Source organism: Euleptes europaea, chromosome 11, assembly GCF_029931775.1.
Source record: "Euleptes europaea isolate rEulEur1 chromosome 11, rEulEur1.hap1, whole genome shotgun sequence".
Taxonomy (NCBI): Eukaryota; Metazoa; Chordata; class Lepidosauria; order Squamata; family Sphaerodactylidae; genus Euleptes; species Euleptes europaea.
This window is the reverse complement of record NC_079322.1, coordinates 37,275,825-37,420,003: the sequence shown is the minus strand read 5'-3', so window position 1 is coordinate 37,420,003 and position 144,179 is coordinate 37,275,825. Positions and strand designations below refer to the sequence as shown.

Here is a 144,179-nt window from a genome sequence, read left to right as displayed (position 1 = left end):
CATTTTGGGTCGAGACAACGCTCAGCCAGCAGCATCTGTGTTGTTCGTTTGCGAGAATTTGGTCCTGGTTGGAACTGGAAATAAAATGGGAGGAGACTGGGCGGAGACCGGAGTAAGTGCCCGTGCGTTTTCGGCCCAACTGTGAAGACCTCCAGGAGGATCTCCACAAGCTGGGTGAGTGGGCAACACAGTGGCAAAGGAAGTTCAATGTAGATAAGGGTAAGGTGATGGACATTGGAACAAAAAATCCTAACTTTATATGCCAATGAAGTCTAAACTTACTGGGACAGAGAGGGAAAGACACCTTAGGGTCACAGTACATAGCTCAGTGAAATATCAGCCCAGCGTGCCACAACAGTGAAATGGGCAAACTCTATGCAGCATAGTATCAGAAAAGGGACTGAAATACAACATCCAATATTATAATGCCCCTATATAGATATATGGTGGAATACTGTGTAAAGTTCTGGTCACCGTTATCTCAAAAAGGATATTGCAGAGCTGGAAAAAGTATGAAAGACAGCAGCAAAGATGACTAAGGAGCTGAAGCACCTTTCCTATGAGGAAAGCCTGAAGAGTCTGCATCTTGTCAGTTTAGCAAAGAGACAAAGAGGGCACATGATAGAGATTTATAAAATCATGCATAGGGTAGAGAGAGTGGAAAGAGTACTTTTTCTCCTTCTCCCCAAATACTAGACCTTTAGGGCATCCAATGAATTTGATGGGTAGTAGATTCAAGATGGACAAAAAAAATGCTTGCTTATTCAACAAATTATTAAAATGTGGAATTTGCTGGCAGAGTGATGGCAATGGGCCTAAGCAGCATTAAAAGGGGATTAGACAGATTGATGGACTATAGGTCTATCAGTGGCTATTAGCCATGGTGATAAAAGTGAATCTTCACCTCTGAATATCAGAGCCAAGAGGCAACATCAGGGCGAGGCCTTGGCCTCTATGCCCTGTTGACCCTCCAGAGGAAGTGGTTGGTGACTGTGTGAAACAGGATACTGGACGAGATGAACCACTAGTCTGACCCAGCAGGACTCTTCTTATGTTCTTATGTCCTTGACCCAATTGCTCTCTCACAGCCTCACCCACCTCACAGGGAGAATTAAATGAGAAGGGAAGAACCATGTGAACAGATCTGAGTTCCTTGGAGGGAGAGCAGGATACAACCGCATAACTTTCTCAGTATTTTATCCCAGCTCAAACAGACTGCATTTCTTTTTTTTTCTGTGATGAGGATCTGTATCACATAATTTATGATATTGTTTTAAGTTGTCCAAGTGAGTTTGATAGCCTAATTGCTATGATAGGTAGTTTTCATAGTGGTTTGACAGCACTGCATAGGCAAGAAATTGGAATTACTGGTGCTTTAGTGAAAACAGCAGCCCCGGTATCAACATGGCAGAGTTCGAATCAGTAATGAATAGTACATATTATGTGAGATCTCTCCACAGAATGTTAATCCTTGCTGAAGGAATACAATGTATGAACTGGGATGTATTTTGGATGGTGACAGGCAGTAGTAAATATTTGGACATTCTTGATGCAATTAGGCAAATGCTATTTAAAGCAAGACACTCTGCATAATTCCAGGCAGTTGGATGCAGTGCTTTCCATAATCAGCTGAATCAACTGAAGCATAATGAACCAAAACATGGTTTCCAAGAATCCTCCAAGGCTAGCCAGAAGAAATCACAAATGTGACAAATGCAGGTTTATTGTGATCAGTTTCTTGATGTTTATCTATTTACCTATCATACATACTGTGGTATGCTGAGAAAATGCATCATCTTGAAACTGATCATCCAGATTACTATTATTTAAACATCCACACAGGCCATTTTGTTGCAGATCAGAACCCAGGAGGGTTCACTGCATTACTCCTGACATGAAGTCAGAGTGAACAATACAGAGATACAATAAAACCATTACGAGACCAACAAGACAAGTTTAATATGTTTCCAAAAGGGAACCGAAGTATATCAAGGTTCAGACTATCAGCAATGCCTTTCAAAAACTCACAAATGTTGAGACAAGCTACTGTGAAATGATAATACACAATGCAATGGCTGGAAATATAAATCAGGAGCTGCATGCAAGTGAGTTCAAGTATTCCTAGAATACATGGTACAAACAGGGAATCCTTACACTGCATGAATTCAACACTAAGAAACAAGTCCATTCAGATGTTGTTTCACAGAAAACAGCACTTTAGGTTACATTGAATTCTGAAATGACAGGCTAGTTGACAAAATAAAACTACCTATGGATAGCTTTGCAGCAAAACGGACCAAACACATTCTGATATCAGAAAGGGATAAAATGTTCAAGACCAAAGGCTATACTTTCACAAGAACTTCTGCATGGCCAACCTGGATGGCCTACAATTAGGTGAATAAGAAGTGGACATGGTGATATACTCTTGAGTCTTGGGGGAAAGGTGGGATATACTTTTGATAAAGGTACTTTGGGTGTCTTAAGGAGTACAGTACATCTTGGAATACACTGGTTGTAACATCTCAAACAGTACTGAAAGGAGAAACATGCCTGTTCTGTTTTACTGCTGATTCCAAATCTCCAGTTTCCTAAGGGAAATGTCTAATGAATTAGACATATACTGAGAGCCAGTGTGGTACAGTTAGAGTATTGCACTAGGATCTAGGATCTGGGTGACCTTGGGCCATTCATACTCAAGCCTAACCTATGTTTTTGTGAAGATAAAACAAAGGACAGGAGAATGAGGTAAGCCACATTGGGTCCCCACCCAGGGGGACAGGAGATAAATGAAGTAAATAAACAAAAAAATATAGGAATCAACTCTATGGACTGAATTATATCTGAATGATTACCACATACCTTTTGTAAGTATGTATTTTTCATGCTCGCCAAAAGACATTTTGTCTTTCCAGTTGAGGAAATTTACAAACTCCAGATAGTCAATAAAGCCATCTTCATCCAAATCGCAGAAATCAAACAAAGCGTCCAGAAGCTCTGCATCCAGGTCAACATTAAGCTGAAAGCAGGCCTTGTTCAAGTCATCCTTGCTTATTTTCCCATCACCATCCTAAGAGCACAAAATCAGGCTGCCATCAAGCTTCATAATGCGCTTTGCAGTATGAGCAGGTCTATCTTGATTTTATTACGCAAGCTGGATGCTAGGCCTACAACCCAGTGGACTGTATCCTACCACTCCATTGAGCAATGTCTGCAGAGGTTTTCCAGCCTAAGGAGCGTTCTTCTAACTTAAGTGACTCTTCCACTAGAGGAAGTTCCTCCAGCCTACGGTAGATGCCAATGGGTGCATTCAGGCAACCTCTGTTTGTTTGGAATGGCCATGAGCCTGGCTTGTCTGCTGTGCTCCTGTGCCACTCCTCGCTCCCCATGACTGAAAGTTTCCTGGTTTAAGAAGCTTGGGGTCATATCTGGGCACCTGGGCAAATTGTTTCTTTCTCCATGACCAAGAATCTAAACTGGAATTAAATGACAGCTTAGAATCCCAATTTGTGGTCAGGATATAAACTCTTAATTTGTTCAGGTGCTTACAACTGGATGTTTCTGCAAATTGGAGTTTGACTCGAGGCTTCCCAAACCAGGAAGCTTGCACCTGAGCTCTGAGCAAGAGGACAAAGAGGGAGTACAGCAAACAAACAAGCAGCAGTTTGTTATGACATTTGTGGCATCTGAATCCAGAGTAGGAATGGGTAAAGGCTACCCAGGGAGACTCAATGCCTGAGATGGGATGGGTATTCGTAGTTATCTAATGGTGTGATCACACACTCACCATAAAAAAAGAAGAAAAGAAAAGTTCTACTCTTAATATATAAGGAATAATTTTTGGCTATAAATTTTATGCTCATATTTAGGAATAATACTGGCAACTGAGAATAAATATTTTATCCAGCATTCACACAAAATGCTCACCTCAGTTTGGAATGCCACTAACCTTATCATAATGCCTGAATGCTTCAAATAATGTTTCAAAGTTGTGGTAATTAGCTTTCTTCAAGTGTTGTCGAATTGCAGTAAAAACAGCCCGTTGTCTGTCTTTCCCCCGTAGGTATTCACTTGGAAGCCGATAATGAAGAAGGTCCCCAACACCTATATAAGCAACCAATCATCAAATAAAATCAAAGCTCTCCAGTACCATGTTTTAGTTCAGCACAAGAAACTAACTTATACAGAGTCACTCCATTGGTTTGCCAAGATCCATACTGTCTACTGTGACTAGCAGCAGCTCTCCAGGGTCTTCCACATCCCCTTCTACCTGATCCTATTTAACTGGAGGTGCCAGGGATGGAATCTGAGACCTTCTGCATGCAAAACAGATGCTCTACCACTGAGACACAACCCCTTCTCTAAGTAACTATTCTGAAAGACCTTATCACATGGCAAGCTTCTGGACCCAGGTTGGTGAAGTTGCTAGAAGTGCCAGTTACAACTGGCTTGTAATCTGCTTATCTGACCTAACATGCAATTGTAAGCATTGGATGGAGCAATTGTAGCACCCACAGTATCAGGCTGTAGCTCAGTGATAAAGCGCCTGCTTTCCATACCGAAGGCTCCAGGTAAAAACTTGTGTCTCCAGTTAAAAGGATCAGATAATAGGTGATGTGAAAGATCTCTGTCTGTGACCTTGGATAGCTGCTGCCAGTTTGAATAGACATAAGAACATAAGAAAAGCCATGTTGGATCAGACCAAGGTCCATCAAGTCCAGCAGTCTGTTCATACAGTGGCCAACCAGGTACCTCTAGGAAGCCCACAAACAAGATGACTGCATCAACATCCTGCCTGTGACAAGACTGAGCTTGATGGACCAATGGTCTGATTCAGTAGAAGGCAGCATCGTGTGCGTTCATATGTACCCTTGAAGACAGTCTGAACAAGTGCGGAAAGCTACGTACAGAAGGATATACAAGGTGGAACTTTTTCATCAAGGCTTTTTATAATTTGGCAAACTGAATTTGGGATGATCTTTTTTTTTAAATCAGTTGTTTACTTACCTGGATAATGACTAATAATCCTACGTCAAATTGTGCTTGTATCTTTTAGAGGTACTGCATTTCATTAGAGGTACTGCTCGGGCGTATTTAGGCTGCCTTGAGTCTTAGGGGAAAGAGGGGGTACAAATACTTTAAAGAAATAAATAAACAAAAATGAATAGTGAGGCTCTGAGTAAAGTTCTGTGGAAGATGCGTATATACTTGCCATGATCATCAGGCTTTAGGCACATCCCAAATGAGTGGTCTGGAGGGACATTAAGCGTATCCGCTATGCTGTAAAAGAAAAGAATCTGCTAAATAAGTGTTTGATTTTTCACCCAAGTGTAATCTTTGTTCAAGATGAGAAAACGAAATCAGGGCTGTCAGTTCACCTCTTGTCCTGTATGTAAAGATTAAAGACAACTGATGAAGACATTTGGTAAGAGTTCACCTGTAATGTGTTCACTGGGGCTTTTTCCGCATGAATCAAAGCTACAACCACTGATAATCCATTTCTTTTACAACCCTTTTTCCTCTTAGCACATAGTAATAACTGTCAAAAATATTTGCACAGCAGGCAATGAATGTCTTTGATCTTGATGCTTATATTTTCTTGAGAGAGAATGAGAAAGAGAGAAGAGGAAAGAAACTCAAGCAGCCTAAATAAATGCACATTTATATCTGTTAAATAAGAAAATAACAACAGAGTTTGTTATACACCTATCAAAAAAGGAGAAACTGTGCTTTCAGTGCACTAATTGCAGCTGAGCAAAGATTAATATATGGAAAAAATATTTTTTTAAAGTAGGGTTTATTGGAGCTAAAATGTATTTAAAGTTTCACACCATTTTTTTTTTTAGGGAACTTGGCTGAATCAATGACTTGATCTCTAGAAATCCTTAGAACATAAGAACAACAGAAAGGCTATGCGGGATCAGACCAAGGTTCATGAATCTGAGCATGGTAGTGCCGTTGAGACTCTATGGGTAAACATAAAAGGAATAAGAAATAATTGTGATATTATTGTGGGGGTCTGCTATCAACCACCAAACCAGACAGAGGACTTGGATGGGACACTCCTAGACCCGATCACAAAGTTCTCAAAGAGATGGGACATGGTGGTCATTGGAGATTTTAATTACCCGGATATCTGTTGGAAGTCCAACGCTGCTAAAAATGCAAGATCCAGTAAGTTCCTGACTTGTTTTGCTGACAACTTCCTATTCCAGAAAGTGGACAGGGAAACAAGGGGATCTGCTATCTTAGACTTGATTCTCACCAACAGGGAAGAACTGGTCGATGAGGTTAAAGTAGTAGGCACCTGGGTAGTGGTGACCACGTACTCTTGGAATTTACAATCTTGGGGAAAGGAAAACCTGTACGTAGTCAGACATATAGGTTAGACTTTAAAAGAGCAAATTTTAATGAAGTTAAACTTATGCTAGGTAGAATCCCATGGTCAGAAATACTTAAGGAGAAGGGAGTTCAAGAAGGGTGGGAGTTTCTTAAAAATTAAATACTGAAGGCGCAATCACAAATCATTCCTTTGAGAAGGAAAAATGGGAGAAGCCTAAAGAGGCCAGGAGTTGAGAAATAAAAAAGACTCATTTAGGAAATGGAAGGAGGGCCTTATAACCAAAGAAGAATATCAACAAATAACTAGTGCTTGTAGGGAGAGTGTTAGGAAAGCTAAAGTTCAGTATGAACTTAGGCTAGCAAGAGATGCTAAACACAACAAAAAAGGGTTCTTTTCCTATGTACAGAGTAAGAATAACAAGGACAACATAAGCCCACTGCGTGGACCGGAAAGTGAAATTGTAACGGGAGATGAAGAGAGGGCAGAACTTCCTCAATCTTTTCTCATGAGGGAAGTGGTGCTCAACATGGCATAAACAGAACATGTGATGAGGGAAGGGATTTGCAGCCTAGAATTGGTATTGGGGTAGTGCATAAACACCTGGTTTCTTTAAAGGAAACAAAATCCTCTGGGCCAGATGAATTGTAGATGTAATTGCTGAACCTCTGTCCATTATTTTAGAAAACTCTTGGCAAACAGGTGAGGTGCCAGAAGATTGGAGGCGGGCAAATGTTGCCCCCATCTTCAAGAAGGGGGAAAAGGAAGATCTGGGTAACTACCGACCCTTCAGCTTGATTTCTATACCAGGAAAAGTTTTCGAACAAATCATCAGTCAGTCCTTGAGCATTTAGAAAGGATGGATCTGATCACTAAGAGCCAGCACGGGTTTCTCAAGAATAAGTCATGTCATGTCTTACCTCCTTTTTTGATAAAGTTACTACCTTGCTGGATCAGGGGAATGCTGTAGACATAGTTTATCTAGACTTCAGTAAGGCTTTTGATTAGGTTCCACATAGTATTCTAGTTGACAAATTGGTTTAGATCCTAGTATTGTTAGGTGGATCTGCAATTGGTTGACAGATCGTACCCAAAGAGTGCTAGTTAATGGTTCCTCATCCACTTGGACAGAAGTGACTAGTGGAGTTTCTCAGGGATCTGTGCTGGGCCCTGTGTTGTTCAACATCTTTATAAATGATTTGGATGAAGGAATAGAGGGGATACTTATTAAATTTGCATACCAAATTGGGAGGGGTAGAAAATACAGTAGAAGACAGAGCCAAGTTGCAGGATGATCTTGACAGGCTGGAGAAGTGGGCTAGAACTAATAAAATGCACTTCAACAAAGACAAATGTAAAGTTCTGCATTTAGGTAGGAAAAATCAAATGCATAATTATAGGATGGGGGAGACTTGTCTGAGCAGTAGTGTGTGTGAAAAGGATCTTGGGGTCTTAGTAGACCAAACACTGAACATGAGTCAGCAGTGTGATGCGGTAGCTAAAAAGGCAAATGCAGTCTTGGGCTGCATCAACAGAAGTATAGTGTCCAGATCATGTGAAGTGATGGTATCGCTTTACTCCGCTCTGGTTAGACCTCAACTAGAGTACTGTGTTCAGTTTTGGGCACCACAATTTAAAAAAGATGTAGACAAGCTGGAACGTGTCCAGAGGAGGGCAACAAAGATGGTGAGGGGTCTGGAGACCAAGTCCTATGAGGAAAGGTTGAAGGAGCTGGGTATGTTTAGCCTGAAGAGGAGAAGACTGAGAGGGGATATGATAACCATTTTCAAATACTTGAAGGGCTGTTATATAGAGGATGATGCTGAATTGTTTTCTGTTGCCCAAGAAGGTGGGACCAGAACCAACAGGTTGAAATTAAATCAAAAGAGTTTCCGTCTAGACATTAGGAAGAATTTTCTAACAGTCAGAGCGGTTCCTCAGTGGAACAGGCTTCCTCAGGAGGTGGTAAGCTCTCCTTCCCTGGAGGTTTTTAGAAGAGGTTAGATGGCCATCTGTCAGCAATGCTGATTCTGTGACCTTAGGCAGATGATGAGAGGGAGGGCATCTTGGCCATCTTCTGGTCACTAGGGGTATGTGTGGGGGGAGGTAGTTGTGAATTTCCTACATTGTGCAGGGGGTTGGACTTGATGACTCTGGTGGTCCCTTCCAACTCTATGATTCCATGATCAAGTCCAGCAGGCTGTTCACACAGTGGCCAACCAGGTGCTTCTAGGAAGCCCACAAACAAGATGACTGCAGCAGCATCCTGCCTGTGTTCCACAGCACCTAATATAATAGGCATGCATCTCTGATCCTGGAGAGAATAGGTATGCATCATGACTAGTATCCATTTTTACTAGTAGCCATGAATAGCCCTCTCCTCCAAGAACGTGCCTTCCAAGTGCGGCTTGAACTAAAGGAATAATTAACAATGTAAAACCTCCCTGACATGTTAGCTGACATACTACATTCTCCAATACAACCCTAAATTAACCTTTACTTAAGGTTTACTTTCCCTTTGGCTTTTACTTAAGCTCAACCCATACATTAACATGCATCATGTAGTTTAGGCCTCTTTCTTTCTTGACTCACATGCAAAACGTTAACCATTTTTCTTTTTTATGTAATACCAGTGCATTGTCAATGTTGAGCTTTATTTATCAAACAAAAGACAAATTCAGAAGCTACAGGGCAGCCCTTCAGTGTCTGTGGCTGCAGGAAGAAAACTGTAAATCATTCCATTAGCTCCTTGAAGGGGTTTTATTTATGCCATAAATCTAGATATTCTGGTACTTTGCCATTAACCTCCCTCCACACATTCCCACACTGCCAGGTCCACTACTACTATTCAGCTGACAGGCAATCTCAGTACAGAGGCAGAATGTATTCACAGGGCACGTTTCTCCATTATCTTAAACACAGAGTAATTGTGGTGATAATATGAAGCTGCTGGTATTGATCACTGTGTGGCGAGGCTTCACATAGTTCAGCCTATGACTATCACCTCAGCCTCTTCCAGCCTGAAAGGATGTCTTAAAATCAGAGCCAAGGGGGTGGGAAGCAATGTGGCTTACTACACAATGGCAGATGCTAGCAGTCTGAACCTGTTAAGTCACTTGCAGCTCCCCCTGCCAAAAAGCTGAAGGTCAGGAATAAAAAACCTTACCACAATCTGCCAGCCTATTTCAAATGGATTTAACAATGGAGCTAATTCTACCACACCCTCTTGATTCACTTACGGATCGAGGACTTTTCCAAGCTGAGGCTGAAATTTTTCCTTGAAATCATCACTTATTTTGGACACAATTTTTGCAGATTTCTTCCTGCAGAATTAAATAAAATGACAACTGTAACCTACTTTGTTCCCCTCCTTTGGCACTCAGTTTTAATAACCAAGGTGATCCTCAAAGGAGCACAATTTTAACTCTCAACCGATAAGCAATTTTGATTGTACAACTCACCGCAAGACCAGGTTTGGAAGACCAATTCTCATATCAAATAATTGTTAACACACCATTATGCAGTTCATGATTCTAATATTCTTATTGGAATGTTATCATCTGAGAGGCCCTTATGAAAGAAAACCCTGTATAAAACTTGACTCTGTCAAACAAACTACTATATGGTAGCACAATGTATGTCGTCACTGCTTTTTAAAAAAATTCCAGATCAATAGTTTATTTTAAAGTTGTTTCATGTTCAACATCTGTGCCCAATGAATCATGCTAAATGCATTAAGGAGTGGGAGAAATTATTTTGAACAGCACTAGCAGGAACCTTCTGGAGGGTAGCCCCAGTACAGCAGAGTTGCAATCCTATGCACACGTACCTGGGAGTGAGCAAGCAAACATGCATAGGATTGCACTGTATGCTGGAAACCACCATGGAGAGAAAACTAGACTGACCGTTACACTTTGTAACCCTGAGAGCCTCTAAAGCACATGCTCAGCTTCACTCTGCCTCTGGGTTGTTGTTTTTTTATAACCCACTGCCAATCCAAATACTGTAATTTCTTCTTCATTACAAGACATTAAAGCAGTGTAGTCAGTAAAGGAAATTTTAAACAGTGGTAGACTATCCAACATAGTTAGTTTAAAATGTGGTGGTCTGTGAATTGTTAGAACATGTGGGACTTGAACTGAATTTGAGTGATCAAGAGGATCCAACCATCATACACAATGGCGTCTTCAAGACAGCCTCAGTGTTCCATTTTAATTTCCCTATATTTCAGTTTTTTCCCTGTTTACGCGCAGCTTGGTTAACAATCCTGTGCTGTCCCGATTTTTCTTCATTTTCCCTGCTCTTTCCCAAACCAGTTTCTTTGGTACCTTTTTTTAGAAGCGCAAGTGCAATCCCCCCCCTCTGCCAAATACTGAACAGTCTTTAAAACTAAGCATGACACACACACAGGGAAGTTCCATGTAAAAACAGGAAGTGTGGAACAACCGCCTTGATGGCGCTATCAACAGAGACGCTGTGGAGGCAGGGAAAATACAGATTAGGGCTGTAGTCCAGAAGAGGCCAGTCAAATCAATTTCCCAACACAATCAAACCATGTTTAACATATCTAGTTCACAACCTCCATGTAAAAGGGATGAAAGCTCGAAGGCCAAACTAGATTGACACCATGCTAAAAACCTGATGTCACATGTATTGTCATCTTAGAAGATTCCAGCATGTGTATAAGGAATGTATCTACGTGTGCTCCTGCTAGGTCATTTCTGCATCATTTAATGCGACATGTTTACATGTTTAATCTTTGCTTCACCATTGTTTTAGCTCTGTATCAGATTTCTGCTTGTTTTCAAATTTCTAAAAGCCAAACCGTACTGCATAATTTATTGGATGTCCCAGCCGTTGATCGTATTGACTTATACTGTGTAATCCACCGTGAGTCTCAGTGAGAAAGGTGGACTATAAATAATGTAAACAAAATAAAATAAACAATAAATTATGAAATATGGTGACCTCTATGTTGTGCTGGGGGTAAAGGGAAGATGACTGGGGAAAGCACGGGCAAACCACCCCGTAAACAAAGTCTGCCTGGGAAACATCGGGATGTGGCGTCACCCCATGGGTCAGGAATGACCCGGTGCTTGCACAGGGGACTTTAACCTTTTTTCTTTCTTTTTTTTTACTGTTTTATGAGGTGCAATCATCTTGGACTATCCTGAAAAAATATGAAGAAGCTATAGGCTCAGATCATTAAAGAGCCAAAATGTGTACCGCCAGAAAGGAACAAATGAGTTGAAAAGCCAATCCCATCCTTGGGTACCTGTCACAACTTACATCTGTGTCTCGTGAAGCCAGCGTAAAGTTCTGGCTACGTTTCGTCCATCATTAAAATGTGGTGTTTCTTTCCCATAAAGATTAAATCTACGGAATGTAGCTGGGTCATATTTTCTGTTCACTGGTTCCCCTATGGAAGATGAGAATCATCATTTACTATGTGCCATGTGCACAGTGAAAACAAGCAAAAAGAAGATCTAAATTTTGCGTACCAGTCCCAAGCCATCAAGAGACTTGATAAAGGCAATCCCCAAATAGCAGAAGAGACAGTAAACTTACTAGGCAGCCACTAGTATAGGCTTAGATCCAGCAATATGCAAGTGGAAACATAGACTTAGCAGAGACCTTGAGTTTTCCTGAAATTACAAATCATCTCCTGACTACAGAGATCAGTTCCCCTGGAGGAAATGGCAGCTTTAGACAGTGGACTATATGGAACCACACCCCTGTTGACCGCCTTCAAGGAGGCAATGGCAGCTTTAGACAGTGGACTATATGGAACCACACCCCTGTTGACCGCCAGGCCCCTCCCCCAAATCTCTAGGAACTTCCCAAGCCAGAGTTGGCAACACCTGACTGCACAAGATCTTGTGCAAGCAGAAACATAACTGGGAATATAATAAGTCTAATTCAGTTTAAGCAACTACCATGATCTTCCCTTGCACAAGAGCTGCGGTGGAAGCACAAATTTTGCACTGGATCCAATCCATAGTTTCCACAATGTATTATAATAGTATCATCATGATGAACTCCCCATTTCAAATACAACAGCTTTAAAAAAAGTGGCAGTCTACTTCGCATTATATTTTGTAGCTGGAGGAATAAACATAAGCAAACTATAAAGAATTAAATTTAACTCCTATTGATACCTAGCATTTTTTTTCATTAACACTCTCTTGCCTTTACTCACCAACAGAATAATCATTGTGAGATGCAACATACAATTCATGCCCTTCAAGTGCTTCTATATTGACTTGTTCAAATGTCTTGGGTGGATTTATAACTTCTCCACCAGGACCCTCTGCAAGAAATACAGTGTAAGTAATGAAATAATCTGATCGAAATCATTTCTGAGTAAATATCTTGGCAATCGTTTTCACTGCTGGAATCATTCTCATTACACATCACAGGAACAAACAATAGCTAAGCCAGTACCAAAGGACTCCTGATGTGAGCAGACTTTGTTCCAGAGGCATGCGAGGGACCCGACAGTATAGTTGAGCCGTTCATACAATGTATCAGTAGCTCTGTTCTGACTGGCACTTCCTGAAGACATGTGTGTTAGAGACATGGTGTTAGACACTTCATGTCACGCTGAACACGTGTATTAGGAACAGGGTTGCCAACCTCCAGGTACTAACTATTACAACTGATCTCCAGCCTAGAGAGATCAGTTCCCCTGGAGAAAATGGCTGCTTTGGCAATTGGACTCTATGGCATTGAAGTCCCGCCCCAAGCCTTGCCCGCCTCAGGCTCCACCCTAAAAATCTCCAGGTATTTCCCAACACAGAGCTGGCAACCTTAATCAGGAATTAGGCCTACTCTCCCTGCTCCAGTTTCTTTACTAGGGTTGCCAGCTCCGTGTTGGGAAAAACTGGAGATTTTTTGGGTGGAGTCTAAGGAGGGTGAGGGGAGGGACTTCAGTGCCATAGAGTCCTATTGCCAAAGCGGCCATTTTCTCCAGGTGAACTGACTTCTATCGGCTGGAGATCAGTTGTAATAGCAGGAGATCTCCAGCTACTACCTGGAGGTTGGCAACCATATTCTTTACATTTGTTTGACTGTCTGGAAAGAACTCCACAAGAATGTAGCTATATTTATGTGGGCTCTGTTCGCATGATTTGGGAGTCTGTACTCTAACCTTCTGCTAAATCTGTAGAGTTGGGGTTGGGGTCCATATCCAAGGATTTTGAAGGCTGAACATGGCTAATATGTATGTCCTATCATGGGGTAGCATCAGGATTCTGCAGCTGTGCCCCAGGTGTGATTTTTAAAATCTGCTATTAGAAAAAGCATAAGATGTGTACTTGTAATGGCCATGGGTTCCAACAGCCGCTCTGCCTGGGTGCCTTCTTCCACGTATCTCTTGCCCCACACTCAACAATGAGAGAGCTGGCATTCACTGTCCCGACAACATCCTCATTTACTACCTCTGATGGTTGTTATTCCAAATGTAGTGTTAGTCAGATCCAGTCCTTTAGGTAATCTTGATGCAAGATCATGGCACTTCCCAAGGGGCGCTTCACGATTGTTCAGATAAATAGATTCTTTCTTCTCTTTCAGTTTTTGTTGAAAGCATGTTTTGGGAGGTGGATTTACCAGTAAGGCTGCCTGAAGATATTTCACATAGTATGAGATACAAACATTCTGTACTTTCAAAAGGGATTCTATTGCGCAAATCCTATTTGCTTTTTCAAAGACTAGTGCTAACTTATACTGATCAATGCAGCTAAGCTACACCATTTATTTAATGTTTCGCGATCATAACATTTTGAAGTGTATACATATCCATCACTTAATTACTATTTCTGAAATTCATTATTCAGGGAAAGTATCAAGCATCAATATAGCACTAGTTCAACTGATGAAAAATGCAATAACCAACATTCATCAAAGGCACTAACTGTAATTTTTGTAGAATATGTCATCTATTTTTAATAGTTAAACCTTTTTTATTTATTTTTTTAAAAGACAAATAATAACTGCCAACCCTATTTACACCCTCGATTTTAAAGAAAATGGATTGAGGCTACAATTCTAAGAACACTTTTCTCAGGGTAAGCCCCACTGAATAAAATAGGACTTACTGCTGAGTTAGGTTTGCCAGCTCCGGGTTGGGAAATACCTGGATATTTTGGGGGTGGAGCCTGAGGAGGGCAGGATTTGGAGAGGGGAGGGACTTCAATGCTACAGAGTCCAATTGCCAAAGCGGCTATTTTCTCCAGGCGAACTGGAGATTGGCTGGAGATCAGTTGTAATAGCAGGAGATCTCCAGCCACCACCTGGAAGTTGGCAACCCTATTCTGAGTAGATCTATTTAGTATTGCTCTGTATGTGAACAAAGATAATCTAATAAACTGATGAAATGTAGTCTTCAGAGACAGAAGCTGAATTTGGGTTGGGCAATTCCTAGAGATTTTGGGGAGGGTGGAGGTTTGGGGCAGGGAGGGACTTCAGCCAGGTATAATGCCATAGAGTTCAACTTCCAAAGCAGCCATTTTTTCCAGGGGAACTGATCTCTGTCAGCTGGAGGCCAGCTGTAATTCTGGAAGATCTCCAACCACCACCTGGAAGTTGGTAACCCTACAAATAAATGGGATTTTATTTTTATTTTTTTGCTGAGGAAAAGAAACGATTTAAAATCCCTACCTTTATTGAGGATGTGGTTTTTACACCATGTGTCAAATGAGATGCGATATCAGGGTCATTTGCTCGACCATGAAATACTCTTTCTCCACCAAGGGGTGGATTGCTGGTGTTTCGAAACTTTTGTACAACAGGTGGAGTAAGTGGCTATAAGGCAATAGGAAAAAAAGTTTTAAAAGACATCTTGTATGGCAAACATCACTAAAGGCAAACATCATTATGGCAAACATCAGTGGCCTTGGATTCCTGTGAAAGCAGATGAAAATTTTAGATTTTTCTTTACATGAAAAAATCAGCACCTCAGAATGAAGAGAGAAAGTCCCCAAAATGTAATGAGAGTATGCCTTAGTAGATAATGAATAATTATATCGTATTTATTATGCTATTAAAGTGGCGTAAGTAGCCATTAAAGGTCAGGAATGCACTGTTAGAGTCAGTGTGGTACTGTGGTTAGGATGTTAGATTAGGACGTGGGAGACCCATGTTCAGTGTCCTGAACTCCTTAGAGGACAGGCAGGACAAAATATGACAGATTTTTAAACCTGATTTTCCTGTTGATTCATACTAATGCCAGCTGCCTGGAAGAAAGGGTTTTACATAGTACTTGGATCTGTGGAAGTGTGAAAATCAGCACTTCCTTGGAAGTGATCAGACATCTCCCATGTTTTGCTTTCCTCTGTGTTTAACGGCTATCAATTTATTCATGTAAAATATTTTTATCCTTCAGTTTCAGTGTAAAAATCCCCTTTCAAAGCAAAACAATTAGTAACCGAGAAACAATCACAGAGGATCACCATTAAAACAGGTATGTCTTTAAATTACAGGTCCACTATAAGTCAAGTGCTAACACCCTACATGTCAAGAACACAAGCAAAATATCATAAAAACATAGCAGCAGAAGTGAAAAAATTATTTTTACTCAAGCATTTTTTTTTTAAAAAAAACACACCCTAAGCTAAGAAGATAGAAGAAAAAATAACCACCAACAGCAGTCTACATAAATACCTAGGAAAATAAAAATGTTTTTACCCCGTGCCCAAAACTCCAGAAATTTGGCATCAAGCAAACAGCTGTACCAAGAGTATTTATGTAGTGAGGTGCCCCAGCAGAAGAGTTCAGTTTCTGACAGATTCCCATTTTCCCTCAGAAAGCAGGGCACACAAAGCAGGTTATGGAACAGCCAGCCCATTAGATACCTCACTTCTAGATCAATGTTTTTGTGGGATATGTTCTGAAAGAGCACTCTACATGATATGCTACTTAAATAACAAAACAAAAAAGTGCTTCCCTATGGGGTTTGCATAATAACCAAGCAATTGGCAACCACTGTGTGAAAGGCACGTATGCTGGAAACTACTGCTATTCTGGGTCTACTGCAACCAATATGAGAAACTTCATCTCACACATAACCCTAAACACACTTTTCAGCTTCATCTGTATTGTTTGTTCATACATGTGAACGTTGCTAACATGTCATAGAAGTCGTAGAATACAGAAAGCTAAAGATACTGTGGCCATTTAGAGAGCAACTTCCTACAGCAGTTGGTATATGGGAAGAACTTTTGATGATCAATCAACAGATATAAAGAACAGGGTACTTACTTGGGGTACGATTTCTGTGAGACAACTAGCAGCTGTTTCTCCAATAGGTACCAGTTTTCCAGCCTATAAAAAGCAAGTAGAGAGAGACCCTGTAGATTAGGACAAGAGACTACAAGGCAAAATATGCTCATATCCCATATCCTTTTGACGTGGAATGGCTTTATTTTGTATTTATTTTGTATTTGCTTATGTATGTTGATAGCAGAAGCTTTTTCCAGGTGAGTATTTGACATAAGCATTCTTGGATGTCCAGGTCCTGCTATAATTTATCTACCTACTCTCTTTCCCTCTCCAGGCACTCAGCCCCTTGGGAACCGTGGGCTCTACCCAGGAGCTGTTTCTCCCTCCCTTCCAGCCAATGCTCAACTGAGTTGAGGCAAGATGTATCTGAGCAAGTGCAGGATGCATTTCCATCCAGTTTACAGTATGATCTTGGGCTAGTTACAATATTGTAGCATGGCCTAGGCTATGAGAACAAAACGGGGGTGGGGGGAGCTTGTATAACAGACAGATCTCCTAGGCGAACTGTAGTAAACCACCACCACTATAAATATCTTCACTCCTCAATATATGCATACAGCAAACCCATAATAAGGGAGTTGGGCTGCATCCACACATCGGTGGATATTGCACTATGTCGGTAATTGCATCTGCAACAGGATTTTCCTGTGTGGAAAAACCAATTTAATTACAAATTATTGCCGCAGCTCAATATCCAACAATAATGATTTCTAGTCAGATTTTAATCTTGGCCAATTTTAGCCACGTGTCTCCAAATCCTTCTGGGAGCCCTCCGTATTTGCCCCAACCCCAAAGTCCCCTTGTCACTGTGGTCATTGGTCTCTGCCCCCTTCCTAGGATTGCCAGCTCCGGGCTGGGAAATACCTGGAGATTTTTGGAGCAGAGCCTGAGGAAGATAGGGTTTGGGGAGGGGAGGGACTTCAATGCCATAGAGTCCAATGGCCAAAGCGGCCATTTTCTCCGGGTGAACTGATCTCTATTGACTGGAGATCGGTTTTATAGCAGGAGATCTCCAGCTGTTACCTGGAAGTTGGCAACTAGGGTTGCCAGGTCCCTCTTCGCCACCGGCAGGAGGTTTTTGGGGTGTAGCCTGAGGAGGGTGGGGTTTGGGGAGGGACTTCAATGCCATAGAGTCCAACGGCCAAAGCGGCCACTTTCTCCAGGGGAACTGATCTCTATCGGCTGGAGATCGGTCGTCACAGCAGGAGATCTCCAGCTAGTACCTGGAGGTTGGCAACCCTATTGGCAACTCTAGCCGAAGCTGAAGGGCGAGAGATTCAAAACAGACAAAAGGAAGTATTTTTTTTTCACACCAAGCCTGGAGGTTGGCAACCACCCCCCTCCCTCTGGCGTGTCCTGGGGAATCAGAGAATAAGGTTGCGCGCAAGGGATGCGCTTTTCCCTTTCTGCAGGAAGCGCAGAGGGAGAAAAGCAAGGCAAAGAGCGGGGAAAGGGAGCCGTCGACCAAGACTCACCGTGGGGAGCTCCGGGAATCGGTCGACGAACCTCCCTTGATACACTTGCCCCACGGCCCCCCCCAGCCCCTGGACGGGGTGCCCCCCCACCATCCCGACGGAGGCGGCTCGCCTCGCAGCGCTTCGCCCCGGCAGCTGCAGCAACCGCTGGGAACGGGCTGTTGACGCCGGTGGCTTAGCAACGGGGCGAGACGGCCGCTGCAGAGGCTCCCTGCAGGGCAGGCGAGGGGAAAGGTTGCCCAGCCTCCAAGCCTGCGTGGCCGTGCTGCACGGGGTCTCTTGGGGTCAGGGCCGGATTGGGGTTGGATGAGGCCCGAAGCTCTTGAAGGTAACGGGGCCCTTGAGATGTCCAGCTGTCCTTGGTCAACAACAAATCGTTGCTGGTTTTTGTGTTGAATATATGCTGTACGGTAATTGATGGACCTAATAGGTATCTAAAGCCATTTGCACATAACGAAATATGTATTTTATCAAAGTAGTTGCAACCAGTCCATGCAGAATGTAGGCACCCTATATGTGTGTGTGTGTGTGTGTGTGTGTGTGTGTGTAAAGTACCGTCAAGTCGCAGCCGACTTATGGGGACCCCTTTTGGGGGTTTTCATGGCAAGAGACCAACAGAGGTGGTTCTTGTGGGTTATCCGGGCTGTGTAACCAAGACCACGGTTACACAGCCCGGATAACCCACAAGAACCAATGAACTCTGACCATGAAAGCCTTCGACAATAACAGAGGTGGTTTGCCAGTGCCTTCCTCTGCACAGCAACCCTGGTGTTCCTTGGTGGTCTCCCATCCAAATACTAACCAGGGCTGGCCCTGCTTAGCTTCTGAGATCTGACGAGATCAGGCTAGCCTGGGCCATCCAGGTCAGGGCAACATATATATGAGCAAACCAGTGATATTTTAGGGAGCAGGCAAGCAGGCGGGGCCCATTACTTACACCATAGGAGCCTACACAACACAAAACACTGTTGCTGTATGTAGGTTTTATTTTATTTGTTTTTTATCTAATATTTTGGAAATGTACATCCAGTTTTTTTCCCTTTTAAATTTTTTTTGGGGGCCCCAAGAGAGTGGGGCCCTAAACTATAGCTTGTTTAGCTTATACGTAAATCCAGCACTGCTTGTGATGCCGCCCCTAGTTCCCCAGAGTCTCATTTGCAAAAGCAGAGGAGCTGGTGACAAAGGCGAGTGCGATCCCAAACTCACTAGGGAGTAAGCCTGGTGGGATTTATTTCTATGTATCCATCGTTGGGATTGCACTTAGGGTTGCCAACTGCCAGGTACTAGCTGCAGATCTCCCGCTATTACAACTGATCACCAGCCAATTGGGATCAGTTCCCCTGGAGAAAACGGCCGCTTTGGCAATTGGACTCTATGGCATTGAAGTCCCTCCCCTCCCCAAACTCTGCCCTCCTCAGGCTACGCCCCCCCAAAACTCATGTCTCCATCATTGTTAAAAACCACTAGCTCATGTTTATTTAAAAATATATAAAACATGAATATAAGTATATATAAAAGTTCTTGTTTACTTACAGAAGGCAAATTATAAAATGTTTAGCTTTGGTGTTACTTTATTTTCAGGAATGATCCTATGCAGGAAAAGGAAATGCAATGTTTTTTTTCATATTCATAAAATATATCACTTCATAAAACTTAATCAAGCACCATCTGATTTTATAAAGTACATTTCTCCTGTGTTTGAAAGCCTTGAGATAGGGTACCAGTGACATGCCCCAGGCAGCTTGGTATATCCCAGAAAATTGCTCTAGGAAATCATGTATTATTTCTAAAATTTCTGTCATTATAATGGACAGTGGAGACAGGTCTGTATATTTTACATCCCTCATTGGAGGCAGAACAGCTTTGCTACAGAGATGGTAAGGTATTCAAACACAATAAGGTACCCAAATGCAGCACTTAATTTCCATCCATGAGATTAAGTACGCGAGTAGTATTTGTTAATTCGTTTTATATCCCCCTCTCTCCCTCCCCAACAAAGTGGGGCTCAGAGTGGCTTCCAACAAGTTAAAATATATATAGTACATATAAAATAAAAACAATATATAATAATTGAATATAGATTAATAATAAAACCACATTTAAAATCCAATTATGAGCATAGCCTACCTACTAGGGACTAAATCCCATTAAATTCAATGGGACTAACTTTCTCAGTATACCTCCTTTGACCAAAGAACGGTACACTCCTTCTATCTGGGATGGTCTTCCTCTTCCACCAAGCGCACAGCTTCAGGAGGGAAGCACATGGAGCGGGGAGGGAGGGAGGGGACATCCCCCTAGCCAGCCAGATCAGCCGAATCAACCCTGGTGATCAATGGGGTGACAGACGTTGCAGCCAGATCGCCCTCACACATCTCAGTATACCTGCTTAGGATTTCACTGATCATCATGTAATCAAAAATCATATGGCTGCCAGATGTATAGCAATTAGAGTGACACATTATGACCAGAGAGGCCTACATTTGAATTGCTGCTCTGCCATGAAGCTCGCAGGGTGACCTTCAGCCAGTCACTTTCTCTCTGCCAAATTTAATCACATGGTTATTTTATTTATTCGTGTTATTTAAAACATTTCTATGCTGCCTTTCCACCTAAACAGTGTCCCCAAGGCGGAAAACATCAAAACGTTAAAACATTTCAACATCAAAGACATTTAAAATAAAGTATATAAACAGTAATTCAGTAGAAACATATAAACATATATAAGACCAAAACAAGGAAGGAAGGCCAATAACAGTTATTGGGAGTATGCCAAACAAAACAAACAAAAGGTTTCACCCGCTCGTGAAGGAAAAACAGACGGAGACTGATAAATCTTCCAGGGATTATTATAAGAATAAGATGGACAGGAGAACCGTGTAGGTTGCCCTGAGCTCCTTGAAGGAAGGGCTGGATAGAAGTGTGATACACAGATAAGTCACAGAGTTTATATTCAGTGTCACACCGCCATTGGGTTATCGAACTTTTGAATCCAGCCAGTCTGGCTAAGGAACCAGTCGTGGAAGGAACTACACATCCATATGGATGGCTGATCTAAGGTAGCCAGGTCCCTCTTTGCCACCGGTGGGAGATTTTTGGGGCGGAGCCTAAAGAGGGCGGGGTTTGGGGAGGGGAGATACTTCAATGCCATAGAGTCTGATTACCGAAGTGGCCGTTTTCTCCAGGTGAACTGATGTCGCTCAGCTGGAGATCTCCAGTACCTTGAGGTTGGCAATCCTAGGCTGATCCCTCCATGGGCAATCCTAGGCACCCACCTCACAAAGGGTGGGTGCTCCTAGCTCTGAGGGTACTGGGTAGGGTTGCCAACTCCCAGGTACTAGCTGGAGGTCTCCTGCTATTATAACTGATCTCCAGCCGACAGAGATCAGTTCATCTGGAGGAAATGGCCGCTTTGGCAATTGGGCTCTATGGCACTGAAGTCCCTCCCCTCTCCAAACCCCACCCTCCTCACGCTCTGCCCCGAAAACCTCTCACCAGTGGGGAAGAGGGACCTGGCAACCCTAGCACTGGGTCCCGGGATAAACAGGAGCCGCCTGAAACCTGGTACGCCATCCGTTTAAAGATGTACAAGCAGGAACACTGTTAGGATGAGGACTAAACTGCAATCCTGTGGTGACTAGTGTATCTCTTTGTAGGATTGCACTATAAAGGTACAAGATCTAAATAGCAGTGGCTGAACCAGAGAGCAAGAGCAAATCTGAAATGTATACGATGTCTTTGTTTACATCAGAAAGTGTTGCTTTACATCAGATTTATTTTCATTCTTCCCACTAGATGGCCTCAGTTCATGATTCAGGTAAAGCTCAAGCAGGGGGGAAATGCACTAGGGTTGCGATACTCACAGGTGGCTCTTTGATATGCCATGTGTGGCTCTTTTGAGCACCGTTTCCCACTATTGCTCCTGAAATATGGGGCAGAGTAAATGGGAAAGGGCAGAGTAAATGGGAAAGGCAGAGTAAATGGGAAAGGCACTTGCCCACTGGGGCTTGTGACTGACTGGTGGTTCCCACCTTGAAACAGCTATAACAGAAGAACAGATAAGCCATGAGCCTCCCTGAGGCATAGGCCTCATTCCAGGGTTGGAAGTAAATGTGGCTCTTTTGGTTGGTGGGAACTGTGAATGTGGCTGTCTGCAAACTGCAGAGTGCCACTGCACTTGTGAGATTAAGCTCACAGGGGCTCCTTAAAATACTTTTCAGACCTTCTCTCACTGCACACAAGAAACGGTTCTAAATGAGCATGTATCCCGCTGATGCGTGAAAACTAGGCAATTTTAAACTAACTAAATACTGTGTAAAGCTCAGGAAGGTTGAAATGACATGGTAAATCAGCATTGCAGCACAGCCACTCAAATTAGTCAAACGGTGTATTCTGTTCAATCTCATATGTAATATGTAAATTACTGTAGAATTGATAATTTTGCCACCTGTATAGTTGATGAAATCATAAATACTAGAAAAATGCCACCGATTAATCTATTATTCTAAAGGCAGTTCCTCTGTCAACTTTGCCCCACAAACTCTATCGCTTCACTAATCTCACATCCCTTTTGTTCCTTCCTTGCCTCATAAGAACATAAGAAAGGCCCTGCTGGATCAGACCAAGGTCCATCTAGTCCAGCAGTCTGTTCACACAGTGGCCAACCAGGTGCCTCTAGGAAGCCACAAACCAGACGACTGCAGCAGCACCATCCTGCCTGTGTTCCACCGCACCCAAAATAATAGGCATGCTCCTCTGATACTAGAGAATAGGCATGCAGCGTAACTAGTATCCATTCTAATAGCCACAAATACCATTTTCCTCCATGAATATGTCCACCCCCTTTTAAAGCCTTCCAACTTGGCCTCATGTTTCTGCATCCAGAGAGACAGTATTGTATAGTGATTAGAGTGTCAGATTAGGATAAAATAAATCCAATAAACAAATAAATCAAATTCATACTCTGTCCTTCTTCTTGTTCTTCTTCTTCATGGGAGGCTGAGGGGCTTGCCTAAAGCCATCTATTGGTTTTTTTGCATTAGTAAGATTGGAACCACCATCTCCCCAGATCAAATTATTATCTTGGTCACTGCATTGTGCAAGCTCACAACCTGAACTTTTAAACGACTACTTTAGCAACATTTCCCTTGAGCTACTCTGGTCACCTTTTTATTTCTACCTGGTATTTCTACCAGGCTGTCTCTTCCTTACCACCAAACTCTCTGCCCATATGTGGTTTCCAATCTTTCCATTGTCAGTTCTGTATGTAAATCCTCTGGGCAGCTCTGTGCTTTATTCAGCATGTAACCATAGTATACCATGAGTGCTAAATAAATAAATATTAAATAATAATAGTTGTGTAAAAGTTTGTGAACAATATCAGGTAACTTGGATTGTGATTGAACTGTGATTGAGTTGTAGTATTCCTCACGTGCTAAGATTTCTGGTTCATCCTGTTTGTCCTCCAGATTGTTTCCAATAATATTTAAGTGCTTAGGAATGTCGGTGCTGTGTCAAGGAGGGCACTCCTGTTTTCCTCAGGGCCTTACTCCCACACTTGTTCACAGTATTCAGGTCATTATCTCCTGCACTTAATTAGCAGCTTTTCGTCCCCCCTCCCCATATATCTGTGAACAAAGAAAAATGTATTTACATTTGCTTCAGTGCCAAAGTGGGATAAAGACACCTTCAGATGAAACTCTAACAGCATAATTCTATGGGAGGGGGTCATGAGCTCAAGGAGCCGACTAATCCATAAGCGGGCATATCTCTTCTCCCCACCCCCTTACTTGGCACTCAGAATATGTTGTGGCAAACTCACGAATGCATTAAAAACTGCCTATTAAAATAATATTGGATGTTTTCAACATTTCTTGTCCTGTCTTCTTCTCTTCATTTCTTCTCTTCTTAATGCACAAACTCAGTTATAACCCAAATTGGGTTGTGATAAACATAACACAGTGAGACATACCTATATGTGTAAAATTGCAAGTGGATATTTACAATATGATTTAAAACTATAAGTTCTAATGTCATTTTAAGATAAACATAATGAAATCAATAATATTGATAGAACAGCTTCCATCTCTGAGATACGCTGGCGTAAGGGCCAGTTACACTGGCACAGGGCCCCAGTGCCGCTCGTGTGCCAGCACAGCTCTGCAGAGGCTGTGCGCTGACACAAATCAGGTGCACCAAGAAAAATGGTGGTGTAGCCCATAGGTTTCTGTGGAATGGAAAAAAGTGTCCCCACTGCAGTGGCCACGCCCATGAGGTCCCAGGCATCTCTGAATGCTGACTAAGGACACGACCAATCCCCTCCTTCCCGTGACCAAGCCCCCTCCCCAGCACCCAATCACAGCCCTCCAAAAACCCCAGCCAGGATGCCCCACAACTCATGAGGTAGGGTGTGTGACACAGGATGCCAACTGACAGTTCCCTGTTGTGCAAACTTAGAGCGAGCACCAAGGCACTTTGGTGGTGGGAAAAGCATAGAGAGGGCGCTTAGCACTACTGGGTAAACACTCTGCTAGCCCCCTCCCTGTTAACCTTCAGGAGGCACTTGAAGAGTTTTATTTAGGACTGCATTGGACGGATTTAGCTTTTATTTGTTGGTAGTCCTAATTGGAGTTTTTAAACTTTCATGTGTTTTTATTATTGCTATTTTATTTATATTGTAAGATTCCTTGAGTTCCGCAAGGGAGAAAGACCGCTTATTAATGCTTTTAAATAAATAAATTTAAACTGATTTGAGAATTTTGTGTATGGTGTTTTTAGTCACTATATTTAGAATCACCACCTTTTCTGAGGGAGATCCCATTAACTATTGCTTTTTCAGTCCACACATCCTCCAAGGAATTCAGAGGACACATCATTCACCCCTCCTCCATTTTATCCTGTCAACTGCCCTCTATCAATTGAGAGAAGGCAAGTAGCCCAAGGTCACCCAGCAAACTTTATGGCTGTGTGGGGTTCAAACCCAGGTTAGTTTGACAGTCTAACTATTAAAGCCCCCTGAACCAGTTTACTTGCTCCATGACAAACAAAAATCCAGCAGGCACAGCTTTCCTCATTGTTGCATCTCTGTGTTGGAAGGAGAAGTTGCATGCACCTGTTGATTTTCTTCCTTCCAAACCTCTATGCTAGAGGGACTAGGAAAAAAGGAAACCCTCGACAGCACTTACTGCAGCTCTTATATTTCACATACTTTTACTCTATTCTAAAAACGTTAGTATATATTATTATTACAAAATAATTTGTATTGAGATACATTTAAATAACATGCAGACGGGTAACAGATTTTTTCATTAAAAGTGACATCAATGCCAGTTCCAGAATACCTTAAAAGAGAGGGATATTTCATTTCATTAACCTTTATTGGCATACCAAAAGACAGAGATAAAACAACAATATACCTCCAAAGGGCAATACATATAAGTTACAAGTCGGGTTAATAAAACTTTTCTTGATCTTTAAGAACTCCTTTAAGAAATTCAGCCACGGTAGCCGTAATTTTAGGATCATGATCACTCAAGAGAAATTTGCATTTCACTTAATTACTCCTGTATCTCTTGTACTGGAGCAAAGTAAATAGCAGTTTATCCCGCAGAGTCACATAGAAGGGGCAATCTAAAAGGATGTGGTCAATTGTATCCAACAAATTTAAACCGCACGTGCATAAGCGTTCATGTCTAGGGATCTGAAGGTATCGGCCTAAGAGCATCCTAGATGGGATGCGTTAACCCTAGCCAATAGAAAAGCGCGGCGTTGAGACAGTATCTCTAGGTTATCTAGATACCTAGCCATTTTACCCAATCCATTATTAAGGCCTAGGGCCGCCGGAGAACAGATTGGGGAGGGGGGGGAAGAGCTGGGTTAAAATTCTGCAATTCTACATCAAGGAGACGTTGCTTGATTCTTTCGAAGATGTAAGGTTCATTGGCCAGAGCAAGATTACCTAAATCAATTCCAATTGGGCAGAGTCTAGATCTAATCAATATGTCCCATGAGAAATAATGAAGTTCACTTTTCAAAAGCTATAAAGGGAACCTGGCTCAGTTTGAAAGTATAATTTGAGCCAATACCTTAAGAGAGGGATATAAGAAGCGTACTCTGGGTTTACATTATTTCGTACTTAACCCAACCAGAATAATCTTCATGTCCCCCGAGCAGGTAGCTCGCAACGTTTCCTCTCCAAAAGCCACAAACGCAGCTTGTTACGTAACGCCTGGGCTCTAGCGATTAAAATGTTTCCGAAAGGACGTTCGACACTCATCCCGCTGGAAGGCGGAAGCGTCACTAATTTCCTAATTGCGCCCTGCAGGAGACACCCTATCTTTAATCGCAATAATCGTTAGACGGGGCATCCGGTAAAGTTCAGCGGCCCTTTGCGAGAGGCGACCGGCCCGACCGCCCCATTGCGAAGGAGGCGAGCGATGCGGAAGTCACGTGACCTGCCTTCATAAGCTCCGACGAGACAACGGCCGAAGCGGAACAGGATTCTCGATTCCCCCCTCCCTCATCTCCCACAATCCTTGGCGCGAACAGCCAAGACACGCCGGACGCCAGCGTCCACGAATGCCCCTCGCTACCGTCCCACGTGACCCGGGCACGGAGGAAGCGCTCCGAGGTGGGCGTGGTGACGTGGCAAGAGGAAGTGGCGTGTTTGTGTTTTGGTCCGGGAGGCGGAGGAGGAGGAGACGGAAGTTGGCGGCCGCCCTCCCCCCACCCCCCACCGTGAGGCGCGGAAGAAGCTCGGCCCCGCGTCTTCTGTGTCCGAGCCGTTAGGTGCCGACGTTCGCCGGCCTTCCGTCTGTCTGTCAGTCAGTCGCTCGCTCGCTTCCCGGCGGTGGGCTGAGGTGGTAGGAAGGCCGCTGCCTCCCGTCGCAGCGAGGTAACGCTCCAAGGCCGGGGTCGGTGGGGGAAGGGAACGGCCGGGTCTCGGGGAGGCGCGCGAGCAGCCTGGCCTCCCCCTTTTTCTCCAGCGGCGGGAGCGGGGCCTCCCCTGGCGGGGCGGGACGTTTGGCGAGCCCGGTTCCTTCCACCCTCAAAATGGCGCCCCCATGTCTCCCACTTCCTCTTGCTCCTGTGTCAACCCGTGAGGGGGGGCCCGAGGGAAGAGTTGGAAGGACGGGTCGAGGAAGGCGGCGGTTTGTGGGGCCGCTCGAAGGATGGGTTGAGGAAGGCGGAGAGATCGTGCGATCAGGTAGGGAGAGAGGAGGGTAGGGGAAATGGCACCTCTCCCCTTCCGCTCTCCAGTAACGTGAACCTGTTTCTTCAAGAAAAGAGGCCCAAAGGGACTGTGTTCTAGGGTTCTTGTAGGTTATCCGGGCTGTGTGACCGTGGTCTTGGGATTTTCTTTCCTGACGTTTCGCCAGCAGCTGTGCCACAGCTGCTGGCGAAACGTCAGGAAAGAAAATCCCAAACCACGGTCACACAGCCCGGATAACCTACAAGAACCAATGAACTCTGACCGTGAAAGCCTTCGACAATATTTTGGACTGTATTCTACTTTGCGTGAACCCGGGGGGGGGGGATCTGTTCCTTTTGCTTTCGGTTGTCCTAACGCTGTCAACAGCGTGAACAAAGTCAAGCAGGATGAAATCATATTAGTAGGTTGGAATGCAGGTAGAGCGTAACCGATTCAGGGGGGGGAATAAGGCAATATTAACTCACGTTTACATTGCTGCCTTCTTGCTCAAATTTGCGAATAGAGGGTTTGAGGGCAAGAGTGAAAAAGTTTATAAAGAAACTACGTTCTGTAATAAACTGAAAAACCCCTCACATTCTTTGAAGCAGAGTAGGAGTGTGATGGTTTTACTATATGTAACTTACATTTTTTGAATAATAGCGATTCAGTAAATTATCTTTTGAAGAAGGTTTTACTTATTGGATTGCTTACATAGGTGTTAAGGCTGTTACTATAACTCGTTCAACCTATATTTAAAGCTAGAACAATCAATAACACTCCTATACCACCTTAGGGGGTGGTTAGATTCATCTGCTACCTGCAGATTGCTATTTTTAGGGTTTTGGCGCCATTAAGGGGCATTATTGGGCTATTTTAAATTGTATTGTAAATTGTATTTTAAAATGTGTTGTTGTTTTTATTATATTTTAGATTGTGTAATCCGCTCTGAGACTGACCTTCGGGTTGAGAACAGGGTAGAAATGTAATAAAATAAATAAATTTTAACTATACTGGCTGAGTAAATTAAACTCAAGAAGCAGAGGAGTTCATCGTTCAGACTTTTGATATCTTTCTCTAGGTTTCAGTATGCTCATGAATGGTGATTCTGTCATTGATAAGTCTCAGTTTTATGCCCAGGTCAGTATGTTATTGAATGCCAGTTTCTTGGGGGAAACTATAGGGGAAAGCTATTGCCTTTATGCCCCATTGGTGGACTTCCTGAAACATCTGGCCAGTCACTATGGGAGAAAGGATGTTGGCTTAAGTGGATCTTTGCTCTGATCAGTCAAAGTTCACTTTGTTTTGAAATACATGCTTTTTTTGGGAATGAATGAATATATATATACTTGCTAATTTGAAAAACTAACTTAAATTTGTACGTGTGAATAGTGATTAATTCACATTATTGATTAATGTGATTCTGATATCTCAATTCTTGGCATCACTCAGATCTCAATAGCTTCTGTAAGCAATTATGCCCCCCCCCAAAAGCAGCAACTGTTTAAGGGATGGGGGGGTACAGCAACTCCCCTTCAACCACCTATTGAAACAAAATTTAAACAAGCTGTCAGTTTGCAAGATAAGATGGTAAGCAGCTTCTTCTATCTAGTCAACGAGCCGATCTGTATTCCATCTCTGAAAAGGGGTGAAGTTGGAACTCTGCTGGTTGAATTAGGAACTGGCCAAGGTGGCAACATAAAAAATGACAATTCTAAGAACTTGGGTGTAAACTATTTGTTTGTGTGATAATCTATTTGTTGGGAATACTTCAGATTTAACATAAGCTAATTTTCTGTAGTGAGTGAATAGTGCAATTATATAATGAAGTGAGTCAATACTATTTTCTCATACTATTTTCTTTACTGGATATTGTTAAGTGATTTGGCACACATATTAACATAGATGTGACTAAACTAGAAATTAATGTGTCCTTGGTATACTGTTTCCTATTTTTGTGTGTGTGTGCTGTCAAGTCACAGCTGACTTATGGCAACCCCATAAGGTTTCCAAGGCAAGAGATGTTTGGAGGTGGTTTGCCATTGCCTGCCTCCCATCCGCGTCATGACCCTGGTATTCCTTGGAGGTTGCCCATCCAAAAATTAGCCAGGGGCAACCCTGCTTAGCTTCTGAGACCTGACGAGATCAGGCTAGCCTGGGGCTATCCAGTTAAATAGTACAAGTAAATGAAAATTAAAGTTGCTGATGAGTACTTTGAGCTATATGCTTTCTGATTTTTCTTAAGTATGATAATGATCTTAAAATGTAATCTGTGAGTGCATTTTATGAATGCTAGACTTTCTTAAATTAAAAATGAGGATGTGTTTGTACTGACATCTTTTAAAAATCAAGCTTTGTTTTTATGTGTTCTGCAAAACTTCAGTGTCCTAGAAAATGAATAATTGGGACTTGCATCTAGTTTACCCATAATCTGTATCTGCTTTAAGGCTCACGTTCCAGTCTTTTTTAAGAGGTCTAGGGAAGTAAGCATAAATATTATTTGATGACTGTTACAGCACTGTATAACATTATTACACATAATGGTATTGAGAGAAATAGAGTGGTTATGTAAAACATTATAACCAATACTCTAATAAACGATAACATATTGGTTCTTTTTAATATAAAATTTAAATTTATCTGAAAAGACATGTACGCATCAGCTCCTTAGTGATGTAATTTACAGTGCCATCCTAAACAGTTGTACCCTAGTAAATCCATCAAAGTCAATGGGATTAGAAATGTGTAATTTTGCTTAGGAGGGCATTGTTATGGTTGAAATAATACACAATCCTTTAGTCAAACCATCATGTTCAAATTAATCAAAACCCTTTTTAAACATGTTGAATCAAGTTTACCAAGTTTTCTGGTGGTTTCTGCTTCTCATCGTTTGTAGACCTAAGTGGTGACAGAAAGTGTTGACAAGTCACAACTAATTTATGGCAACCCCACAGGGTTTTCAAGGCCGGAGACGTTCAGAGGTGGGTTACCATTGCCTGCCTCTGCATCTACTGAGAATTTATATAACACTGACAACCTTCAGTCTTTTATGTTCCATCTTGTTCTTAAAACAGCCATGTATGGTAGACTAGTATTATCTCCATATTGCTGGTGGAGAACTAAGGTTCAATGCTTTTCCTATATTCACAGCAGTTGCAATATCTGAACTGAATATTTTTCAGGTTGCAATTCTTTTAGCCACCTCTTTCTATGAACCCCAATTTTACTATCTTCTCTGTTACTGCCTTGAAACATAAAAATGACAAATGAAAAAGGAGGTTTGAAGATGCAAAATACTTACTACAGTTGTAATGGAGATTCTAGAAAATACTTTTTAGAATAATACTAAGCAGTTTATTTTATGGACAGTTCATGGTTGTCTACCTATGTCAGGTTGTCAAATTATACTAATCAAAGTCATTAATAGCAAAAGTCTTCCTGCGATAGGGGATCTTTGTGTTCATTCTTGGAGTGGTGGTGCTTCTTTTGTAGAGAGAGTGCAGAATTTGGAAATAAATGCCTTTGTAATGTTAGGGGAAAATAGAGCCCGTTGTGAGCATTATAATTGACAAACTGTAAACACTTGTGCAGTGCACATTATAATGGAAACATTTATAGGGCAACATACTAAATATTAATTGTCCTTTTGCTTTAATATTCTGTTGAGAATAAAAATTAGCATTTAAGGGCTTTACTTACAGATGTGAAGAACACAAGGGCTCATTCATGGAAAATGTCTTAAGCCTTTGGGGGGGGGTAACAAATGAGTATAACATAACATTTCAAACATCTGATTTTAAGCGGGGTTTTTTGTTATTAAAATTTGTGTTGGGATCCAAATAGTTGCTTAGGCTAAAGTAAGGAATGTGGACCAGCCCAGTGAAATCTGAGATTCTTCTCAGAACAACTGACCTCCATGCCCTATCACAAATTGCTTTTGAAACTTCCTTCCATTTAGTCTTAAGTTTTCTGATCCTCATAGAACTAGCTGCATGCTTCCTTCTATCCTGGTCATGGTTTGTAACCAGTTTGTTCCACCAAGGCTCAGGGTTAGGTAACATTATAAAGCCAACATTTCAAGAAGACAGTGTACAACATCCAGAATACTGGAATATTAAATTTTAACAGTGCTTCCAAAATCTCAATTTCCTGTACTGCTCATGGTGAAATGAAGAATTTTTATAGTAGGGCTTGACACCTAGAAATGTCATTATATGCTATTGCTTAGTAATTTCAGCAGTGATTTTATTGTGTGTTTCAGCAATAGTGAAAGAAAATGGAAAAGGGTGGACCCACCAGTTTTTCTATTGGTGGAAAAGAAGAGGTTCCCTTTGCCCCCCCCCCCCCAAGCTATGTTGTGGATCATGGAACCTGCATGGAGAAAAGCCATGTGGAATGGGGATTGTAATAAGGAGGAAAATAGCCTGAGATTGAGATTTTATATTTATAATTTTGTGTCAGAATATTTGGTTGTATGACACAAAAATAAATGTGCATCAGGTTCTTGTCATTGCTTGTTTATATGTAAATTTAACTTTAAACCATTTAGTGGTGGTAGATGAATTAATTTTGTTTCTTATACAGGCTCCAGTATTCAATTAAATAAAGCTTTTAAAAATAATACTGGAGTTATGAAAAACATGGGGAAAGTTTGTCTAGGGTAGAGGTTACCCTTTTGTTTAGGTGAGGTTTCCCCTATAGTGCTGCAACACTTTTGTCATATATTTAACAAAAATTTTGTGAAACTATGAAGAAGTTGTTGGTGGTATAAAGTGCCATAAAGTCGCAGTTGACTTATGGCGACCTCAGAGGGTTTTCAAGGTAGTAGATGTTCAGAGGTGGCTTGCTTTTGCGCCTCTGCATAGCAACCCTGGACTTTCTTGGTTGTTGCCAGTCCAAATTCTAACCAGGGCCAACCATGCTTAGCTTCCGAGATCTGTCAAGATTGGGCTAGCCTGGGCCATCCAGGTCAGGTAGGATTAGAAGCAATAATTAGAAAATATGGCCATTAAAATACAAAATCCTGACTGCTGAAAAATAAGAGAATTAAAATTTTTGGCTGGCTCCAGAGCCAAAGAAAATTTGTCAAGGCCCATTTCATAGTGATTACCAAGCAAAGATGGACTTTGGCAAAATTTGGGAGGGATTTTTTGTCACTGAGAATGCACTCTTGTTTGCTTTTATTTGAACTGCTTGTATGGACAGTGTGCATAAGAGTGTACTCTATGCCAGATGTGCCAAACTGATCTCATGAGTGGCAACATTTTAATTGCCTTGGTTCCCAAAAATGTCCCATGATTCCCAGTGCAGTCTTTTCTGATGATTAAAGGGGCTCCTTCCTTCCTTTTTCACCAGCTGAAAAGGTGGCTGGATGCAGCTCCAAGGCCTGTTGGTAAAGGCTGAGTGTAAAAGATTTATTGGTTCACATGATCTACAAGTGAAAAAAAGATATAAAATCAGCAGGGACAAGGGTGTGGGACATCCTGTTTCACAGCAAGACTGGGAATGAATGTGGAGTAATAACAACATAGTAGGCTGCAATCCAAAAAATGTTCTCCCAAGTACTGCTGAATATAATGGGATAGTTTCTGAGTGTATCTGCTTAGGATTGATCCCATAGTGTATATATGAAAGAAAGCTGTTATAAACTACTATTAAATAATATTCAGCACCCCTAAAATTGTTGCCATGGTCAAGCAAAAAAAAAAAAAAGCAGAAATATTGCATATATTTTGGGACTGTCCCCTATTGGACACAGGATCACAAAGTGATTAAAGATGTTACAGGGTGTGAGATATCAATGGTACTGAAGGTGGTGGTATTAGGATTTCTTAAAGCTTAATGAGGTCTGATAATGTAGAACTGGTTACAGCTTAGTTGGCAGTAGCAAGAATGTATTTTGTTGCAGAATGGGAATTTTTGCAAAGCTACTATCTTTTATGGGTTGGCACAGAAGTGGAATGTAGTATTATCTTATAAAAGAGAAGAAAAAGAAACCTCATTCCTTACTAACCTGTGTGATTGGTTATTGTTTATTGAATACTGAAATATTCTGTATATTTTCTTGCTATAAAAAGTTGGAAATCAAAATTATGCCTTGGATAGACCATCTTTGTCAGAATAGCAGCTGCTGTGCGTGTGAGGAGTTTTTACACAAGTTGAGGCTATCATTAATTACTACAAAGAAGCCTCATGTAGAACAAGGATTTACTTATTTTTATCCCTCTCTTCTAGGAGTTCTAGAGACATTGCTCCTTCCCCATAAACTTTTGTATCCTAATTATGCTGGAGAGATGCTAGTTGGAAATTCATGGTGGTTTTCATGCCTTTTTTTGGGTGTGTGTGTTAAGTAGATTAAACTGCCAATATAATTGTACTGTTTCACGATTTTTGTGAAAATTCCCTAACCAGAAATTTGAACCCAGATGTTGTGTGACATTCTTTCCATTAGCTGATGATCCAAATTAAGTGTTGAGAAAGTTCAGAGCAGCACTTTTTGTGTTTGCTCAGTGTCTAGACGGGTGTTAGTGCAATGTTGCATTATCTTTAATTTTTAAAAGATTCATTACAAACAATTATTGTATATTTTAACCATATTCTGTTTCTTCTGACCAAAATATGAAAATATGTTAATATTGAGTTTTTAGTTTGTACATTCTTCAAGATGAATGTGTGAATTCATTAAAATATCTGTAGATGATCTTTAATAAGAAAGGTAAAGGAACCACAGGGCTTCAGAGGTCTTCTATGTAGCCTCTTCCTTCCAGAGACAGCACCATACTTTCCTTGAAAACCCACGCTCAAATACTTGAGTGATAATTCATGGGGTGCAAAGGGCTGGCAGTCATTTTGTTTCCACCAACCCCCATTGGGCGCATAGAAGTACATTGATTTATTAGATTCCAGTCTCAAGTTACAAAATGCTGTAATTCTGTAGTTATGTTGTAGAAACTATGTTTTCATCTATTTAAAATTATGTGCTAAAAGTTGTGTGTATGGCATTAAATTAACTTATTTGAACTTGATATATCTGGCAGGTACGATTATTCTTAAATATAATTGCTGAAAGGCTAGGGCATGCTGTGGATAACCAGTGCCATGGCTGTTTTTCAGATAACTACCTGAACTCTCTCTGGCTCTATTTTGTTGCTTATCTGCTACCAGCATTCTGAAATTTAAAAAACAGAACAAAAAAAAGTTTGCAGTATATTAAGGGGTTTCTATTAACATACAAAATCAAGTAAATCCTATTGTGTTCCTACAGGTGTTAGTTGACCAGGGTTTCCAGTTCAGCACCTATGTTATGGAAACTTATGATCTGTGATACTGGCACCTTAAATAATTGAGCTCTTTGGAAAAATGACTATTTGATGAAATGTTGATGAATTTTACACAGATGTAGTTTTATTTTATTATATAATAAAAAGGTGTAAAGTACTTCTGCAAGGCTTGGGTATAGGGGCTTAAAAAAACTAAGCTAATGATACATTTATATATCATGCTTCTAATTTCTGAATCTGTTTTTTGGACCAGGTTGTTTTGAGTTGAAGAAGCAGTAAATTTCACATCCTGGAAACTTCCTTTTAAGAATCAAACAAGGGACTCCTTTCTAGTTTGGACATGGCCAACCGAGGAGCAACTAGACCCAATGGGCCCAATGCTGGGAATAAAATATGTCAATTCAAGTTAGTCCTTCTGGGCGAATCTGCTGTTGGCAAATCAAGTCTGGTGCTTCGTTTTGTAAAAGGCCAGTTTCATGAGTTTCAGGAGAGTACGATTGGAGGTGAGAAAATTACATTTTTATGTATAATTCTTTATTTTCATCTGTAGTACATAACACCAAGAGCAATAACTTTTCTGAATTGTTTACTGTGACAAGTACCAACCTTGTGAGCTTTATTATATTTGTTTGTAAAGTAACTATTGCATTGTGCTATGTGTTCTGTATTCAGAGTTTCTTATAAAGACAGATTATAAATTTTAGTACAACTGTTATGCTGGTAGAAGGGGGAGCTGGAACAACCCTAAGTAGCATTTAAATTGGAGAGAGCAGTGTATGTGCATAAAATTATGATACAGTGACTGCAAGCATTTGCATTTAAAATCAGCTGTAGTTTATAGCGGAGTTTTCAATAGATCTCATTCTTTCCGCCAAGGTGTTCTGTATAACTCAAAAAAGCTGGCATCCTTGTTTACAGTATCATTCCATCATATAAAACACTGATTTAGATTAAGCCCTCAAAAATTTGACACTTTAAGAGAATTTTTTTTTACAAATACTAAATTATTAAAATAGAAGTTACAAATGTCATGTATCTTTGCTTAATGTATCACTTGAACTTGCTTCTGTAAAACCGTGTTTGGATGTTTTATTTGCAATTAAAACTTGAATGCTTACATGGAGTTTGAATGGCGGTAATTAGTGATAGGCGTTTTGTTAGAACTTCAGAATACTTCCCTGTCCCATTAAGTTGTTCTCAAACTAACTCTTGCATCCTTTGTGATAAGTGATTTACTGTGCAATCCCCAACACTCACACCATTGTAAGCCCATTAGCTTCAGTAGGCATATAATGATGAAATCTGTTTAGGATTGTACTATTAGTTGCTTTTCCATCTTCACTACATATACTACAGCTTCTTGGATTATATGATTAAACTCTGGGTTCATTTGAGCAACTTTCTTCTGATGCTGGCAGATCTTCCTTACAAATTACTAATGAACTGTTCTTCTGATCGAGACAGCTAAATTGCTTTAGTTATGTACTGTCTAACATATGAGCCATTGTGAACCCATCCACACAGTTCAGCTTTCTGTAGGGCTTTCTCACTCTTGCAGGCATGTTAGGAAAACATTTTGCCTGTTTGTTCCATTTTTCACCAATGTTATGTCCCTTTGGTCACTTGGGTATCTCAACACATTGTGGTTCACATCAGAATTGTTGCTTATGGACTAAGTTTTCCTTAGTCTTGAAGAGACTTGAAGTGTTTGACAGAAGTGGATAGGTAGGAGGGGCAAGTCTGCAATACCCAAATTGAGAGAGTGACTAGCACACTGATACTCGGACATTGAATAATGGTTGAAGTAGAATATGAATAAAACAGTGGTACCTTAATGACTGACAACATTTATTCTGAAGCAGGCATTCATGAATCAGGGCTCACTTCATCAGATTCAAGCAGAATATGTTGGAGATCATAGTGTGAAGCTGAAGAATCCTTTCACAACTGTTTCCTTTTCCTTACAACTATGCGAAGTCCTGCCGTAAGGCAGGAAGGAGGTGATGCCTATGTCTGTAGGTTTGGCCTCTTCAATAGTGACCCATCCTTACCACCTCTTAACTTAAGATGGCTGCCACTATAAGAGTGTATATTACTCTAAATCTATCAGCGTCTAGGAATGACTGGGCTGTTGCTTGAGGCTGGGCTGTTGCTGCCTGATCACAATGTTATGTTAATAACTGGTAAGGAGGAAAAGCCTTCTGCCTCTTTTCTGGTTGCTAGGGTCGAAGAATTCTACTGTGACTGAGAAATAGGCAGAATAATAGGAGCTGTCTTTGAATTCAGGCAACAATATTGTTAGAGATGGGGCTTTGTGCAAAGAACATTGAAGTTACTCAGAGCAAATGAAGTTGCCTTACATTTGGTAAAGTGGTAAACTTACATTTGGTAAACTGGTAAACTGCAGGTTTGTATGCTGAAAGAGTGTATAATTGTATTCTGGCCACAATATCATATAAAAGGGGCAGCCGTGAAATTCATGTATGTTACTTGTATTATTTTCTTACAGTTTTGGCATATCATCTTTTCCCTTGCACCTTTTAATGTGTTACCCGCCACTGAGCTATGTGGCAGATTCTCTGGTACTCCCCGAGCTCAGGGGCTCTGCCCCCTGTGGGTTTCAGTTGCCAGAAACTATTACACATTTTTTCTTTTGTTATAGGCTTTATGATAAGTTGAGAGTTTCTCTGATTGCCTCTTGTCCCTTTTCCAAATTGTTCCTATGATTATCGTCTTTTAAATCTCCTGTTAGGTGATGACAGGATTGTCATTGTTGCTGTTAAATACATTTCTGCATCTTTAAAAGTTTGAGAACTTCTTTAATAGGAAAGCTTTGAATTCTTACATGTGTATTTGCTCTTTAAACCGTTAGGAGGTTATTGGACCATTATTTGGCCCACTTAACCTAAATTGAATTTTATTGTGTTTTAGATATAACATTTTTTGTAATGTTTTAAATCTGGGATTTTAGCTTTCTCAAGCTTTCAGAAACCCTGCTGTTTGCCTAAAAAACTGTGTTCAATCGACACTCCTAAACAGTAATTAGCAGCATATTACTTACTTGACAACTTTTTGACTGCTTAGTTTCTAACTAGTTGTTGGAATAATTCAGTAACACACCTGTAGGAGTATAAGAGCACACACCCTATTTGGAATTGGGTTTGCTAATAAGCTTTATCGATCAGGGGAAAAGGTTATTTGCTGAAGTTCAGTTCTGACTCTCAGAAAGGCATGAGAAATATGCAGTGCTCCTCATGTTGTTGGGAGAACCATGGGCTTTCGGACTGTTTAACGTATGTCAAAATTAGGATTGGGAGGAAACCCCTCTCTTAATATCAGTAGAAGTGTCATGGGCTTTTCCAAAACAGTCCCCTTAACCAACCCTTCCCATCTCTTGTGCTAACCACTAATTTGCTTATTTCATGGGATAAAATTTCCATCCTAACTTTTGTTACAGTAATACAAACGTGGCTAGCAATTAGGTTAAAAATAAAATAAAAAACTAGTAAAATAGTGACGAAAATAAAATAGCAGCTAAACTTAAATTTTTATGAAGCAGTAATTAAAACCAGTAACACACGCAATAAAACCATTAACAGAAAACTGGTGGCTTACCAGCAATAAAACCAGTAGAGATCTAAACAAAGAATTACTTGAAGAATCACTCCTAACTTAACTTACCTGCTAGGGCTTTGTACAAAAGCCAGTCCTCAGGTAGGCAGTGGCATTGAAGCTGGCAAAAGTACAGAAGTTTCCTCTTTTTCTGCTCTCCTCCCAGCATCTCTGATGTTGTTTCAACAGTGCACAAAATGCCAGGTGCACTGTGCTTCAGCTCTAAGCCTATTCTTAAGTGTTTATTGACAGCATTCAGAATGTTCCACAGGCTATCTTGTCCTTAAAACAGCCCTATAAGGTAGACTACTATTATTTCCACATTGGGGATGGAGACCTGAGGCTCAGAGTGGTTTTCCTAAATTCATGGCTTGCGTTTCAGATACCCTGGGGACCAGTCTGTCTTCCCTTCTCCCGCTTGCTGCTGCAGTCGCATCTAGTTCATTGGGATTGTGTGGGAGGATGTAGAGGAGGAGGAGTAAAGTACTTGTGCTCGGGAGGATGAGTTATTCTTTGGCTCAAATATGCAGTTGGAGCAGGAGAAGAACTCTGTCATGCTTGGCTTTGTTTAAAAATGGGCAAATAAAGAGTGGTGGGAATTAAGGGATTTTCAGAGCATATTGTCTGAAACTGCAGGTATTAACATTGTAACTGAAATTATTTAAAGAAAAAATAAGGCATTATGTAAGAACTCTTGAACTTGCACAGCTTGAAATTTGCATTACGTTTTTTGTGTATTCACCCCAGCAGAAGATAGTGATCTAAAGATGATGAAGTACGTATGGAATCACCATTCCTTTTTCTTTCCTTTCAGCTGCTTTTCTAACACAGACTGTGTGTCTTGATGACACAACAGTAAAATTTGAAATCTGGGATACAGCAGGTCAAGAGCGATATCACAGTTTGGCACCAATGTACTACAGAGGAGCTCAGGCAGCTATAGTTGTATATGATATAACTAATGAGGTGAGTGAAATTAATTATGACCTAGTAGATTGAATGATGGTTTTAAAGGTATCATTAGCATGCTGCCTTTGAGTTATGTATTTGTTGCTTTGCTGTGTGTCATGGTGGTGGAGAGAAGAGTGTTTCTGGCTGCTTTGGGGGGTGGGGGTTAGGACTGCTGTCCAAACAGAAACTAGCTTGCATGCTTTGAAGCATCTGAATGTGTCATTCCACAGGCCTTGAGATATTTTCTTCGGATCTAGCATTCAGTCCAAAAATTTAGGATGCAGGCAATCTTTTCATTGTCATACTAGTTAAGCTTAATGTTGCTTGTAAGTTATGAATGACTGGAATTTGTAATCAAAATAAGTGGGGACCCTCAAGAAACTTGTGAAGAGGGGCATCCTGTTCCCCCTGCCTTTCCTTCCTCCCCTCTTTCCCTCCCCTTTTCTACCACTCATTTCCCCTTTGCTTTCAGTCTCCCCGCCAGTCCTTTCCCCCTTCTAACCCAGACCAACCACTGCTCTGAAGGGAATGATGGTGGCACTGGTGATTCCTGTCCTTCCCCTCCTCCAGCAGAGGAGTGTTGTTTGCCGGGAACCTATGGGGGGGATTCTTTGTTGCATCAGTGGAAGGTGGTGGTTGGAGGCAGCAGTGCCCCCCGTCCTTCTCCACTTGCCTGAGCTTTGTGGTGGGGAAGGGTAGCTGTGGTGGGTTCAGCCACGGTTGCGTCGTAGCCCACCGAGGGGTGACAACACAGCACCTGCTCCTCCTCCCGAGCTGGCGGTGATTTTTTTACAAGCATGGCTCTTCCCCCAAGATTGGGGGCACACTGACAGAACAGACTTTTATCCAATCTGAACATTTGGATATCTGCAGGATATAGATATTCCATGTATGGAGTCAAAAAGTGGTAAAACAAAGGTGTTTTTTTTTTAAGATGTCCTTATTTAATGTATTTATATACAGCTTTTCTAAATTAAGTTTTTCTGGTTTTCGAAATCTGATGTTGCTTTTTGCCACCAAGTCACTATTCATCTCTCTGTATGTGAGTTGCCAGTGGCGGCTAGCTGGATGCTGAATTCATTTGTCGGATTTTGTATTCAGCATTGTGCTTTGTGTAGTACTGAGCCACCTACGGTTCACTTGCAGTGCTTGATCTTTTGGCCTTGCTTTGTGAAAAGTTTCCTCTGTACTTGGAAACATGTAGCTTCCATATGGTAACTGCATGTGTCTGATGAAGTGGGCTTCCTTCCACAAAAATGTGTCTCAATGCACGTGGTAAGATGCCTTCAGGCTCTTGGTTGGTTGCTGCAACAAATGACTGGGGCTTCACCACTGACATTTGCCAGAGTATGTGATGGACAAAAGCTACTGTTTAGCAATGTAATCCTGTGCACGCTTGCCTGGGAGAAAGCCCCATTGGATACTGTGGGACTTACTTCAGAGTAAATCTGCATAGGGTTGCACTGGAGATTCAGCCTGTTTTCATAGAAGAAAATGTTTCTTGAAGTAAGAAAAGAAAAATGGGGTATAGAATCAGCTTGATTGGTTCTTCAGGATCTAGCATGGATGATAGATTTTAAAATGGGTGTAAGAGTAGCAAAAAGTTTTTAAATGGAAAAAACAGGCTTAGATTAGGAAACAGACGATAATTGCCCAGTGAGACATGATAACCCACCTATGAACTTTCCCAGCAAACTTAGAGGATGCAGGTGCCATCATGTTTCAGAATTCTGGGGCACATACTCCTTTCTAGTCTTCAGTCTCATTTGCTAAAGCCTTTTGCACATATACATGAATGATAAACCTGAGGAAGAACTTGTTCACCTTCATGTATTTCAACTACCTTTTTGTTTACATACATGAATATATTTCAATACCTATCTACCCTCTAACAACATTGGTAAAGAACAATGTCTTAAAGAAAACAAATCGAATTCAGTCTGGTTTCATAACTGAAAAGCAATAGTAAGTTTATGTGCTAGGCAAGATGGCCCTTGAATTTATTTCAGCACTGCATTTTTCCTCGTTGCTTGATTGCTGTCTCTCTTGGAATCTGGCAGCAGGTGTGTTAACTGTGGCATAAAAGGTCTTCCCCACTTTTACTCCCCCCACACACAAACACACCTCTTCTTCATTCTTCTTCCCCATCTCCTTTCCACTTTAATCTCACACTGCCTTTCTATTGCTGTTGGTTCTTCCCAGCTCCTCCTTCTGGCCACAACTGTTGTGTGCTTGCACATGCGTGAGAGACGGCATGGGTTCCATCCCACACTCTGGGGCTTGCAAGCTCAAGCTTGTCGGCTGATTGGTTTTTGCCTGCCTTGAGGAAGACAAAAATGAGTTCTGGCTAAAACAAACAAAATAAATAGACTTAACTGTTAGATACTTTAGGCTTCATTTTCTAATCAAGGTTTTGGTGTCTTTTGCAGAGTGATTTAGGCTGGAATCTAAAGTATTACTTTAGGGACTCCCCCAGGAACTTGCATGTGCCCATTGGTATTCTTGCTTTTTTATTCTTGCTTTGCTTCAAAGCAGTTTGCTATATAATGCAGGGGAGAGGGCTGCTGTTAAAAACAATGCTACTCCTTTCGTAGTTGAATCCTTCATACTGTTGTTGAGATGCTCAAACCTAAAGTCTTACTTGAAGTAATTGTGTGGTTCTTCTGATACCAGCCTTGCTGTATGAATAAAATGCTGGTTGCAATAAATAATTGACAATTGGAATGTTGATAAATTGATTTTAGATGTTTTGTCAGTTCTGCAAGAATGTTGTGGGGTTTTTTGGGTTTTTTGCTAATTAGGCACTGATTCAGAAGCAGCAAGATACACATAGTATAATTAAAGTTCAGTGGCTTGTGAACTTTTTTTAATAAGAAGGGTCTCAGTTCTACTGTTTGTATGGTGGCCTTGGAATGTGTGGAAGGTTATGTGCATGCTAGACCTAGGTGGGTGTTGTACATCACATTGCTTCAGTGGTAGTTCCTGGTAAATGTATGAATTAGGTTAAGTTGACCTGTACCTGTACTCAGAAATCTTCCCAAATTAAGCTTCTGGCCAAGGCTTCATTGTGGTTTTTGTTGGACTTGAGCCCGTTTCCTGTTACGCAAACTGAGATGATTGCTTCAGTCAAATTTGCTTCAACTGTATGCAACGTTCATAATGAAAGAAGTAGCTTCAGTTCTGATGCTTGCTTAACATTTGTATTTTAGTTTAAGGTGGTCAGGGATCAGCTTTAAGTTCATCTTTATGAGCTTGAAACATTAAGTCTGCTTAAGGTGCTTTTAATTATTGATGATGAAATCAATTTAATCAACTTTATTTTTGTTTTTAAATGGTTAACAGGAATCCTTCGCAAGAGCGAAAAATTGGGTAAAAGAACTTCAGAGACAAGCAAGTCCTAACATTGTAATAGCTTTAGCAGGAAATAAAGCCGACCTAGCTAACAAAAGGGCTGTAGATTTTCAGGTAAGTTCCGGTTTTTAGTGGGAACCCATAAGGACTTGCAGGAGGCATCTCATTCCCACCCCCACTATTTCCTCTTTCCCTTTCCTTAAAGGCCCTGTAGCCTCTCCCCCTTTCCTGTTTCCTTCTCTCCTTCCCATCCAACAGCCAACCTACATTTATCTGTCTCTCTGCTGTGACAGCTGTTGAATAGTAGCAAGTAGCTAGACTTAGTTGAGTCACACTATTGGGTGGTGTCAAGACACCGACTGGTTGCTTCCAGGCCTAGGGTCACCAACCTCCAGGTGAGACCTCGAGATCTCCCTGAATTACTACAGATCTTTAGATGACAGATCTCTTCCCCTAGAGAAAATGCATGCTTTGGAGGATGGACTCTATGGCGTTATATCCAGCAGAGGACCCCTCCCCAAACCCTGCCCTTCTCAGAATTCACCCTTTAATTTCCAGGAATTTCCCAGCCTGGAGCTGGTAACCCAGTGAGTCATCCCTCAAAGGCCAAATCAGCCTTTGAAAGGGCCCTGCCCCCTCCCCCTACCTTTTACTCACTGAAACCCAGCCTGGAATGCTGTGGCTGCTTAGTAACAGCCACTGAGGGAATCCGTTTGTTAAAGCTACAGATGCTCCTTTTATCCTTTGGGGGGTTAACCCCCACCCCAATGTATTTTTGTATTTCACATTTTCCTGCACACCTGAGGCCTTTTCAGTTTTTTAGGAAGATCTTTTTTGCCCGTTCACAGCTCTGATCACTGGATTTAAGTATCCTCAGATTTGGCAGACTTGGTTATTAGAGTATAAGATAATGAATTGTAGCTTTGCCCAAATGTTACATAGACATTACAATGCCTTTCATCATTTTTTTCATTGTAGACAGAAAGCTTGTTTGGTTTTGTATTATGGCTAATGTTTTAGCTGCTTTCGTCCTTAAAAAGAATCCCTCAACAAAACATCAAAGTAAAGCTTGGGAAACAGTGTTTGGGAAACAGGCCATGTTTAAATGTTATACTTGAGGATGACATATGTCACAAGTAGAATGAGCTCTTTGTATGCCTGCTTATGCCACACCTTCATATTGACTGCAAACATCATAGCAGTAATCTGGAGCTTTTGAGTGGAGTAGCATACCCATCTCTTATGTAGTGAATAACACACATTATAGTTGCAGGACCTGAAAGATGTAATGCTCTATGTAAATGTGCCAGAAGATATCCTCCTCTTCCCTGTCTGCGTCCCTTTTTTGTTGCAGCTTCTTGCCAGTGGAATGGCCTCCCACTTGCCACTGATATGGTTGAGGCAGCAATGGTTAATAGAGCAGCTGGCCTCCCCTGTCCCTTACTCCTGTCTCCATACCCTTGAAGACTGACATCAGATTAGATCACTGGCCCTCTGCACAAAACCCTGATGGGCTCTCCTCTCCTTAGGAAAAAAAATATTGCAGAAAGTGAAATTAGCTGGCTTTCTAAATTGTATGCTTTAATCCTATGTTTTAACTTGTGTTTTAATTGCATACATATATTGTTGGAAGCTGTCCCGAGCCTGACTTGGGTTGGGAAGGAGCAGGGTATAAATTTAATAAAATAAAATGAAACTCCATTCTTGTCTTTCTTTTTAACATTCAGATATTGTCTTAAGACACTTCTGTTTGTTCTGGCTTTTCCCCATTAACTCATTCCCTTTACTCACTATTGAACCTTGATTTTCTATTTAGATTATAAGTCTGCAGGCAAAACGATTCTTTAATTTTTATATAGCGCCTAGCATTTTTAGGCACTTTGTGAATATATTCCCTGCAGCATAATGATTGTCCTTACTGGAATATTGAGCCAGTGTGGTTTTTAGGAGATGCAGGATTGGATTTAGATGGGGAAGACCTGGAATAATCTCTCTGCTTACTCTTGAAGTATACTGAGAAATATTGGATTTATCTTCCAGTCTAGTTTACCTTGCAGGATTTTTATGGGGATTAAATGGGGGGACCCATTTCATACTTCCTTGAATTGTGATAGGAATGTGATTAAATTCAGCAGTAGTACTAATACTTAAGGGAGAACCAGCTAATTACCCTCATTGTGAATGTTCAGTACTAAATCGTCCATGGTAGAGAAAATTTGCTTTTGGCGGTTTTCTTGTGTCTTTCAGGATGCTGTTATTTCTGGCCTTCAATTTCAAACCTGTTTCTGTAGGCAGTGTTGTTAGAAATGGGATTGCTTAAAAAATGATAGCTACTGTGAAGGCTGTGTTCCTGTATTTTCTCCTGTAGCACTGGGCAGGACATATATTCTCCCTAATAAAAATAGATTGGGAGGTGGGGAGGCCTGCAAATACACCTTCTTTGTTTTACACTAAGTAAAAGTGTTATTTTCTGTTTCTGTTTGAGAGTTCTGCATAGTTCACATTTATCTTGTTTGCACAGTTTTATGTGTCCATATTTCAGTATCGATTGCTTGAGGGTTTTCTCAATTCTCAAATGTTTACTCCTTGCTTCAGATTTAATTGATCAAGGGGATATTCTCCCCTTCAGTTCCTGTCATTTCCACAAGCTTTTTCCAGAACTTCAGGTTCAGGATTTTTCATGAAAAACAAAACAAAATATGCATATGGTACTTGTTAGAGTTGTCTAATTTGTCAAGCCTGAACTCTCCCTAGAAGTTAAAATGACAAAACTGAGGCTATCGTAATTTGGTCATGTTATGATAAGACAAGGGTCACTGGAAAAGTTAGTAGTGCTAGGAAAAATTGAAGACAGAGGGAAAAGAGGAAGCCCCAACATGAGATGGATTAACTCAATCAAGGAAGCCCTCAGTTTGCAAGAACTAAGCATGGCTGTTAACAAAAGGATTTTGGAGGTGATTAATTCATAGGGATGCCATAGTTCAGAAGCAACTTGATGACACCACACATAACTCACAAACTTGATAAAATATTCATTGTAGTGTAAACTTTTATGGACTAGAAGCCACTTCATCAGATGCATGAAGTGGTCTGAAAAACTGCTCTGTAGACCACAAATTATTGTGCTAGAATAGATTTGTTAATCTAAGATGCTGCAAGACTCCCCACAAATAGAGCAAGCTTTTTTTAATGTAGCTGTAGCTATGTTAACATTCAGACTTTGAAACAATACTTATTCTTCAGCTAGTAGCAACAGAGTGCTGTTTAAACCACAGCTGCATGAGAAAATAAATTATGCTTAATTTACAGGAAGCACAGACTTATGCAGATGACAACAGTTTATTGTTCATGGAGACATCTGCTAAAACATCAATGAATGTAAATGAAATATTCATGGCAATTGGTAAGTCAACAGTTTAATGGAATGTACACTTTAAAAACGGTTTGGTATGGGAATAGAACATTTTGTTTTGTTCACCAAGGACTACTATGATATGGAAAGTGGACAAATATTGCCACTGAACCCTGAGTTCTGTTTGGCAAAAAAAAAAAAAACTTCTTGCCATTCTGTTCCAGTGATAAAGGTTTGTTTGAGCTTCTATGGTGAACAAAAGAAGGATCCTGTAATATTGTACACAATGTGCAAAATGATCAGCTCCTGTTTAAGCACTGTTAGGAATGCACAATGTTGTAAAAAAACCTGTAGGTTAATATAAATGCCAGAGATATGACTTGTTTTTTGTGCAGTCTCTTACATTTTTTGGCTCTTAGACAATTTTCCATTTACTATATAAGACACAAATGCTTCCCTGATGTATAGGCTAAATATCTGTGAATATTAGTGAACCACTGCATGTATCTAAAGTGTACCTTGCAGTGCAGCACCCCTTGTTGCATTGCTTGTTAGGTAAGAGGGGTTCCCTGAGTAATAGCTGTTCTGGGGACACGAGGGGCTGCAGTGGGAAGGGCGGTAGGGAAGACTTGTTACATGTGTAAAATACCATGTACAATTCTTTTAGATGCAAGCCTATATTTTGAGTAGGTATAGAATTCCTTTAGAGTATTAGCTAAACACACTGTGCAGTATTTTTTATTATAAGGTTGCCACACTGGTTTAATAAGCAAAGGGAGCTATGTTTTCCGGTTGTCCGTTGGAGCTTTTTGATCAACCTGTGAGATGTTGCTGCATGTTTCTAAAGCAGATTTTAGTTGTCATTTTTTTTTTTAATTCATTCAGGCAAGTAGATACCAGTTAACACAGGGCATTCCAGCGAAACCACTGCCTTAAGTCTAGTTAAGACATTGGTAATTCTTTGTAACAGTAGAAAATTGTTTTCTTGTAAATTGATTCACTTATACTACCATCTGTCTCTGCTTTTTTCCCCCCGTACTGCTTACTTTTACTTGAAAGCCTAGCATGGGAAGCAGAACTGTTAAATTCTGGGTGGGCCTTTCAGCCCTCACTGTGTACCTGGAGAACATCTCCTAGTACTGGGATTCACTGGCAGAAGTCTGTAGCACAACCGAAGACTAAAAGAAGGAAAAGTAGGGAATAGATATATTTATGTAAAATCTGCTGGATATATAATACTCTGTGGGTATTTTTGTTACCCTGTTAATTTATTTAAACATGTTGATTAGGCATATTCATGTAAGCATTTGTCATTAGAATCTCCTGTCTCTGAAGGCATCCATGCATATGAGCTCTAGGCAAATACCTATGGATTAGCTGCCTTGCTTGCAACCCAGTTTAAACTAGGCATTTACTTGGAGTACAGTGTGGAGACAAAATAAACCACCTAAACTAGCCTTTGAATGATACAAATTGTTAGGGCACAAGGTATTGAAAGCTGAAAGATTTCTCAGAACAAAGCAAGTTAGGAGACGTTTTTGTCGATATGTTTCAAAATATATGTTATGCATGCATGCATCTCGGTATATTAGATATGGTTTAAAACATGCTGAAAGGTTTATATTGATTTTTTACTACCTTTTCATTGTAGCTAAAAAGTTGCCAAAGAATGAACCACAGAATGCAGGGGCCAACTCCGTCAGAGGAAGAGGAGTAGATCTTACTGAACCAACACAACCAGCTAAGAGTCAATGCTGTAGTAACTAAACCTTCAGCTGCTTTAAACTGTCTTGAATATTTTCTGCTTCCTAACTTGTTAATAACAGTGGAATTTGGAGTGTTTAACCTGGCCCAATACAGCTTCCAAAATCGAAGAGACTTATGAAATAGTCGTTTCTAATACAGAATGATTTTGTCCTAATTTTTAATAACATGCATGTATCACTGGCTGTTTCAGCAAAAGGGGGGGGGGGAAAGGAAGCTGAATAGACTTGCTTCAGTTGAAAGGTTTATAAACTATCACATGTCATTAGGGATAGACCGAACTACTCCATGGATCTGCAGCTAACCAGTTAGTTCCTCAGGCTTTGGTTATCGGTTGCTGTTAAAGTATAATGAATAGAACTGCGATTGTCCATTTGTGGTATGGGAAAAAAATAACTAACTTATAACACCTTTTGAAGATCCTATAAGCTTATTCACAGTATTTATGCAAAATGTTGTTTATGTGGGTATCTACCATTTAAATATACATTCCACATTTTCATAATTTAACTGCAAAATACGTGCAGCATTAACAATGTTATAGATCTGTGCTTGCAGAACAATTGGTTTTTTAGTTGTTACGCTATGTGTAAATTTGTCAACCCAGTTTCAAGTGATAAAATCAAGCTTAATTCAGTTGTTTTCTGTTCATAAAATGGCACAACCACTGAATTCAACTGCTAATGTAACAAGAGTTTTTCATGAACTATTGAGAACTTTCCAAGTAAAACAAAAACCAAGAGTCTGATTTATGTTTAATCACTGTTGACCAAAACACAGTTATGTCCCTCTAAAAGTCAAATCAGTCAGTGCACTAACAATTATGTACATTCAACTTGATTTTAAATTGGGATATTAATGTACTGTAAATAGGGTACTGCATTGTAGTCTACATCTGTTTTACTCTGTACTATTTAAGAGTTGCTTAAAAGTATACAATATGTACAGTTACATTGAAGAGCTAACATTTCTTTCCCCCAGGACTTGAGGGGATTAAGTTCTTCCTTCATGGGTAGAACAGTAATAAATGATGCTCCTGTACCTGTAACATAAGTACTACTGTCTGTCTGTAATGAACTCTGCAACTTTGTTTTCCAAAGTCCATTTTATTTTGATCTGTCCAGTATATTGCACTAATTCTTTAGTTATTTTCATTATATGAAATCTACCAAGTGTCAGAAAAGATGATTTAATCTATTTAAATGTTGAACTGCTAGCAGAAACTTACATGTGCAGATTGTAAATTTGCAGTAATTTGGGCTTAGCAAGGAAAATGACAGTTCACCAGTGTTTAGTTTTATATTGAGGTGCTCAGGTTTGAATAAAGTGGTATAAAACAGGAAAACATTGCACTCATTCTTAAACTACCTTAAAATGTATTTTTTCCAGTGCTATTTCTTCAGAACTAGAGCTGTAGTTGCATATCATATTTCACAGTGGCTACCTTCGTAAGCACGCTAAACATAAGTGGGTATCTTATCACATCCATTTAAGAGTGTTACCAAAACAGTGATATTATCTCGGGAACCTGCTCGAAGTGCAGCTTGTACAAGGTGCTTACTAATGTATTTTGCTGCATGGGCATAAAATGTTGTAGCGTCTGTTTCTTCATCTTCTGTTTGTGAAGGTGATTCCTGATTGTCACTTGATTCAAAATGGTCAGATATGTGCTGTTCATCAAGCACTCGTGATTCCTCAGAACTGGTTTGGCTGCCAGAGCTTGATGTGGTCGTTTCTGTGTCTTCTGAAAATGATGTATCCTCATTAAATATGCAGGATTCAGCAGCTTTCTCTAAAGGGCTCTCTGATTTTTGCTCTCTCTGGCTTCCTGCTAAGGAGCCGGATGAAATTCTCTCTTCTTCCACTGAGCCGCTGCTCATGGGTGACGTAACCTCTGTATTATTCTGTTCCAGATTGTCTTCTTCCGAATCTCCCTCTGTAAAAAGAAAATCTGGCTTCAAATACCATGAAAACTTAATTTCTTCAAAATGCTCCTTGTCCAGTTTTGTACTTTTATCCATGGTGCTCTTTCGTAGCTGGGCATATTGATATTTTTCTAAAAAAGCAGAGTACATAATTAGCGCTAATGTCACCACTTCATTTTTATCAAGAACTTCCCAAAGCCCATTAGAAGCTAAAATAAGAAATTGACATGAATCATCTACTGGAAAAGAAATGGTATGAGGTACAGGAATAACCGTTTTTTTTAACTGTGGGTTTCCATGATAGCCAAGTCCACGAGTAGTTCTAATAATTCCTTCTACTAATCCTTTGGGTTCATTAAAGCTGATATGTCCTCCGTTATGAAAAACACGCTTCCTTTCTTTTGCAGAGTAAGTGGTATGTTCTTTAGTAAGCCAATAGCTTTCCCCGTTTTTGCATAAAACTACATGTGCATTACCTGAAACAATAAAATATGTATTATTTTCATGAAATTATCTCAGATCCCCCCTCCCAGTAATCAATTGGGGGTAAGAGAGAGAGTGAGACGCTTCTAGTTTTACATTTATTCCACAGGTTAAGCCAGTGTAATGGTACAGAATTTATTATACTGGCTATTGGCAATCATTCTAATGCAATATTTTTTTCCATTTTATGCACAACTCCTGTAAATATAGGTTTTTGGTGTATATATTAACATGTACTGTATCAGTCTTGGTTCTAATAGTGTATAAACCACCATGCTCTTTATAGCTTAGCTATCTTTTCCCCATGGTTCCAAGTAATGTATGTACCTTTTTCTTGTGTCTTGTAGTATGATTTTTCTGTAGGCTGAAAGTAGACATTTGCCACTAGTAGTATTGCTAGTGTTTTTAATTCCTTGTTTTATATCGTAACTTGTCTATTTATTGGATTTAACTTTTTATCTTGCTAAAAGATTGTCTGAGTAGGAGTTTTCCTACACGAGTACTGGTACAAACAAAGTTTGGAAAATGATGACCTTTAATTAATTTCATCAGTTCTTTTTAGGCATGTACAGATTTTCTCTGAACAGAAGCAACTTGTGTAAATAAAATGGGGCATCATTCTGGTGGTTTCTGATGAGATGTCCTTGAGAATAGAATGGTGAAGTTTCGGGGTGACACACACACGGAGTAGTCCTGCTTCAGTATTTCTGCAGCTTCAAGATGAAAATATTTTCTTGGGGGTGCATGTATTACAATTTTAGCAACCAAGCATCTTTCTCTTTTAACAAGTAATGTTCTTTTCCTCCTGTACCTTTTTTTTTTTTGGCAATTGCAAAAAAGGAGGGCCTGTTTCTTTAGAATGCATTTGACAAAGAAATTATTTTACCTAACCTGGCCCGTGCTCCTTTTGGTGTGGATGATGGGCAGCCCATTCCTGGGGGGTAGGTATATCTGCGACAGCTGTGAGTGGCGCAACTCAAGGGGGCATTCCCAGGACGGAAGGGGTTAGAAAGCTGACTTATGTCAGCTCTGGGCCCTGGAACGCCCCAGGAATACCTTCCCCAAGACCGATGTGGCCTGCTGCTTCCGGGATTTAGGTCCCGGCGTGGCAGCAGAGGTCCATGTTGCTCCAGGGTGCCCAGGCACCAGCGTGTGTGCCACCCGGGATGGCATAAGTGCCTGTTAAACGGGCGCTTATGTCGGCATGGGGCCATGCCAGCTATGGAGCTTCCCCCCTTCAGGAATTCACTCAAAGATCTAATGATCTAATGGGGTACCCATTATATTTATTTTTATGTTGAGGGGTATGTTTCCCTACTCTTTATTTTCTGTCAGTGAAATACTGTTAACGATATGTTGCAAGCTTAGAACATAAATTAAATTACTGTCTGCTAGTATGGCATTCAAACTGATACACTGTACGGCTGGGGTAAGAAAGGATGAGGTGGTGCCGGAATTATGTACATACCAATGTTAGCAATATGCATTATTCCAGCACTACCTTCTTCAGACTGTGTAGGCTTATTACTGTTTGTCAGCCAATCTTCAAGTGGCTCCTCCTCCTCTTCCTCGATGCTACTGTTTTTTTCCTCTTCATTTATTTTTTCAAGTGGCTCTTGTTCTTCAATGCTGCTGGTCTTTTTATTAATAACGAGTGGAGTTTCATGTTGTTGTGCTATGATGCTTTTTTCCTCTGCAAGGGTTATATTGTCAGCCAGCTCCTCCTGTATCGTGATGCTCCTTTCATTTTCTCTTCTTATCCTTTGAAGTGTTTCCTCCCCTTCTTGAGTTTGTTGGTGTTGCTTTTCGCTGATTATCTTTTCCACTAAACAGGTGGCAGCTGAGCAGCTACTCCAGCGAATCCTGGAAACTTCATTTCTTCCAAGTCGTAAAAGTCTGTCCATTCGCCAAAACGACTTGGCATATGCTTTGTGAATCCATCTGAAATCACTTGGCGGAGATTTCTTGCTCTGCCTTGGCTGAGAGGTGAAAATTTTTTCTCTTACACTATAATCTGCCCTAAAGACAGTCCGAAATGAATCTAGCAATTGTTGTTCGGCTTCACTCACTTGGTAGGAGGAATCTATACGAGAAAGCTGTTCAAGAAATAAAAGGGGAAGCTCCGCTGAAGTGGTTTCTGCTGCAGAAATGCCATTGCTTCCATCAAAGAGTCCAAGAAAGCAGGTTCCAGGCCTGTTTCCATAATTGTCTAATACAACAAATATATCTTCCAAGTTTGCACGCCAAAGAGCATTTCTGTCTTGACAAATCGCTACGGCTTTTATAACTGGGTTGCTTACTTCTTTAGTATATACAGTACTTTGCTCAACACTGTTGATGCAAAAGTATGGTGCAATTTTGAGGCTTTCCTTTAGGAACTCAAATGAAAAGCCAATCTTGTGTGCTTCTTGTTCAGTGTATGTAGGAGTATTTATCATTCCTAAAATTAGCTTCTTTTGCTGAAGGGCTAACTTATTTAGATTTAGTATCTCAATCCATGGTCGCTGATATCCTAGTACAGCTTGTGCCTGATGCGCTCGTTTATGATGAAAAAGTTGACTAATATGGACTGCTTCTTGGCATATAGAGCAAAGAACTGTAATGTCAAGGCGGCCAACTGTCTTGAAATCAATATTAACTGCCTTGGTGGAATCTTCCTCACCTTTGTAAAGTTCAGAGTTAATCTTTTCTGAACCTGTTTCCCACGCCATTCTGCAAAAAATCAAATGGGGTTCTATTAGCCTTATGAAATGGAGAGATACAGACTGCATTTCAGAGAACTATGAAATTAGTTCCAATGCCGCTTTTGGCTTGTTTTTTTTTTCTTCCAGATAGCCGTAGCTCTAGATAGCAAAATGCTTTTGCAGTGGGCTTTTCAAAAACTGTGTTGTGATATGGTATGGGAATTTGCTGCTTACAGAAGCATATCAAAGCCTACTCGGCCAGATTAAAATAGTGCTTTCAGTTTGGGCTCTTAATTTCTCCATATGTACATGTCCAAGTCTGTGCATTTTTTGAATGCCAGTTTTAGATACAATAAACCTTGTTAAATTTTCCATAGCACTTCTATAAGCCACGTTTACAGTGATGAGCCACAAAATTTCTAGAAAATGTAACTTCAGGTAAGTGTGCTTGGAGCTGTAGTGTGCTCAATGTATCTTCAGTGCTGTTCTGAAGCATATTGAATGTAGTCCAGCGAAATCTGTAGACCAGATTTGCCTAAATAAAAGGGTGGAAAGCTTATGAAGTATCATGGGAGATTCAGAATATGATGAAACAATGTTTGTTAGAAAAGGGGTGTACAAAGGATACATAATTTCCCAAAAAGTCTACTGACTCGACTTGGATAATCTGCTCTCTGTCTGACCACTTAGCCTCAGACCTCCATGAAACTATCTACTCAGAATATATATAACCTGAAGAGAATAAATATATGGGGTTAAACCCTCTGAAATGATAGAAGCAGCACCTGCAGCTTCAAGAAGAAAATGCCCTCAGAGATTCATGCCTTGATTTCTGTCTGTAAAAGGCCCCCAGTGCACTTTCAGGGCTGTTTTAGCCTTTGAGGGAACTCATTGGGGTCAGGGCTGAAAGCTACCATGGGTGACTTGCTACCATGTGGCTTGCCTGACTCAACTAAGCCTGGCTACTTGCTGCTATTGAACAGCAGCTACTCACAAAACCCAGTGTGGTGGTGTGGTTGGAATCTCAGACTAGGATCTGTGAGATGAAGGTTTAAATCACCACACTGCTAAGGAAGCTCACAGCGTGACTTCGGTCCAGGTGCATACTCTCAGCCTAATTTACCTCACAGGGTTGTTGTGAGGATAAAATGGAGGAAATGAGAATGCTGTAGGCAGTTGGGGTCCCCATTGTGGAAAAGGGTGGGATATAAATGAGGTAAATAATAAATATTGCTGAAGATGAGGGCAAATAGCTTCATTGGTGGGTGGGAAGGAAAGAAGGAAGCAGAGGTAAAATTAGTTCATGAGGGCTGCCAGGAGGTGTGAGAGGGGAAATATTATGTGGAGGGGATATAGGGGAAAGTGACAATGAGTCCCACCCCCCACAAGTCATTGCTGGTTCTCCACCATACAGATGGGCCCAGCCAGGCCAACAACACACAATTCGACCCATCTGAACAGCTAGGACTGCACAAGTTTGCCACGACTTTTCCAGAGAAAGGCTGCCAGGGGTAAGGAAGGAGGGAAAGATGAGGACAAGAGAGCACATGAACACATGAAGCTGCCTCATACTGAATCAGACCATCAAGGTCCATCAAAGTCAGTATTGTCTACTCTGACCGGCAGCGGCTCTCCAGGGTCTCAGGCAGAGGTCTTTCACATCACCTACTTGCCTAACCACTTTAACTGGAGATGCCGGGGATTGAACCTGGGACCTTCTGCATGCCAAGCAGATGCTCGACCACTGAGCCACAGCAGATACAGGTGGGTTGCCTGTGGTGTGGGAAGAAGAGAAGGAACAGGAAAAAAAAGGCTATGAGGGCTTTCAGGAAAGGGAAAGGCGATCTGATGGGGGAGGGGAATTGAAGTGTCCCCTGCAAGTCCTTGGTCCCCCATTTGTCCTTTCTAAAGATATGTAAGCCGGTAGGCTTTCACAACTTTTGGCAGTAAGTAGCATAAGCTAAAATATACTTTATGTGAAGTATTTTGTCTGTCCTGAATGTACTTCTGATCACGTTTTTGTTTGAACTAATGTTAAGTGGAGAAAAGCTGTTTTCTCCATATTGCGTTTTATAAGCCATAACATCCCCCTTTAGGTGGTTTCTTAATTAGTCTGCAAACACTTTAGCTTTTCCTTTTCAGTTCCTTTATCATTTTGTTGCTTTCCTGTTCTTCAGTACTGTTCTTGAGCTGGGGCACAGTGGTTCACATGAGGGCCACATCATAGAATGGCAAAAAGGTAACACTCCTGTGCTTTGAATCCGAACATATTTTCATTTAATTTTCCACCATGTTCCTGAAACTTATTTCCTTAGTTGCTACTACTTGCAATCCCATAAGTGTATATGTGTGAAATTAGGATTCTGCCTTTATGCCATCATTTGCTTACACTGAATCTCATTCATCATTTTGTCACTTGCCCAGTTGGAGGAAGAGAGTCTTTTGAAGTGCATCCTTCTCTCCATAGATTTTCATCACCTTGAATAATCTGGGGTCATTGGCAAACTTGGCTGTCTCTTAGCTTACTCTGCCACCTGGGGTATTTATTAACAACTTTAAACAGCATCTAATAGAGATTGATGGATGACTCCTACTGATTGCTTCCCTCCACTGAAAGTTTTCAACTAGTATAATGCAACAGCAAGCACTGATGTCACACTTGTGTCTGGATCACTGCATATACTTTGTTCTCTATATTCCGTGTGTCTTCTGTGTGATCTGGAATTTGGCACATTTTGAAAAAGATGTGATTTGTTTATTTGTACAAAGAGAAGCCCAAATACCAACTATAAACAAGTCTATGTTAATTATCCTTATTTATTATACAACAGTATCACACATTGCAACAAAATGAGGATATTATTTGCATCAGTACATCATGATGATTTTTTAAAACTACAAGCAGTAGACTTGGGGTGCCTTTCCATCATACTCTAAAAACTGCTTAATATCTGCCTGTTCTTTAGTATGTTGTACTGAACATCCAAATGAATGAAGAGTTCTGGGGAACTTAAATGCTTGAAGTATTTAGTGTAACTTGCCCAGGGCATGATGTTTTAATTTCAGATTGCACAAATAGTTGCTAATTCTTACCAGGTGCATGCCATTATCTGTTCCTAAACCTGGTGATAGCGCCTGGTGATATTGTTGACGTGCTGTTCCTATAAATCTACATACGTTGCAAACTCTTGTTTTCTGCTTTGCTGACAGTGAAATTACATGCAACCTATTTTTCTGGTTCAAAAAGACTTTATCTACATAATCTTTTCCGTACCATGGAAGTTACACTGTAAAGGTAACTATTAGTTTGTGGTGGGAGAGCAAATGAACTTGATTGTGTTTCACCATATACACCAGTATCTACTGCAAATTTTGCCTATGCCATCCCCAATTACCATCAGATAAGTTATGTAGAGGCATTTTAAAGCAGTTTCTGTGTTGCAGTTGTATTACAGTTTGATTTTTTTAACATCTGGTCATAGAAAGGTTAACACTAACAATTGGTTTTTCAATGTACAATATTAAGTGTTTGTTCTTGTTAAAAAGATACACTAGGGACTTTACTACTATGAGATGCATGGTCTTTCTTTTGTGTTTTCCCAGCATCTAAAGTAGCAATCTTATCCAAACTTATTTGGGGATCAACTATATGCAAAAGTCAGGCTGTAACCCTGAAGCTCTCAAGCACATTCAATTTAAATAAAGTGACTTACCTCCAAATAAATACATTTACAATAAAGACTCCCAAAACAAGTTACATAATACTTTTTATTAGGATGGGCCAAGACAAACATTGCAAGCTTTTGAACTCCCTGCAGTCTTTAATGTGCAGCAAAACTCATTTTTACAAGGCTGCTCTTTTGGTATTCGTTAGTCTTTCCAATTTTTTTTTTTTTTTGGTGATCTGGATGAGACAATGGTTAAACTAATAGATCAAAGCAGAACTCAGAAGGGCATTAACATCAGTTAATTAATAAAAGCAAACAAAGCAAACCAAGTCTTCATTCTTCTGATGTTTAAAAACAGCAATAAGTGTCTAATTTTGTTTTGGACATGCCCTATGAATGTCTCCCAGTACTAGAATATTTAACCTAATTTTCTTTATTACTATCAGCATGAATTGAGGTGTTGTTCAGTGGAAGGAACCTCAAAGCCATTTCACGTATAATACAACTGTCACACAGAAACTGCACAACAGTGCCTCCACCCTAGTTTTCCTGATAGGCTTTACAGAGGCTGTAAAGCAACTTTCTTACTGGAGCCCGCTTCATGAGGTGTAGCCATAAGTCGACTTTGGTTGGTTCTCAAATGGAGGTGTCAAAAAAATAGCCTTGTAATACTTTTTATTAAGACCAATCAAAATAATACTGCATGGTGTGAAAGCTTAAAGGGCACCAGAACACTTCATCAGCCTTGATTTTTTTTTTTTAAAGGGGTGGGGGGACAAAAGTTCTTTAAGGCCTCTTTGCCAGCATCCTGTGTGTGTATAATGCTTTGCTGGCTTCAATAGGAACAGGGTATTGCTGACTGCTACCACATAGTACCTGGAGAACACAAAAGCCTGGTCCTATAGAAGCCAGCAAAGCATTCTACATGAGATGCTAGCAAAGAAGCATTATGGCCCAAAACATCTCTTCTCCACCCCCACCCCCACCCCCAGGCTTTTCTTTTTTTTAATTCTCTGGACCAACATGGCTACCTACTTGGTTTGTCTACAAATGGAGGCTAGTGTGACTAATCGGGTATGACAGCAACAAGAGCCTGATGGTCCTTGAGAGGAACATTTGGTAGAGCAGATAGTAGTGGGGGGGGGGGGGAAGGAAACTGAGCAGACAACAGAATGAGCGACAGCCAAAAAAGCAGATTAACAGTTTTACAACTAGAGAAAAGACAGCATTGATGATATGACAGATGTAAAGTTGGTATGAAATAAAACAATTCTGCAGAACCATGCTCATCCTTTCTGTTCAATCTTTAGTGTGCTTTATGTCCCGTGATGATGCTGTGTACAAAAGGCAACCACTTACACCGTTCATTAGCTTGAAGGTAACCATATCAGCACTAGTTGATGGGACGGATGGCTTATATCCAAGGAAGGAGGAATAGGACTATTTGGTATCCTATTTTCAGTTCTTACTAAAGACTCGCAGCATCTTCTACATTGTTTATATTGTCAACAGAAGGTTGTCAACAGAAGGTTTCATAACAACTGTTATTGACAATGAAGTAAAATACATAAAAGACCAACCTTTTTATATTATACCATGTCTTAAATACATTTCAAATGCTTCTGGTGTGATACGGTGAGGGCCTCACTTTCCTCTCTCCATCAGGGCCTGCAGTTACAAGACCTGCCCTATACAAATCCAAAATGCAACACACATTGAGAGGATTGTTTGTTTAATTGGAAAATGTAAATGCTACCTCTCTTGAGGCAATTTACAAAGAGAAAAAACTACCAATACTCTAATGACACAGTAAGAAATATCAGTAGCAATACAAGCCACTAAAAAGGGCATGAAAGCATGTAACACTATTCAGCAGCCTAAACTGATATTCCTGAAACAGTTCTCAGGCTAAAAATATAGAACCCCTCCATTAAAAGGCTGGGTAAAAAGTGATTGGGCCTGTACCTAAAAGACAGTAAGGTAGGTGCCAGATGAGCATAAAGTGAGAGGATATTACAGAGGCCATTAATGATAGCTTTTTACAACACTCATTTTGCTCTTGCAACACCATTCAGCCCTTTAGTATGATGTAAATAAAAGTAATAAAATGTTGGAGGAGAGTGTTACGGATTCTGTTGACTGCCAAAAGAACAAATCAGTGGGTTATAGATCAAATCAAGCCTGAACTGACCCTAGAAGCTAAAATGACTAAACTGAGGCTGTCGTATTTTGGTCACGTCATGAGACGACAAGAATCACTGGAAAAGACAGTCATGCTAGGAAAAGTTGAGGGCAGCAGGAAAAGAGGAAGACCCAATAAGAGATGGATTGACTCAATAAAGGAAGCCACGGCCTTCAATTTGCAGTATCTGAGCAGGGCTGTCAAAGATAGATTTTGGAGGACTTTCATTCATAGGGTCGCCATGAGTCGGAAGCGACTTGACAGCACTTAACACACACAAATAAAAGTTAACTCTAGAGGTCGTTTAAAAAAAAAAAAAAACCTAAAAGCTGTTAGGTGAATTCTCTTCCCATGGGTGAGTCCTTGCCCTTAAAAACCTACGTATGTTTACTGGGGTAGACCGCTTTCTTCTGGCACACACAGATGTGTTAACAAGTTATCTGTGAAATTCCTTCCTATTCAATACCATCATAATCCATGCATCTTCTTTGGCTTTTGGAGAACTGCTAAAGCATTCTTCAAGTACTATAGTACTTGTTAGGATGTGCTAAATTACAACTTTCCCTTGCACTTCCTTGTAGTGGAATTTCCAGTGATTTTTTTTTATAAGGCATACCTTTGGCTTTTAGGAAGTTGTGTTCTTTAGGCTTCATTTCTTTCTGTTGCTGTTATCACACTGGTTCTGCAGGGATACTGCAATTCCAGTGTTTACAGTTATTACTATAGTAACCGTATCCTTAGTCACAAAGTTACTGTTCTGATTGTGAATGGCACTGCACAAATACTGTCTTTCTAGGGGTTGTAACTGGTAATGTGTGTTTTGTCTTGGACTGATCCCTATGCCTGCTGAGCAAGTGGTGATGGAAAACATTTCTGCACAGGTAATTAGGCAGATGATGAAAGGGAGGGCATCTTGGCCATCTTCTGGTCACTAGGTGTGGGGGGGAGGTAGTTGTGAATTTCCTGCATTATGCAGGGGGTTGGACTTGATGACCCTGGTGGTCCCTTCCAACTCTATGATTCTAATAGGGTTGCACTGTACAAAATGGTTCTCAAACTTACTTGGATAAATTATTGGGACTGTGGTCGATACTGCTGTGTATAGCTTATTGTAAGTAGGATCCTACTATGTAATTTCTGTTTTCCTTATTGTATCGTGTTAATACTTATGCCGTCCTTCAGTTCTTTCTGGTGGTTCCAGACTTCCAAAATCCTAATGCACTGGTTACTGAATGTCCCATTTTTTTAATTGTACGGACTCACTATGTGTGATCCACCACGAGTCCCTGTGAGAAAGGTGGTCAATAAATAACACAAATAAAATCAATAAATATACTGTATGATAAAGTGATTCAGCTAAAGCACAGAACATTCCCCCAAAGGTAGTCCTGTCCCTCCACCCATGCAAAACTATCACCATCTGCAAGTTCTGTCCCTTAGCTCCATTCCATAGAAAGAAAAGAAGGCTATCAATGTAGAAACAAGAAAAACCCGTGTATGCATGCAGATTGTTACGCTGTAGGCACCTTCCTATCCCAAAACCAGGACTGAGGGCAACTTGGATCATCTGCTCCACTTAACATGTTCACCTTCATTTACCTGCCTGCAGCATGACGATTGTACTTGTTCTGTAGGCTCACATAGGGAGGAGAGAGGCTTTGAGGTCACTTTTGAGATTATATCTACCCTGTGAGGCATACCAAAGCTGTGGGAGTCTGCCAAGGCAATTAATTGCTGTCGATTATATCACACCCAACTGTAATTCTTCTACAGTACATTCTGTGTTTTAAAAATGGGATAGATATGGAGAGTGTTTAAAATGCTGGACTAAAATCTGTGAGAAGAGGCAGTGTGGCGTAGTGGTTAAGGTGTCATCCAGGTTCAAATCCCCACTCTTGCCATAGAAGCTTGCTGGATGACTTTGGGCCAATCACACTCTCAGCCCTGACCCTGGCTAGTATTTGGATGGGAGACCTCCAAGGAACACCAGGGTTGTGTTGCGGAGGCAAGCAATGACAAACCTTTTCTGAAACGTCTCTTGCTTTGAAAACCCTACAGGTTGCCATAAGTCAGCTATGACTTGATGGCAAAATAAATCTGGGAGGTTGAAACCCCTAATGTGCTACGAAGTTCACTAAACTGAGACGGTCACTCAGGGTGTCATAAAATGGGAAGGAGCGGGGATGATGCCCTTAGTTCTTTGGGGAAAGAGTGACGTAAATATGTACTAGAGATAGGGTTGCCAGGTCCCTCTTTGCCACCGGCAGGAGGTTTTTGGGGCAGAGCCTGAGGAGGGCAGAGTTTGGGGAAGGGAGAGACTTCGATGCCATAGAGTCCGATTGCCAAAGCAGCCCTTTTCTCCAGGGGAACTGATCGCTATCGGCCGGAGATCAGTTGTAATAGCAGATCTCCAGCTAATACCCTAACTAGAGACCTACAGGGCAAGTTGAAAGCAGCAGGAAAAGAGGAAGACCCAACAAGAGATGGATTGACTCTATAAAGGAAGCCACAGCCCTCAGTTTGCAAGATCTGAGCAAGGCTGTCAAAGAGAGGACATTTTGGAGGACATTGGTTACCGCACTTGTATTCCCAGCGATGCATTAAGAGTTTGAAAATGTTATAAAAAATACTGTTCGCACTTTGATTGGCCCCTTTAGCTGTGAAGACGTCTTCCAACCATTTATAAGCCGTGGTCTCCAAAAAACCCTTTCAAAGTGATGTGGTTTTTTTTTATAGCATTTTCAAACTCTTAATACATCACTGGGACTACAAAGTGCGGTAACCCCCTTAGGCTGTTACCGCACTTGTATTCCCACCGATGTATTAAGAGTTTGAAAACGTTATAAAAAATACTGTTCGCACTTTGGCCCCTTTAGCTGTGAAGGCGTCTTCCAACCATTTATAAGTATCCAAAAAACCCCTTTCAAAGCGATGTTGTTGTTTTTTATAACGTTTTCAAACTCTTAACACATTGCTGGGAATACAAACCCCTATTGAGTCGGAAGCGACTTGAAGGCACTGAACGCCCAGGGAGACCTACAAGGTGGTGCTACAACGACCTCGGGCCTGTTCTTCCCCCTCAGCCTCACCTTCGCAAGGGGCTTGTAAAGAGAAAAGAGGGGCAGAGCCGTGTGGGGAGACGCCACGCGCCCAACGCACGACGCCCGGGCCTTTCCTGGCGCGGAGGCCGGTGGCGCCGCCGCCGCCGCTTCGCCTCCTGGGCGGCGGCGGCTAGGCCCGGCTAGGCCCGTCCGCGGCGGCGCGCCAAGCAGGCCGCCGCCAGGCCCCGGCCGGCCACACGCCCGTCCTTCCCTCCCCGCCGGCTCCTTCGCAGGCGCCTCCGCCTCCTCTCCCCGGCAGGGCCCGCCCGCGGTGCGGCCTGTCCCCTCCCTCCTCAGGGAGCAGCCGGCGGCAGCCGAGCGGGGAAAGGGGAGGGTCCAGAGCGCTCGACGGGCGCGCCGAGCCGGGCGACCCAGCGAACCCGCCGACGGCCACCGCCGCCACCCCGCCGCCCGGGCTGCGGCATGTCTGAGGCTGGCGCGGCCGGGGCGGGGGCGACCGCGGCCGCCGCAGGAGGAGGCGGCGGCGGCGGCAGCGGCGGCGGGGGAAACAGCGGCGGCGCCGGAGCGGTGCAGCAGGGCTCCCCGGCCGCCGGAGGGCTGGCCGCTTGCGGGCCCGCCCGAGCGGTGATCGCGGCCGCCGCCTCCACCACCGCCGCCGCCGCCGAGAGCCCCGCGGCTGTCGCGGGCGGCAGCGGAGGAGGAGGCCCCGGCTCGGCTCGCATCTCGGGCAAGAAGGCGCAGCTCCGCTCCGCGCCCCGCGCCAAGAAGCTCGAGAAGCTGGGCGTCTATTCCGCCTGCAAGGTACCCGCCCGGCCCGGGGAGTTCGGGGGGGGGGGGCGGAGAAGAGAGAGAGAAAGGACGGAGCCGCCGCCGCCGCCGCAGCAGCAGCGGCGGCCGCCTTCCTTCGCGGCTGCCGATAGGGGGCGCCCTGAATCCCCGCTGGCGCCTTTTGCGGGTGCCGCCGGGGCGAATGATTAATGGGACCATTTAAAGGATATTCTTTGATTTAATCCCTCTCATATATTTTGTGTTATGGTTACATTAAGGTCCTGAATTAACAAATTTTAACAAGATAAGATAAGTATATATTAATTAAATAATATGTGGATTAATCCTGTTAGCCAAAGTATATACAATTTATTTTTAGATGGAAGAGAGTGAGGGGGAAGTCATTTTAAGTTTAAATTACTATTATTCTTTGTTTTTTATCACATTTTTATCCATTTTAGTAATAGATGTTGATTTATATGTTGATATATTAAATGAAGAAAAATAATAAAAAATTATATATATTTTTATTATAATATATAAAAATTTTATTATTTTCTTCATATATATATATATATATGAGAAAGCGGGGTGAATGGGAGGCTCTTGCGACGGGGCTCTGGCGTCTGGCCGCCCGACCCGTGTCTCCCCTCCCCCGCCGGTCGTCCCGCTTGGTGATCTTAGCAGCAGGCTTTCCCACGAGCGAAGGATGCGCACCTTGCAACCCGTGGATGACCTCCCGACCCCAGGGGGTTACCGCCCCTTGTATTCCCAGCGATGTATTAAGAGTTTGAAAACGTTATAAAATACATCGCTTTAAAGGTTTTTTTTGGATACCACGGCTTATAAATGGTTGGAAGACGTCTTCACAGCTCGAGGGGGCCAAACAAAGTGCGAACAGTATTTTTTGTAACGTTTTCAAACTCTTAATTCATCGGTGGGAATACATAGAAAGTGCGAACAGTGTTTTTTTATAACGTTTTCAAACTCTTAATACATCGGTGGGAATACATAGAAAGTGCGAACAGTATTTTTTTATAACGTTTTCAAACTCTTAATACATTGCTGGGAATACAAGTGCGGTGGATTTCCTCCCAACACCGTTGCTGGAAGTGCAATCCTCAACTTAACAGTTGCATCTTTTAAAAAGCCGTTGGCGCCTTTAGTGGGTTCAGAAGGTTGTAACTCAGTTTAGGATTGCACTGTATGTGTGTTACGGAGGGCCTGATCTGTGTTAGCAAGATGGGACGCTCAATATCCCAGAATAGTTAACAAGTCGAGTACTAAAAGTGATGTATTATGAACAAATTTGCTTGGAAATTAAACTGTATCCGACCCACACGGTTTCAAAGACCTAATGACTCTTAAATCTTTGGGAGACAGAGGCGCCCTCCCACTGCATGTCCCAATTCTCCCCTCCCCCCAGCACTAGTTCTGTGGATCTGAAGACCCCCAGAACAAAATTGGGGCGACTCAGTAGACTACAGTAGCAGGAGGAGAAAGTGGGAAAATCCAGCTCCAGGAAATCCGTGGGTGATTCTATACACCCCCTTTGTTTTAGAAGGCTGCGCATGGATGGCTTGCTTTTTAAATCCTCAGCTCCCACGTGTGTGAGGGAAGGCAGTGGGAAATGTGCTCTGCACATGCTCAGTGGCATCCAGCCTTCCGAGCGGCTCAACCCGAGCATGAAACCCAGGTCTCAGAGCTGCCTGACATTAAATTATCGCTTGCCCCAAAACACAGGTCACAGTTCTCTTGCTTTCTCCTACGGAACCGCATCTCTCAAATCCTCTCGCGCCAAGCCCTTCGGCTCAGTTCTGTCCCTTGGCAGCGCAATAACCCCACGTAGCTCTCTGAGTCACCCCTCTCCGCTGTTGCCCTGACCCTTTTAATTCCCATAGCAACCTCTCGCCCGTGCTGTTCTTCCCCCTGCAGGCCTTTCCAAGTGACCCAGTTTCCAGTCCGCCGCCCTGTCCAATGCCCTTCCCGGAAAGGGCCTGTCCCCGCTCCGTTCACACCCTCTCTGGCATCTCTATAGCCATTTATGCATGAGAGGTTTGGGCTGGGGGTTTGCCACTCTCTAGACGCACATTTCCCCGATCCGCATCCTCAGAACCCTGCATAGGGGTTGTTTTTTGAGTTCTGAGCATTCGGATGGGGAAAACGTGCGCCTCCCGTGCATAAATGGCAATTATGGCCATTTATGCATGGGAGGTTTTGCCTTGGATTTGCCCCTCTCTAGATGCACATTTCCCCCCCCCCACCCCAATTCTCAAAACTCAAAAATAAGCCCCTGTGCAGAGTTTTGAGAATTCAGATGGGGCAAATCCAAGGTAAAACCTTGCCCTGGCCTTCAGGCCGCACGAGGCAGGGGGGCCGCGCGAGATCGCCTGGGTTTCTCCCAGCACCACCAGACTCGGACCCAGCGGGACCTGCCAGTGGTTACTATATTCTTGGCTTGCCCAACTGTTGCTGCAGCTGCTTGTCATGTAAACACGGGGGCTGGCAGGGAGACAGACGCTCTTTTAGGCGCCTGCTGCGTTGTTCTTAAAGAATCAACAACCCCCCCTTCCTCTTGGTCCCCCCTCCTGCAGCCATTCCAGCGATTTGGATCTAGTTGTGCGCCCTGCCTGTCTGCGGGCGGGAGGGGGGAGGCGAGCTGAGCGATCCGATTGGGGATTTGCCGCTGTAGCTCCTCCTGCCCGTCCCCCTCCCCTTCCTTGCCTGGTCTTGGAAACAGAGCCTTCGTGTTTGACAGGCTGACAGCTGAAGGAGGTGGGGACTTCTTGGGCTTGTTCATTCTGCAGCCTGTGGTTGACGAAAAGGGTTGATCGGTAACCTGATGGGGTCAGAGCCCAGCAGCCAGAGAGCAGGGCCCCAAGATCTTGCTTTTATTACAATAGAAGAAAGCCAGATTAGCAGAGCAGCCCTAATCAGTTTGTTAATTTATATGGATTTAGAAGCAGGTAACTCTGCTTATAAGATCAAATCAAGCTTGAACTGACCCTAGGAGCTAAAATGACTAAACGGAGGCTATCGTACTTTGATCACATTATGAGAAGACGAGTCACTGGAAAAGACAATCATGCTAGGAAAAGTTGAAGGCAGCAGGAAAAGAGGAAGACCCAACAAGAGATGAATTGACTCTATAAAGCAGTGATTCCCAAACGTTTCGGGCCACCGCCCCCTTGGCTCCACAAACTCAAGCCCAGCACCCCCTACCCTTTCCTATAAAAATCATTATTCAAAATAGGGGTTTGCATGACTCACTAACAGTGCATTCCTAAAGAGAGTTACTCCAGTCTAAGTCCATTGAAATGAATGGGCTTAGACTGGAGTAACTCTCCTTAGGAATGCACTGTAAAGAAGACAATAACAATAACATTTCAAAACAGTAACAATTAATTGCACAGGTATTCAAAAGCAAATTAAAATTTTTTAGTTGAAATGTATTTAACAAAACTGATGAACTTGATCCAGTGGTACCAGCTCTTCAAAGTCTGGAGAAAAAAATTCTGATAGTTTCCCCCAGACTTGCCAGCATAATGCCATAGCTTGATCTATTGTAGATTAGTGAACAACACAGTTGAAGGGGCCCACCTCTAGCGCCCCCTGCTGCCCTCTTGCCTCTTAGTGCCCCCCTAGGTAATTCCACCGCCCCCCAGGGGGTGATACTGCCCACTTTGGGAACCACTTTATAGTATAAAGGAAGCCCTCAATTTGCAAGACCTGAGCAAGGCTGTTAAAGATAGGACGTTTTGGAGGACATTGATTCATAGGGTCGCCATGAGTTGGAAGCGACTTGACAGCACTTAACACACACATACAACTCTGCTTAGTATTGCACTGTAAGTGAATGGAACCAGGCACAATACTGCATTGAAATTCCAAGTAAAGAGGTCACTTTGAGTGTGTGTGTATTATGTGCCATCAAGTGACTTCCACCTTATGGTGACCCTAGGACCGTGTTGGCGAACCTATGGCATGCGTGCCACAAGCGGCACGCTGAGCCCTTTCTATGGGCACGCGTGGAGCCGCCCCCCCACCCGTCCCCCACCCCCTCCTCGCGGCCTCGACGCCATCTGCCTCCCGCCGCCCCACTCCGCCTTAGCAGCAGCGCCGCCGCCCCACCCAGGCGCCGCTCCAGACCCGCCGCCGCCCGCTCATGCTCGGCCCCGAAGGCTGCCCTGCCGGCCGCACCGCTACGCCTGCCGAGTCGCCCCCGCCCCCCCTCCGCCCCCTTGGCTGCCCGTCCCCCTCCTCCGTCCCTCCTCGCAGCCTCGGCGCACGTTTCCGCCGCGCCGCAGCCAACTTTGTCGTGGGGGCGACTCGGTGGGCATAGCGGTGCGGCCGGCAGGGCAACCCTCGGGGCCGAGCATGAGCGGGCGGTGGCGGGTCCAGAGCGGCGCCTGGGTGGGGCGGCGACGCTGCTGCTGAGGTGGAGCGGGGCAGCGGGAGGCTTGCGGGCGGCTGGCAGCGGGCGGCTCTTTCGCTTGGACTTGCCACTGAGATGCACATTTCCCCCATCCAGATTCTCAAAACTGCATGGGGGGGGGTTGTTGTCTATTTGTGGATGGGAGGTTTAGCCTTGGACTTGCCACTGAGATGCACATTTCCCCCATCCAGATTCTCAAAACTGCATGGCGGGGGGTTGTTGTCTATTTGTGAATGGGAGGTTTAGCCTTGGACTTGCCACTGAGATGCACATTTCCCCCATCCAGATTCTCAAAACTGCATGGGGGGTGGGGGTTGTTGTCTATTTGTGAATGGGAGGTTTAGCCTTGGACTTGCCACTGAGATGCACATTTCCCCCATCCAGATTCTCAAAACTGCATGGGGGGGGGGGTTGTTGTCTATTTGTGAATGGGAGGTTTTGCCTTGGACTTGCCACTCAGATGCACAACTCAACAATAAGCCCCCCTGCAGAGTTTTGAGAATGCAGATGGGGAAAATGGTGTTTGTCAGTCATTGCCATGATTTAATTTTATGGATGACAAAGGATAGCACAGTTAGTTCTGAAAATAAAATCCTTAATGTGTGGAATTCTCTGCCAAATAATTTTAAGTCAATGAAAGCACTTGGGATTGCTTTCCTTACTTTGTTTGGATCATCTTATGCTTGTGAGCATAAGATGTTAACGTATGAGTTGTTTTTTCTAAACTAAAACCTCAGTATTCAGGTTAAATTGCCGGGTTGGCACTTTACGATGAATAAGTGGGTTTTGGGTTGCAGTTTGGGCACTCGGTCTCTAAAAGGTTCGCCATCACTGCCCTAGGAATTAGTAACCTCCAAAATGGTGAGGAGTTTTGAGTGTGTCAGGAGGTTAGACTCCATCAAGAGTCTGAACTCCTAGCAGAGTCACTCAAGGCAGAATGGTCAAAGCTGAGACACCAGTCTAAGATGCATCCATCCCCTTCAGGAATCAACGGCCTCATCATCAGAGAATTGACAGTTCCCGTGTTGCTGGGGACAGATGAATCCATGAAGGGTAGCTTCTTGGCACAGCGGCAGTAGAGGGTGACACTGGTGGAAGATCTTCCATAGACAATGGCAGCACTTCAGCTAACCCTGGTTAGTACTGCACAGAAGAAGGGATGGTAGACCACTTCTGTTCATCTCATACCTCAAAAACCTTATGATGAGATAACCCAAAAAGAAAAGAAGTGACTTTGCACCCTGCCTTTTAAAAAATGTCTAATTAAGTGGGGTTTCTGTAATGCAGTGTGTAACTGAGACAGATATATCTTGAAAAGGGGTCTATTACAGAGTACATGCATGAAGAGAGCCAACAGTTTGCAGATCCATGTCATATAGACCTCACTGGCAGGTGATTCAGACTTTGAAAGAAAGCTTATAGACATTTTGAGTATTTTTGAAGTTTCACATTATAAGGGTGTTTGACAAGAACTTCTTTGACCCTAATCTGTGGTTTGTGACTTGTCTGAACTAAATGGTGATTCAAATAGGTGTTTGGGTTGCACCGGAAATCTATTTTCCAGAGGATATTAACATCACAGGAAACACTCATAGAATTAGCTGCCTGGTGGTCACTGTGTTCAGCCGAGGCAAAGTAATAGTTTGAGGATCAACCATTGTTTTCACGATTATTGGTAGTTTTTATGTTAGTATAATATGGTGATTAGGTAATAATTAGATCCACTGGACTAGATTCATTGGCAGAATAACATAAACTGAAATAATTCTGACGTGATCACACACATATTGGTCAGAAATACTGCTTCAAATTCGTGGACATCAGGGTTGCGTCCACATGGTTTTTGCAAGACTTCGATCACTTTTCTTCTTCAGGGCATCCACATGACACTGTGCTGTAATTATCCTTTCCCTGTCCTCGGAAAACTCTTTCCCAAACCTGCTTCGCTATGAACTTATTTGGGAGCAGCAGAATCCAAGTGCCGTATCACATTGTCTGGATGTGCATTTTAAAAGCTCCTGCCCAGATAGGGTTCCTGGAAATTGTGGGGCAGTGCTGGAGAAAGGGGAGTATAGGGGAAGCTCAGTGGAAATGTAATGCCATAGTGTTCACTGCCATTTCGTTCAGGGGAACTGATCTCTGTAGCCTGGAGATAAATTGTAATTCCAGGAAAACCCCAGGCCCCAGCTTGAGGTTGGTAACGCCCACATTGGTGGCATTTGCCTTTCCGCCACCCCTTACACCTGCCATTTCCCCTGCCACTCTGCCAGAATGCTTTTTAAGAGCTCTTTTGTTAAAAAAAATTTTTTTTGCAATGCCACAATGCTATACCATTTGTTGATTTTTTAAAATCCCTGCAAAGGTGCGGTGGGCACAAGTTTAGGAAAAATGCTGGCTGACAGGGGAAAGGACTCAGAAAACTCCTGTGTGGAAACTCGGCCTTTTGGCTGAAGTCAGGTGTAATACTGAGATTCTGTATTGCATGTTGTCAAAGATGTGTGAAGTCAACTGACAATGTAATCTTAAGTATTACTAGGATGTAATTCATACTGTGCTTTATTTTGTAGCCCTAAGCAAAGTTACATGCTTCTGAGTCCAAGGGAGTCAATGCAGTCTCAGCGACCTTAAATATTTGTGTTGGGAGTAAATAGGGCTCCTGAGTTTTTAAAATTACATTTTCTGATGGAATTAAGGCTGGAACCCATTCCTCTGAGACTGGCGTAGTTTAATGTGATACTCCTTTGATACTTTGCTTAATATCTTGCTGAAACACAAGGCAGAATGTCGAGTCAGCAAGCAGAAATCTCCTTTCATGCTGTTCCCATGTAGGCTAGGGTTAAAAGAGACAGTTGTTTTTCTTTCTGGTGGGAAGAACTGGTGGGAATACTTGTGAAGCCTGCAAAAGATGTGCACATAAAAATTGTTGCTTTAAAATCCCTTGCTTTCTTGCACCTATTCCTCTATAGTTTTCAAAATTCTTAGAGCCATTAAGCTTGAATTCTGTAGGATGAAAACAGAGTTCACATGTATGTTACCTGGTTCTATATGCATTTGTCATCTTAAAGATAGCAGGGAATGTATTTGCCACACAACACCCTTTGGTTTATCTGTTTATCTCTCTTGCTGTTTCATTCTTCTTTGCATCCTATTGGTCTGACAGCAATCATTACGGTGAAATGTATTTGAAATAAATCTTTGCAACTTTGTTAGGTACTTACCGTGCATTCCTGAAGGGGGGAGGGAAGCTCCATAGGAGCCAGCGTGACCCCGCGGCACTTTATGCTACGGCACAAAGTGGCACGGATTCTGGCGTGGGGGCAAATACGCCGGTGCCGGGGAGCCACAAAGATGTTTTCTGTTCCCAGGACCACTTTACATGTTGTGCTAGAACATTTGCGAGAACACAAGCGAAATCCAGCAATGTCCTTTCACTAACACAAGAGGTTCTTCAGGAGCTTACAGCCTCTTGCGCAAGCCAAAGCAAGGGAACACTGACTGTGTTAATTCTTTTGCAGGCTGTTGTACAAGTGATTGTGGAACAGTGCCAGCGTCTGTTTTCCTTCCTTGGATTTTGTCCAATGCCAAGGCCATTTCCATTCATTTTAATAATTTGCTTATCTATGCTAAGTATAAGCATACGTATGCTAAGTATAATATAAATAGTATTCACCAGAAAATCAACTGCCATAAAGAATATGAATGGAATAACCATAAGAACCCTGATACGTTCTTAGAATGCTGCACACATACATTTGAACATTTATAGTAATGCTTAGTGACACACATCACAGATGAACTCTAGCTTGAAATACTTGCATGTGTGTGTGTGTAAAGTGCCATCAAGTCGCAGCCGACTTATGGCGACCCCTTATGGGGTTTTCAAGGCAAGAGACTAACAGAGGTGGTTTGCCAGTGCCTTCCTCTGCACAACAACCCTGGTATTTCTTGGTGGTCTCCCATCCAAATACTAACCATGGCTAACCCTGCCTAGCTTCTGAGATCTGACGAGAGCAGGCTAACCTGGGCCATCCAGCTTAGGGCAAATACTTGCATAGGGGAAAAGAAACAGTATTCCTCGATTAACACCCAAGATGATGTAGCAAAAAAGAAATCACATTTCTTCCACTTGTGTTACTGAATGGAAAGGTACTAGAATTTTAAAATCTGTAGCACTTTTCCAAAGTGTCCAAAGTATTTCATGATGTTATTTCAGGACAGTTTGTACACATGTAGCTAAAATCAAGTTGCCTCTGAGTGTATTTGCAACAGGCAGCTGTACCCCCTCTTGACTTCCTGGTTCTATGTATTTGTTTAATTAGGTGTGCTTGCCCACAAGCTTATAGCATCCATGCACATGTACTGTTTCAGCAGTACATGAAATGCACATTGTGTGTACACTTACAAATACAGTATGTGATGTAATCCATACAAATACCATGAAAGTATACCAGTATTATTGCCTAAAGCCAGCTGACAAATTCATGGCTCAGCAGCGTTTTAAACCAGGAACTTCTAGATCATGAGTCATGATGCAGCAGCCATGTGTCTCTTACCAGAATGAAAACTGAAAACCTCAGTAATTATAAACCACTGTAATATGCTAGGCTTTATTAAAAGACATTGAAGTCCTGAGCTACAGAGGTGGGGAAGGTCCATGGCTCAGTGGTAGAGCATCTGCTTGGCATGGAGAAGGTCCCGGATTCAATCACTGGCATCTCCAGTTAAAAGGATCAGGGGGACGTGAAAGACCTCCACTTGAGTAGACAACACAAACCTTGATGGACTGGTGGTCTGATTCAGTATAAGGCAGCTACATGTGTGTGTTCTCTGAGGTACATCCTTTATACAGAGATTATGATCCTGAGAACTCTGTTAGGTCACCATCATCACACACATGGAGCTTTTTGAGTTTGTCCCTAACAGCATTTCCCACTCCACCCTGGTACTGTATCATCATCACCAACTTTTTTAAAATCCCCTGATCAAGTCTATCCCTTCCATGCATACAACTTCCATGTAGTTCTCTGGATCACCGGCGGAACTTTAGTGTTCCTAAATATTAGTGTTTTGTTGTTTACCATTTATTTGAAGAAAGGGCAGTAAACATCCAATGTGTCAAATATATACATTAATAACAATGATCTTTGGTAGTGTATATAATCTGCAATCCATGCTGTGGGCTAAAACGTGTCATTAGAAAAATGTTCATGATAAAACTAATCCATAGTTATGTATTTTCCAATACAGACTGAGTCACTACATCCTGGACTCCTCATTGATTAGCGTTTTGGTTCAGGGAATTTAATAATACTAAGTTGTATAATGATACTGAAGTGAATTACTAAATTCTACAAAACAACTCGTCCAGTACTGGATTTCTTTCTGGTTTGGGGAAAAGAACTATTGTGGTTTACAAAAGCACAGAAGACATTGGTGTATCTGGTAAAGCCATCTATCCAGTAACATGCATTTGAAAAAATTAAGAATTTATACCAGAATTTGCAAGATGATTCATAGTAACTTTCCCATAGAATTCCACTTTACCACCAGTGACCAGATGAACCTGAGTTTCCTACATCTGTCCATAATAGTCTGATTCAAAAGTAACACACTCAACAGTGGGATGCTTTGGGCTGTGATCCACAAACCAGATAATAGTGGAGCATTGGGATGATGCATTCACATCTGTGTCTGAGGGTGGAAGAGCATGTTTAGTGGACACAGGGTTTCCACTAAAAATGATTATTGGTGTTGAGCCACCTCTCCAAGAAAGTTTATGAATGCTTATGAGTACTGGTGTCAGCATGTCATGCATTCCTTTGCTAGCTGCTTCCAATTATGTGAGGTGGGATGAGAAATTCTTGATATAATTATGGGTAAGTGATCCTACTTGTTTTGAAGGAAGCCATTTTCAATGGCAGCTCCAGGTCATAGGTAACGTTTAGTTCCTCCGAAGTGCCTACAATACCTATACATATTGTATAAAAAGTAACAAATAAAGACATTGGCTTGGATCCCATGGTAAATGTGTGGTAATTGAAGAAGGGAGCCATTTTGCTGGTTTCCCCCTTTCCAACTGCCCCCACATTCTGTTCCTGGGAGTCCTCCCCCCCCCCCCAGCAACATTTCAGATAATTTTGGGCTACAGCAGAAGGGGGAGGTGAGGAACTCCCATTCCACTAATGGAAATCTTTTCACACAACAGAGAGCTACCAAGGGATCCAAGCTCAGGGGCGCTTATGTATTCCACAAACCTTATTCAATGCTGGCTGTAACCACCAATCTTCTAACAAAGAGGAAACATTATTATAATTCTAGTCACTCTAGCTAAGGGGAGAACTATATGTTTCGGTTGATTCCCCACCTCAGCGCTCTAAATTCTCAAGGAGGTAATTTCATATGTTCTTTTCTAATGAAAAGCAGAGGAGTGACATTTGATCAAGTTGCATGAGACAGTCGGGAGGTGGGGGGGACACACACTGCAAAAGTCTCAAAGCCACTCAACAGGATGTAATTTAAGCTTCCGAGGAATGTGTGTTCTCTATTGTGCAAAAATATTTGCCATGCTGGGGTCAAGAACAGAAGGCATACGCTTCGGCAAGATGTACTTGATCTGAACGCTCTTTGCTGCCTTTGAAGGCTGTTCCGAAGGATTCCGTTGGTTCAAAATGTTCTTGCCACCTTCTTAGCAGCTGTGAGCCGGCGGGAGTATGTGACATAAACGATAAAGGAAGAACTGTGCTGCCTCCCAGTTTACTTGTGGTTGTTGTTTTAGTATTATTAACTTTTAAAGCCCTAAATAGCTTGGATCCAGGATCCCTTGAAGTTGACAGAGGAGGACTTCCCGTGAATCTTTTCTTTGTCTGAAATAGGCTGGAAGTTGTGATGGTCCCTGTGTTAACGAAATTTCCTCCACAGTCAGACCAGCACAATTCTTCCCTTTAAAAGGATGTTTACAAGTTGCGGTGGTGGTGGTTTTTGGTTGACATTTTGGAGTGTTTTACCAGACTTAAACAACTGTGGACAATTAAATAGCAAGTTAGTGTTTTATGAAGATATTAAAATATCATTAAGTCGAGGGAGAGGGAGGGTGGGGTTGGAATTTTGTCAGTTAAATATCACTTGTTTGGGAAGAGTTAGCCGGAAGGAACAACTGTGTGGCAACAAAAACCGCCTGTCATTCAAAATGCTTTTCTCTTTTTCTGTGGGAGGGAGAGCTGGAATTAATTCTTGGCAGTTCAGCTCTGCCGATGACAAGGATCATGCATCTGTTTGTTTGCATCCTTGACGCTAATTATTGTGCAACAGTATGGTTTGGTGTGGTTACTCAGCCTTTATGGATTTTAAGTTTGTGTCATAAATACAGCACAGCCTGTCGGATGTTGTGCTCTCTTTATGACATTATGTTTATGTCACAGGGTCACAGGAGCAGAGTTGTCTATGTTTGATAGATTTATAAAATCCCAGCTTAATATTTATGGATATTGGTTGTGACCCTCCCCAGGATTTTTGCTTATAAACAGGAATACTTGTGTGTGTGTTGCGGGGGACACACACAAGCGTTTATGTAGATTATGTAGTCCATACTGAGGACAGATAAACGTGAGCAACAGACTTGCCATGGTATATCTGCAATTTTTTTAAAATGAAAAAAAAAAAACCACAGAGAAGTGTTGCTTTAGTAGTTTCCCGGTACTTTCTATTCTGCCATTTGACAGGTTGCAAATCCCAGCACTTGTAAAATATTTATATTGGATGGTAAAAAATGTATGCATTGCTAAATGAAAAGGCTCCCTCCCCCTGCATAGTAGTAGGACCAGATACATGTCATGACTGCTCGGCTGTAACGTGACAGCACTTTACACACACACAATAGAAACGTTATGCTCAATAGTACATGACGAACACAAGTTATACAGTATTATACAGGCTGTTTCAGAATTAATGGAAGCAGTACTTTGCAGTGATGTTAAAGCTGTTGCATTATTTCAGCAGCAATGGTCTTGCATGCACATCTCATCTGCGATGAAAAAATTTGCTGGTAAAGTTCATGATATATTCCATTTAAATGTTAAAGCATTTCCTATGTCTACCATCATTCCAGCAATAGAAACCACTGTCTTCTATAGCATGAGTGGTTAGGTGCACTGGACCCTATGCTAAGAAATGCAGGGGTAATGTTTGGTTCATTAGGGGAATGGCCTTGCCAATTTTCTCGGCCAATATCTCTTCCACTGCTAATATTTACACGACCGTAGGAAACGATTCTTTATAAGTTATGGCTGCTCATTTCGTTTTGTGTATTTACAGTAACAGAATGATTACGTTGTAGCGATACAGAGCCGCTACTTTATGAACATTAGTGATGATGCGCCAGATGTTTGCATTTGCCAAAATTCATGGAATTCTCCTCTTTCCCCCTCTCCTCTCCCTTTCTAATCGCAGGCTGAAGAATCTTGTAAATGCAATGGCTGGAAAAACCCTAACCCACCTCCTACTCCACCCAGGGCAGACCTGCAACAGGCAGTCGTGTGTCTTACTGAGCCGTGTCGCAGCTGTAATCATGCACTCGGTAGGTTTGGTAGCTTTTCACCTTCTGCAATTTCAGTCCGTTTATTTGAAATCAGAGCTTGACTTTTAATCAAAAGGTTTGGGGGAAAGCAGCAGTAAATTACAAAACAAACTGATGCTTTGAATTTTAATTGATTTTAATTTAACGTGATACGTTTAATAAAAAAACACACATTGTGCACACATTTTCACAACTCTCAGTTTCAGTGATGTGCTCCAAATTGAGGACAGTGAACAACAAGTAAGGGTAAAGTGACAAAAAACGGAATTAGTGCAAAATATAAATGAAAACAGGTTAAACTAGATTTTTTCATTTATGGCCAACACTCGTTTTGGTACTGTGATTGGGCAGGGCAGCACATAATGGTACAAACTGAATTTTTGGCTTTTAAAAGGTCTTGAATATTTTTTAACCCCCAGCATCTCTATTCAGGCTCATCAGAAAATTCTTACACTTTTGCATTTAATTCCTGTTGGAATTCTCATGAGACCAGAAGATCGTAATAATAAGTCAAATAACTTAAATTGTTTTTCAGACTTCTGGTCCTCCTGAAAACAACTTTATTGGGGAAAACAGAGCCCATTCAATAATAGCTGTGTCCTCTTGGTTTTGTATCTGGATTTGGTTAAGGAGTTGTATGTTTGAATAGCCATCACAAATTAAGCAGTTTATGAATACAGTTTCCCACTTAAATAAAACAAAAATGTTCCACTGGGAGAAAAAATCCAGAAACCCTCCTGCTTTGTACATGCATGTGTGAATCAACCCCAAGAGAAAAAAGGAGTTTCTTCATGCTGCTAAATGATCTATATTGTTTATTTATTTATTAAAACATTTATATCCCACGGTCAGAGTTCATTGGTTCTTGTAGGTTATCCGGGCTGTGTGACCGTGGTCTTGGTGTTTTCTTTCCTGACGTTTCGCCAGCAGCTGTGGCAGGCATCTTCAGAGGAGTAACACTGAAGGTCAGTGTTACTCCTCTGAAGATGCCTGCCACAGCTGCTGGCGAAACGTCAGGAAAGAAAATACCAAGACCACTGTCACACAGCCCGGATAACCTACAAGAACCAATTTATATCCCACCTTTCCTCGTGGTTCAATAATAATAATAGTTTAAAAATTTTCTGTTAAAACCAAAAATAAAATGGCAAATCCCAAATCTCTCTTCGCCCAAAAAAAGATGCCTGCCATTCAAAACGCCTCAAAAGCCCTGGTCGATGCCAGATGGGACACCCTGAGTGGTAGGATAGCCAACAGATGGCTGTCTGACAAGTCCTAGGGTTGCCAGCTTTGGGTTGGGAAATACCTGGAGATCTGGGGGGTACAAAATGCCATAGAGTCCACCTTCCAAAGCAGCCATTTTCTCCAGAACTGATCTTGGTCGTTTGGAGATCAATTATAATAGCAGGAGAATTCCAGATGCCACCTGGAGGTTGGCAACCCTACTGATGACCATAGTTAGTGCACAGGGACATATGGAAGGAGACAGTCCTTCAAATAAGTGGGTCACAGGTTATGAAGGGCTTTAAAGATCATAACCAGCACCTTGAATTGAACTCAGGAAGAGACTGGCAGCCAATGTAGCTGTTTCAAAACGGGCAACGTATATTCCTGGTGGCTAGCCCTTGGCAATAGTCAGGCTGGCACATTCTGGACCTGTTGGAGTTTCCATATTGTCTTCAAGGGCAGCCCCACATAGAGCATGTTGCAGTAATTCAAATGTGAGGTTACAGAAGCATGGGTCATCATATGCCAGATCAGCTGAGTCTGGGTAGCAAGAGAGTTGGCCAATCAGATGCACTTGATAGAAGGTGCTCCCTGGCCACCAGGCCAACCTGCTTTTCAAACAGCAAGGCGGGGTCCATGAGCACCCCCAAGCTCTTAGCCTGCTCTGGAAAAGCTGACATCACTCCATCTGGGACAAGTGGATTTGGTCCCTCTAGAATATCTAGAATATTGGAACATCTTTACTTTACTAAGGTGCTTGAGAGAGCAGTCTGAAGTAGGTCTACTCAGAATCCTATTCAGGTCTATTCGATGGGGCTTAATCCCAGGAAAGTCTTTTTAGGAATGCATTGTGAGTCAGCTGTCCATGTTTGCAGGCTACAATCTACAAAATCAGGAAAGCAGGTAAACCCCCAATGATACCAGCTCTTGTACACAGATGTTAACACAAAATTAAAAAGGAAATAGGGAATTTTAAATTCACCAGCTGTCTTTGGGTGGGGGATACTTTGAACACTATTTGAACACATGATCATGATAATCTGGGCAAGGCACTGGGTTCAAAGATTTGACCATGTAATTAATTGCTGCTGGTTGTTTTTTTGTTAGCTGGCAATTCAGCAGAACTGAAAGGGGCAGCTGTGTAGCGCTTTCCAAAATTGAGCTGGCGTTCTAGAACAATACACTCAAGACACACAGATTGAACAACCAAGGTAGAATTGATTGTTGTGATGCCCGAAACACAAACGATTCGCCAAATTATAGCATAGTTTATTATTAGCTTGATATTGGTTGCAAAATATCTGAGAAAATCTTCCCGTTGTTTTTGTGGAAGAGGAAAAGTAGGTGTATACACTGTAGATGGCAGGCTGGCTTCTTAGTAATAGCACAGGTCCACTAATACAATGGAGGGAGATATAATTAGTTACATCTACAGGGAGAAAAGGACCTTGAATCACAGGCAGAGAAATGTTTAATTGTTTTTTTTCCTTCTCCCTCTTTACTGTTGGCAATAGCTGATGACAAAAGTGCCGTCACAGTTCAAACCACGCTGTCGTTAAAATGACCGTGTAACTAATTTCCCAATTAGCCTCCTGCTGTTAGACAGTTATAAGTGCCATTTATTAAGCTATTACAACACTGATGCATTTACTGTTCTTTAGTTTTCATGAACATACTACTAGGCTTGGTAAAATGAAGGGTTTTTTTTGTTGGCGTAAAGAACTTTGAACCAGTTATTTTATGTAGGGGCTGATGTACATTACATTTATTGTTACAGCCATTGGCCAGCATAAAATAACAAAGCAGTGCAAGTACCTATATAACATTAGTAATAGGGGCTGATGTGTTTTTATCCACAAGGACAAACTGATGACACTGAGTTGAATCATGTCTTTCAGCAAATAAGGCGACTCCTGAGATGATGGACTCTTCTACAGATATCGGAGTTGTAAAGGAGCCCCGTGGCACAGAGTGGTAGGATGCAGTACTGCAGTCAAAAGCTCTGCTTATGACCTGAGTTCAATCCCGAAGTTGGTTTCAGGTAGCCGGCTCATGACTCAGCCTTCCATCCTTCCGAGGTCGGTAAAATGAGTACCCAGATTTCTGGGGGTAGATGACAGTGTAATGTAGATGACTGTGGAAGGCAATGGCAAACCACCCCGTTAACATAGTCTTTTTTATCTATGACAGGATGTGATGTCACTCCATGGGTCAGTAATGACCTTTACCTTTTAAATGCATTAGAGGAGGGAATCTGTTAAGAAGTCTCAGACTGACTTTGCCATTTGGTACAGGTTTTGGGACATAGGATCTGTAGTTCTTCACAGAGTAACCAGTTAACCAAGTACTTCAGCTGCCAGTATCTGTGCACGGATCCAGAAATCTCTCATATTCTGTTCTTTGCATAGTGGAGATATAGCCACAGCCCTTCGGTACAAACAATCAGAGACCACTTGCTGTGCTCTCAACAATGGAGCATGTTAAAAGCATATTGCGGAAAAGCAGGAGAGACCTATTCATTGCAATGAGGAATGCAAAGGTAATTACAGTAGAGCAAGGAAGAAGAATGGGCCGTTGAGTCACAAGCAACTCATGGTGACTCCAACCATGGGGTACTCAAAGCAAAAGAGGAGCAGAGGTCCTTTGTCATTGCTTTCCTCTGCATATCAACCCAAGACTTCCTTGGTGGACTCCCATCCAAGTACTGACCGTGGCTGACCCTGTTTAGTTCCTAACATCTAACAAGCTTGGGCTAATCCAGGCTGATGAGGCTGCCAGAGGTAGGAAAAGAGGTAATGATAGTCCCCTGTGCAAGCACCAGATCAATACTGACCCATAGTGTGACATCACATCACAACACTTATTAAGAAGACTGTGTTTATGGGGTGGTTTGCTGCCTTCCCCAGTCATCTACTGCCTTCCCCTGTCATGGACTGCCTTCCCCAGTCATCTACACTTTACCCCCAGCAAGCTGGGTACTCATTTTACCGACCTCGGAAAGATGGAAGGCTGAGTCAACCTTGAGCCGGCTACCTGAAACCAGTTTCCATCGGGATCGAACTCAGGTCATGAGTAGAAATTTGACAGCAGTACTGCAATTTACCACTCTGTGCAACAGGACTCCTAGAGCAAGAAAAGGGCTTCAGTATTCCTGGAGCCCTATTGTATAGTTTACTTAGCATAACAGGTAATCCTGTGTTTGCTGTTAAATAGAAAGGTTTGGGATTAACACAACAAGAGGAAGATCTGATAATAATCATTTGGAATTTACAGGGAGAATGAATACTTCCATTTCAAAAATATAGGTGCACTGGTGATTTTCCTAGAAGTGACACTTTAGCTACACTTTGATAGGGGCTAAATAAAATATCTTCATAGGCCAGATCCAGCATGTGGGCTATCCCTGACACAGGCCATGGCCTCAGTCCCTTTGCTGTCAGCTTTGGGGTTTTGTTTGTTTGTTTGTTTTTGTTTGTTCTTAGCTGCTCACGTTTCCCATTTGGAGAATGTCTCTGAAGAAGAAATGAACAGGCTGCTGGGAATTGTGCTGGATGTGGAGTATCTGTTCACCTGTGTCCATAAAGAAGAAGATGCTGACACTAAACAAGTCTATTTCTACTTGTTCAAGGCAAGTTGTGTCTTTTGTTTTCCAAGACAATTTCTGTGCTGTTATCCTGCATATAAATTCCAAGACATTGGTTGGCTTTTTAAAAAACGGTGAACAATAGGTCATCTTCCATCTTTCCAGACTTTCTGAGTACCATAATTCTGGGCTGGACCCTCCCATTAGAGGATACACAGTGCCTTCACTCTGTAGGTAACCTTAGTAGTTGCTGAGAAGCAGTGTAATCCTAGAGTTATACTGTTCTAAACCCATTTAAGTCAATGGGTTTAGAACGGTGTAACTCTGTTTAGGATTGAACTGCAACACAGCTCCATTTTGCTATCTGCTTTCTTTGGTACCTTTATCAGAGTTAGTAGCTTTTTCTTCTATTACCATGGCCTTCTGAATCATATTGGTTCCTGTTTACAAAGAAGTGGGGAAAGCAGAAGCAGAAATTAGCTACTTCTGCTATGAAATAGAAGCTCATGACCTTGTCCATATCGGGTCCAGATATCCCAGATAGTTTTTCAGTTTCTAAAAGGAGGGTGCGTCGTTTGCTTTTAATGCATACTGGCAATCTAACAGTGCAATCCTAAAGAGCATAACTCCAGCCTAAGTCCATACATTTCAATGGATTTAGACCGGAGTAACTCTACATAGGATTGCACTATAAATCATGATCTCTGCAAGACTAAAAATTCTATATTTTTAAAATGTCAGTTTTAACATATAGTCATTAAACTTTTTTTTTTTAACTTTTCCAACAGCTTTTGAGGAAGTGCATATTACAGATGGGGAAACCTGTCGTAGAAGGATCTTTGGAAAGTCCCCCATTTGAGAAGCCTAGTATTGAACAGGTAAAATATCTACGTGGGCAAATAGCGCTACCATGCTCTTGCTTTTCACTGGCATCTTTTTTTATTAAAAAAAAAAAATCCAGGAGCTTTAAAAGGAAATCAAGAACTTTATTAAAATAGGACCATAATTTCTCTGTGTGAAAGCAAAGTAAGATGACTGCTAAAGGTTCACCTGAGGACAGTGTTCTTCTTTTTCATGCAAGTGGGCATTGTGAATCTATTGCATGCATTTCAGATTTCAGCTTGCACTTTCGTCAAATGTATAATGATTCTCTTTAGCTCAAGTAGTATTATTTTTAATGTATTCTTTTGTACATGTCTGCAGAGAGCCCTTTGTTCTTTAGTTCAGTGCCCCTGGAAATTGGATGGAAAAAGCATCTTGTAAATTGGAAAAATCCACCATTAGCAATACAAAAGATGAAGTTTAAAAGGAATCCAATAGATGATAGCAATTTGTATCACTACAAGACCCCTAGGTAGGTAGCTGATATCTTTAGAAAACAAGGTCCTGATTCAGAAAGGTAACCATTGTTGTTAGGTATTTGGTTATCTATATTTGTTGTGTGCTGAACAAATAAGAGTAGTCTTCTTGCTTGGGACTGCGCTGCTGTTCGTGGCTTGTGGGGAAGATTAAGTACCTATTTGCAACTGGGTAGACCCATCATGTCTTCCAATGGAAAACTGTATTTGCAGTTTATAAGCCAGCAGTGGCGTTTTGTTTACACTGAAATTATTGCAAGAGATGGCAGATCAGATTCATATGCAAAAGCGAGGCTTTCCTGTTGTTGGCTATGGACGCGGAGCACTTGGCACAGTAGTGGAAACTCTGTTACTTGCCTCTGTGCTTCGATCATTGACTTCCGTCGAACTGAATCAGACTGAATCAGTACTCCTCAAGCGAAGTAGTCTTAATGTTTTGCAGCTTGGTTTGAGAGCGCGCTCTGAATTCACAGCCTTTAGAGGTGCATTCAGATGCCAAAAGAAGAACTGAGACACAACTGAGCACCACTGGCTATTAAAGGGGAACCTCCTAGCTGGTTACTTCTGTGGTATCTCTTCCTAAAGACAAAGTTGATTATCATGCATCTAAAATCTATTTGTAGCTGAATTGTGTCTGTCAAACAATCTTGACTGCTCTTGGCAAGATCATCAGTGAAAGTATGTAAGTGTGTCATCTAATGGGTAAATTAATCCTTCCCTTTTTTTGTAAGGATTACTGTCCCAAGTCATGTTGATTCCATTTTACAGAAGCAGAGAGGCACCTATACTGGATTCCCAGCAGCAATCAAACCCCAACAATATAATGGGGGGTGAGGGTGGAAAACACAGAATTTATAATAGTGATAATGTTTTGGCAGCCTAGTTCTCCATATAGGTATACTATTGGTTTACTAATTATCTTAATTGCCTATCCTTTCTATCTCTTCTTAAAGGGCGTTAATAATTTTGTGCAATACAAATTTAGTCACCTACCATCAAAAGAGAGACAAACAATAGACGAATTGGCTAAAATGTTTCTAAATCGTATCAACTATTGGCATCTGGAGACTCCTTCCCAACGAAGGCAGAGGTCACCTAATGATGACATTGCTGGCTATAAAGTTAATTATACGAGGTAACAGTGTTTTGTTTTATGGATCTTACATGTATCTTATGCAATTACTGCAGATCAGTTTGGTGACCACTTGCAATGCTCTGGCTCTTTCAAATATAACAGAAAGCCACGGTTTGTAACTACATGAATGAGCCTGGAAGACCCTTGGGCTTGCATGTTCCTTCCTTCTTTATATGCAGGTGGTAACACATGATTTCCTCTTCATGGGAACCATAATTCGCTGTTTTGTTGTAAAATTACAGCTTTTACATTTTCTGCAAGCCAGGAATGTGAATAGCAGTTAATTCATCGTTTGGATACCAGGTTTGTAGGTAATGCACAAAACGTATTTTGTTAGATTTGTGCCATGAAGTGTGCCACGAGAGCAGAAAATTATGCATTAATTGGCTGTGTGCAGGGGTGGAGGGTATGTGAGCTCTATTGGGCTTTACTGAGCTTATATGATCTACAAAGTAAGGCATGCCATAACACAGGGATGTTGAACTCATTTGCTACGAGGGCCGATATGACATAAATGTCACTTGGTTGGGCCGGGCTATGGCTCGCCATCCCAGATTGAGAGCGGGGGGTTTCTGCCTCGGTTGGCTCATGGGCTGGATATATCTTCAGCTACTATAGTCCCCCCTTTTGGATGCACACCTTAATGTGGCGAGAGGGTTTATGTGTGTCAGCGAAGCTGGGAGAAATATCATACGGGGTCTAGACTCTGTCAAGAGGCTAAACTCCTAGCAGAGTGACTCTAGAAAGGAAGGCACAGCCCTCATTTTGCAAGACCTGAGCAAGGCTGTTAACGATAGGACATTTTGGAGGACTGATTCATAGGGCCGTCAGAAGCGACTTGACGGCACGTCATACACACACATGCTATAGTCCAAGGTGATAGAGAACAGGGCTAGAATATTGCCATGATTCTATTCCTATGAACCTCTAACCCATATGTGATTAGTATTTTTTTATATATATAATAAGTCATTAATGGTAGACATGTTCTGACAGGGTTTTTTTTTTTTTTTGTTAAACACACCCTTTAATTGGACTGATTGTGAATATACAGTTTAACATTTTTGGAGTTTCTGTAGTGCTGTTCTGTAGGATAAGATGTTGAAGCATTGCTTGTGCAGTGGAGCAAATAGTTGTAAAGAGGATAGTTAATATCATTTCATGGCAGTAGGGATGCCAGCCTCCAGGTGGGACCTGGAGATCCACCGGAATTAAAGCTCATCTCCAGACTACAGATGGAATGCTTTGGAGGGTGGGCTTTATGGCATTGTGTCCCACTGAGGTCCCAATCCTCCCCAGGTTCCACCCCCAAATCTCCAGGAGTTTCCCAACCTGGATCTGGCAACCGTACCCCCATCCCCCACCGGTATCCAGGGGGGGACCTGGAAACCCTACATGGCAGTCTTGTTCCATGTACACTGGCTCCCAATTTGCTTCGAGGCCCAATTCAGAGTTCTGGTATTGATTTTTAAAGCCCTATATGGCTTGGGGCTAGCATACTGTTTTCTCCCATATGGACCAACCCATTCACTTTGGAGACTCTACTTCGGGAGCCCCCACCATCTCACTAGACGGGGTCTTCTTGGTTGTGATGCAGAAACTTTAGAACTCCCTTACCAGTGAGATTTGCCCTTCTCCCTTGATTGTTGTCTTCAACCAGCCGGTGAAGACTTTTTGTTTGGCTTTGAATTTCCTCACTAACTCCTCCCTTTTTGTGTGCTTTTATGTGTTTATGTGCTTATATGTTCTATTAAACCTCTATATTTAAATATTTTATTTATTGGGGTAGAAAGGTAGCGTAGAAATGTAAGAAAGATGTAAATAAATAAATAGTTATTAGACTATAGAATGAGATCTTTTTCATATTTAGCTTGGGTTATTTGGCTATCTCTTATTTTTATGTCCCTGCTCCTTGGTAGATGGCTGTGTTACTGCAATGTACCCCAGTTTTGTGATAGTCTACCTCGATATGAAACCACACAAGTTTTTGGAAGAACACTGCTACGCTCCGTCTTTACCGTCATGAGACGACAACTTCTAGAACACGCTAGGCAGGAAAAAGACAAGCTTCCTCCTGAGAAACGGACACTAATCCTCACACATTTTCCGAAGTAAGGGATTTTCATGTGTAGACTTGCAATCTTTATGAATTTGATGTGCTGGTTAAGCCTATGGCTAAAAAGATGAAGTTGTCTATTTTGATCTTAGCAGATAATCATTTAATGCCTTTTCTCTTGCTAGTTAGATAATCTACAGATGACTGCAGTGTACTGGTTTATTTATTTGTTGTTATTTATTTTATTGATTTCACTTATACCCAGCTTTCCTCACCAAAGGGGACCCAAAGCTGCTTACATCATTCTCCTCTCCTGCTTTTTATTCTCACAACAACCCTGTGAAGTAGGTTAGTCTGAGAGTGTGTGATTGGCCATAGGTTACCTGGCGAGCTTCCATAGCAAATTCAAATGCGGGTCTCCCAGATCCTAGTCCGACATTCTAACCATTACACAACACTGGTTCTGATGTATACCCTGGAATCTTCAGTAGCCAAGCCCAGGTATGCTGTACCTGAAGAGTGACAGTGCCATCCTAAGCAGAGTCCCTTGACTTTCAGAGGACTTAGAAGGGTGCAACTCTGCTTAGGAAGGCACTGTGAGACACTGGAGATATAAAAATAATAAGGCCAAGGCTGATGGTGCAGAATAGGTTAAAAATATGTTTTATTATTAGGGAATTTTATCTGAGCAGTAAAATATATTTTACCTATTTTGCACCATCTGCCTTATTTTTTTATCTCCTGTGACTGGTGCAGCCCTTTTACTTCTCCTTACTGTGAGTCACTGAATGGGCCACAAGCCATGCACCAGGTGTTGGCTGTGTTTATAACAAGAAGAAGAAGAAGAGTTGGTTTTTATATGCTGACTTTCTCTACCACTTAAGAGAGAACCAAACCGGCTTACAATCACCTTTCCCTCTCCACAACAGACACCCTGTGAGGTAGGTGGGGCTAAGAGAGTGTGACTAGCCCAAGGTCACCCAGCTGGCTTTATGTGGAGGGGTGGGAAAACAAATCCAGTTCACCAGATTAGCCTCCACTGCTCAGATCAAAATCCACCACTCCAAACCACCACTCTTACCACACTGACTACACCACCACCACTACACCACACTGGCTCCCAAACTAGAACTGCCTCTCTTTAGAGCAAGGCATTCTGGGCTTGCATCTCCTGGATGTAAGGGCTTACAGTTTCTTCATTAGCCTGGTTGGTCTTGGAAGCTGTTCTTACTGACTGCGTTTGGCCTGTGTGGTATCTGAACCCCAAGTTACGGTTGTATTTTCTAGGGTTGAGGGGAGTCGGGGCGACTGCGCTGACCAATGCTGGTCTGCGTACACACTGGTGGACTGCGTCCTTAGCGATTGTGTGTCGTACAGCGATGTGTTAGAGTTACATTAAGGTTGGCTAGATAATTAATACCCCCTTTCAAGTTAGCTTTTTTGCCACTTTAGGCTGTAATTTCCTAAAGCCTTTCCTTTTGAGACCTGCTTGACATCAGCATAGTGCCGTGCATTGAAGTGCCTCGCTCTGCTCCGTTGTGGCAGAGCCGCAGAGATTTCATTTTACAGGATAATTGCAGCGTAGTAGAAGAAATGTATTCATGTTGGCTTACACATCAAATGTGTTAGCGGAACAGTAGAAAAAGACGTGTCATTACTTACCCCCCCCCCCCTCACCCCGATGCTACTGGTTTAACAAAGAACAAATTTCTCAGCAGCAAGGAGTTGCGCTTTAACCGTGGCCACTTCATCATGACAGATAAAGGTGAAATGGTATTTCTGATTAGGCCGATTTGTTGTCTGCCTTGTGGCAAACTTTAATATGTTCTTTTTCAGGCACAGCCCTTTAGAAGAAAAAGAGAGAAAGTGTGTCTTGTTATAAGCTGATGGGCCGCCTCATTAGACTTACTGGTCGTAGAACGTGGGCTGCCAAAGAAAAGTGTGGAAATAATCCATTCGCGGTTAAGAATTTTTATTAATTCCCATTGACTTCACTGGGAGACATAAGCATGTGCTTAGCTGCCTTCCACCGGGAGAGTATTTCTTGATTTTGTCTGGATCAGTAATTAGTTGTGTGTGCGTGTAAAAGTGCCGTCAAATGGCACCCAACTTATGGCAACCCCATCAAGGGGATTTCAAGTCAAGTGAGAAGCAGAGGTGGCTTGCCATTTCATTCCTCTGCAGAGTCTTCCCTGGTGGCCTCCCTTCCAAGTACTGAGCCTGCTTAGCTTCCAAGATCTGACGGGATTGGGCTATACCATGCCGCCTTCCCTGCCTAGTAATTAGTTAGCATGCTTAATTAAGGTACTGGGGCACTTGACCAACGCTGGCCTTTGATGGAATTATCCTGCCTTGGTTCTTCAACCATATTGTATTGTAATAATGAACTTTAAATTGGGCATGGCCAGATGAGGATAAAGCAGGCTACCGAGAGGTTCTGGTTGCCAAGGAGATGAAAGAATGCTGGGGAGTGAGTGACAGGTGAGGGAGAGTGACAGTTGGGTAAGTGTCAGTTGGGGAATTGGGGTGCCGACAAGGATGCTGGAGGTGATATGAATGCCGTGAAGGGACTGGATAGCCCTGGACTGTGCAGCCAAGCGCTGTAGCCCTGGGAACAGAGTACCAAGCCCTGAGAAAGGTGAGAGACTAAGCCAGGAAGGATCCATTTGTAGAAGTCTGCCCAAGAATTCATGAGCAACAGCTGAAATAATAAAGTAGTAGACTAAGGGAGCTATACTAAACAAGTCTATTTGGGATCATAGAATAATAGGGCTGTAAGGGTCCACCAGGGTCATCTAGTCCAACCCCCTGCACAATGCAGGAAATTCACAACTACCTCCCCCACACACACCCAGTGACCCCTACTCCATGCCCAGAAGATGGCCAAGATGCCCTATAGAATCACAGAAATACTATGGAATACTATTCAGATCTGTACAGTGGGCTTAATCCCATAAAAATGTTCTTAGGATTCCACTAAAAGGTTGCCATCCTAAGGACACTTTCATGGGAATTGAAGAACATAGGACTTATAGTTCTAGGTAGACCTGCTTAGGATTACTCCTGAAAGAATTTCAAGATGCCAGAACAACCAACTGGAAATGCAAGTGCATTAAGACTGAGAAACTTTGTGTGGAGTGCTGGGTGGGGGTTAGATTCTGATAGGAAGCTATTCTTTAATTAGAGATATGAAGGCCCAGAAAAAGGATAGAAAAGTTTGGGGTGGGGGACACACGGCTCTTACAACTTGTGTTGAAAAGGCTTGATCACTCAGCGGCAATGGCACTGAAGAAGAATGTTGCTCCTTTGTGGGAGAAAATGGTGAATGTAGTGATTCTCTGCCTTTGCCTATCACCAGGGGGCCATTATTTTCAGGGCTCAGGCAGACCGACCAAGATTGCTAATCATGTGTTCTCCATGAAATGCAAAGAGCAGGCATGAGCAGCCGGATTGTTAGCCCAGCTAATATTGTTTTATTGTTCTTGTTAAAAATGAGAGGCCATGACCATTCCCATGCTGAAAGCAAGTCTTGGCTCATAGAGTTTGCCCCTAAATTCCAAAATAATGTACTTGTAAAATTATTACTATTAGATCCCATGGGGTGGGTGAGTCCCTACCATAGCTTAGTTTTTGGGTAGTTTTACTTCCAGATTGCTCCAGCAATAATGTCTGTACTTAACTACTGCTCTTAACCACTGGGTCACTCTGGTGTATTCAGTTTCTAAACTGAAATGCAGATTGTAAAATGCATTAGTGATTTTGACTATTAAACTGGGAATGTTATCTTAGATTGACTGTTAAAATGGAGTATAATGTATAATAAGTGGCAAGAGCTTCTTCTAGTTTTGTTTTCAATTTGAACACTGTTGGTTAAAGTCCAGGCCATAGGAGTTAAAATAACTGAAGGAAAGAAAAAGTTGTTGCAACCTCATTAAGTACCCAGGCAGAAGATAGCTAACTAAATTGTTTCCAGCTTCTATGCACACTGGAAGGCAGAGCTGATTTTGAATTTTACTCGTATTCAGATGATCTCTTACAAGCAGTATTTACCAGTGGGAAGTATTTTCATGATAGTCACATGAGAGGCTGCAGGTAGCCGTGCTGCTCCAAAGCAGAATCCAAACATGATCCTACTTATTAAGTAGGATAAATAACACATAAAAGTGTGCAAGCTTTCAAAGTTCTCCAGAGTTTTAATTAATCCACAAATGGTTTTGGAAAAAAGCATCAGGACAGCAGTGTGATGGGTAAAGTTTGCCATCACTTTTAGCTATAGATGGTATTTTTGTTTGCTTATATCCTTAGAGAACTGTGGCTAGACAAAGGCAGTAGTTTATAAGAGACTAGACATCATTGGTCTCCAGCTGTTTGCGTGTATAGTGTTACAGTATAGTCTAACATTCCAGTCTTAGAGTGCTCATTACTTTGGGGTTACTTAAATCATAGCAGAGAATCTTTAAAGCTCATACATACATGACACTAAGTTGTTAATGTTTTTATGCAACTTAGAGACAGCAAAACTAGTGTGATGACAACAAAAATTGAGATAACTCCAATCAACAGCACTATTCTAGCATTTTATCTTATATTCTAATAGAGAAGTCGGCCAAATCTTTGGATACTTAAATATGGTTACTTGAGCTGTGAATGGGCAAGACAGATCTTTCTACAAACTGGAAAAAGGTCCTAGGTTTGCAGGAAAATGTGAAGCCTTTTTTTAAAACAAAACATTTTTATCATTTCAAAAATGATAAAAGGAGTGCCTGTAGCTTTAAGCAACAGATTCAGTAGCTGTTGATAGGCAACCACAGCATTCCAGGCTTCAGTTTCTGTGAGTAAAAGGCAGGGGAAGGGGCAGGCCTTTCCAGGCCTATTTTGGCCTTTGAAGGACGACTCACTGTGGTGACGTCTGAGGAGGGCAAAGTATGGGGAGGGAAGAAGCCTCAGCAGGGTATAATGCCATAGAATCCACCCTACAAAGCAGCCATTTTCTTCAGGTGGACAGATCTCTGTCATCTGAAGTCCAGTTGTAATTCCGGGGGATCTCCAGGTCCCACCTGGAAGTTGGCAACCGTAGGCTTTGTAGCAACCTCTGGGTGACTTGATACCATCTGACTTGCATGACTCAACTAGGCCTGGCTGCGTGCTACTTACTGTTCAACGGCAGCCACCCTATGAAATCCAGAGTGGTGCAGTGGTTAGAGCTTCAGAACAGGGTCTGCAGACCCCAGTTCGAATTCCCATTTTGCTTTGGAAGCTCACTGGGTGATTATGGACAGGTCACATACTTTCAGCCTATCAAGAAGGCCCGTTACCAGGACTTCTTGTTAGGGGCAGCCAAAATACAAAACTACGCAAACACCTGGGGTATGAATCCTCACACCTCAGTAGCATAGTTGCCACCGGCCCCTTTGCGCTACCCAAACAGTTAGCTGCCAAGGGGCAAGCTTCCAGCCTTCCTGGGATTAAAGCTATGAAAGTCACCCCTGCAAGGTAGGCCACTTGCAGTGTGAGTTTCACAAAACAATTACTTGGCAGGTGTAGCCATGAGGCATAGGAAGTGGAATTAGATTGAAGCCAATCTGAAGACTAAAACACCACAAGAAATATGATTAAAGTGGTTTATTAAGATTGCACAAGAATTCTTCAGAATAACATGAGACAGTGAGAGAGAGAGTAAAGCAAGAAAGCTAAGATGCAAGGCTAACCAAACAGTAAAAGATATTAGTTCAGGTTATCGAGATGTTACCATTCTGCCACTGAAAACCTCCAGCACAAAGTCCACTCAGCTCTGAGTTTTCCAAAGGATTCAGACAGCATGTTTGTGCTGTAAGACAGTCAGAGCATCAAAAGGCTGGATCATGAGACCAGAGCTTAGCCATCAAGGCTCCACAGCCATATAGGCTAAAATTGCTATTTTTATGCCCAAAGTTTCTAAATGCTCTGAGCTCATTAACCAATTAGAATCATGGGCGATGATCTAAATTAATTGGGTACATCTGTTACTAACCAAATGACCAGGGGTCCCAGAGCGATTGGTAGGGAGGGAGGTTGGCTGCAATCCAAGACCGTCCCATCCTTTCACAGGTGACGAGCAATAAATTCTACAAATTGAATCGAATGTGTGAATTGCCGGGCCACAAATTCGTCCTTGGAAACTAGGGAGGCAGAGTATAATTTGGGGTCCTTATCTAAGTTACAAGAGGTCACAGCTCTGCTGAATCGTTCCCACAGGCCGGTTATTTTCCATTTCAACTATATATTACAATTCCCAGGTAGGCCCAAAAGCCTGAACCAAGAACAAGAAACTGGTAAGAAAGACTCAATTTCTTGACACAGCCTAAACTGACTCACAGGGTCGTTGTGTGGATAAAAAGAAGGAGAGGAGACTGATGAAAACTGCTTTATTCCCCACTGTGGACAAAGGTGGAGCATTTGGGTTGCCAGGTCCCTCTTCGCCACCGGCAGGAGGCTTTTGGGGCAGAGCCTGAGGAGGGCGGGGTTTGGGGAGGGGAGGGACTTCAATGCCATAGGGTCCAATTGCCAAAGTGGCCATTTTCTCCAGGTGAACTGATCTCTATCGGCTGGAGATCAGTTGTAATAGCAGGGGATCTCCAGCTGTTACCTGGAGGTTGGCAACTCTACAGAGTATAAATGAAGTAAATAAATAATAAATATATTTAAAGATGGGAAGCAGATAAAAGGTAGGTTGATGAGTGGCTGAGAAGGAGAGAATAAGGCAGGGAAAGGGAAGAGGTTTGGGGGATTGACAGGAGGAGGGAAAGAGGAAATCATGTGGGGAGGGGGATACAGGGGAAAGTGATGTGCCCCCACGCGTCTTTGAGGGTTCCCTACTATGCCAGTGGGCCTGGCCCAGCGGCTGGCACCACACAGCTGGGCCATAGTTTCCCTAGGTGGAGGCTGCCAGGGGCAGGGGGAGGAAAAGCTTAAAATAGAGGGGCCGATAAGGGTAGACTTGTTGTTGGGTGGGCAGGAGATAGGGTTGTGAACTCCAGGTTAGGAAATTCCTTAGAGATTTGGGGGGTGGAGCCTGGGGAGGATGGAGTTTGAGGAGGGGAGGGACCTCAGAGGAGTATAATGCCATAGAATTCATCCTCCAATGCAGCCATTTCCCCCAGGGGAACTAGGCTTGCCAACCTCCAGGTGGGGGCTGGCTATCACCCAGAATTATAACTGCTCTCCAAATTACATAGATCAGTTCTCCTGAAGAAAATGGCTGATTTGGAGGGTGGATTCTATGGCATTATACCCTGCTGAGGCCACTCGCCTCCCTAGGGTTACCAGGTCCTTCTTTGCCACCAGTGGGAGGTTTTTGGGCCGGAGCCTAAGGAGGGTGTGGTTTGGAGAGGGGAGGGACTTCAATGCCATAGAGTCCAATTGCCAAAGCGGCCATTTTCTCCAGGTGAACTGATCTCTATCTGCTGCAGATCAGTTGTAATAGCAGGAGATCTCCAGCTACTACCTGGAGGTTGGCAACCCTCCCGTTCCCCCAAGGCTTAACCCCCGATTCTCCAGGAATTTCCCAACCTGGAGCTGGTAACCCTAAGGGGGAACTGTTCTTTGTAATTGGGAGATCTGTTGTGATTCCAGGAGATCTCCAGGCCCCACATGGAGGTTCTCAACCCTGGAAGGAGAGAAGGATGCAGGAAAGGGGGAAAAGCTATGGGGGCTTTCAGGAAAGGGAAATGCACATCACTACCAAAGTGAATTATATATCAGCTCTGTACTTCTCTAAGTTGTTTTATGTTTGATAGTTTATCATTAAAATTTATGATCTGACCGTTTTGCCAGGTGAATGCGTATTTGTTCCGAGTTTGTTTTGAAACTACATTACAGTAGGGCAAGCTGTATTTCTTCTAGTAAACAAGACTGCGTGGTAACTTTGCTTCACCTTATGCATTAAGGTTCCTATCCATGTTGGAGGAAGAGGTGTATAGTCAAAGTTCTCCCATCTGGGATCCCGATTTCATGGCATCCTCGTCTCGAACTGCCCAGCTAGGCATCCAGACAGGTAACTGCTGTTTGCTGTAGGGCTGGGAGTAACCATAGAAATAAAATAAGTACCTATGCCTAAATGCAATAGAATGTCCTTTGTCCATGCTATTTCAGTTATAATCTATATTGCTTTTCTGTTGCTTTGTTCAGATAAAATGGTGGTTTCAGTGCATTGGTTTTTGTTCAATCACACACGAAATGTCAATATGTTACTGAATGTAAATATACACACAAAGTATAAAACTATGTGTAGAAGTGTTGCCATTTGAGATAAGTTGCCTTAAACCTGCTTTCTTTTTTGTGTAATTGTAGTGATTAGCCGTCCTCCAGTGGTGAGGTCTTTTTCGTGCAGCACAAGTCCCTCATCTCTCGAGCAGCCCAGTGGTGGGAGTTTGAGTCCCGCCTGCAAGGCTGTTTCCGGCCTGGACCCAAACCTGGGTACGTAAAGGGTGACGGACTTCATCTTTGTATTGTCTAAGCCTCAGTGAGCACAATCCATCGGGAATCGCTCCTGCGTAAGCTGTCTTGGAAGGGAATGAGAGTTGAGCAAGAGTGGGGCTGTGGTTGGTATCCTTCCTACGGCTTGATTCTTTTCTTAGGAGGCCGCTCCCTGGCAACTGGCCGGCAGCGCAGCAGTGCTGAAGGGGATTGTCCTTTGGGGATTTGCTAAGGCACCTCCCCATTCTTTCATCAGGTGCAGGATCTTGGTGTGGTACTGGACACTGTTAATTAGCTAGCATTTTTTAAAGTGATAGTACGGAAGCTGAGATGACTTAGATGGCCTTCCAATGCCAGTTAAAGTTGCTTTTACCTTTTAAAATTAGCCTCTTAACCTGGTTTTAAATATTGTGTAAATGCTTTGAATTCAAACACTGTGATTACATTAATATTTCATTAATTTGCAGTCTATCTTGAGCACTTTTCAAAGTGGAAAGGTGCTGTATACTGTGCGTAAATAATAACAACATACTGCACTTTGGTGCAATGACAGTCCCTCATTTATTTATTTGATTCATTTATTCCCCACCTTTCCCCTCCGTGGGGACCCAAAGTGGTTTACATCATTCTCCTCCATTTTACCCTCACAGCAACCCTGTGAGGTAGGTTGGGGTGAGAGATTGCGACTGGTCCAACATCACGCCGCAAGCTTCCATGGCACAAGCGAGGATTCAAACCTGGGTCTCCCAGATGCTAGTCTGACACTCTTAGCCAGTTCACTGCCCTGGCACTAGCTCTATTAAAGGGCTTAATTTGAGTCAGTGACTTATCCCTGGACCCAGGACTTATCCTAGAACCCATTTAATTCCCTGGGCTCAGTCGTATGCAGTGCAACCTTAAAAACACTTTTCTGGGAGTAAGCCCCATTGAATAGACCTGAATAAGATTATGAGTAGACCTGCTGAGGATGGCCCTGTCAGTGCATAAAATTAGTACTTTAGTTCAGGGGTGATTAGCTACAATAACTTTGCCTTGAACATTGGAATGGGATTATATCCAGAAGGATGGGCTACCTAGTCTTCAATATGACCCAGCTATATGCAACATGCCATCGGTGGTAATCCGTGATAAAGCCCCTATACAGAAAAGGCCATAAGTCTGACCTTTCTTGACACTAACCCAAGGCTGCCTAAAGGAAGAACAGAACTTGGAATGAAAGTATGTAATCCCTTCCCTTCCCTTAAGACATAACTGGAACCATTATGGTGCTCAGACATGCATCCCTGGGGACGTTTGAGTGTAGCTGCAGCGTTCTATGCTTTTGCTACTCAAAATCTCCAATTCTGAGCCGAGAAGCTTTTTTGCCTCCTTTCCTATCAGGCTTCTACCTCTCCCCCTACAAGCGGTTAATGAAGCAAGTCAAAATATAGCTATTTTTAGTTTATCCTGAACCTCAAGTGCCACGCTGTCTCTCTGCAGCTTTTGTACCATATGTGCAAAATGTTCTGCAGCGGAAGCTCGGCTGCCAGATTTGTTGATGCATGAGCCAGAAGGCACATCTATCATTTCTGCTCTTAATAGTCTTGTTTTTGTCATTGTAAGCATTTAGTGAATAGACATGCTGAGTCAGAGTGGAATTTTCAGTCTCATTTTAACCCAAAACAATGATAGAAACAGTAATAAGAAAGCAACTCGCTTTACCACTGTGAGAAGGGCTTGGTGCAGTGCCCCTGGAGTCTCTGCCCGGGACCAGCTGAAGTGCAGATATTTCCAGAGAAGGTGGTGAACTCCCCCTCTCTGGCAATCTTCAAGCAGCAGCTGGACGAACACCTGTCAGGGATGCTGTAGGCCAATCCTGCATTAAGCAGGGGGTTGGACTAGCTGGCCTGTATGGCTCCTCACAACTTTATGATTCAGTGATTCCAGGCACACTAAGGTAGTAACGAGCTTGTTCACGAAGGTATATGAGGCTGTGTAAAGCTTTCTTGACACTCAAAAGAAACCAATGAAAGAAATACAAAATGAAACTCAAGAGATGCTGCCATTTCTAAAATAAATGTTTGCACAGGCTTATCAACATAATGCTCCAGGGTCTACTTTACTCTGGTTTGCATGCAAAAAATAATAATCATTTCAGTCACTCAAGTTGGTTCACACCCCTTTCAACTAAAGCAGAATGCAGAAATGAGGCCATGGTCTAGTTGTTCTAGCCAGGTCTTTTGACGTGAATGAGTGGTACACAACTTTGCTTTTTGATGTTCACAGGCCATTGTGATCTGGCAAGAAAGTGGTTGATTTGATAGGAGGTAGAAGTGGGCCTTGGCAGCTGGAGGTGTCACAACTTCCCTCACGGCTTTTGATTTCATTTCTCTGACATTACAGAGGGCTAAGTAGCTCCTTCATGAACTTGTGAACACAGGAAGCTCTCTTATACTGAATCTGACCATTGGTCCATCAAAATCACTATTGTCTACTCAGACTGGCAGCAGCTCTCCAGAGTCTCAGGCAGAGGTCTTTCATATCACCTACTATTTGATGGTTTTAATTGGAGATGCCAGGGATTGAATTTGGGACTTTCTGCATGCCAGGCAGAAGTGGGTCACTGATCCACAGCCCCTCTCTAACATGACCTTGGAAGCAAGCTATAATGCCAATAAGCAATTTTAATGGACTGTAAAATGATGGTGTACACACCATAAACAAACCTAGCTAGTACCAATTGGTGAAAAGATTTTTAGAGTGTTTAGATGGGAAGCAACTGGTCAGGATATTTGCTGTTCATGGTGTGTGAAAAAATTGCATTCAAAAAATCAAATACACACCAGTCTGGCTTATAAATGTTCTTCCTTTTTATGGTTTTTATGGTTTTGGCAACTTTTAGAGCTTGTATCTGATGAAGGGAGCTTTGACTCTCGAAAGCGTATACCCAGAAAATCGTGTTGGTCTCTAAGATGCTTCTGTACTCGAACCAAACGTTTTCAGAGTTCTGTTAGTGCTGCCTGTTACCAGCTGTAAAAATACATATCTGCCAGAGGTTGAAACTCACCCTTCCTGTCTGGATTTTAATTTTTCTCACTAATGTGATTGTCTACCTGGCATTTTTTTCTGTTGCCAGTTAGAGAATGTTATATGCATCCATAAATATAAGGAATATAAAAAGTGCTTGGAGAAAGATACTTCCCCCACCCCCCGAGATGGCTCATCATCCATTGTGAGCCCATCTTCCAGGATGGTTGTGTCATAAGGAACAGCTCCTTAGACATGATCTAACAGCTATTTGAACCCATAGAGTTGCACTGCAGGGCAGTCATTTTTGCAACTGTGAATAATATTGTTTGATGCTGTCCCATGACCTTGAACTCCTGCCTTCTGATAGAATATATATTTTGGTAGTTAGAACTTCTTTGATCATTGAATAATTCTTTTTTTGTGTCGTGACTTAATTACGCAGGAGAGAAAAGAAAAATTAATGAGCCTTATTCTGGGGAGGATGCTAAGAAGCCAAGAGTTGTAGGAGATATTCCTATTGAACTAATCAATGAAGTGATGTCAACCATTACGGATCCAGCCGCAATGCTTGGCCCAGAGGTGAGATATGTAGCCTTGGCAGAATTATTAATGTCAATCTTGCATGTTGACCTTGTTAGTTACAGATGGTGGATACATTTGTTTTCACACCTAGCTCCTTTTTAAATTTCTAGTGAATTTTAATGTCTGGTCAGTTTCGCTGTTGAAGATAAACCATTCAATATGATGCTTTTAATTCAGTCCACACAATGACTTTTGATTAAATTTTCACCATGTCTAGGACTAACTGTGCTGTAGGTAGCTTGCGGATTATATCACAATTAATAAAACATTATACAATTGTAATGCAAAGTAATTAAACCTCCGCCACCAAGAAATAACACTAAAATGCATCATGTAGTGATTTCAATACTTGACAGAGCATGATAGTTTAGAAATGCTGCACGTTCCATTTCTAGTATTTATTTATTTATTGACGGTGCCTTTCTCCAAGGAGGACTCAAGGCGAGGGACAATGTTAATTAAAAGCCTTGTAAAGCAGCCAAAACTGAAAAGACTATCTCAGCATCTTTTTGAAAGATCACCTTGACAAACCTATCATAGCAATCATTTGTAGTAAAAGCCCTTCTAGATAGTTTGGGTTGGCAAAACCTCCAGAATATCAGCTACGCAGGGATCTTCTTGACATCTCTGGGAAGACCATTTGACCTCACAGGGCCATATAGAAAAACAAATACTGTTATAAGCCTCATTGACCGTTGTTGCCACCTGAAAACAAACTGCCTATTTTGATTGTAAAGGGAGGAAATGCTTCTGAAGATATGTAGACACATGAACACATGAAGCTGCCTTCTACTGAATCAGACCCTTGGTCCATCAAAGACAGTATTGTCTACTCAGACCGGCTTTTTAAAGAGATACCTTTTAAAGAGATACCTATTTGTTTGAACCTCCAAATAGTAGTGGTCAAGAGTGGGATCTCTTAGAGTGATAAACCATGATCTTTTTCACATAAATGTCTAAGATATTTAAAAGCCATTAAAAGTTTTATATCTCAACTGCTACATTGAGAACTCTGCAGGCATATAAAGTTCCAATGTCAAATTTATTAGGAGACAAAGAACAGAATCCAGAGACCCAAACACAGATCAGATCTTTTCTGCTGCAATCCCAGTGCTTCTCCAAAAGCAATTCCTTAGAGTTGGGGGAACTGCTGCTGGAAATTGCGGACTCCCCAAAATATCTAAGGCAGGAGTATCAAACTCAATTGTTACAAGGGCTGATATGACATAAATGCCACTTGGTTGGGCCAGGCCATGCCTTGCCAGCCCAGACCGAGAGTTGTGGGGCGGGGGGCTGCCTCAGCTGGCTTGCGGGCCAGATAAGAATTCTCAAGGGGCCGGATCCAGCCCGTAGGCCTTATGTTTGACACCCCAGGTCTAAGGTTTTTTCAATAATATGTATCTTTCAATTTGACTGAGAGTGTCTGAAGCTGCTTATAGTTTGCACAGGCAAAAAGTCTTGTCCAGTTGATAGCTGAAGTTGTAATGCTAACCACTCTCAGAAGTCTGTTTCATCCTACATGCACATGTGTGAAACCGAAGTCACAAAACCTTAAAATGTACTCTGAATTAATTTTTTGCTCTTCTCTTCCCTGAAGCAGACTAATTTTCTGTCAGCACATTCAGCCCGGGACGAAGCAGCAAGGCTAGAAGAGCGCCGAGGAGTGATTGAATTTCATGTCGTTGGAAATTCCCTAAACCAAAAGCCAAACAAAAAAATTATGATGTGGCTGGTTGGCTTACAGAACGTATTCTCACATCAGCTACCCAGAATGCCAAAAGAGTACATTACTCGTTTAGTCTTTGATCCGTGAGTGCCTTATTTTTTTTTCTTTGTGGGAAAGCTCTGATTAAATGAACTGTTTCAATGTTGAAAGGAGGCTTTCAAACTACACTTCATTCACTGGGGTTAGAAATACAACTTTTAAAAAAATCACCAGATTTTCTACTTGGCAAAGAATAGCTCAGGTCTCGGTATTCATTTCTGATAAAATTAATTGTTATAAAATAAACCAAGAAGGCCCACACCAAGAAATAGTTCAAAGTACGCTACAGAAAAATAAGTAGATTTTCAGAAAACCTGGCACTACTGACAAGTAAACCTTGTACCAACACACTTATTATTTATTATTCTCCTCCATTTACAAAATTCATATCCCACCATTTTGCCCCCAAGGTGGCTAACAATTTAAAACATATGTGATAAAACCACATTTGAAAACCATTAAAATCAACCACCCTCTCGAAATGTATTAAGACATTGGAATGAATCTGTGAAACTGCGTTCAAAATTATGGCTCTCCAGTCTTGAGTAACTATGACTTGGATCCCAGGATTCCTTTCTTCACCTCACGGCACCTGAGTGTGCTTTATTATTTTGAAATCAAATGGCCTCACCAAATCTGAGTGCCCAAGAACTCCTGTGTTGTTAGCCTAAACAAGAAACTAGTAAGTGAAAGAATGGACTGTCACCATGTTTATACTATAATACAAATGGCAGCGAAGCTTTTTGCTCTGCTCTCTGAAGTCAATAGCAAGTAGCTTAAAGGGACAGAGCAGCATGGTTCAAAAACTTCCCCAATGGAAATGGGATTGATACAATTCCTTGTTCAGTTATGACAGCTTCTCTATTGATTTCTCCTGGAAGCTCTTTGTGTATTGTATTGTATTTTGATTGTTACAAATGCAAATGAATAACATACAAATGCAGATTAATAACAAATGAATCTGTAAGATAAGAGTTGGGAATTCATACAATGTAATTTCACATCTTTAAGAACGGAATAATTCTTCAGAGTAATCTAGCCATCCATCATGCAACATAGATTTCAGATACTTAGGATATAAAAAAACACAGTAAGAATTTTCAATGCCATCCTGAACATTGACTTCATGGACTTAGAAGGGAGTAACTCTGGATGGCACTGTTTATACATTAAAAAAAAATGGCCCGATCTCTTTGGTCATCTTTTTATCTCAAACAATCAACATCGGTGCTCTTTTAACTTCTAATATAAATTCTTGCTAAAATGGCTTGAGTTGTTGGTGAAAAAGATGCCGAAAGAAATAAAATTCTTTCTTAGCATCTACTTTCTATGTAGAGCATAATGCCTAAAAGGTATTGATGCCTGTACTAATGCCATGAAAAATGGCGGCATCTGTGTGTGTTTGTGTTTATAATTGTGTATCAATAATAACTGAAATAAAACTGAACTAAATGTACATACCTCCAGGAAACACAAGACCCTTGCCTTAATAAAAGATGGCCGTGTGATTGGTGGTATCTGTTTTCGGATGTTCCCTTCTCAAGGATTTACAGAAATAGTTTTCTGCGCTGTGACTTCGAATGAACAAGTCAAGGTAAAGGCAATTTTAGTGGCTACAGTGAAACCATAACCAGATTCTGTGAACTCTTTTGAAAGATTCGGAAGTCAGGTGTTGTGACTGTCATGAAAACGACAGTGTAGCTCTTTCTGTGAACACAGTGGGATGTCCTGTCTCTCCTTCCCAGAGGGGCCCCTCATGCATGCCCCTCACCCCCGGCCAAGCTGCTTCTGAGGGGACCTCCGCAGCAGAATTTAACACGGCATGAAGGGCTGCAATTAGGAAGGAAAACTGGCAACCTTTTCTCCTGAGTCTCAAGGAGAATTTTGATTTAAGAATGACTTCGTGCTTATTTTCTAAAATGTGAACTTCAAAGTTTTAAAACTTTTGCATTCTTCAAAAAATTGTACTAATTTCTATACAGGGTTACGGAACCCATCTAATGAATCATCTGAAAGAATATCATATTAAGCATAACATTCTCAACTTCCTTACGTATGCCGATGAATATGCAATTGGTTACTTCAAGAAACAAGTAAGTAGTCTAAGAGTTTTTCATTAGTGCAAGGGACTATTAATTATTAGTAACCATAGAACTTAATTAAACCTTTGAGCATCAAGCTATGAGTGGCACCAGCATTATCTGAATATAAACCCATGCTGATTCTTTGTGTGTGTGTGTGGTAATTTTCCACTCCAGTACTGTATTATCTTGTGCCATTTATTATGTTGCTTCTCTATAATGCAAGAAGAGTTTATTTTTCTTTCTTTCCGATGATGGAATTCTCCATGTGAAAGACAGCAGTCTCATGGGTGATTTTTACATGGGGAACAGGCTTGTGTAGTTTCCCTATTGCTTCTACAGCTGCTAATACAGCATAGCAGCAACAAGGCTTCCAACACAATTTTTCCTGTTTTTTTAAATCAGAGATTGATACCTTTCTCCTTATATCACTGCAAGGAAAGGGGCTAGAAACCTACTAAAAAAAAAAAACCAAAACACGGATACCCATGTTGTTATAATGGTGCATGACATAACACTATTCAATAACCATTTTTAAAAAATTAAAAGTCTCAGCTCCAGGGAGAGGAAATAGTTGTTGCAGGGGAAATGGCTGCTATGTGAGTGGGGCTGGCAAAACCCAAACTTTCCCACAGCCATCCAGACTTTGTTGCAATCTTTCCAAAAGCTTTGGGGCAAAACAGGTTTAAGAAAAAACAGAGAAAAGCTGGGGAAACCCCAAGAGGTGCACAAATGCGCCATGATGCTATGGGAAAGCAAGGAAAGAAAACTCCACCCTAACAGCATTGAGGGAGGAAGCATGTGGTATAGTCCAACCTCATCCGATCTTAGAGGCTAAGCAGGGTTGGTACGTCAGTGGGGAATCACCACCGAAAACTCTGCAGAGGAAGGCAATGGCAAACCACCTCTGCTACTCACTTGCACTGAAAGCCTCTTGTTGGGGGTGCCATAAATTGGCAGTGTCTTGACAGCACATACCTATGTAACAGCGTCAGACTAGGGGCAAATAACTCATATGGAAATCCCATGATAAGAAATAAAAGATGTCAGAGTAATAGAATAGCTCTTAGTTTGCTTTCTCTGTAACCAGAACCCTTATTTTCGTAGGAAAGTTAGGAAATGTAGGAGTAGGAATGTCTTTAATAGTATATTATATTTTGAATGGAACTTCTAAAAGTTGATTTAGAATAAAGATTTTGCTAACAGAGTGGTGTAGTTGCTAGAGTGTTTGCCTAGGATGTGCGAGTCCCAGGTTCAAATTTCCATTCTGACATGGAAGCTTTGCTGGGTAACCTTGGGCTAGTCACACACTCCCAGTCCAACCTACTTCACAGGGTTGTTGTGAAGATAAAATGAAGGAAAGTGGAATGATGTAAGCCACTTTGTGTTCCAATGGGGAGAAAGATGGAGCATAAATGAAGTAAGAAAGTAAGTAAATAAATAACTGGAGGAAACCCATCAAATTTCTTGAAGGCTTGCTTAAAAAACAACCCGGGATTACATTAACTCATTGCACTTATTAGTCATTCTTCCCTGCCCCATTTGCTTGATTCTCCATCTTTCCCCTGTTATGATATATACTATCAGTCTTTCCATCAAATACAGTGGCTGATCCGCTTTATAGAGAGAAGATATATTCCATTCTTCCAAGAAGCCAGTGCCACTTCCAAGTAAGAAAGAGTTGGTTTTTATATGCCAACTTTCTCTGCCACTTAAGGGAGAATCAATCCTGCTTACAATCACCTTCCCTTCCCCTCCCCACAACAAACACAGGTAGGTGGGGCTGAGAGAGCTCTAAGAGAGCTGTGATTAGCCCAAGGTCACCCATCTGGCTTCATGTGTAGGAGTGGGGAAACCAACCCAGTTCACCAGATTAGCATCCGCCGCTCCAAATATGATAGTAGAGATAGATGCATTCCTTTCCCCAAATCCAAGAAATAAATAAGCGAGGCTGAGTCTAGTCACTGACCTGCCTCTCTGCTCTTGTGGGTTCAAGCAGCAGTTCATTCCACTAAGTGGTTTGAAATTTTGTGGTAGATTCCCCCCCCCCCTTGAATTTTAGAAAACATTTTTCTGAATATCTACAAGCCCCAGGGACATGTTTTTATTTTTTGAACAAGGTTTGGAATAAGATATGAAATTGTCTAAAAGCAATATTGTGGATATTACATGTGGTCTGGTTGTGGTATGTTCTTCATTTGGCCATATGTGGGTTCAAAAATATGGCCTACACTAACATGTGCAGAATTGTTGCTTCAACGAGCTGGAACACTCATGGATCCAAGAAAAATCTGTGTTACTTCAAAAGTCTACTAAGAACAAAACAAGAATATATTTTTAAAAGGTTTTTTTTCCCCTTAGGGGTTTTCAAAAGATATTAAAGTGCCCAAAGCAAAATATGTTGGCTATATCAAGGATTATGAAGGAGCAACTTTAATGGGATGTGAATTAAATCCAAAGATTCCATACACTGAATTTTCAGTTATCATCAAGAAGCAAAAAGAGGTAAAAAAAAGTTTTCTGTTGATCCAGTGTTGTAAAAGAACCAAATTTATGCTACTACTCCCAGTTATTTCTCAGGGTTAATAGAACAAATTGTTCTAGTTGATTTTATTTTGTTTCTCCCCCCCCCCCCAACACAGAGGCCTAGAAGTATCGTATAGAATTATTTTTGAGGATCTGAAAAACTTATATGATTTCTTTTGAAGTGTTACTTTGTCTTTACATCACAGATGATTTTGCTTTTCATATTACATTCCACCCAACAGGTGTTCCACAATTTTATAAAGCACCCTTGTTTGTCCTGCCAATCGTTGTTGCAAATAGAATTTTTGACACTAATGACACAGTAGCACACAGACTTGGTTTATACTCCAGCTAATCTAATGTAGCATACAGTTTGATATTTCCAATACAAACTCAGCAAAGATTGCTTTATTAGCAGGGTCAGCCGTTGGACTAAATGAGGCAGCCCATGCATATATCATAGCACGCAAGAAGTTCAAAATGGGGACAGGAACTGCACATTGAAGGCAACTTTTAAAAATAGAAATTAGGTAAAGCATTGTGTTGTAACTTTGATCCAGTAAAGTAATATTTCTAGATAAAAATCCACAGACTGTAGTTTTAGAAACAGAAACTCCTAAGTCACAAGAGTCATGGGCAAATGGGTAACAGTTGGTGGTGTCTCCACTCATGTGAAAGAGAGTTAACTGATGCACTAACAGATTGCTTACCCGTACACTTTCCTTCACTTTAATAATTAAGTCTCCTTTCTATGTCACCCTTTGTTACAGATCATTAAAAAATTGATTGAAAGGAAGCAAGCTCAGATTCGGAAAGTTTATCCTGGTCTTTCTTGCTTCAAAGATGGAGTACGGCAGATCCCCATAGAAAGCATTCCTGGAATTAGTATGTACCCCTTTGTCAGTTATCAGTGAGGCTACATTAAAAATAAGAGTGTTACTGTTACGGAGTGTATTTATTAGTTTGCTGCAGTTTTGAGAAAAGGCTGGATTTTCTCTCGTTAATGTTTTCCAACTTGTATAATTTTTATTCCCACTTTTCAAAGCCACAGTACAAAAGAGTGAGCAGTAAAGGTCAAACTGGATGTGTGAGATTACTCAGCTGGGCTGGAAGGAAAGTGCAGAAAGAGACTGAGAGGAACAAGGGGGCATGATTTTTTTCAGTTGCTGAAAAAAATATAGACCACCACCACCCCTCCTGCTTTAGCTATAAACCTGTCTACCCCTCTGTATTCACCTTTAGTTTAGCCTTAAGATAAATTAGAATATGAGATGCCTTTGTGTTTAAAACTGAAGCACAGAGCAATCCTAAACAGGTTTCTTTTAGAAGTAAGGCTCAATTATGATCATGAAGATTTAGTTCCTAATAAGAGGTGGGCTTAGGTTGCAGTTTTGTATGATTTATTGTGCAATGAGTTGGTTCCTATCTAAACCAACCTTAGGCTCAAAGACCCAAATAAATTGTTTTTTCAATCCCAGTCTGTATTTAGAAGCAACACAGAACTAAGGACTTGGTAATGAATTTAAGAATTAGGGCCTTATGGGGGCATATTATTGAGGAATGCAGTGTCCTGCAAAGCAAAATGGAGATGGAGTTATCATAGTAGAGTGCTTGTTTTTTATTAGCTTTAGAAGTAGGGATGTGCTGTAGTTTTGTTATTAATTCAGTTGATTTTTATCTTGCTTCTTTTCAAATGCTTTCATTTTATTTGCTGTCTAGGAGAGACCGGCTGGAAACCAAGTAGCAAAGAGAAAGGGTAAGAGCTGTTTGTACAAGAGAACAAGAAACCGTTTTAGTTGTAACTTTTGAAATATCTGTATCCTCATCTGTTGTGTGTATTAAGTAACTGTAGCAATAATGTTTAGAAATGTTTAAGGAGACTAATACAAGTGAACAAAACATACATGTTAATCTTCTTGTCCAAATTTTATTTCAAGTAAAGAACCCAAAGATCCAGATCAGCTGTACAGCATACTAAAAAACATTCTACAACAGGTAAAGGTGAGTATTCATTTGGATCATATGAATCTTGGTAAATATATTTATTTCCAATGAGGAAGATTAGGGAAGGTTAGAATACATCAGTAATCTTACAAAAGCAAATCTGTGTTTCTTTATTAAATTGTATCATACATTGGTTAGCTCAATATTGTCTACTAGGTCAGCACTCCCAATCATAGAATGTAACAGTTGGAAGGGATCTTGGGATTTAATCAAGTCCCCCTCCTCCCAAGTACTTCTCTTACCTAGGCACTGACCATACCCATAAGGGTATAGCTTCAGCAAGATTGTTATCACATACACACAGACCAGCTTTCCAGATCTTTCAGGCAGAGAAAGTCCTGTCTCAACAACCCTTACCTGAGTCTCTTGAACTAGAAATATCAGAGATTGAAGCTGGCACTGTCTTCATTTAAAGCATGCGCTGTACCATGGGGTCCCTTGCTTATTGCCCTAAATTACTTGGTAACAATTTCTGGTATGGAACATCTATTCATATGAGAAACTTTTTTTCCCCTTTACAAAAGAGCCATCAAAGCGCTTGGCCTTTCATGGAACCTGTGAAGAGAACAGAAGCTCCTGGATATTATGAAGTTATAAGGTTCCCCATGGGTAATGCCACTATCAATATGTTTTAGAAGGTTAGAAGAGGGGATGTGGAATGGTATAGTATAGCCTGATCTCTTCAGATCTCGGAAGCCAAGCAGGGTCGGTACCTGGATGGGAGACCACCAAGGAAGACTCTGTAGAGCAGGGGCGTCCGTTCTTTTGGCTTCCCTGGGCCACATTGGAAGAAGAATTGTCTTGGGCCACACATAAAATACACTAACGATAGCTGATCTCAGTGTTTTAAGTAAGTTTACGGTTTTGTCCTGGGCCGCATGTGGCCCAGGGGCCTCAGGTTGGACAAGCCTGCCATAGAGGAAAGCAACAGCAAACCACCTCTGCTTCTCACTTGCCTTAAAAGCCCCTTTCTGGGGTCGCCATAAGTCAGCTGCAATTTAACAACACTTTACATACACCGTTAGGAAACGATGGGTAGCCATGTTAGTCTGTCAATAGCAGGAAAGAGTACTATAACTAAATATGTAATTTATTGCATTGTGGACAATATCAAAAGCATGCCTCATATGGCCGTATACCGTATTTTTCACTCCATAGGACACACCGCTCCATATGACGCACCTAGAAAAAATCTTGTTTTCCTCCTCTAAAAACTGGGCGCGTGAGCGTCAGGACGGCGCGAGCCGGGTTCCCCACCCCAACGGCCAGCTGGGAGGCGGGCGGGGCTGCACAGAGCTGGCTGGGCGCGTGTGCGTCGGGACCATAAGATGCCCCCCCAGCTGGCCGTCGGGGCGGGGAAAGTCGGCTCGTGCTGGAACGACGCGAGCCGGCTCTGTGCACCAGAGCCTGCTCACGGCGTTCCAGCATGCCCAGCCGGCTCTGTGCGCCCTGCCCGCCTCCCAGCTGGGAAGCAGGCGGGGCGCACAGAGCCGGCTGGGCACGCTGGAACGGGGCGCACAGAGCCAGCTCGCGTCGTTCCAGCGCGCCCAGCCGGCTCTGTGCGCACATTCGCTCCATAAGACGCACAGACATTTCCCCTCACTTTTGAGGAGGAAAAAAGTGTCTTATGGAGCAAAAAATACGGTATAATGCCAGTACCCAGGCTTGGATCCTGAAGGATTCTTGCTTGTGGAGGATGGCTTTATTGCCTTCTGCTGCAGCCCAAAATACCCTCCCCCCATCATTGCTCCTGGTGTACAGGGAATCCACTAGAACAGCACTGCAGAGGTCATTTTGGGCTGCAGTGCACGGGTTTTTTGTGGAACTCCTTCCACCCATAGAAAAGTTCTAGCAGAACCAAGCCTGAATATAGATACATGATAACTAATGTGTGCAACAGGAGCCTTGATTTAATACCAAGTACACAAAATTTGATAAAGTGGCTACCTGCTCTTTGTAAGAATATTATGTTCTTTTCCCTGAGGAAAGGGGTCAGTGTTAAAGTGTCAGTATTATTTTATGAATAAGACTGATGTGTGTCAGTCCATCGGTCTTTATTACGGCCCCCAGGCCATTCAGAAGCACAGTAACTGATGTGTGTTTTCTTATACAGATCTGAAAACTATGAGCGAACGACTGAAAAACCGGTACTATGTATCGAAGAAATTATTCATGGCAGATTTGCAGCGAGTGTTTACTAACTGCAGAGAGTACAACCCTCCTGAGAGTGAATACTATAAGTGTGCCAATATACTAGAGAAATTTTTCTACACAAAAATTAAAGAAGCTGGGTTAATTGACAAGTGATGTTTTAGCTTACTTAAAACACAATCAGTATGCCTACTTAAGAGCAGAATATGCAGTTCATCTTTCAATAGAATTGGAATTTGTGTTAAAAGATATTTGTTTATTAACTAGCACTTTTAAAAATGTAATATAGAGAGTTTATTTTATTAAAGTACTTTTTAAATGTACACCTGCATGCCCTTTTGCAGTGGATTCAATAATACATTTTTATTAGATGTATTGCACAAAACTGTTTGGAGATTTGGAAAGGGACAATTTTCCAAGCAGTGAATGTTTAAGCTTAAAAGTAATGCAGTATCAAATTGTAAAAAGCTTTTTTATTTTTTACAGCAGAGATGCTAATGAAGGGGGAAATGAATTTTATATATATTTTAATGAAATACTCAACTTACAAGAAGGTGCTATGAGAATATTAGAAAGAACTGCTCTAAACTGTAATGAGGAAAATCCCCTAATAGGTGCAATTTTTTCTTATTGATTTCATTCTTTGTATTTGCAACCACTATGTCAAAGGAAATCTGACTAGTTATGTTGTGCGTCATGCTGACTTTGGTTATATAGGTCATAAATTCCAAAAAGGACTTCAAAACCTGTGGTAGCCATAAGAGCCATATACTCTTCTATACTGTTTTGTAGGGCCAACTAAAGCATACTTCAAATGAAGAATCGTCTTTTCTATTATTGTGTCCCAAGCTGGCAATTACTTGGCTGCATTAGGAATTTTATATACATGGAAAAGCCACTCTAATCATACATTCCCACAGTAGCTGCTGCAGTGGGTGGGTGGAAGGGGCAGATCCAAAGATTTTCACACACATCAGCCAGCAACAGGATGCCATGAGTAAACTGAACAACATTCACTTTAACCTAACTAGTGCAATGTGATTTTTAGTATTCCTATGCAGAGCGTATGCCTTCCCAGTCTTTCTGCAAATGAAAATGTTTCCATTATGCAAGCAACTTTCCCTTCACACTGTACTAGATGGACATGCCTTTCCTGTCACAGCTCTCTGCATTCTAATCCTCCCCAACAGAAAACCAGTCATAAGGGCTAAGAGCTCTGGTTGTGAGATGCAGTACAGGGCTGAAGTCAGAAGGGAAACTGACAAGTGCACCCCCCACCACACACACACCCCTTTTGCACAAATAGCAAGCTCTTTTGTAAGGCAGGGAAGATTTCTGTTAATTCCCCTTTCACTGTAGCCCATGCTGGTGGGGAGCTGCAGTGCAGGGGGGAAAGTACTAAAATCCCTTCTGAAAACTTCCACATTTGCAGTTCTGTAAGGATTCACCTACTCCTTAAACTAGAGCCCTATCTGATACTTTCAAGTGTTTTATGAAACTTCATAAAAAGTTGAGCATACTACAGCTAAGTTCACTTCCTTTCCATCATATATTAATTTAATTAAACTGGATTTACCACCTACATTTATAATAGTCTTATCATATTCTTAATGATTGCAGCTATATTTTCACTACTCCTTACATTATACATAGGAGATACTTCCATTCATGCCAATGGAACGTGAAGGAAATATTCATTAACTACTCTGTTCTTCTTCCTTGTGAGTGGGCAGTGGTTGTCTCACAAGCACTGGGAGTACAGGGCGAGGAAGGATGCATCATGGTAGGGGTGGACTGCTTCTGTGTTTAGAAATGCTGTCGGTGGACTCGAGCTTTATGCTGTTTTTAGACGTGCTGGTATTTCACTAGAAAAGTGGCAAAATGCATTTCAATAGAATTAGCCGTTTTTACAAAATGCCTACAGGAGTATCTATCCTACGAATAGATGACCCTTGCTAGAAGGAAATGGTACAAAAGCTAGTAAAAATGGTAACATAGAAATGCCTTAGCGCTTTATATAAAATCAGTCAGATTTATTTGGCTTTGTATTTAAGGTACAATGATGCAACTGTGTATTAGGGTATTTAAGTAGTAATTTTCAAGTATTTTGTAAACTGGGCCAAAAGAATCATCTCTTAAGCTTGATATCCTGTGAAAGTGTTACTTTCAAAGATTCTTATTGTCTTGAACTTAGAGTCTCTTCTATATTCAGAACATTGGTTTCTAATTTAAAGATTATTTTCATAGATATTGTGCAATAAAGCTATATAGTATGATGTGTTTTAAAATGCTTTAACAAACTTCACATTTGTAAATTTATTTATTGTACTGGTATAAATTGGCTTTAAATTATATGTATGAAACTAATCTTGTGTGGTATTTGGTACTTTGCATTTTGTAAAGAAACAAAGTTTATTTTGCTTGTGGTGAGATTTTCATATTAGTTTTGGATGTGTTAATCTTTCTTTACATGATAGCTGCATGTCCCATGGGCATTTACTTAAATGCCTGTTCATAGAATCATTGAGTTGGAAGGTACCACCAGGGTCATCTAGTCCAACCCCTGCACAATGCAGGAAATTCACAACTACCTCCCCCACACACAACCAGTGACCCCTACTCCATGCCCAGAAGATGGCCAAGATGCCCTCCCTTTCATGATCTGCCAAAGGTCATAGAAGCAGCATTGTTGACAGATGGCCATCTAGCCTCTGCTTAAAATCCTCCAGGGAAGGAGCACTCACCATCTCCTGAGGAAGCCTGTTCCACTGAGGAACCGCTCTGTTAGAAAATTCTTCTTAATGTCTAGACGGAAACTCTTTTGATTTAATTTCAACCCATTGGATCTGGTCTGACCTTCTGGGGCAACAGAAAACAACTTGGCACTGTTACCATTCAAATGGTAACAGTGGTATTTACCATGCCAGGGCAAACTATATAATTATATTTGTCCCAAGTTTAAGCAGTCTTACATAGGGTGTGCACTGTCAAAAAGGTGATTACTCATATATTGGCTAGGAAGGAGGGCACCTTCAAAAGATGCTGAGGTAGCCAATGATGGGTTGGTCTCGTGGGTCTGAGGCCCTGAAGGACTTTACACATTAAAACCAGCACTTTGAATTTAGCCCAGAATTAAACAGGCAGCTGTTCTAAAACTGGAGTTATAGGTGGGTGCTGGCTAATGCCAAGCAAAAGACAGGTCCCAGCATTCTGTACTAGTTTGAACTATCCAAATTACATTTGAAGGTGGAACTCCCAACATACGTTATAATAGTCTAATGTATTGCAGAAGTATAAGTTGTATTATTTTGGATGCTGACAGCTCTCCTAGACCGTGCCTGCCATGCCAGCAAGTTCCAGAAACAGCAGAAACTTTTCAGTTAAGTACAGAGAAAGGGGAACTATGTATGCTGTTCAGACCTTGGGATGCAAATGTTTTAGATAAATTGGTACCTGTAGCAAATATTCCAGCTTTTCTCAGAAATAAGGTCACAATTTGTCCCCATCCAGATTCAACATCATGTTTTCCCACAGCACCACTTCCATCTTGTATGGGTTAAGTATCCGCTTGCTGTCCCCCATCCACTTTGCCACAGCCTCCAGCATCTGGGAAGTTTAGACTGACATACACACCAGGATATCATCAGCATATTGATGAGACTCACTCTGGGTGATCTCATAGATGGATCTTCTATAAACATTGAAAAGCACAGAAACTTGAACACCACTGGCTAAATTTCAAGGTGTCGAATCTCATACTACCAACCTGAAAGATCAAATGGTACCAACAAAAGGTAGTGCCAGACTTCCCAAAATATTGCTCGAAAAAACTCAATAAAATGTCACGATCAACTGTATCAAAGACAGCTGTCTGGCTAAAAACCTGATTGCTAAACAGTGGAAGAAACCTTATCCAAATACACCTGAAGTAGTTCTACTGTCAGCTCAAGCACCTTGCCTAAAAAAGGCAGGTGAGAAGGTCTATAATATGACATGTTCTTATCTACGGAAGGTTTTTTTCAATAGAAGGCACAAGAAACTTTTTTCCTGGGACATTTACCAAAAAAGGGCAAGGATCAAGTTATCCAACCCCCTTTTGATGTCAAGTCTTCCCCTCTCCTTTGAGGCACTGTCTGGAGAGGAGTAACCTGCAACAAATTTCTGGTATGCAAAGGGAGAAGAATTCTGTCCCACTAACTGGGGTGCTCTAGGATAAGTCAGGAAGAACAAAACCCAAGACAACAGCTTTTATCCAAAGCTCACTCAGAGGCTGATCAGACAACAGGAACTTCCGGTGATCTCAGGGCATAGTGATTAGTGTCAGATGAGGATCTGGGAGACCCAGGTTCAAATCCCCATTCTAGCATGGAAGCTCACTTCAAAACCTGTAGTAGCACCTCACAACCAGATTGACAGATGAGTATTGTTAGCGAGTACATCACTGGTTCAAGTTTTATTATTAGTGCTTGGGAATGGCTTAAAAGTGCTGTCTCCCAGGATATTTTTCTCTTTAGTCAGTATTAAGACTGCACTATGAGAGGCTACAAAGGAGATAAGGTGGGATCTGAACTAAATTGGCGATTTCCACTATTCTTCTTGCGGCAGAGCCACCTTATGCCATTCCTCAGGGTCCCCTATTCCCCAGGAGTGATTTTGTGGAGATCAGTGGGCTGCAAGTAGGAACGCAGAGAGAGAAACGTTCCATTCTACTATGGGGAAATTTAGTTTGGATCCAAACCAGAGTTTCATAACACTGGCTATTTTGGTGTGGACTCTGATTGGGATGTGGGTCACATTCATGCAGAATTGGTATATGAACGGAGTCTTGCAGTCCATATCTCTAAATCTACCATGTTTGAATGAAGTCTCAGAATCCTATAGAAGATTGTGTCCTACTGTCCTTATGGAAGAACTGAAACCAGGTCCAAGTCTCACGCTTTATTGAACATTTATTATAAAATTCAGTAAATGACAGTTTAGAAACCTCTACAAAGAAATTAATATGCTGCTACACTGATTTGTGTTTCGCACTAAGCACAAGTTCATAAGGCTTACTATCAAATGAAAAACAATCTTATGCTTCTGTACAATGGGCAGTCTACCCAAGTTCAAGCAGTAAAACACAGAGCTCGTATTCCTTTGGATCAAAGTATATATGAACTACAGCAGCTTGCTTGGAAAGCCCACTTCAAAGCAAGTTGAGCTATAGAGCTGCCTATTTCCTCTGTCTCCAACAGTAAATCCAAGCCAAAAAAGACTTCCTTCCACCCTACTAACCCAATTTACCCACCCTGTTTAATCAAGTGCTTCCTGGGAATTGTAATTCCCAGAATGCAAACACTAATGATAAAATGTGGTAGGCAATTTAGTTTCCATAATATAAAAGGGTAGGAAAGAAGGAAAAGGGAAAAAGAGACTGAAGCATATTGCTTTTTAATATATAATCTGGAAGTAATAGTATGTCCGTGTGTATGGTAGGGAAGTGTTACTAAAACATTAATCAAATCTCTAAACCCATAAGTAAAACAGCTACATGTACAAATGTCCAGTTAAGATTTCACAGCAACAGAATTTGGCTAAAAATACTTCTCTTTACACCATAAACTGACAAATCAAGTTACAACTTTTGCATGGAAAAAAGTTATCAAAGGCAACCAACAAATGCCTCATCGTATCTGGAAACAAATTTCCTTTTAACTGACTTGTACTTGGGTGTCTTTTTCTCCTTAAAGATTGGAGAATTCAGAAAACCGGTATCTGTAAAAGGGTCTCCTCGTCGAAGTTTCCTATAAAAACAAATTTTAATACAGTAAGTTCAGTTTTGAAAGTGTTCAATATTATTTATTCTTGCCTTTGTTAGTACAGCTAGATATATAGCCTTGGATTCACAGCCCCTTTGCTCCACATGCACTTCAGCCACTGCAGAGAGCTTGCTGCTTCTTCTGCTAGGCGCTTTAGGGCTCATTGAAAAAAACATTGGAAATCCACAAATGGAAGGGCCAGAGGCAAAGAATTCCGCAGTGCCCAAAAGAAGCATGCATGAGCAAAAATAAAGGATCCAAGCCATAGAATCACAAAATCCTATCATCTTCAAAGCAAAGCATTTTACACTTTTTGAATGAATTGAAATGAAAATGTATACACTAACCTATTGAGAGGTGGTTCCTTATAGCTCATGCTACCTGTACATCTGCGTCTGTGATGAGAAGAATCTTTTTCACCAGTAGTAATGGGAGGATGAGAATTTCTCGTTCTTGTAGAAGATGATGCAAGGTTGGTGATATCGCCAAGATGACAAAATTTTTGAAGATCCTCAGAAGGCTTATCTGTTCAAAGAATTACCACTATTAGTTTGCCTCTCTTCCATTTTAATTGAGCTGGATCTTAGCAATCTGGGTTCTCCTACTTCCAACAGTTGATGCCTGGGATCATGGAACCCACACGGACCAAAAAATCATGCAAGTTGAGAAGGTGCTAAGGAACATGCTCCACCTCCTCTTCTGACATTGAAGCTCTCTTGATGTAAGACAAGGAAGCTCTCCCCTCTTCCCCTCCTCAGCCTAGCCCCCCCCCACAACCCAAGTGGTTATTAGTTCACTGAATTCCAAGCCCTCAGTAAAATGAATTTCAGACAATCAGGACTTTTGTGGAGATGGGAGAAAATGGGAAAGATCTTCAACAGTCATTGCCTTCCACAGATGAATTGCTAGATCCAAACTCATTACCATTTTAAATCAAACTTGGCCCTCCAACCTAAAACTTGTCTTCAGGCAGCACATTAAGATAGTTTGCGTTTGAACTTTATATGTTAATCCAGCAGAAATTTATTCAGTTTTAAAATGCCAGGATTACCACATCACTCTTAAAACACACACAATCTGTACTGAAAATCAATCACTGCTCCAATTTGCCAAAGTCCCTCAATACTTGCATGAAATGAACCCTCTCCACAAGAAAGGACAATAAAACCAACAAACTTTCCACCATGTCAAGTATAAAAAAAACAGACACTTGTAATTCTTGCAACATTTAATCACTCTGTCTTGAACAGTTTCAAAGACAAATTTTCTGGAAAAGTTCAAGCTTTGGTAACAAGTCTTAAGACGATTAAACTAATGGATTTACTTTCAAATAAAATTGCATGGAATTGAGATATATAACTGGTAAATGTATTAAAATATATACAAGATTTTACGGAAAAAGGTTCTTCCTAATCTGGCAATGTTCCCACAAACACAAGTACATGCCCAACTGCCCCACCCTCCACTGAACAAAAGGTTTCTTCATGTTACCATTTATCACCAGACTTGAGTCATAGATCCAAATTACTTAAGTATGTGGTATAGTGGTCAAGAGTGTTGGACTAGGATGTAGGAGACCCAGGTTCAGCTCTCCATCCTACCCTGGCAACTTACTGGGTGATCTTGGACCAGTTATACACTCCCAGCCTAACCTACCCCACAAGGTCATTGGGAGAGGCTGTGGCTAAATGATAGAGCATTTGCTTGACATGCAGGTTCCAGGTTAAATCACCCATAAGGATCAGGTTGCAAGTGATGTGACCTCTACCAGAGACTCCAGAGAACTGTTGCCGGTGTGAGTGGACAATACAGATTTTGATGGGCCAATGGTCTGATTCAGGACCAGGCAGCTTCATGTGATGTAAGGCACTTTGGTTCCCCATTGGGAAGAAAGGCAGGTTATAAATGAAGTACACAAACAATGTGGACACCTTACTGTGTGACAATTGTATTATGCAGAAAGGCGCTCATTAGTAATCTGCTTATCACAAAATTAAGTGTAGTGTCATCCAAAGCAGTTGTGACTGGGTACAATCCTGAGCATAACTACGTAGATGGAGGTTAAAGATCACCACTTTGCCATGCAGTAGAGATGTCTGACAAGCAGTAAGATTTGTACTGGCTACTGCATGCCTCCTACTTGTCTGGATCCATTGTTTGCAAATCTATCTTGTGCATACTTATTTGAGAGTAAGCCTCCATAAAAACAACCAATTCGCTTTTAAAAATGGGTAGGATTGGGTTTTAAATTTACTTGTATGAATATACACAAATTATGTAATGTACTACTCTTTTAAAAACAACTTTGCAATTTATTATGTCAGTGATGGCGAACCTTTTAGAGACTGAGTGCCCAAACTGCAACCCAAAACCCTCTTATATATCGCAAAGTGCCAACACGGCAATTTAACCTGAAGAATCCCCCTGAAGGAACCATGCAAAATAACAGCGGCGGGTTAGCTATGCACATGCTAATGGCTATGCAAACAGGAACAAAGGAGCAGGCGAGTGGGAGGGGTGGAATTTCTCCTTTTGCTTCGAGACCGTGAATAGGCAGTTTTAAATTCACATTTTAAAAAAGAGCTTTTAGCGAACATCAAAACTGACAATGCATAAATGGCCAGGGTATCTGTTGTGGGGAGGGGAAGGTGATTTAAAGCCGGTTTGATTCTTCCTTAAGTGGTAGAGAAAGTCGGCATATAAAAACCAACTCTTCTTCAAAGTGAAACTTGATATTTGTAACTGAACCATCAGGAAAAGAGGTAAATGATTGGGGGAGAGACACCTGGCAACCCTAAGGCAAATATATGAAGCAAAACCTGCTCTATATTCAGAGGGTTCCGTCTGAAAAAAAACTCTGCAGGGGGGCTTATTGTTGAGTTCTGAGGATCTGGATGGGGAAAATGTGCATCTGAATGGCAAATCCAATGCAAAACCTCCCATTCATAAATGGCCAATAACCCCCCATGCAGAGTTTTGAATCAAACATTGCTTTCCCCACCCCCCCGAGCCCCGACCTCCTCCTCGCCGCCCGCCTTGGCGCTGCCGGCCCTCGAGCGCGCATTCAAAACCCGGCCGCACTGTGAGGGGAGGGGGAGGGGGGCGCTTTACCTCACACACCACCTCTCTTGTGTGTGTGGGGGGGGAATAAACCAGAAATGGGGCGGCGAGGAGAGGCTTCGTGGTCGACTTTTGGTGGGGGTGGAGCCTCCTCTGCCGGCACGCGGGTAAGTGGCTCGGGACGGGACCGAAAGTCCAGACGGGCGAGGCAGCGACGGACGGAAGAGGTGGAGAGAGACCAAGCCCGCTTCCCGAGGGACGGGGCGAGGAACCGGCAAGCCGACAGAAGATGGAGCGCAGAGACGCGGCGGCGCGCCGCTGCCCCGCCGCCCGGTCGCGCCTGCGCCAGTCAGAGGACTTGGCTGGGGGCGTGGGGAGGAGGGCAGGATGTTTCAGCCCTCCCTCTAGTCCCGCCCCCAAGACCTTATTAGGGCTGAAACATCCCCACGTCCCCAGCCAAGTCCTCTGACTGGCGCAGGCGCGACCGGGCGGCGGGGCAGCGGCGCGCCGCCGCGTCTCTGCGCTCCATCTTCTGTCGGCTTGCCGGTTCCTCACCCCGTCCCTCGGGAAGCGGGCTTGCTCTCTCTCCACCTCTTCCGTCCGTCGCTGCCTCGCCCGTCTGGACATTCGGTCCCGTCCCGAGCCACTTACCCGCGTGCCGGCAGAGAGGGCTACGCGTGCCAGGTCGGGCACGCGTGCCATAGGTTCGCCAACACGGTATTATGTCATACCTGGAGACAAATTATAAATATCTTTGGATGTAGATAACATATTTCATTGTTTAAAAACTGTCCATGGACCAAGGAACAGGACTACCAAAACAGAGATTACCTGTTTTGAAGCTGATATTTTCAGAAGAACTTATGTGTTCTTTTTCTTTGTCCTCTACAGTGAAAACGGAACCTGCAACATCTTCAGCAATTTTCATTACAGCATTAGGTCCACTGTTTTTTCTAGTTACAGATGTATTACTTCCATTTTTGCCTGTAACACGTTGAATGCAATGCACAGTAAGTGTCCAGCTTTGTCATATTATTATACTTATTTGCAATCCCTGATCTTTGTCCCCAGTATGTTTGTAGGATATAGTGCCTCTACTTACATTGCTGGCCAGCTCCAAAACAGTTTCTCAAGAGTATCACAACCTTTACCTCCCTCTATTGTTACAGCTATTGGTTTATTTTAAGGGATGAGTGAGCACACACACCACATAGTGGTTGGAACTGGGTACCACCATACCAAGTTGTGCATGCAACTATGACTTTCTCTGGAATCCAGACACTTTTTAGTTTAAGATCCAGAGAGATGAAGGCCTGGCCCACTAAGGCAGAGGATTCTAGAATCAACTTTCAATCTGATATAACAATGCTCACTTCTGTCTAACAGCTTCTGGAGCATGCTACTCAATATCCCATGTGGGAAACACATCATGGCTTCTTGTCAGAGCTGCCCTTTCTTCTCCATATTGTCCATATTAAACATGAGGAAATTACCATGTGTCAAATTAGTAAATGTAGGGAAGGAAAAACAAGGCCAACTCTTACTTGGCACAGTCAAGAACAGGATGATAATTAAGACTTCACAGAGATACATTTAAAATAATGGAATGTCTGGAAGCAAAATGCAAACAAAAATAATAAGTCTGAGAGTATTCATTTTTTTAAAATATGATCGCTCAATGATATCTAAAAGGACGTTAGTTGCAGTTACCTCTATCTTTAATTATATACAGATTTAATTCTTCAAAGCACAATAAGGAATAGGAGAGGACCTTCCTTTCAATAGTCTACTTACCAATAGACATTTTCCTCTCAGTAGTTCTTTCATGCTGTTCCAAAGCAGTCTTTTTTGATTGTTGTCTTGTATGTACTGGAACTGCATCACTTCCATGGATTGTTTTCCCAGATTTTAATTTGTCTTTGTAAGGCACATAGGGACTGTCATTAGAGTCATCATCTGATGACAAATCACTACACATTTCTTCTACATAATTTTTGTTGTCCACAATACTCTCATTTTCTTTGTTTTGTCGGAAAGGTGTAATATGGATGCTCTCCTCAAAAATAAAGTCATAAGCATCACTGGAACCGACAGATGAATCTGTTTTTTGTTTGGAACGTTTACTCTGACTTTTCTTTTTTGATCTTGTCCTGGAATGCTTTTTCACTTCTTCCAGTTTCCTTTTTTGACCTCTCTCCTTCTGTGTTTGAGAATCACCAGTACTACTAAAATTAGTTTCCTTTAGATCTGTTGTTGATGAACTGGATTCAGTCAGCATACCTGAGCATACAAAATGTTGATCTGTGCTTGTATCGTATGTATTCTCTGCACATGGATGCATTTCTTCAAACTGCTCATTCATCTCTAGATCTCTCTCAGGTCTACTTTTGTCTTGTTCACAAGATTCTGTAATCTGGTCGGTTATTTCTAAATTGTTACTATCCGAAACATAGAACTCCCTCTGGTCTTGGATCTTCGAAAAGCGACGCCGGGTAGATACGCTTTTAGGTAAGGAATTACCAACTTGCTTATTGTCTTCATTTGATGAACTATTTCTGCTCTCATACAGTTGACAGTCCTCAGGAGAACTATTTTGCCAACCTGATAATTTAAGATAACTTGTGTCAATTCCCACTGGTATTGATCTAAAGACCTAATTTGCTGACCACTTTAGTAGTACAAGTTAAACAAATGCACAGCAGATATCCAAGATTATTTCTACAATAATTCATTGAAATTAAGAATACACTAGCATGTAGTATTTTCAGGGAGAACACATATGGTTAAAAAGGCTTGACAGAACTGTTAATGTTTTAGAACAGTAACAATGAATAAAACTGTAATACAGTAAAGAAAAAGGCCCAATTCACTCACAGCACAGCTATGAGAAGAATTTCCACAGGATTCAATACAACCTGTTTTCCTGATTCTGCTGAACATAGTTCAACATAATTTTAAGTTGTTTAATTTTTCTACATACATGGGGAGAATGTGCTACATATAATAATTCTGATTGAACTATGAAAAAATGCCTGCATCCCAGGATTCATGTCAGAGTTCCTGTTACTGGAACTACACGCAACATGCTCAAGGTGCCTTTCTACAGATCAAGAGTGGCTTAGTTCGTGGATTAAGACATAATTAATTAGTTTTTATTTATTTACATTATTTATAGTCCACCTTTCTCACTTGGATTCAAGGCAGATTATACTCAGAGTGAGTCAATACAATCGATGGAAGGGACATTCAATAAACAATGCAACAGGATTAGGGTTGTAGATCCAACAAGGTGTCTAAAAACCAAACTGAAGAAAGGCGTAAGTATTAAGATGACACATTAAATGATACAAAATTCCATAGTAGAATCCTAGTTTTAACAAGCTATACATAGTAGTATACACCACAGTCCCTAATAATTTTTCTAAGTAACTTTGTGAATAATTTAGTACAGTGCAAGCCTATTGCCTGAATAGAAAAGCCCTTTTGGATAACTCAGTTTTGCATAGTTTGTGGAAAGCCACACCAGTGAGTCTTCCTGACCTCCTCAGGCAGGCCATTCCACAAGGTGGGTGCCACAACAGAGAAGGCACATGTAAATGCAGAATGGCATTTGAAGAATAGCATCTGCAGAAGACCCAGCTCCAATGAGCAAAGCTGTCATGTTGAAGCATGGGGGAGAGGCAGTCTCGCAGATCTGAGAGTTTAAAGCAGGGGTGGGAAACCTTTTTTTTTGCCAAGGGCCATTTGGATATCTTGGACATCATACAAAATTTATATATATATAAAACAATAAGTGATCAGCAGTGCAATCTTATGCAGGTCTACTCTAAAGCCTACTCAAGTCCAGTCAGCGGGCTTACTCATTGGAAAGTGTCGGTAGGTTTGTCCTGCCGATGTCTAGGATCTTAACCTATTGGCAGTCTACCCATTGTGGCCCAGAGAAACTATGAAGTACACTTTTTTTATTGAGAAATTTTACATGCTGCCTGGAACTTGACTTGGATGGCCCAGCCTGATCTCATTAGATCTCAAAAGCTAAGCAAGGTCGGCCCTGGTTAGTACTTGGATAGGAGACCACCAAGGAATACCAGAGTCGTTATGCAGAGAAAGGCAATGGCAACTCACCTCTGTTCATTTCTTGCCCGAGCCAGCAATGCCATGGATTGAACTTGGAAGGGTTCAGATTGGGGAGGGTCACAGAGTACACAGAGAGAGATGCTGCACATTTGGTAGTCCATCCTGTACCTGGGATCTTCGGCATGCCAAGCAGATGCCCTGCCACTGAGCCACAGCCCCTGACAAGCAGATGCTCTACCCCTGAACAAGCGGGGAGGGGCCATGCAGGAGGCTTTTGGCAGCTGCGCGGGAACCACGCACACCAGCCAGCCGGGGGTTCAAGCGGGGAGGGGCTGTGCAGGGGGGCCTTGGCGGCCGCGCAGGAAGCACATGCCTGCCAGCTGGGGAAGCGTGCGCCAGCTGGGGGTTCAAGTCAAGTGGGGCTGTGCAGGGGGTCCTTGGCGGCCACGCGGGAAGCGTGCGCGCCAGCCAGCCGGGGGTTGGAGTGGGGAGGGGCCATGCAGGGGGCCCTTGGCGGCTGAGCGGGAATTGTGCGCACCAGCCAGCTGAGGATTCAAGCGGGGAGGGGCTGTTCAGGGGGCTCTTGACCGCCACGCGGGGAGCGCGCACTGGCCGGGGTTCAAGCAGGGAGGGTCCGGGCTTTTGGCGGCCGTGCGGGAAGCGCGCGCCAGCTGGGGGTTCAAGTGAAGTGGGGCTGTGCAGGGGGTCCTTGGCGGCCACATGGGAAGCGTGCGCGCCAGCCAGGGGTTCAAGCAGGGAGGGGCCGTGCAGGGGGCTCTTGGCCGCCGCGCGGGAACCGTGCGTGCCAGCCAGCCGGGGGTTCAAGCGGGGAGGGGCCGTGCAGGGAGCCCTCTGCAGGAGGGCCGCGGGCCGGATAAAATGATCCTGCGGGCCGGAAACAGCCCGCGGGCCAGAGGTTCCCCACCCCTGGTTTAAGGCCATGAAGGGCTTTGTATGTGATAGCTAAGAAACTGTTACTTCCTCATGATCAGGAAATACATCTTTGGAGGAAGTGTGGAAGGGAAATGACACAAAAAGATTTAAAATTAATTTGTTAAGTGACATTGGGGGTGGTGATGTTGTAGCTTGTAAAATAGAAGTCCAAAGCCCTGTAGCATCAATTTAAGTTCTTTGTATGCCAAATAGGGTCTTTCAACATTTACATTTTTAGAAAATTAAACACAGATTTACCTACCTTTATTTGTCTGCAGTGTTAAGTCTGTGGGGAAATTTTCTACATCTTGCCAGGAATCAGATAAAAAATCTGAACAATTTTTGTCCGTGTTATCCTCAAGTTCACTTGAGAATGCTTTGCCTTGCTTATTTACCGTAATGGTGAAGTCAGGCTTTACAATTCTCCTAAGAGGAACAGTTGAAATTTATTGAAATGTTTTAAGAAAGAATATAATTAAAACAGGTTGCTCCTTCCCCACCCCCATTATTTTTTCTCTCTTATTTTCCAAACAATATTTTCTAAATTAATTTTGAATGAATCGCCCAACTTCTTCTGTCAACAGTGACATCACTGTTTGGGTTGAAAGGCAGCATATACATGTTTTAAATAAATAAAACAAATCAACAAGGTATATGCCTGAAGGAAAATTGATTACAAAGTAATGGCTATTAACTCTTTGGATTAAAAAGTTTGTTTTAAAATTCATGCTGGTCTAAAAAGTTGGGATCAATGGTTATAACAGTGCATTCAGTTCTCAGGAACCAACCAGTGAATTTTATGCATTACTTAACAGTGCAATCCTATACAGTCTCTCCAGTATAGGTCCGTTGAAATCAGTGGGCTTAGACTGGAATAACTGCATAGGATTGCACTGTAAGTATGAAAACAAATAGGCTTCCTCAATATGTTTACATTTTCTGAATTCTAGTTTCAAAATTATGGCATATTTTTAGCTTTGCATTGAAAACGTTATTCAGTGAATTTTGTAGAATCGGACAAAATCACACACAGTCTATTTATTATTCATGTGAGGCTAAAGGAGTGTCCCTGATCCTTCCCTTAGTGCTCTGCTTTCTGCTTGGCTCCATCAAAATTATGAAGCAGTGATGAACTATTACATTTAAAAACATATGCTCCTAAGTTTGTTTTCATGCTCTAAGAACAGTATACCTCCAACATAGCTTAAGTGACACTCAAATTTTCTTCTTCGCAGAAAAACCCTAAAAATATGAAAAGACTCAGATTTTCTATCAAGCAGTTTTGTATTTACTTTGAGTTAGCACAAAGAACTCCCCATAAACCTACTTATGAAGACCTTTATAATAATATAAAATGGTATTTTATTCGCTCTGTCATAAAACAAAGCAAATAGAACATTTCTAACAGGCTTTACCAAATATAAAATGTTCTTACAAAGCAGTTTGATTTTCCCCATGACTGGAGTCACACTCTTCAACTGTTCGGACACGCAGAGTCTGGCTCTATAAAAATATTATTCAATTAATGATAATACATGCAATGGACCAAAACTTATAGTGAAGGCAACGGCTTGCTCACTGAATCATGTACCTCAAAGAATCATGTATTAAATAAAAAGGAAAGTACAACATTTGAATTTTGCATGTCTGCCCAACCATAGTTATTGGATATTTCTACATTTTAGTGTCTTCACATTTTAGCATATGCTACTAGATTATGTATATTTTAAAATATACATAATTTTAAAATATACATAATCTGACCAGCAATAGATATAACCTGTTTCCACACTTGGCTGATATGCATGAAGATAAAAAAGGGATTTTAAGGCAAAGGTAATCTCTAACCCTTGCAGAAAAATGGCATGGCAAAGAATGCACACTGGTGGGTTCTGTTTAAAACAGCAATACCTGTTCAAACAAAAGGAAGCAGTGAAAAATATATATTCGAACCTATTTCATTTTTTCCTATTATTTTTACACTTCTGACATGTCAGTGCATACTACTAGGACTTACAGCCCAATCCTAAAGGGGGGTACTTATGCTGTGTGTGGGAACAGAGTAGCCGCACTGCCTCCAAAGCTGCTTGCTGCGGTGCAGGAGCTAAAAGAAAATAACTCCCAAAGCCCCATGAAGCTCCTCCATAGAGTTTCACGAATATACACCTGCCTTTTTGCAGACGTAACACTGCAGCAGCAAAAAGAAGTGTTTTTGGACCAAAAGGGGTTATGGAGCTGACTCATGTCAGCTCCGCTCCCAGGAAGGCTCCCATCGATGCTGGCGCAAGACCTTGCATCAGAAAAACGCTGCCGGGGAGGCTTTACCAGTGCCTAAGCCTCACGCTGCTGTGTGGCTCCCCATCACCAACATAAGTGCCCCTGCACACGTGGCATGTACGCCGGCATAGGGGTCACCCCCCCTCCCCGAGCAGCTTCAACCCTCTTCAGGATTGCTTGCTTAGAACAGCTTTAAGAAACGCACCATATAAATATTAAAGACCTGATTAAACAATAAAGTTGTGTGGAATTTGCAGAAACATCTGATTCTTGCTAATAAGAACTCCATAAACATGGGATTTTCATGTGTTCACAGAACTTTTTGATATCTACTGTGGAATTTCATGTAGATTAACAATATTACAGATACACTGACACACAAAATAGATACAAAAGTCTGGAAATGCTCCTTCCTTCAACCCCTAAGGGAAAAAAATCACTGGTATACACTTCCCACTTGTTTAAAGTATGCAATCAGTCAACAATGTAGTGGTAAAAGCAACCCTGCAGTTATTCTGTGTTACAACTTTGTGAAGACAGAGAAATAAAAAAGGCAGAATGCCAAACATCCTATTTGGTGGAGGGTATGTAATGACATCAGGGACCTGAAAGCAGAATAAGACAGTAGTTTCCAGTAGCAACATGTGAAGCAGTTCACTAGAAAGAAATAGCTTCTGATGCTGAGTGGCAGTGGAGGGGGAACCTAATTTCCCCTATCAGAGTGCACTGCAGGGCAGCAATGGGATCATGGCTGCTGCTTACTCAGCACCATATAAATGTGGTTGCTCAGTATGGCTATGTGTTGAGTGCACAGGGCCAAGTTAAGTAGCTGCCATGTTTCTGCCACCACCTTGCAAAGCTCTTCAGTAACATCAGGTTTCACCTCAATTATTACTTAGAAACAGAATCTTACGAACTGAGGTCCCATGAGGAACTGGATGGGGAGGGAAAAATGATTTGGAATTCTGCTTCTCACCCCAAAGCACAAGTTTGCCAAGCAGCTTTCTGTTCACCTTGTCCTGGACAGCCTTTCATGAGTGCACAATTGATTACAGCAATAGCTACCAACTGAGACTAAATGGGCAGGAAGCAGCTCAACTAGCTGAAAGATACAGAATGCATGTTTCATGCCCTCTAAAATACATACTCTAAGTGGCTTGAACAGGCTAGTTTCCCCTCACCTGTCTAATTCCTCAATTTGTCTCCATCTAATCAGGGGCCACTGTTAGTCCTAGCACTTATGAAAACAAACATAATATTGATGTAAAGAGTAAAGTCAGTGAGATTTGCAAAAAAATGATTGAGAAAGGAGTGCTCTGACTTTTCTATATAAGCTAGTATTCACATAGATTGAACTCATAACCAAAGCATCACAAATACAAGATGGCAAAAAGACAAACTTACAACTTCTGTAGCACATAAATCCTTTAAGGGATCAAGAAGATTAGTTGCTTCCAGGAGGTTTTGAACAGCTTTAGAAATAACATTCTTCACCATCAATAATCTAGTCTAGTTGAAAACAAAAATGAAATAATCCAGTTGTTATAGTGTACAAAGGAAGAAAAATTCATAACATTCTTCTTGTTCAGACCTAAACCTAACAGGGCACAGACCTCTATTCTTACCTACGTTCCCTGAAGGGTTAAAGCACTAGATGTCTTATAGCCTAATCTTGCACACTTTTGCCAGCTCCTTGATTTAAGCCATTCAATGGCTGAACATCTTGAAGAATTGTGAAATACTTGAATAATCCACAGGTTATTTCAGGAAAAACAACTTCTTTAAAAAAAATCAGGGTTACAGGCTGCATTCAGACATCACAACTGGGCACAATCACAGGTATCACTCTGCTGGCACAGAGCATGACTAAACACTTTCCCAATTGATCAAGTCCCAGTTCACTGTGATGGTGAAGGGGCCTGTATTCAGACAACTGAATACAGATGAAAAACAGTATGGTATGGTATGAAGTTTAACCAATTAAGTAGATACGTATGTACAGAGTCACCTGACATTAAAAAATTACCTCAGCATGTTCTTTTTCTTGTTGCAACTCAACCTTTCTTTGCAAGACAAATATCTGAAACTTCAGAGACTGATATTCTCTCTTTAAGTACAGAATGATATCTTGTGCTTCTCTCATTTTGCTTTTCTCCTCTTCTAAAGCCAGAGCTAACGCTTTATTGTTTGCTTGGAATTTTTGCAGCCGCACAGAAGAGTCATCTAGAAGAAACTAGAGATGTTTAAATTTTATCATTCCTCTTTCGGGGAAACCATAAGCAAAATATTAAAACATTTACCTGCAATTTTACCCTTGGCGGACAGGACTGTGTTTGATTTGCCCAAAGCATATCTGCCCAGCTTGGCCAATCTCTGATTTCTTTTCTCTTTCATGCGCTCTTTTATGTCTTCCAAGGTATCCTTAAATGACTTCTTCAAGCACTTTTCTCTAGCCATGTTCTGCCTTAAAAACACAAGAATGAAATTATACATGTATTCTTTCGTCACTACAAAAATGCCCCATTCCTCAGTGATATGACTTATAAAAGGGTCTCACATGCAAAACTTTACTGAATTGGGAAATATCTGGAGCCACAGTTTGAATAACTTGCACAAAACTAAGGACTGGACCCAAAGGAACTATTTCACCAATTGTAGAAATTTCCTCCATTACAAGGCTTCCACGAAATGAACACACTTTCCCTACCAGAGAAAAGCTCCTCATACTGAAAGTATCTGAAATGACATCACGGTGCAAAGTTTCACATTCTCCTTTTCTTTTTTGTACTATACATCCAGCCTGACATTCTTGGGAAACTTGGTTGATGCAAGTAAGAGGTATTGCACAACTGTTGTTTGGGGACTTTTTCTGCGCCTCAATACTAACTACAAGCCTTGTCTATTTAAAATCAGAACCTGAAGAAGTAAATGTGTATCAGATATCTTAGACTGGTAATTAAATAGTAATCTCTAATATATTAAAGCTGAAGGCCAAAACATGCAATATAGTCTTGTTAAATATCATGTCCAAAACTTGTCCAAAACTTGTCCCTGGAAGCTACAGAAGCGTCACTCGTAAGCATTTTTCTTTAATTTGACTTTTGGGGCACCAACTGATGAATGTTAACTAACAACAGCAAAGTCCTGCTTAATCACTCCAGTAGTTGATTTAATTCAGCATTCTGTATCATAGCAGCTGATTAGTTGTCCTGGAAGGCCAACGAACGGAGCAAAAAGGCCAGTTTCCCCTGATACTGCTTCTGGTATTTAGAGCTTTATTGCCTCTGACTGAATGTCCATGTTCTCTGTAATCACCATAGCGAAGTAAGAAATACCACTGTTTGGTTAGCCCCACAGAGAACGCCATGACAGTTAACAAGAACCAAGGTGTTAGTCCACAGACCTACAAACATAAATTCAATATAAATAGACATCAAAATTCAATCACACACTAGGGTTGCCAGGTCCCTCTTCTCCACCAGCGGGAGGTTTTTGGGGCAGGGCCTGAAGAGGGCAGGGTTTGTGGAGGGGAGGGACTTCGATGCCATAAAGTCCAATTGCCAAAGCGGCCGTTTTCTCCAGGTGAACTGATCTGTCGGCTGGAGATCAGTTGAAATAGCAGGAGATCTCCAGTCAGTACCTGGAGGTTGGCAACCCTATCTCTCACACACACAATTCCTGCAAGCTACTCATTCCTCTGTAATATTAAGGAAAAAATAAAAAGTGAAAGGGCGTCAGATACAAAACCAAACGCAGAGGTATAGGCAAACATTGTAATTTATCATTCTGCACAAGAATTTCAGGCAGATTGTAACGAGACGACCATCTGATATGTCAACAACACGGCGGAACACCTTCCCTCCCCTTGACCCGGACCCTCCTCTTAACCTCCCGAGTAGGAGATGGCCTCATCCAGCACAAACAAATACCTTTCATTAGGACCAGCCCAACGGAAATAAAACGTCATGCAAGCTTTCGAGCTCAGTTTCAATGGGGTTGGTCCTAAGCAAGGCTATTGACACGGGTCCGGGTCTCCTTTTGGGATTTTGCGTGGGCCGACAACGGCTGTTGACGACTTTCCCCCCCTCAAGGCCTTTCGCAACCCAGAAGCCACCGGGAGACCCGCAGCCCTCACAAACAGACGGAAGAATCAACCGAACCCGACGAGGCGCCACTGACGGCTCCACGCGCCCGGCTGCTCGTCCCCGCTCTGCGCGTTACCTCAGGTGCGCCGGCGCCGCTCAGCGCGCGCCAGACGAGGCCCGTAAAACAGCCGTTAGCCGGGTCGGTTTTGTTTCCCCCTCCCTCCTCCTCCGCTTCCCGCTCGTTCGAAATTCTCCGCTGCGCAACCTGATTGGCTGTCTGTCCCCAATGACACGGACCGGGATGACGTCACCACGTGCGCCTTTTCCCCTGCCCCGCTGGTTCGTCGTCCGGCTGAAAGGATGAAGCTCGATCCTCCCCCCCCCCTGTATGCTTTACGGTTATTCCCCCCACACACACCTCTTTTCCGTCCCTTTTACAGAGCGGTGACGTTTCCGTTAGCCGTATAGAGCTGAGCGTGAAGATTGTTGAGGGGTGCGGCGGCGACCGTTTCCTCCCAGTTTGGTTGTCGAGTCTCGCGAGATGTTGGGCTTCCGTGCTCGAATATATTCTGACGGCTGTTTGGCGCTCGGGCTGCTAGAATCAAGGGCGGCTGTCAAAAGGAGGCCTGTTCGCCACTGCCCGAACAATTATCGTTTGCAGTGTTGTAGGCTCTGGAGGGAAAACGTTGCGCTTTTATTAAGGAGCCACGTATGGAAGCAAGGGTCGCTTCAGCCGCTGGGTGCAAAGACGAGCGAGCTTCAAAGCTATGCGTTGTTATGCACGGGAGGTTTTGTCTTGGGTTTGCTGTTCTGTCGATGCACGTTTTCCCCCAACGAATTCTCAGAACTCAAAAAGAAACCCCCATGCAGAGTTTTGAGAATTCAGATGGGGAAAATGTGCATCTAGAAAGCGGCAAATCCAAGGCAAAACCTCCCATGCATAATTAGTCTGTTTTACAGCAGTCATTCTAAAGCCGACTGCTGCCTCTCAAACAAGATCACCAGCCAGAATGTCACTTTCCTGGGGGGGGGGGACCTTTTCCCTTCCCTCCTTAAAATAAATTGCATTTTCCTTTTTTTTTAAATGGAGAAAAGAATGGATCATGTTGGAGACACTCAGGGCTGGATCTGCATTTTTTTTTGAAGGGAGGCAAAAGTACAGAATGCTGTGTGTGTGTAAAGTGCCTTCAAGTCGCAGCCGACTTATGGCGACCCCTTTTGGGGTTTTCATGGCAAGAGACTAACAGAGGTGGTTTGCCAGTGCCTTCCTCTGCACAGCTAGCCTGGGCCATCCAGGTCAGGGCACAGAATGCAACCCCTATATATATCTATATCTATATATTCTTTATATATATGTAGATAATGTATATAATCAACAACTGTTCAAAATGATAGAATAAATTAAGTTGACTTCTATGAATAATTACACTTTTACATTATTTTATCTGTTTGAATATTCCCTCAACCCCTCTGCATGCATAAAATCCCATCACAAAGAGAAAGTTTTTCAGCCTGGCCTTTTCCGGACATTTTTTTAAAAAATAATAATACACTGTCCTTCAGTGTTACTACTCTGAAGATGCCTGCCACAGTTGCTGGCGAAACGTCAAGAAAGAAAATTCCAAGACCACGGTTACACAGCCCGGATAACCTACAAGAACCAATGAATTCTGACCGTGAAAGCCTTCGACAATACAGCAAACATTATTTTGACATGGGAAACCCCAAACACACCTCACGCTCCTTCGCAGCCTAATAAAAGTATAGCCCAAGAAAAGCTTTATCTGGTAATTATGCTGCTATATGCTAAAATGGCTAAACTGAAGCTATTCTACTATAGTCACTAGAAAAGACGATAATGCTAGAAAACGTTGAAGACAATAGTAAAAGAGGAAGACCCACCATGAGATGGATTGACTCAATGAAGCCACGGCCCTCAATTTGCATGAACTGAGCAAGTTGTTAATGAGAGCACATTTTGGAGGTCGTTGAATCATGTCAGAAGTGACAATATTTTGAAACAATATTTTGAAAACCAGAATGCAGAAATATTGCTTATTTATTAACCCTTTCCAGGCCAAAATGTCTCTGGAACACCACAGAACAGGCATTGTCTTTTCTAGTGGCTATATTAGAATAGCTTCAGTTTAGCCATTTTAGCATATAGCAGCATAATTACCAGATAAAGCTTTTCTTGGGCTATACTTTTATTAGTTTGTTAATTTTTAACTAATCTTATCTGCTGGTGGTTTTTATCCTTTTTTTTTTTACCTGTAAGCTGCTTCGAGCGGACTTCCTGGAGATGCAGCATAAACATGTTCTAAATAATACTAATTCTAGTAATAATAATAACAACAATCTTATTCTTGATTTAGTTTCTCAGTGTACCTTCAAATGTTGTAACTCTGTCTCATCACTGTGTCAAAGATTCCTTACAGCAATTGGGTTGGATCCATACTAAACTGGCAATTTCCATTGATTCCCCCTTCCTGCTGCAGATCCCCCTCATATCATTCATCTGGACCTCCTGTTACCCAGGAGCAGTATACTATAGAGATCAGTGGGCTGCAGTTGGAGAAGAAAGGTTCTGTTCTGTCACTGGAAATTTTAGTCTGGGTATAACCCATTGTGTGGGTCATTGCCTAATCTGAATTCATTCCTTAAAATGGGTTTAGGATTTAAGCCAGCACCTTTTAGGAATGAGAGGCGGTAGGAGTAGGGTTTTTTAAATGCCTACACTAGGTAAAGGTAGTCCCCTGGGAAAGCACCAGGTATTTCCTGACCCATGGGGTGACGTCACATCCCGACGTTTACTAGGCAGACTTTGTTTACGGGGTGGTTTGCCAGTGCCTTCCCCAGCCATCTACACTTTACCCCCAGCAAGCTGGGTACTCATTTTACCGACCTCGGAAGGATGGAAGGCTGAGTCAACCTTGAGCCGGCTACCTGAAACTGACTCCCATGGGATCGAACTAAGGTAGTGAGCAGAGCTTTTGACTGCAGTACTGCAGCTTACCACTCTGTGCCACGGGGCTTTTATGCCTACACTAGTTTAGTGTAAATTAGGACTCTAATGTGAACATAGTTTATATTCTCCTGGACATGTCTCCAAGGCACACAGGTCTTCCTAACCACATATGGTAACATGCCTGGCCATTATTTTAGAAACGGACAGAGGTGTGCATCATTTTTAGTTTGAGAGTGATGTTTGCCTCCAGTATTAACCCAGACAACAAATCTGTCATGGGTATCAAAAATTTGGGAAAATGCACTACAGCATTTCAAAGCAAGTCTGGATTGTACCCCTGTAGGGAAGGGGCCCATGCTCTCTGTCAATCTAGTGTTAAAAATAATAATAGCGATCTTACCCACATCGGTGTTGCAAGTATGAACAACATAGAGATGCTGAAGCACTTTCAGAAAAGATAAATGGCAGTAATATAATAAGAACAAATCTTGTTCTTAAAATGTTCTTTGTACCCTGAGCCTACAGGGCAGTACATAAACTGAAATAACCTTCTGTAATCTTTTTTCTGCCAGAATCTACACTTCAGCTGAGGGTGAAATATAAAAATGATCATCTTGAGGACAAAAACATCAGTCATATTTTTTTTCAAAGCCCACACAATAAAGCCACAGACACTAGCAATGAATGCAGGGGAAATCTTGTCTATTTAAATTCCATGTTAGATTCACAGCCTCGGTTTAGACAGAAAAGGTAACATCAGTGCTGAAGTTCTATTCCTGCAGTTAGCATCAAAAATATCTGGGTCACAGCTGACTGCTTTTGAAAGGTCGGCTCTTGGTGAGCATGGTGCAGAATCCTGACAAATTGACAGGTACAGTCATTTGATTTGAACATCTTCTAATAACTTGGGTTTTACAAGATAAAAAAAATGTAGAAATAGAAATGCAAGAGATCATATGAGGGACAAAGAGATGGTGGAAAAGAACTAACACATTTCCTGAAATCTGTCTAATCCAGCCCTGTAGATCAGCGTCAAGATCTTGACGGATATCCTTTCTTACTTCGGTGCCCCACACTCAGGATGGTACATAGATGTAGCTGGATGAAGCAGTGCATCCATGACTGGCAGTATTATTGTCACAACATTGATGTTTTCTGTGTCTTGTATGAGTATTATGTGGAAAGACAACCCGTTTATAGCAGTAGTATGTGACCTGGTCCTATAGACCTTTGGGGCAGTAGGCTGCTAGAGAGAGCGAGAGAGTGCACAATTACTTGCTGTTATGCCCAAGCCAGTTACAGTACCATATCAAAACACATGTGCTTCCCTTGGCTTGCACAGGAGGCTACTGACACATGTCACTTTGTGTGCTCATGAGCTATGGTTTCCTTTAGAATTAGATTGCTAACCTGGAGTACACACACAGCATACACACTAGCAGAGTAAAGATTGAACGCAATTTATATAATGCTGCCCTGAAGCAAAAAGTTAAAATTATGCCTCGTCCTCTGGATTTGAAATAGCTTGTGTATATGTGTGTGTGTGCATGCGTGTGTGAGACAGGAGGAAGGAGAACGGTTTCCCCTCTGGAATCTATATCCCGAAGCAACTTCTTCATATTGCTGTATGGTAAAGTCACCTCTGACCTTGTGCTTTTACGTCCAGTAAAGCATGACTTCTATTATAGTTATAGTAGTAATATCGCTTACAGAGAAAATTGTGGTTTTCTGGCTTTGCTGCTAATTTACCTCTGTTGACTCTAAGATGAGTCTTTGGCCTCTCAATACCATAATGACTTTTCAGTGTTGAAAAAGGTTTTTAAACAGTGAACCCTTTTGCCAATATTATTGTTTCTTTGTCTGAACATCTAGAGAAGAACTGACAGTAGTTATATGTTCTAAGTAGCTTGGCAACTGGCAAAGAGATATTGCAAGCAATAACTGAACTCCAGCTGATGTCAGATTCGTTTATGACAAAGTTTTTGATTGACAGAGCAGCTGAACACTGGCAGTATTTTTCCTCTCAATTCTTTTTCTCTCTTTTTATTACTGCAGTCTTATAAAGCTCTATAATTCTGTTAGCTTAGCTTCTTTAGGTAATGTATTGTTAATTTGTGCCACTTCACTTTTCTAGTAATGCCGTTTGCTTTTTGTTTTCACTTGAAAAAGTGCCTCATCTAAAGATTTGCAACAAAGGTCATGGCTAGGATAATAAAATTATGTGGCTCAGGGATTGCTAAACCATGTTGGTTTGACTCTCATTCTCAACCATATATCGTTAATGTCTGAAAATTCTGTTGGTCAATTCTGTTGCTCCAAACATCAAGATAATTTATGTTATCAGTCTGAAATTGGGCACTGAAAAATACTCTTGCCAGTTGGATGAAGAATATTTATAAAAGCCTTTTCCGCAGGAATGGTTTACAAAATTTCATGTTGTCAGAAGCTTCGTTTTATTTTTTTCATTGCCGAACATGCTTTCTGTTTGGTTCTCAAACAATTTTCCCATAGTTTTTTCTCCGTTGTTTTCCCGAGCACTTTTACTGCAATTTTAAAAAATCTATTTCCAAGCCAGCTTTCCTTGAGGGTGCGAACTCCTTCAAACGGTCTTTATTTCTCCACCCCACCAAACACCCTTCCCTTGTTCACACCCACTGTTTTGCTTTTCTGTTATGGTTCTGTTTTGCTTCTCAAGCTCTGCACTATCCTTTTTTAGGTGTGGTGATCAGAACTGTACACAGTATTCCAATTATGGTCTCATCATAAATTTGTTTAAGGGCAGTATGATAGCAGAAGCTTTATTCACTATTCCTTGTCTAATAATGGCCAGCATTGAATTTGCATTTTTCACAGCAGCAGCACACTGGGTTAACATTTTTATCGAGCTATCCCAAGATCCCAACCCAGGATCCCTTTCTTGGTCTGTCGCAGCCAGCACAAATCCCATCAGTGTATATGTGAAGTTGGGATTTTTTACCCCAATATGCATCCCTTTACACTTGCTCACATTGCATCTCATTTGCCATTTTAATGCCCTTTTCTCTAGTTTGGAGAGATCCTTTTGGAGCTCTTCACAGTCCATTTTTGTTTTAACCACCCTAAATAATTTGGTGTCATCTGCAAAATTGGCCTCCTCGCTGATCATTCCCAGCTCCTGGTCACTGATGAACAGGTTGAAAAGCACCGGATCTAACACAGATCCCTGAGGGACCCCATTGCTCACATCACTCCATTGGGAGAAATGACCATTTATTCCTGCTCTCTGCTTCCTATTTTTAGGTAGCTATTTTGGAATATTCCTATTTTGGAAGGTATTAACATCCCTATTCTTATTTTGGAAGGTATTAACCCCCCAATTTATTCCTACACTCTGCTTCCTATTTTTAGGTAGCTCTCAATCCATAAGAAGACTTGTTCTCGACAAGCAGTCGAGAACAAATCTTCTTATGGATTGAGAGCTACCTAAAAGTCTTTGGTGAGGAACTTTGTCAAAAGCCTTTAGAAATCCAAATACACAATGTCCACAGGTTCATCCCTGTCCACATGCTTATTTACACTTTCAAAAAACTCTAAAAGGTTAGTGAGACAGGACCTACCTTTGCAGAAGCCATATTGGTTTTTGCTCAGCAGGGCTTTGATCTCCTGTTCTTGGATTCTATATTGTACTATGGTGGGTATCCCTGACCCGGATGGTCCAGGCTAGCCTGATCTTGTCAGATCTCAGAAGCTAAGCAGGGTCGGCCCTGGTTAGTATTTGGATGGGAGACCACCAAGGAATACCAGGGTTGCTGTGCAGAGGAAGGCACTGGCAAACCACCTCTGTTAGTCTCTTGCCATGAAAACCCCAAAAGGGTTTTCGGCTGCGACTTGATGGCACTTTACACACACACACATGGTGGGTATCCTCTGCTTTTTCTGTCTGCCATAGACACATATAAGAGGTGATTCATATATTTAATATGAATTCATGAATATTCATTTTGTTAGTTGTACTTAGGTCTATCCGTGCAAGACGGATCTGTGAACCACAGTTTCTCAAGGAAGAAACTAATCATTTAAATCACACACTGCTAGCAAACGGCTATTCCAAGAATGAAATCAGAAGGGCCATTAAACCAAACAAAAATCAGAAAACTCAGGAAAAACAGTCTCCCATAGGAAAGGTATTCTTGCCATTTATTAAAGGAGTCACTGATAGGATGGAGAAACTTTTGAAAAAACATAACCTACAAACAGTGTTTAAACCCACCAAGAAAATACAACAAATGCTACAATCAGCAAAAGACAAAAGAGACCCCCTCACCTCTGCAGGAGTATATCGTATACCTTGCAGCTGTGGAGAAGTTTACATCGGGACCACAAAACGCAGCATACAAACAAGGATGAAAGAACATGAAAGATACTGCAGACTTGGCCAACCTGAGAAATCAGCAGTGGCTGAACATGGACTGACACAAACAGGACACAGGGTCTTTTTCCAAGACACTGAAAGACTGGACAATTCTACCAACTATTTTGTCAGATTGCACAGAGAAGCCATTGAAATTAATAAACATCAGCACAACTTTAACAGAAAAGAAGAGAGTTTAAGAATGAATAAGGCTTGGCTTCCTGCCCTGAAAAATCTCCAGACTAACAAAGGCTACAGTCAACAATAGCCATGCAGATTAGCTTTGGATTTCACACATTAACAGATCACTTCAGGATACAATGGTTCCATATTAACATACCACACCCTCATTAGTACATTATCTTGATACTTACAGGACAATGATTAGCACATTACTTCTGCAGGACTCAGTACTGCAGTACTCAGCTCAAACCCAACCCCTCTCTGACTCTTCCTACACACTTGACACTGAGAGACACTGTCCTTCAGTGTTACTACTCTGAAGATGCCTGCCACAGCTGCTGGCGAAACATCAGGAAAGAAAATTCCAAGACCACGGTTACACAGCCCGGATAACCTACAAGAACCAATGAACTCTGACCTTCGACAATATTCTAAAGTAAAGTTGCTGTGAACCCTCTATAATCCTAATTGCTTTTGGTGTTGGTGATCTTTCACATAGTTTTTCTTGCAAATAACTTAAAATGTTAACTATTGCTGTTAAATTGATCAAGGAAAATGTTTATCATATGCAGTAATAGAAAACACAGTTTGAATTTTAAGCATGGCAGTACTTTCTAAAAGTTAAGGAAAAAAATTTTTCTCCATGGGAAATTAGATGCATTACTCATGGGTTCTGTGAAGGAGAAAAACATTATTTGAGAGGTTGAGACTGAGAACCCTTGTTAGTCTGATTTTAGATACAGAAGAGCAGTTGCAAGAAAGAGTCACTTGGTGGAGCTAGATTATTCTCTAAACAGAATGGTCCCCCCCCCCCCCCGCCGCCAGCAGATTGCCTGAGATATCAATCGCAGGGCTGACAGAGTGGTGAAAAGGTTTTCATTGTAGACTTATAAGATGCACTTCAGAAGAATGTAAGGAAAAGAGTTAATAGGGGATTTAAACAAATATGAAGGAATAATTAGAGTTTATATGATATGACAGGTGCATCAGCTGTATTAAAGGTGTGAGGTGGCTTGAAGTAATAGTCTAGCCCTATGATTCGCTGCAGGTGCATTCTCAAAATCACTTCTCATGGATGTGGTACTTCTTTAAAAGACTTTAACCTGGTTGGTCTGGGAGTGGTGGTGTGGCTGTGCTCCGCTTTGCGGAGTGTTTGCTTATTGTTTTATTTTGCATGTTTGTGTTTTCGCTTGGAGTGGTGGTGTTTTCTTGATGGAGTTTCTTGTTTGGAAGTGAAATAGCAAGAAGCATGCGAGCTTAAGTATTTTGACCTTGATTTTTGGTATATTCCCTTGGCTGAGCTTGAAGCTGAGTCTCGTATTCCCACTGTGTGTTTGAGAGAGTTCGTTTGTTGTATTTTGTCTGTTTAAGGATAGTTGTGTTCCTCTCATGCACTCACTTTTAAGCTTTGGAGTTTTATGTTTTTCAGTTCTAAGTTTACGTTACCTTGTGCTTAAGTTTACCGTATATACTCGGGTATAAGCCAACCCGAGTATAAGCCGACCCCCCAAATTTGAGGCCAGAAAAGGGAATGTCTTATTGACCCGCGTATAAGCCGAGGGTCAATAAGAAATTCCCTTTACCGGCAATGCTGCGCTCTAAAACGCCGGCCGCCATTTTAGAGCGCAGAGCCCCTGCCCCAGGTCGCCCTCCCGCCGCCTCCCAGGCCCTCCCGCCCAACCCCACCCCAACCCCAGTGCCATCCAAGGGGGGGAGGGGGAAGAGCCCCTGAACCCCCTACTTACCGGGAGACGCGGCGAATTCGGCGGCGTGGCCTTCCTGGGCCGGCAGGAGGCCTTTCCAGGCCCCTGCCGGCCGGAGGAAGGCGCTTGGGCGCATGGGTGGCGGCGGCGCAGCCGGCAGGGGCCTCCTGCCGGCCCCTCCAGGCCCCTGCCGGCAGGAGAAAGGCTTCCGGGCGAGGCGGCGATGGCAGCGGTAAGTTCCTCCCTCCTCCCTCCTCCCCCCTCCCCTTTCCTACCATATTGACCCGTGTATAAGCCGAGTTCGGCTTTTTCAGCCCTTTTTTTGGGCTGAAAAACTTGGCTTGTACACGAGTATATACGGTAATCTTTCTGCAGCTGCCTTTGTTACTGATGTAACAGCTGATTAACATTTAACTAAGACGCTGGTCTTAGGGGGTGGTTAATTTTTTGGGGGGTGCTGAGCTATTTTGAATTTGATGTTGCCCTTAAAGGGATTTTTAAGGAGAGAGCTGCACCAAGTAGGTTTTTAGTTTTAGCTTTTTAGCCATCGCATTGTAGCTTGTAGATTTATTATTTTATAACACTTTTATATCAAATATTATAGCAATTGTATAACATATTTTATCTTTTATTTCTGTACTTTTAAAAAACTTTTTATCTGTTTGTCTTTGTGGTGGTCCCTCTCAGTCTTAATGAGCTCTGCTTAATATTGAAGTAACTGAGGTTAAAGGACTGAGCAAGTAATAATCTTATTGCTGGGCCCTTTTTGATTTATCTATCCCTGTTTAGATTAATATTTATTAACTATTATAAACCCCCTTAAATGTTGAGATGAGGATTAAACGCAGGTACCTCTTGAAGAGGGAAACAACATGCAACTAAGCAATGTAGGCTTGATGATCTTTTGGAGGTAGAAACAAAAAATTGCTTTGAGGTTTTGGATACCTCTGACATCTTTGACAATGGTCTGCAGCAGGGGTATCAAACATATGGCCTGGGGTAAGATCTATAATTTACTCCCATGGAAGTGTTTGCACCTGTAGTTGGCATGCTGTGCTCCTCCGAGCTCTCTGGATGGGGCTGCACCAGTGGGGACGGGGACTTGAGTTTTTTACATCAGTGGGCTTCTATGGGCTATGCCATGTTTTTTGGTGGCATAACTTTCTGCCACTGACAGGGTTTTTTTCCCCCTGGGCTGAAATGGCTTTGGAAGCTGACTAACTTCTGCCATTCCCCCCCCCCCCACCTGCCCACTTCTACACTAGTGCAGGGATCTACCCCTCTGGGCCTATAGACAGCTGCTGTGGGGCTACAACAGTGCCCAAGAGCCACAGGGCAGTGCTGGGGTGCTGCTCCAGAGTAACTGCCTTATGCTGGTGTATCTCAGAGATAAGCCAGTGTAATGCCTAGTTGGCTCTCTTATCTCCCCCCACCCTTTTTGGATTGCACTGTTAGTGTTGCATAGGTAATTATCAGACTTTGAATTGAGTCCAGAAATAAACAGAAAACCAATGAAGTTGTTCTAACACTGGTGAACTTTATAGCTGGAAGTCATTAGCTGTCTTGCTGTGGCAATCTGTGCCTGTTGCAATTTCTGAACCATCTCAGAAACATTCCCATGTAGCAATAATATAATCTGTATCTGATTGAACATATGATCACTGTGTCCAAATGCTGCCTTTCCAAGAAGAGTCATACATGTCAGTGTCTATTTGCATGCAGACATTTACATTCCAGATCCTAATTCAGGCTGTACCTGAGTTGTTGTTTTTAACCCATTAGGGAATTAGAAACAGAGAACTAGTAGCCAACTTGAGCTTTGCGACTGGGGAAACGGAAGATAGAAACGCATCCATACATGAAATTAAACGTATAATTTTGTAGAAATTATGACTTTTGTAAAAGAGTGTTCTAGTAAAATTGCTAGGGTTTGCAGCTCCTGTTTAGAAAATACCTAGAGATTTTTAGGGCAGAGCATGAGGAAGGCAGGATTTAGGGAGGGGAGGGACTTCAATGCTATAGAGTCCAATTACCAAAGTGGCCATTTTCTCCAGGTGAACTGATCTCTATCAGCTAGAGATCAGTTGTAATAGCAGCAGATCTCCAGCTAGTACCTGGTTAGCAACTCTAAAAATTGTGTAATATGGTTAAATTTTAATTCTTGCAAAAATTAATAGCAAAAACTCCCACAGATTACAGTATATGGACAAGATCACGCCCTGTTCTGAATCTCCCAGTTAATTTTACAACTACAAAAATATGTGAATGTCCAAAATATTCTCAGTTTGCTTTGCATGCTACATTGTATGTATGTATTCCAATTTCTTATTAGTATTTTTGTTTCACCTCCTCTTTTTGTGTTTCATGTCACCTAAACAATTGTGGCCATCTGGATGACATTCAGCTTTGAGTCTTGTCAGCTCAAGGGCTTTCAAAGTGAATACTTTTCATTTATTCTACCCCTGCAAGGGGAAGTCGCATTGCCATTGGAATATTAATGCTTATTTGTTCCAGCTCTTTTACTTGGCTCAGGTTGAATATTAAAAAAAAAAAACAAAGCTGTGATTTAATAATAGGACTCTAATAGGAGTACCTGCAGGCCTTCATTTCACATGACACTTTAATTGACTCATGAACATGGGAATTAAGATCTTTGCCTCCCTGCCTCTTTTTAGTTGCCCTCCACAGTTTTACCAGACACAAATGTCATCTGTTTGAAGCATGCCTCGTTGTCCAGGCAAAAAGGCAAAGACAGTTAATCAGTCAGCAAATCCCCATTCTCTGCATATTTGGTCGGCTCCAGATGTAACTCAATTATACCTGGCACTTGAGTCATTCGCAAGAGGACATCCAAATGCGCACAGATTAATCAAACAAATCCATTTTGCAGAGTTTTAAAGTATTAGGAAAAAACTCAGTGAGCATAATCAAGAATTAAGAATGTTCTTGTTTCTGGCAGCTGCACATGAGCTTGGAGTAATATTTAATAGATGGCGCATAAGTGTACGCAGATATGTTCAGGCATGGCATTCAACCTGAAGTGAATGAGTGGCCGCTGAAAAGTTTATCTAGGAGCATAAGAACTGGATGGAACACCTCAACTGAACAAGGCAAACGTGGTGTAGTGGTTAAGAGCAGTGGTTTGGAGTGGTGGACTCTAATCTGGAGAACCAGGTTTGATTCCCCACTCCTCCACATGGCAGAGGCTAATCTGGTGAACTGGATTTGTTTCCCCTCTCCTACACACAAAGCCAGCTGAGTGACCTTGGGCAAGTTACAGCTCTGCTAGAGCTCTCTCAGTCCCACCTACCTCACAAGGTGTCTGTTGTGAGGAGGGGAAGGGAAAGTGATTGTAAGCCGGTTTGAGTCTCCCTTAAGTGGTAGAGAAAGTTGGCATATAAAAACCAACTCCTACTCCTTTTTCAAGACTTAGATGCTTTTCCCTCTTTTCTCTTTAAAAGTCAAACCTAAACTGTTTTAATTTGCCTGAATGGGAGCCTCTCCCATTTGTAGTTCGAGCTTTAGCATATAACCGTAACTGAGGGAGGCCCTGGGAGAGAGAAAAAAGAAACATGTCAGAGGGTTTCTTATGCATCTTCATATATTTTTAGGTATACATACACATAGTGCCTAACTTCTTTGCATCTGCTGTGCAGCCTGGAGGTCTTGGGAAGGCTGTGTGCAGCTGCTGCGGATTGCTTTGACGTTTCAGGAACATAAAATGAGCACAGCCAGAACCAAACAAAATCGCTTCCAAACAGAAGCAAGCGTGGTAGCATTTACCTATAATAGCATCTAAACTAGTAGCTTTGGATGAGGCTCTTGTGGAAGAATGGATAGCGTTTCGTAATCCTCAGAGCCCTTCTATTCGAATTGCTTTAAACTCTGTGAGCCAACTGGGGCCTCTCCCTGCTCTAAGCAATAACCTTGCAACTGTGGACAGGCCTCCAGGGTGTACTTTCCACCCATATGCTCTGCCTTCCTTTCACTGCAATCCTAAATTGAGTTACACCTTTCTATGCCCATAGACTTCAATAGATTTAGAGCAGGGGTGGGGAACCTTTCTTCTGCCAAGGGCCATTTGGATATTTATAACATCATTCGTAGGCCACACAAAATTATCAGCTTAAAAATTAGCCTGCTATATTTGGTCAAACGTTTAGCCAAGAGGTGCAACCGGAGACAGCTCCGAGTGTCTGCCACATAGAGCGACTCGCTTTTGAGCTCTGCTGTCCCCAGCTGGGCCCAAGAGATTCAGGCAGGGCAGCATCCTTCTGAGCTAGAGATCTGCCAGGACACATGAAGGGCCAGACCAAATGATTTTGCGGGCCTTATATGCCCCCCGGGCCTGACGTTCCCCACCCCTGATTTAGAGGGTGTAACTGCTTGGGACTGTGCTGTTAGTCTTCCTTTTCCCTTCCCACATATCCAGACTCAATTGTTTGAAATTGTTTTTGTTTCCTTTGCTGCATGATCCCTTTGCTGCAATTGCTCACCAATCCAAGTTGCTCTAGGACAGCAAGGAATGCCATGTTTAGGTATGGGAAGTCACGAGGAACATTTATCTGTCCACTCCTTTCTATTCAATAACAGACTGCTGTGTACTTTCATGTCTTGGTTGGTTACCAGTGTGTCAAGATTGCATATTATGAACACTGCTTGCTGGAGAAAAATCCCAAAGGCCTTGTTCCCTGAGCCTCCGTAGCCAGTTGGTACAAATCTATTTTATATACCACCATTTTGTTCAGTTTCAGTCACCTTTATTGGCATGATAATAGTAATAATAGTAACAGAATTACATAAAACTCCATACTTGCTCAAAGAGTCTCCCATACAACGATGTAACCAAAACGTAACCATCAACTTAGAACTCTTCAGTTTTGAATGCTGTAATAATACATTCTCCCAAGCAACAAATGAGAACCAGGACCTATTGCACAGCCAATACCAGTACCCTTTAATGTATTATTTCCCAGTGTCTGTAGATTGCCTCAGTTGGTTTTATTATTTATTTATTTCCCAACCCTCTTATTTTTATTTTTAATAACCTTAATCGCCAGAAACTTTGCCCCATGTTCGGAAACAGCAGGTGCCCTATCCGCTAATAAAAGTTTGATGCCATCATATGCGAAATCTTTTAAAGACATGAGGTGAAGGGTTGCCACCATTTTGTTAACATCAGCTAATCTCCACACAACCTATGTCGCTTTCTTTCTTCTGCTCTCAGCCTATGGGCAAGGGGCCAAAAACCTCTCGCCCAACCAGTCACTCCTGTCACTGAATTCTACCTCCACTCTACCTCTTGTTCTTACCCGGCTCCAGCATTGTGGACTCAGTCCTGAAAGGATTCTAGCTAGCTTGACTGCCTGACAATAGCTATTTCTATTTTGAATCTTTTTCCTCTCTCTTCTGGGAAACTGTGAGTAGTGTCATGATCTGGTCTGAAGCTCTCCATTAATTTTGACTCACTTGCGTCTAAAACAAAAATAAGCAGCATAAGCTCATACTTCTCGTCACTTTTTTTATCGCCCATGCTGTCTGAGGATGAGTTCATACACTCTCAGCATGCAACTGCTGCATCAATGTTATTGTTAGGGATGCCAGCCTCCAGGTAGGACCTGGGGATCCCCTGGAATTACAGCTCCAGACTACAGAGCTCATTTCCCCTGGAGAAAATGAATGCTTTGGAGGATGAACTCTATGGCATTGTACCCATCTGAGGTCCCTGTCTTCCCCCAGACTTCATCCCCATATCTCCAGGGCCATTTTTGCATGGTCAATTATGATGCTCGCTCAAAGCTCTTTTAAAATGCTACTTTAAAAATGCCTTTTCATGGTCCCGACACAAAAGGAGAAGTTCCACTCCCCCCCACTCGCCTGCTCCTTTGTTCCTGTTTGTATAGGCATTAGCATATGCATAGCTAATGCACCTCTGTTGTTTTGCATTGTTCCTTGAGGGAGATTCTTGGCAGCAAACAAAGGTCGCGTTAAATGGGCTCTTTTGTAATGCGAAGCAGGTATGCGCCGGCTTCGCAGTCACTTCTGGAATGACGGTTCAACGTGCAAAATTCAGCCTGAAACGCACTGCTAATTACCATGCAAAAATGGCCCAGGAGTTTCCCAACCTGGATCTGGCAACCCTACCACCACCCCCCATTCCCTGCCAGTGGCAAGGGGGCATCTGGCAGCCCTAGTTATTGTTTAGCTTCAAAGGTGTACAGAATAGCATTAGCAAGAGCATTTCTGTCATGAAGAGTTTACCAGTTAATTGTAAATCTGAGATTGTGAAGACAATATTGTTAGGGGAGAGAGAAAGGGTGGCGAAACACTGGAGAGATGGGAAGAACAGGAGAGAAGGGTAGCAAGGTCACATTTCCTTAGGCTGTCACATCCCCTTAGGCTTCATTTTAGTTGAGGATGAGGACAAGGTGTTAAACTGAAAATCTTCATAGAACAGATAGGTAATGACCTGCATGCATGACTATCGCAGATCAAGTACTGTGGTTTATTTAGTTTATGACATATTTATCCTGCTCTTTCTGCAAGAAGCTCAGAATGACATACATTGTCCTCAAGTTTCCAGTTTAGCCTCAGAACAGAACAACCCTGTCAGTTGGCTCAACCAAGATTTCCCAGCATGGCACCCACCAGCACTTCCTTTGCTGCTTTCAAGGAGGTGGATGAGCAAGCTTGTTAAGGCAGGGCTTGTTACTGGCTGCCCTGATTCGGATGAAAGGGTTTCCAACGGGAGGATCAGGAGGACTGTTAAGCACCTGGGCTTTCCTTACTCAGCATGTGGTTCCACTCCCTCTCCAGGCTTTCCTTCTTCCTTGGAGGTATGAGGAGGGAGGTGTTCCACCTCCTGTGGCAGACGTTTTGGGATGGCACCACCCATCTTAAAATTCCAAAGGTGCTCACAGGCTCAAAAAGGTTGGGAACCCCTAAATTAGATTGACAGAGTATCATCACTTAATGGAATTTGAACTTGTGTCTCCCCAGCCCAGAATTCGGTGGTAGAACATCTGCTTGGCACGCAGAAGGTCTCAGGTTCAATCCCCGGCATCTCCAGCTAAAGGGACTAGGCAAGCAGGTGATGTGAAAGACCTCTGCCTGAGACCCTGGAGAGCCACTGCCAGTCTGAGTAGACAATACTGACTTTGATTGAGCAAGGGTCTGATTCAGTATAAGGCAGCTTCATGTGTTCATGTGTTCACACAGGCTTTCAGAAAGTGGGCTAAGGTATCCTTAGCAGTAGCTATTACGTAATGAGACAGCAGAAGTGCGTGTCTTCAACCAGTAGGGTTTCCCCCACCAACAAACTAGCATCAAATGGTATTTTTTATGTAATATTGTTGCCAGCCCCCTTTCATCTGCACGCCTTCTCTCCCAACCTGAATGTATG

The 144,179-nt window shown here is 42.0% G+C and overlaps 5 protein-coding genes across 5 annotated transcripts in view; 2 read left to right on the top strand and 3 right to left on the bottom strand.

Moving 5' to 3' along the window:
• EFHB (EF-hand domain family member B) overlaps window positions 1-18,186 on the bottom strand; it is a 24,659-nt gene extending 6,473 nt beyond the window's left edge. Inside the window, exons 1-10 of the mRNA XM_056857076.1 lie at window positions 18,094-18,186; window positions 16,598-16,660; window positions 14,999-15,142; window positions 13,780-13,960; window positions 12,540-12,650; window positions 11,630-11,759; window positions 9,580-9,663; window positions 5,213-5,280; window positions 3,950-4,104; window positions 2,863-3,070 (exon numbers count right to left, since the gene is read on the bottom strand). Of these exons, the coding sequence (XP_056713054.1) occupies window positions 2,863-3,070; window positions 3,950-4,104; window positions 5,213-5,280; window positions 9,580-9,663; window positions 11,630-11,759; window positions 12,540-12,650; window positions 13,780-13,960; window positions 14,999-15,142; window positions 16,598-16,660; window positions 18,094-18,186 (1,237 nt within the window). The remainder of the gene's footprint in view (window positions 1-2,862; window positions 3,071-3,949; window positions 4,105-5,212; window positions 5,281-9,579; window positions 9,664-11,629; window positions 11,760-12,539; window positions 12,651-13,779; window positions 13,961-14,998; window positions 15,143-16,597; window positions 16,661-18,093) is intronic.
• A 16,628-nt stretch (window positions 18,187-34,814) lies between these two features.
• RAB5A (RAB5A, member RAS oncogene family) lies at window positions 34,815-48,935 on the top strand. The gene is made up of 5 exons (XM_056857352.1): window positions 34,815-35,063; window positions 38,987-39,138; window positions 42,466-42,588; window positions 45,784-45,877; window positions 47,478-48,935. The coding sequence occupies exons 1-5, from the start codon at window positions 34,901-34,903 to the stop codon at window positions 47,591-47,593; spliced, it is 648 nt and encodes a 215-aa protein (XP_056713330.1). The 5' UTR covers window positions 34,815-34,900; the 3' UTR covers window positions 47,594-48,935.
• A 79-nt stretch (window positions 48,936-49,014) lies between these two features.
• PP2D1 (protein phosphatase 2C like domain containing 1) lies at window positions 49,015-52,709 on the bottom strand. Its single transcript, XM_056857075.1, is given in 2 exon segments — window positions 49,015-49,991; window positions 51,467-52,709. Coding segments are annotated over 2 exon segments (2,220 nt in total).
• Window positions 52,710-62,056: 9,347 nt separating this feature from the next.
• KAT2B (lysine acetyltransferase 2B) lies at window positions 62,057-107,456 on the top strand. The gene is made up of 18 exons (XM_056857314.1): window positions 62,057-62,395; window positions 75,243-75,369; window positions 80,079-80,224; window positions 80,968-81,057; window positions 82,491-82,672; window positions 84,592-84,783; window positions 92,654-92,760; window positions 93,057-93,182; window positions 96,634-96,770; window positions 98,371-98,582; window positions 100,006-100,132; window positions 100,521-100,631; window positions 102,981-103,124; window positions 103,916-104,030; window positions 104,865-104,901; window positions 105,083-105,146; window positions 105,674-105,758; window positions 107,263-107,456. Exons 1-18 carry the CDS (start codon window positions 62,057-62,059, stop codon window positions 107,454-107,456), a joined length of 2,535 nt encoding a protein of 844 aa, XP_056713292.1.
• Window positions 107,457-112,935: 5,479 nt separating this feature from the next.
• Window positions 112,936-125,908, bottom strand: SGO1 (shugoshin 1). Its single transcript, XM_056857694.1, has 9 exons — window positions 125,749-125,908; window positions 125,475-125,671; window positions 124,853-124,957; window positions 122,607-122,674; window positions 121,434-121,597; window positions 117,956-118,762; window positions 116,993-117,145; window positions 113,449-113,626; window positions 112,936-113,086 (listed from the first exon to the last, which is right to left on the bottom strand). The coding sequence occupies exons 1-9, from the start codon at window positions 125,903-125,905 to the stop codon at window positions 112,945-112,947; spliced, it is 1,971 nt and encodes a 656-aa protein (XP_056713672.1). The 5' UTR covers window positions 125,906-125,908; the 3' UTR covers window positions 112,936-112,944.
• Between the last annotated feature and the right edge of the window lie 18,271 nt (window positions 125,909-144,179).

Excerpts from the sequence above, each read along its gene's own strand:
- RAB5A (XM_056857352.1), top strand. The coding sequence starts at position 34,901 with ATGGCCAACCGAGGAGCAACTAGACCCAATGGGCCCAATGCTGGGAAT. Across the intron at positions 39,139-42,465 it reads TATATGATATAACTAATGAG|GAATCCTTCGCAAGAGCGAA; the intron begins GTGAGTGAAATT and ends AATGGTTAACAG. Across the intron at positions 45,878-47,477 it reads TGAAATATTCATGGCAATTG|CTAAAAAGTTGCCAAAGAAT; the intron begins GTAAGTCAACAG and ends TTTTCATTGTAG.
- KAT2B (XM_056857314.1), top strand. The coding sequence starts at position 62,057 with ATGTCTGAGGCTGGCGCGGCCGGGGCGGGGGCGACCGCGGCCGCCGCA. Across the intron at positions 96,771-98,370 it reads CCGCAATGCTTGGCCCAGAG|CAGACTAATTTTCTGTCAGC; the intron begins GTGAGATATGTA and ends TCTTCCCTGAAG. Across the intron at positions 104,031-104,864 it reads AGAAAGCATTCCTGGAATTA|GAGAGACCGGCTGGAAACCA; the intron begins GTATGTACCCCT and ends TTTGCTGTCTAG.
- SGO1 (XM_056857694.1), bottom strand. The coding sequence starts at position 125,905 with ATGGCTAGAGAAAAGTGCTTGAAGAAGTCATTTAAGGATACCTTGGAA. Across the intron at positions 118,763-121,433 it reads AACACTGCAGACAAATAAAG|GTTGGCAAAATAGTTCTCCT; the intron begins GTAGGTAAATCT and ends TTAAATTATCAG. Across the intron at positions 117,146-117,955 it reads TGAGAGGAAAATGTCTATTG|GCAAAAATGGAAGTAATACA; the intron begins GTAAGTAGACTA and ends AACGTGTTACAG.